The 137332-nt window shown below is 42.1% G+C and overlaps 16 protein-coding genes across 26 annotated transcripts; 10 read left to right on the plus strand and 6 right to left on the minus strand.

The window, feature by feature from the left end:
* Nucleotides 1–3037: 3037 nt before the first annotated feature.
* On the minus strand, nt 3038–8815 carry LOC115687530 (DNA-(apurinic or apyrimidinic site) endonuclease 2). Its single transcript, XM_030613139.2, has 10 exons — nt 8559–8815; nt 8304–8415; nt 7781–7996; nt 7501–7586; nt 6715–6830; nt 6491–6571; nt 6102–6302; nt 5729–5880; nt 3781–4460; nt 3038–3366 (listed from the first exon to the last, which is right to left on the minus strand). The coding sequence occupies exons 1-10, from the start codon at nt 8712–8714 to the stop codon at nt 3298–3300; spliced, it is 1869 nt and encodes a 622-aa protein (XP_030468999.1). The 5' UTR covers nt 8715–8815; the 3' UTR covers nt 3038–3297.
* An 853-nt stretch (nt 8816–9668) lies between these two features.
* Nucleotides 9669–12985, plus strand: LOC115685182 (transcription factor bHLH121). Of its 2 annotated transcripts, XM_056313785.1 has the most exons (6): nt 9669–9946; nt 10357–10478; nt 11294–11362; nt 11655–11782; nt 11867–12334; nt 12415–12985. In XM_056313785.1, exons 1-6 carry the CDS (start codon nt 9858–9860, stop codon nt 12565–12567), a joined length of 1029 nt encoding a protein of 342 aa, XP_056169760.1. In that variant the 5' UTR covers nt 9669–9857; the 3' UTR covers nt 12568–12985. The 2 variants fall into 2 exon arrangements, with proteins under 2 accessions (XP_056169760.1, XP_030466068.1); XM_030610208.2 differs by lacking the exon at nt 11294–11362 and having other exon boundaries at nt 9674–9946.
* A 638-nt stretch (nt 12986–13623) lies between these two features.
* Nucleotides 13624–19047, minus strand: LOC115685164 (calcium-dependent protein kinase 28). 2 transcript variants are annotated; one of them, XM_030610183.2, is made up of 12 exons: nt 18685–19047; nt 17389–17519; nt 17167–17208; nt 16966–17077; nt 16807–16885; nt 16430–16599; nt 15939–16065; nt 15570–15685; nt 15381–15488; nt 15237–15299; nt 14718–14891; nt 13624–14199 (listed from the first exon to the last, which is right to left on the minus strand). In XM_030610183.2, exons 1-12 carry the CDS (start codon nt 19030–19032, stop codon nt 14038–14040), a joined length of 1632 nt encoding a protein of 543 aa, XP_030466043.2. In that variant the 5' UTR covers nt 19033–19047; the 3' UTR covers nt 13624–14037. The 2 variants fall into 2 exon arrangements, with proteins under 2 accessions (XP_030466043.2, XP_030466058.2); XM_030610198.2 differs by having other exon boundaries at nt 13624–14202.
* A 6126-nt stretch (nt 19048–25173) lies between these two features.
* Nucleotides 25174–28563, minus strand: LOC115683972 (naringenin,2-oxoglutarate 3-dioxygenase-like). The gene is made up of 4 exons (XM_030608641.2): nt 28448–28563; nt 27386–28170; nt 26507–26935; nt 25174–25755 (listed from the first exon to the last, which is right to left on the minus strand). Exons 2-4 carry the CDS (start codon nt 27743–27745, stop codon nt 25453–25455), a joined length of 1092 nt encoding a protein of 363 aa, XP_030464501.1. The 5' UTR covers nt 27746–28170; nt 28448–28563; the 3' UTR covers nt 25174–25452.
* Nucleotides 28564–36963: 8400 nt separating this feature from the next.
* LOC115688089 (snakin-2-like) lies at nt 36964–37429 on the plus strand. Its single transcript, XM_030613832.2, has 2 exons — nt 36964–37044; nt 37205–37429. Exons 1-2 carry the CDS (start codon nt 36964–36966, stop codon nt 37427–37429), a joined length of 306 nt encoding a protein of 101 aa, XP_030469692.1.
* A 2379-nt stretch (nt 37430–39808) lies between these two features.
* Nucleotides 39809–41958, plus strand: LOC115687985 (uncharacterized). Of its 2 annotated transcripts, none has more exons than XM_030613711.2 (3): nt 39809–40014; nt 40628–41076; nt 41178–41958. In XM_030613711.2, exons 1-3 carry the CDS (start codon nt 39936–39938, stop codon nt 41760–41762), a joined length of 1113 nt encoding a protein of 370 aa, XP_030469571.1. In that variant the 5' UTR covers nt 39809–39935; the 3' UTR covers nt 41763–41958. The 2 variants fall into 2 exon arrangements, with proteins under 2 accessions (XP_030469571.1, XP_030469581.1); XM_030613721.2 differs by having other exon boundaries at nt 41181–41958.
* A 1217-nt stretch (nt 41959–43175) lies between these two features.
* LOC115685270 (uncharacterized) lies at nt 43176–69625 on the minus strand. Of its 2 annotated transcripts, none has more exons than XM_056313830.1 (35): nt 69152–69625; nt 67961–68679; nt 65796–65921; nt 65621–65706; nt 63032–63140; nt 62469–62564; nt 62273–62335; nt 62131–62190; nt 61501–61569; nt 60658–60739; nt 60473–60525; nt 60278–60343; nt 58967–60199; nt 56615–57613; nt 56212–56547; nt 55464–55722; nt 55139–55361; nt 54672–55065; nt 53760–53909; nt 53440–53661; nt 53082–53303; nt 52230–52883; nt 51426–51686; nt 50946–51293; nt 49648–50054; nt 49148–49571; nt 47376–48674; nt 46808–47068; nt 46436–46726; nt 45885–46361; nt 45188–45619; nt 44737–45015; nt 43932–44483; nt 43643–43852; nt 43176–43515 (listed from the first exon to the last, which is right to left on the minus strand). In XM_056313830.1, the coding sequence occupies exons 1-35, from the start codon at nt 69207–69209 to the stop codon at nt 43396–43398; spliced, it is 11640 nt and encodes a 3879-aa protein (XP_056169805.1). In that variant the 5' UTR covers nt 69210–69625; the 3' UTR covers nt 43176–43395. The 2 variants fall into 2 exon arrangements, with proteins under 2 accessions (XP_056169805.1, XP_030466161.1); XM_030610301.2 differs by having other exon boundaries at nt 49648–50060.
* A 5695-nt stretch (nt 69626–75320) lies between these two features.
* On the plus strand, nt 75321–76560 carry LOC115683865 (WEB family protein At2g17940). 2 transcript variants are annotated; one of them, XM_056314028.1, is made up of 3 exons: nt 75321–75586; nt 75784–76344; nt 76388–76560. In XM_056314028.1, the coding sequence occupies exons 1-2, from the start codon at nt 75428–75430 to the stop codon at nt 76333–76335; spliced, it is 711 nt and encodes a 236-aa protein (XP_056170003.1). In that variant the 5' UTR covers nt 75321–75427; the 3' UTR covers nt 76336–76344; nt 76388–76560. The 2 variants fall into 2 exon arrangements, with proteins under 2 accessions (XP_056170003.1, XP_030464363.1); XM_030608503.2 differs by having other exon boundaries at nt 75784–76560.
* A 6525-nt stretch (nt 76561–83085) lies between these two features.
* On the plus strand, nt 83086–87128 carry LOC115687211 (protein ANTHESIS POMOTING FACTOR 1). Its single transcript, XM_030612695.2, has 11 exons — nt 83086–83247; nt 83402–83499; nt 84010–84110; nt 84621–84721; nt 84792–84858; nt 84947–85046; nt 85124–85237; nt 85347–85484; nt 85579–85663; nt 86170–86219; nt 86586–87128. The coding sequence occupies exons 1-11, from the start codon at nt 83241–83243 to the stop codon at nt 86727–86729; spliced, it is 1005 nt and encodes a 334-aa protein (XP_030468555.1). The 5' UTR covers nt 83086–83240; the 3' UTR covers nt 86730–87128.
* A 313-nt stretch (nt 87129–87441) lies between these two features.
* On the plus strand, nt 87442–88323 carry LOC115687219 (uncharacterized). Its single transcript, XM_030612705.2, has one exon. It carries the CDS (start codon nt 87480–87482, stop codon nt 87996–87998), a length of 519 nt encoding a protein of 172 aa, XP_030468565.1. The 5' UTR covers nt 87442–87479; the 3' UTR covers nt 87999–88323.
* A 3515-nt stretch (nt 88324–91838) lies between these two features.
* Nucleotides 91839–94890, plus strand: LOC115685991 (endoglucanase 24-like). Its single transcript, XM_030611165.2, has 6 exons — nt 91839–92058; nt 92360–92643; nt 93090–93527; nt 93687–93834; nt 94032–94198; nt 94489–94890. The coding sequence occupies exons 1-6, from the start codon at nt 91839–91841 to the stop codon at nt 94819–94821; spliced, it is 1590 nt and encodes a 529-aa protein (XP_030467025.1). The 3' UTR covers nt 94822–94890.
* A 939-nt stretch (nt 94891–95829) lies between these two features.
* LOC115687405 (transcription initiation factor TFIID subunit 14b) lies at nt 95830–101425 on the plus strand. Of its 4 annotated transcripts, XR_008817102.1 has the most exons (8): nt 95830–96085; nt 96348–96436; nt 96560–96781; nt 96859–97046; nt 97115–97245; nt 97987–98085; nt 99093–99148; nt 101045–101425. XR_008817102.1 is itself a non-coding variant. In XM_056314031.1 (7 exons), exons 1-6 carry the CDS (start codon nt 95981–95983, stop codon nt 98074–98076), a joined length of 825 nt encoding a protein of 274 aa, XP_056170006.1. In that variant the 5' UTR covers nt 95830–95980; the 3' UTR covers nt 98077–98085; nt 101045–101425. The 4 variants fall into 4 exon arrangements, 3 of the variants coding, with proteins under 3 accessions (XP_056170006.1, XP_056170007.1, XP_030468819.1); XM_056314031.1 differs by lacking the exon at nt 99093–99148; XM_056314032.1 differs by lacking the exon at nt 101045–101425 and having other exon boundaries at nt 99093–100870.
* Nucleotides 101426–103611: 2186 nt separating this feature from the next.
* LOC115687537 (protein SMALL AUXIN UP-REGULATED RNA 51-like) lies at nt 103612–104414 on the plus strand. Its single transcript, XM_030613151.2, has one exon. The coding sequence runs from the start codon at nt 103842–103844 to the stop codon at nt 104169–104171; it is 330 nt and encodes a 109-aa protein (XP_030469011.1). The 5' UTR covers nt 103612–103841; the 3' UTR covers nt 104172–104414.
* A 7468-nt stretch (nt 104415–111882) lies between these two features.
* Nucleotides 111883–118122, minus strand: LOC115665019 (filament-like plant protein 4). Its single transcript, XM_030586897.2, has 6 exons — nt 117969–118122; nt 116749–116883; nt 116327–116543; nt 113512–115963; nt 112934–112994; nt 111883–112303 (listed from the first exon to the last, which is right to left on the minus strand). Exons 2-6 carry the CDS (start codon nt 116866–116868, stop codon nt 112199–112201), a joined length of 2955 nt encoding a protein of 984 aa, XP_030442757.1. The 5' UTR covers nt 116869–116883; nt 117969–118122; the 3' UTR covers nt 111883–112198.
* Nucleotides 118123–121053: 2931 nt separating this feature from the next.
* Nucleotides 121054–123486, plus strand: LOC115686753 (60S ribosomal protein L8-3-like). The gene is made up of 2 exons (XM_030612151.2): nt 121054–121585; nt 122923–123486. Exons 1-2 carry the CDS (start codon nt 121146–121148, stop codon nt 123266–123268), a joined length of 786 nt encoding a protein of 261 aa, XP_030468011.1. The 5' UTR covers nt 121054–121145; the 3' UTR covers nt 123269–123486.
* Nucleotides 123487–125859: 2373 nt separating this feature from the next.
* On the minus strand, nt 125860–131863 carry LOC115687693 (zinc finger CCCH domain-containing protein 45-like). Of its 3 annotated transcripts, none has more exons than XM_030613338.2 (5): nt 131536–131863; nt 128446–128568; nt 128152–128276; nt 127966–128057; nt 125860–127843 (listed from the first exon to the last, which is right to left on the minus strand). In XM_030613338.2, exons 1-5 carry the CDS (start codon nt 131620–131622, stop codon nt 126093–126095), a joined length of 2178 nt encoding a protein of 725 aa, XP_030469198.1. In that variant the 5' UTR covers nt 131623–131863; the 3' UTR covers nt 125860–126092. The 3 variants fall into 3 exon arrangements, with proteins under 3 accessions (XP_030469198.1, XP_030469193.1, XP_030469204.1); XM_030613333.2 differs by having other exon boundaries at nt 128446–128577; XM_030613344.2 differs by lacking the exon at nt 131536–131863 and adding an exon at nt 131182–131486.
* Between the last annotated feature and the right edge of the window lie 5469 nt (nt 131864–137332).

The raw sequence follows: 137332 nt of genomic DNA on the forward strand, positions 1-137332 counted from the left end.
GTATGCCTTCTATGTACCTCTCGGATATTATTCCGATGAATGAAATCTTTATTTCAATAAAAAAAAAAGTAAAGTTTCGCATGTTTTCGTTCTTCAATTTATAATATAAATATCTTGCGACATGATTATTAATTACTTACTTTTGAAGCTATAGATAATTGACATAACACGTCTCATTGAAAACTAAAATGACCCGTGAATTAGTTTTAAAAGAACAGCAGCGTAAAATCGCCGACCCATTCATTAATCAAGCCTATTTTCAAGTAATTATCCTTGGTTGTCGTCATTTTTTCGAAATCAACTATAAGTTTCACTATCCTACGGTCAGTACCGGTCCTTACACGCCGGTAAGTCATCAGTTTAACAGGTCAGAGGTGACACCATTTTCTCACGGCACGAGAGAGCTCACGAGTCGCGACCGACCCTGTATCGGTCATCGGCCGATGTCACACGACACGGACGAATTAACTAGCTCGGAATTTTTCTAGTGGCCGTAACTTGTGCAAGCACATTACAAAACCATTTGGCGTTTACATTCGTCCGTGATGAAAATGATCCTTGGTACTAAGATGAGCAGATCCGACGTCGACCTTTCATTAAACTGTAACTAATCCGCCCGCCAGAATTTACCATCTAAGTCGCGCCTTGGTAATCAAATGACTACCCTTCCTTTTCTCAACGATCATAGAACTTGTAATTTTTTTCCAATATCTCTTTGATTTTGCAGCAAATAGCATCGGTTTAGTCCATACGATTTAATTAATGGGTCGACGTTTTTACGCTGTTGTTCCTTATTTTTTTGTGTAAGATAAGGTGCGTGACCTTTGACCAAGACGAAAGCATCATTTCTATTTATCATTTGGAATGCTCCTAAGAGTCACTATGAGCTGATAAAGTGTAGCCCACTTTCTTCGGTTTGAACAGTTTCCAAACTTTTATTTAGGCTACCTTTTTGGTGGACCGGATATAACTTCAAATAAAATAACTTATATCATATTTAGTGCTCGGGGTAACACAAAATCTAAATATAACCCGGATAAAAAAAATCCCACATAGTAGGTGGAATATACCCGAATAGGATAAGGATTCGGAAGAGAGAATGACGTGCGAGCTTCCACCGTCAAGAACCGGCGCACAACCTCTGATTCGAGGTTACCGGCCTCAGGGGACCCTAGATCTGGGATTGCCAGAGACTAGGCCTTGACCTCGGCATCGGTTGCGGCCTCTGCAGTTGCGGCCAACGCCGGAGGCCGGGACAGTCACATCACGAGCTCGCCCCACGATATGAGAATGCTAGAACTCTTTTTGCATAGTAATGTTAGCTACGAAGTTCGTTATATGAGAATGCTATCACTTAGTAATCAACCAGAGTAACTTACCTCAAATGATTGTAAGACATACAACACATAAATAATAACTAAACAGAATATTCGTAAATTAACTCTAAATCTACGTAAATGATACTCAGTAATCTCGCTTTACTGATAATAAAACACCTCAAGTTGACGTAAGTTGGAAGGTCCTAACCGTCGTAACTTCCGTTAATATATAGTAAGCAACCTCAATTCTCAATAAAGTTACTTTAACTAACAACCCTTTCAAGTTCGTGAATTAGTAAGACCTGTTTTTTAAGTAATCGTAGCTGTGATTTTCCTTAATCGGTCGTAAAATTTACAATCCTACGGTCGTATAATTTAAGCTACCAGGTCTAAACAGGTGACAAGTGACACCTCATCAAATTTTATCCGACGGACGAGACTTTTTGGCTTCAAATCCAACAGCCCCGAATCTATACTTGACTAGTCCCGTAAAATACCATGCTAGACCTTAGATTTTTTCCCTAGAGAATATGGATTGATGGGAAAATTCCATATTGAGGCCACGCATATTGACTTTAAGCTCATATCGTACCTAATCTGCAATATTTGTGTGGTACTTTATGGGCACAAGTTTCACTTACTTAAAAGATGAATTTCCTCGCCATCGGTCTTGACTCAAGACTCTTGAGGAACGAATACCTCCTTTGACGGCGGTTTTCATGAGAGGATGTCGAGGGTTGAGAGTTTTTCTTCCCCTTATCTTCCACCTTTCCTTTTTTCCACAAGACAAGAACAAGCAAACAGAGGCAATCCCGGGAGAAACAGCCAATCCGTGCTTAAACCTAACAAAGCCCGAAAGAAGACAAGCCATATCCAAAAGAGTACTCAAGTTTAGAACCAAGTCGTTGTGCGAGACGTGGCTCGCCCTGGTGATTGATGTGCAATGTCATTTATAAACTTTTTAACTTGCATAACGTGATTTTTGAACTTTGGCTCGATATGCAATACCATCTATGAACTTTTATTTTGTTAAATGCAGTCCCTGAACTTTCAGTACCCGTTCAATTTAGTCCCAAAACTATATGGAAAATGTTCAATATTATCTTTCCATTAATCCAACTTCAGGAACAATATTGAACCTTTTCATATAGTCCAGGGACTAGATTGAACATACACAAAGAGTTTAGGGATCACATTGAATAAATTAAAAGTTCAGGAAAGCAAATTGAGATAAAGTTCAGAGACCATATTGAACAAGTTAAAATTTAGGGACAACATTGAATATTGAGCTAAAATTCGGGAACTTATCCCATAAAACAAATATAAACAAACTATACACACAAGCCAGATTGGACTACAATGGGCCTCGAGCTTGGCCTTCCTTAAGCTGTCCAGCCTCCAAATTGACAAAGCCACGCCTACCCCGAACTCTACCGTTTGGTGTGCCCAAAGACTGGGCCTTAGAAAGATAATCAGCACCGAGAGAGAGAAAGAGAAAAACGCGTGTGAAAGCAAGCTGCCACAATACCAGGATGAAGTATTCTCAAGTAACAAAGTGTCACTGTACCTTATTGGCACTGTCACAGATCAAGAAACATTAAAACACAGCGATTCACTCGGAATTCGTTGGCTCATGACGAGGCTGACATGGTATAGGTGTTAACGTACACGGGGCAGGCATACAGAAAGCAAGTTTTCCACTATGCACAGCAGGAACATTGCCGTTAAAAAGCATGTCACATGGATTGCACTTCACATACAATTTCCAAATAGCATCATTTCGTCTGTATACACAACAGTTAAGCTCAGCATAATGCCGCCTATTCAATCCCGCACCCTCGGTTCAAATTTCTAAATGCGGAACCTGGGTGCATAATTGAAAAGAATTACAACAGCAGCCGGGCAAACTACAGCTAGATACAAAGCAGTCAAAAGTTTTGACAGTCAAACGGTGGTCAGTCAGCATCATCCTCGCTATTTACTGCTTAGCTTTTGACGAAGCCCATTTGAAGAAACCGCAATTTGCTTCAGGATTGGAGGCAGGCCCCTGGAAGAGGTAAATGAAAAATGAGAGATGCCTTTACATCACAATTATGCAGATTCGTCCCTGCATCACTATAACTAGGAGCATTCTCAAGTTCAATCTATCTCGAATATGTGCATAGTGAAACAAACCATTACTATTGAAAGGGGAGAAATTGGTGAAGGATTTTTACTGGAAAAGAGTTTTTAGTCAGGAACAAATTGTGGTAACATTGCGTGCATCATCATTCGCTCATTAGAAGTTACTTGAGACTAGTCAAGAGCTTAAAATAATTGGTCATTCATTTTTTCTGCTGCTTCCTTTGTTTACTGATGAACCTCTTACATTAGATAACTACCTATTCCATATTCTGTAGGTTTTTGCCAGATATTTAACAATAAAGAACTCTACAGTTCCACCCAAAAAAAGATGAGGTACCTCAGCACGAGGGCACGTGTAAAATCTGCGACCAAAATTAGGACCTGCCTTCTTTACAACACGAGAGACACAGGGTTCACGATGGCCCTTGCAAAGAGGGATGCTATTCTGCATCACCTGCTGTATTCTTTGCCACTCCAGTAAAGCCACATCATTTTTTCCTTTCCCCAGAGATGATTGATCAAGAGGAGAAGCACTTGTGTTCAAATCATTCTGCTGGAGGCTTCTGCCATCCTCATCCTTTGCAAAGTTACAATTAGTCTGATTGTCAGACTTTTGTGTATGCACCGCATTGAGTGAAAAATTTCCACTAGACTTCTCATCTTTGTTGCAACTGTCTAAGTTTCTCTGGAAGAAAGACCGCAATGATAGTTGAGACCCTCGGCCTTTCTTAGCTTTTTTCTTAACTTCACTATATTGGTTACCATCTGCAGTGTCAGAAACACCAACAGCAGCGGAATTCCGAGACTGTTCGTGTGCTTCCAAGTTTACAGAACCATAATTTCGGTTTGAGGAAGCACAAGATTCGCCGGAGAGTGACCCAGATGGCTCACAGTCGCCAGAGGATCTTTTCGATCCCCTACTACAACTCCTTATTGTGACATCTTCCTCTAAACATGAAGTTGACATTTCGCATACTTCCACTTGCTCGGAAACTTGTCTCTTCATTAGCACTGACACTGCACAGATTAAGCGCTCATTAAACTTAGTAACAGGAATTTGGAACTAACAGAAGGGGAAAGACAAAACTGCACCACAAAATTACAATAAAGTTGTGTTTGGTCATCAGAACAAGAATTGGGATAGGATAGAATAAGGTGGAATAAGAAATACCCGGATTACAGATATGGACTGTTATAATCCTATCAAGTGTTTGGTCGACTTAGGACAGCACTGAAAAAAAAAATAAATCAAGTAAAATTATGAAAAAGGCAGAAAAAAAAAAAAAGACACACCCTAATTCTAAGCTGCAGTGGCCACCGTGGCCACCAATTACGACATCGACTGCCACTGCCTGCCACGGTGGCCCATTGTGACCAGAAAATCAGAGAAAGATGGACTCAATTGAAACATCAGGAGGATGTGGGCACCCACGGAGGTGGTCTCTTGAGGACAACGACCGCCATGGTGGTCGTACGCGGTCTGAGATCTAAGATTTGAGACTGCGAGCAAGAGACAGTCGTTTGGGAGGGGGGTGGTTGAGAGCTCTGTGGTGCCCACTGGTAGGATATGGAACGAGAGGTCTTGTTCCTTTTTTCCTTTTTCCTATTTTCTTCGGCCAATCCGTGTCTCTGTCCCACCCCAAGTCCCTTACTTCTCATCAGGCCTTTTATCTGGACATATTTGGGGTTATCCCATCCCAAGGAGGACACCAAACACTGATAGGATAATTTGTTATCCTATCCAGGCTCCTTTTTAGGCTAGCGAATGAAGCCTAAGATGACTGTAGTTTACTTTCCGGGGAACAAGGGAGAAATCAAAGGCATAGAAAATAAGAACATACACATACAATAATTATATATAACTTAAATTATCTGATAACATCGTGATGCTCTGTCTAAATAGTCATATATTTGGGATACTCAATTACATAGCAACGTCTTGTCAGTGTTTTCTAAGAAGCAAGAAAATGTAGCATGTGATACAAATCATGATGATTACCTATGTCCAGACATGCTCTTCATAGGAAGAATGTCCTCAGATTTTCTAAGACAAATAATCCACAGTTCTTACAAGCATTTTCTAAATAGTTCTTCATCAGGGATGCTGATGATGTTGTTTTCTTGCACTGCATGCAATGGGGTTGAGGATAAGGAAAAGACAGAAGACACACTGCATTCACTCTAATGGACATAGATTTCTAGACTGAAGAAAGATGCAAGCTGAGAATTAAACCCTTGTACTTTCATTCCAAAATATGACTTTTGGATAAGCAAAGTTCCATTACCAATTGTTTGCTGGATGCCACGAATTGTAGGAAAATATCTAGCAGATATTGATGGAGTGTCATGCTGGGGTACGTCAACGATTCCCTCTAAACACACATAGACAGGAGCGTGATCAGAACCTTCCAGTTTTGTACTCCATCCTCCTTTCCACCTACAAATTAAAAAGAGAGACAGTGAGACGGTGGATGCTGGGAACTTTACATGCGCGCACGCCACCATTTCCTCAGACTTCCGTGAAGTAAAACTAAAAAGAGCCAAGGAAAAGAAGAGCCATACATTCAGAACATACAGAATTAAGTGTTTGAGGCGTTGCTACTATAGTGTCTTGCTTTGTACTTACAGAGTGCAAGTAAAGTCAAACGTGACATTTACCTTGGGGTATTCCCCGGTTTCCACCGTTTGTATCTTGTTAGTATGTCACAATCCTTGACGTGGCAAGCTATGAGGTTATGACCTTGCGGATCACAGTCTTCATGTAAGCAGGATCCAGCACAGAGGATATGGTCAATTCTTGATCCAAAATTAAATTGTTCAGCACCGGTATTTGAAGGCCAGCATGTATATGCATCTTTCCTGAGAATTGAAAATAATGTTGGAAATAAGGTGCAAGTGACCGAAAATAACCACCATATTCATGATTTGATGACTATGGGTGAACAAGGAAAATAAAGAAAAACATGTTACAGATTTGAAGATGAGAATAAGAAAATTGTCATATGCTATATGACGACCAGTAACCAGCTCTTACAGAAATGTCACACCTATCAGGATGTCTGGCTCTGAAAATGTCAAAGAAAGGGCCTCCATTTTCTACCAACATAGACCTTAGCCATTTTCTAAACCTGCGAGGTGAATGAACTCAATGACTTTCACATTAGCCTCAACTACAAAAGCTATACGCACGGAGCAAGCAAGAGTTATGAAAGCATATCCATCCAGCATTAGACATATAAGGGAGAAAACCAACGAAAGGTTAGAAACTTACTCATTCTTCTCAAAGTCTGGACCTGCCTCACACCGATCTATAGCAGCAGGCGCTATGTTCAAATCGCCTACAACAAATAATCTTTTCCCCTGCTGCAAAAGATGCTCCCATCTTCTCTAGAACAGTAGTCAAGCATGTTAGCGGAAAGAATAATATATACAATAGATATGAAAAAGTGCCTTCACCTCAGATTGTAGATTCAAAGAAGGAAAGCGGATGTTAAACCATTAATTTTCCAGAAAACAACTTGAAACCACATTGCGTATGCAGTAATTGTAGTAGAAGAACAATTGCTAAAGTATAAATTAAAGTCAAATTCACAACCAGTTGAATGCCATTACCAATAACATATTAAGCAAGCTGTGATCCCTATGTATTCTTCACGTGATTAAGCTGTAATTCCAGGACTAGCAAGAAGCCACCCACTGAGAGATACAATAGAAGATAGATGACAAAAATAGAGCTTTTGATCCTAAAAGTGTCGTTACAAAAAGAAGCTCACCTAAACAATAAATTCTAAGGTTTCAAACTCTTGAATCTCATCTGATTATATCCTTACAATTGCTCTACTATAGAAACAGAGAGGTTGATCTAACAAATACTTTTACATGTGACATCTCACCGTACCAAGAAAACCTGTGTAAAAAGAAAAGTAAGAAAGCCTACTACAAAAGGAGAAAACAGAACATTTTATTTTTTCCATATATGTGTCTTTCTCATAATCGGTCCTCTGAGATTGTGTAGAAAACCAACTTCTACGGTTTCCAGAAGACGTAATCAATTTACCTGTAATATCTTATAAAACTTGAGCTTGAACTCGGTCCTTTCAGCATCATCAGAGTCAGCCCGAGGCCCATATATATTGAAAAGAACTGCATGATTACTAACTTTAACGTCTCATAGAGTTGACAAATAGACATGATGCAAACTGCCACTAGATGTTAGATTTTAGATTTCCAAAATCCTATCAACAGTATAAGAGCATTGAGGTTCAGTACTTTAGTATCAACATGAGCATTCTACTGTGTCTCCTCTTTAAGACTAAGAAGTTAGAAAAGAAACCCACTAAAGTGGCCATGATCCGTGATGACACAACGTCCCTCACTATCAACTTGAAGAAGATCATCCTTCGCAAACTCCTCAACGCCTCCTGCTACACTAGCATGATTTTCATCCTTTCTACCGTTTCCAAGGAGACCCGTGAAGCCTTCCTCCGCCGCAACTGGCAAAGCCACTTCACTGCTTGAAAATGCGGACTTCACCCGGCAAAACGTTGCCACCCCTGAATTGTCATTAAGCCACAAGGCCAAATTCAAGCAGCATAGTCATCGCAAGCTCCGAATAAGTTCAAAAAAAAAACCAAAATTCAGAAAAGGGAAAGTAAAAAAAAAAGAAAAATACAATGCAGTAGAATCCCATGTCTAAATATCATAGATAACAGACCAATTTCCACTTGGAACCTCTTTTTCACCGGTAAGCAATTATAGCGTTCAACGTCAGTTTTTCATCAACATGGAAGTGAGCCCCAACTCAAAAATGGAACAAAATACTAAATTTTCCCGAAAGAATCATTTTGTCGAACACCCAACCTGCATACCCAGTGCGGCCTTTATCCGACGTGCGCGTACACGAGAAGAAGGACTCGTACCCCTCGGCCATCACCACATCCGCCGTAAGCTCCTGTCTCCTCAGTTTCGTCTCCTATTACCGCCATTCCCACAAAAAAGCCAGCACAAACAAAGCGGGTTCAGCCCCAGAAGGCCAAAAAACAGAAAAGAAAGAAAGAAAGAAAGAAAGAAAGCAACTCAATCAATCGAGCACGGAATCGGACGCGGCGAGATGACCTGGAAGCAAACGACGTCGGCGTCGAAGGAATCGAGCAACCGGAGGAGCGAACCGAACTGGGAGATCCGCTGCCTCAGGCCGTTGACGTTGTACGTCACCATCCTCATCGTCCCCTCGCCGTCCTCCGGCGAAATCGGAGGGCATCTCGGCGGCATCCGCTTCCCGGATTCCGGACGCGACTGCTCGAACTGAAAACGACAAAAGCGAGCGTGGCAGCCAATGTCCCATGTCCTAATGTATGTATGCGTTCGAGTATCCACACCGACCCCCACTGCTCCCTCGAGAAAACTGCTCTCTGCAACCGATCGCACCGAGTCCCCCGTGCGCTCCCACAGATTCCCGCCCACTCATTCCGAATACTCTTGTTTTTCTTATTAGAGGTGCGCAAAAGGAATCGGGAATCGGCCGGACCGCCCGGAACTGATAGCTTCCACGAGGACCGGCCCGATTTCCTGTTCCAATCTATTGAAACTAATGAGTAAAATTTCATTTTATAGTTATATTGTGAAATCTGTTTATATGATTTCACAAGAAGTAGCATGCTTACGTAGAATCCGATTATTTTGGAATATGATAACGAGAACTCTTTTTAAATGAAATGATGAAATGTTTCGGAGAATGGCTTCTCGTTTGCTTTTTTTTTTAGAATAACTTTATCTCAATGTATTCGCACATAATCGGTACTTTTTTTTTTATTAATTACGTGATGAAACCAAAGAAGTACGCGCATAGAAAGTAGCTTTCACCGTGATATTGATTGATGAATGCAATTTTGTAGGGATTGGCGGCTGATTCCATACCCACCCTAGAACCGGACCGAATTCAATTTCCAAGTGGGATCCATGAAATTAAGGGGCGGTTCTCGATTCCAATTTTTGAACCTGTCCTTAACGAGCGATTCCCGATTTTAATATGAGAACCGCGTACCTGGACCAAGCTCACCCTCATTTCTTATGGGCCAAAGCCGTCAACAAAATCAACGGTCGCGATATCGTCGTCCGACACGCCAACCTCCGCCCGCACCGCACCCGATAACTGCCCCCTTTTTTAAATTTTATCGAAACGATTCCGAATTTTTTTTTGTTTTTTTTCGGGTTCCAATCCTCGTGGCTCGTGGAGAGCACAAGTTGTTGCAGGGTGCTTCCACCTCTCTCTCTCTCTCTCTCTCTCTCTCTCCATTTTCACGGCCAAATCGAGCGCGAGAGCTAGGTTTCGATCAGCGAAGCAACAAGAAGAAGACGAAGAAGGAGACGAAGGAGGAGGAGAAGGAGGAGGAGGAGGAGTAGGAGGAGAGCGAGATGGATCAGTGGAGGACGGATTTGGGAGCGTCGACTTCCGTCCAGCACCCGTCCAGCAGGCTGCGCAGCTCGCACGACGAATCCACCAGGTTCTCTCCCTGTGCTCCTCGAGCGCGCGCTCAAGCCCGCGCGCTTTCGGACCTTTTCGGTGTCGTCGGATCGGCATAAATTTCCAGCTAGTGAGATTGTGCGCGAAACGTGTCTTCTCCCGTGCGATGCAGTTAATTATATAATATAAAAAAAAAAGAAAGCATTTTTTATCTCGTGATCGGTCGTTTCGATGCTGTGTTTGATTTGAGGGTATGGGCTGCTGTTAGTAATGGATTCCCCCGGCTCATGGTTGCTTGCGCTTCTTCTTTTTCTTCTTCTTTTTTTTTTTTTTTTTTGGCGAAAAGTTGGGAACTTGTTATGTGGGATGGCCGTGGATTTTCCCGAATGCTTGAGGTAATGCCTGGAAGTATGTTTTTTCACGGTCTTTTTGGTGTGGGTTCCGTCGCAGGCAAAGGGAGGAAGCGGAAGTCAAGGATCCCGTGGTTGCGAGGAAAGTCCAGAAAGCCGACCGCGAAAAGCTGAGGAGGGATCGTCTGAATGAGCATTTCCTTGACCTGGGGAGTACACTAGGTATGCACAATGCAGCTCATGACATGTCCCTGTTTTGTCAACCATGATAAGTTGCGGGCTTAGTGTTTTTTATTGCCTCTTAGATGATGAAATAGTTTTCCAGGAAAAAAAAAGATGAGGATGCTGCATTTCGTGTTTGTTATCCGTTCGGTAATGTGCGGCATTTAAGCAGTTAGTAGGGAAACGGTGAAATAACTGTTTCGACGCCTCAACTGCCGGTAGGCATGGCTCTGCTAACGTTTGTGACGGTCGATTCTAAATTTTCCATAGTCTAGAGAAGTGCTTGTTTGGCCCCATACTACATGTGAATGTGTTGTATGTGTGAATATGCAACAGGTTTACAGTTAGGAGTGGATAGAATGAACTGATATCGACATTTAGAGTTACTTTCATTGTACCTCGAGAAACACTTTGAGGGTACTTAAAACTTTTAATTTCTCGATACTTTGATTCATCTATTAGCAAACACTTTGGGGAAGTCAGGATGATGACATCGTGATCCCAATAGATCAATTGGAACCGTGCTATTATTTTCCCCCAAAATCGCATGTCTGTTTGAGAATTCGATCCTTGTGTGCTTCTGAATTTCCATCGGCATTGCAATTCCAAACTTGTTACTCAGTAAGGTCAAAATCTCTCTCTCTCTAAGGTCGGCCCTTCTTGGTCACTGATCCATCAGAAATAGGGAGTTTACTTAGGCAAATTTATTGCAGCTTGGGCTGTTATAACCAACCAGCACCCCTTACAAAGAGAGATGTGGTGGAATATCCTCACAAGCATCGAGCCAGAAGCTTATCTCTCTGTTTGCTGTGCAAGAGAACCGCTGAAAGTTGCAAGTTTCTTGCGTTTAGCTGAATTTGACAGACAGGGTACTGGAGATAAAAGTAAGCAGTGGGGTATTGAGACCGACCAATTCGCAAAGATGACTAATTCACTTTGTTGTTTTGTTAAGCATAAACAAAGGCATGATTTGATGCTACTTTTATCCCTAATTCCATTTATTTAGAATCTCTTGGATATTGGACACTGTTCGACTTTCTTGCTTTTTCTCATTATAGTAGATGCCATGCGCTGGATTATATCATCAAGCATGGCCTGTTTCTCTGTTATTAGAGTTCCAATTTGTTTATGCTAGACTTACGAACAATTGCTTTGCCTTACCTGTTTGATCTACAGATCCCGATAAACCTAAGAATGACAAGGCAACCATTCTCACGGACACAATCCAGGTGCTGAAGGATTTAACGACGGAAGTTAACAGATTGAAAGCTGAATGTGCAGCTCTTACTGAAGAATCTCGAGAGGTGATTTTCTCTTCATCCGGTATCCTGAGGTTTTAATGTCCATTGTTTGCCTTGATGCTAATAATAACTTGGCATTACAACCAGCTGATGCAGGAGAAGAATGAGCTCAGAGAAGAGAAATCATCTTTAAAATCTGAAGTTGAAAATCTCAATGTCCAATACCAGCAAAGGATGAGGGTTATGTACCCTTGGGCTGCCATGGATCCATCCGTCATCATGGGTCCAGCCTACTCATATCCAGTTCCAATACCCGTCCCTCCAGGTCCAATACCCATGCACCCACAACTTCAGCCTTTCCCTTTCTTTGGAAATCAGAATGCAAGTGCTATTCCTGCTCCATGTTCTACCTTTATCCCATATTCAATGCCTGCCAATCCCACAATTGAACAGCAGTCAACCCAATATGCTTCCAGTTCTCATGTGTCAAATAAACAAGACTCCAAAAGCACGTCGTCAGATCATCGAAGGGGCAGCAATGCAGAACAACATGAAGATTCAAATGACGTGGCGACAGACCTTGAACTTAAGATGCCCGGAACATCATCACAACAGGTTGTTCTTTCATTATTCTGAGCCAGAGCTAATCTACTCTGTCAATTGGCCCAATATGCATAACAGTATAGTTTATGCAGGACTTAACAACCGGAGAAAAGAAGGGCAAGCAGATGCAGAGAAAGGAGATAAGTATTGCTGATGGGAGTTCATCAAGCAAGTTTTCTTCGTCTCAAGCTTTCCCAGATAGTTCCTCTAATAGCGTTAGTGACAACCCGAAGTCCAGTAGATGAAGAGTTAATTCCTTATTCTCTGTTAAACCCACACTAACGCTAACTTATGTAGCTTGTATCTTATCTGTGGCGTCATGGTCGTAGTTTTTTCATGCTCAAGAAAGTTTGATGTGCAGGTAACCATGATCGTTAAGAAATAACAAGACACAGAGCTTGCTGACTACATTTTCTTTAAAAAAGAAAAAAGGTCCATCTGGTTCTTAAGGATCAGGAAGATTGCTGGTTTAACCTGTTTGAGAATGCCACAATTTTCTTTTCCTGTTACAGAGCCTTACTCATCTTCTGGTCCTTTTGTAGTTTGTACTCTGGTTAACCGAGGCTAGTCAGTTGTAAATTATGCTGCGCTTGCTTAGCTTGGTGAAAAAAGGAATTCTTTAAGTTTGTTCATATTTCAGAGCATATGCCTGAAAGTTGTAAATTATGTCACGGTTGCTTAGCATGGTGAAACAGGGAATTTTTAAGTTTCTTCAGATTTTGGAGCATATGCCTGAAACTTAAACAAGGATGGCACATTCATTGCACTCTTTTTAAGGATTTAACTTCGGCAATCCACAATATAGTTGCTTTGAGCTCAGATTTTGCATCCAAACCGTTCTTGGTGTCTGCTCAAGTGTGATTGACCTTGGTCTGCGCCGTTTGACCTGCCATGAGGCGTAAGCCAGATTGTACTCCTGCATGAGTTATTCAGATCATGTAGTCCTGGTGCTTTTGCCAAGAGGTAATAAGTCTGTATGCCGATGAAGATGCGCGCTAGCACCCGCTTTTGGGGATTCCTATCATTATTGACTGGAGGAGAAAAAGCCGAATCCTTCATGTTCCGCGCATCACCTCCTACATTTGCTAGTCTTTTGGCCATGATTCAATATACGATGATGAATATGGCTCTTGAAACTAAGAAATAATGATCGATATATTTTCCTTAATGGATTGTTCAGCATGCATCCCTAAATCCTTCACGTAAAAAGCAGGTGCATTTGCCCATCTCTGAGAGAGACTGAAAATGTTCACACTGCCGTTATTTGCGATGCGAAAAAATTGGGTAAAAAGAGAAAGCCATACGAGTAAAAAGCATTGCACATTCTGTAATTTTTTTTTTTTCGGTCGAAACGCATTCTGTAAATGAATAGGCCCTCTGCTTCGAGGGCGTCTAATATACAGTCACAGCCTACACATCCCACACTCGTTACAAGACTTACACCCGGATAGCCCTTCCCTCTTACCGAGTTATCGACCACAGCCAGCAATCTCTCCAAACCTTCATCTCCAGACACTTCTTGGCTAACTCGGGGTGCCGTGCGAAATCCCTCGACTCAGTATCTAACTTTTGTACAGGGCTTTCCACTGGCAATGGAGCGAAGCACGGAGGCGATCATCAGGATTGGTTCGTTATATCTAGAGTAACCAATATGCATAACACATCTCGTGCTCCCCTTTTTTCTCTTTTTAAAACCCAAAAGCTCCAGAATGGATCTATAGCTTCCTTGAAGTCCGATAACCAGATGGGCTCGGCAAGTTTCGAGAGCCCATGCTTGCAGTTCTTAACAGCCTTCTGAACTCCGACAAACTTATTTTCCCATCTTTGTCGATGTCGGCTTCTTCTAGTAGAGGATCGAGGGAGCCTTTCAAACCTGTCTGCTGAAAAGGGCATGTGAGCATCATATCAAGGTTACACGTTAACATGCTGAACCATTTCTTTGTACCAAGTAAAATAAAAAAAACCAGTGCCACTACTTTGTACCAAATATACAACAAGAGGCAATAATATCGGCTAGTATTATCAGACGAGACAATAACCAAATTATCCAGGTCACATGCGGACAAGCTGAACAGTTTCTTTATGTCAAGTTGCAACAGGAAGTAGCTATGCTACTATTTTGTGCCAAATACGCAAAAAGACAGGCGACTTATTGGGCTGCTATTGTCAGATAACACAATAACCAACTTATCCCAACTTTTGGGTAATTTTGCAAGAAACAAACCTCAAGCTTCCGGGAGACAGGATTTAAATTCAGTTAGAAATCAAAACAAATACATTTGGCACGGTCTAAGTACTTCAATTTTCATTCTACCCATACCCATAGTGACACAAATGAGAACTAGAGGGCTTATGAACAGGGAAGGGATGAATAAATGAAGATAGTCAAACTTACCAGTCTAAGTTCTTCTGGGGTTATATAACCATCTCGATCAATGTCAAATTTCTCAAAAGCGGCCTGTGACCTCAGCTGCCACTTCTCCGAATCATGTTCCTCCATTTGATGCACATGAAGAGTTGCTGCAACAAACTCAGTAAAATCCACTAGCCCATCTGTGTTGCTATCGATCTACATGAAGGAAAAATAAAAGAGATTCTTATGCACCATTCAGGACTCACATGTTTACGCTAAATCTGCAAACTTGGCAGCAGCTCATCCATATGAATGAAAAAATCAGTTCAACATTGCGCGGCTAACAACACAAAAGCAAGTTTTCAAAATGACCAAACATGGAGCAAGAACTAATGATAGCTTTAAGCATCAAAGATGAACAAAAGAGACTCACCAAAACAATGAAAGAACAAAGTGAAACTGACAAAAATGCTATTTCACAAATCCACCAGAAAACCAAATTTGAATTGCTAATATACAAGGAGAAAACAAGGACATAACAAAGGTAAAGATTAAAGTTACCGCTTGAAGAATCTCTAAGACACGTGAATCCTTCATCTTCCAGGGAAGATCCTGAGCAAGGGCCTGCATGCATACGACACTCATGATCATGATGTAATTAAAATATTCATCAGAGTGAATGTGGAATGAGAAGGAAATAGATACCTCTCTCATTTCTTCAAGACTAATAGAACCATTTTTATCTACATCAATTGCAGCAAATTGATCCTTGAGGTCAGCAAGTTCCTCTTCATCAAGGGTGCTTGCCAGTGCCTGCAAGGAATAAGTGTTAGACAACGACATGATGTAATATCCTTTCCTCCTTAAAGAAATCTTACAGAGCATTTTCGTTACCCGTAAAGCAAATTGTTTCAGTCGACCGTACTTCACAAATTGCCTCATATTGTTCAAAACAGATATATCAATAGGGATATCTGATGCACTTCCTCCTTCTCTGACCCATCGATGCGCTGAAAGTTGCATTAATGAATAAAAATCAATGCTAAGAGGAAACAGAAAATACTTAGTTCCAAAGAAAATGAAAACCATGAATAACAATTAATCTAATAATTCCCTCATTCTCTTGGCTAGAATCTGGCATAGCTAGAGCAATGCCAAGAAAAGTATTTCCACGTCACAATAATTCAAGACCTATACTTTTCATTAGAAGTCCCTCATGGCATATCAATCAGCTTTCATATCAGATACCAACTGAAAACTTACAGAGGGCTTGAGCAGCAGTAAGTCTTGCCCTGGGATCTTTCACTAGTAGCTTCTTCACAAAATCTTTAGCACTGTTGCTTATTGTTGGCCATGGTTTGCGATGAAAATCAGGTTTCTTCTTTAGAACCTGCATCACAAGCAATATGTCATTAAGAAGTGGCCACAGGAAAATGGAAAAGTTTGCTGAAAGACAATATTTAGAGAAGGAATCCAATAATGATCAGATATCTTATGGCAGGCACAGCCATCAGCTTCAACAAAGGATGAGAAAACTATTATAGAAACTATACCAGCAAAGGAAAAGACGAGAGTTGGAAATGAAAATTCCATCTTATACAAAAACTTTTCTACACCATGTCTAGAATTGGGGCAGATTATGATAAAGACACTGCATGAGAAACAGCCATTTTTACCACATTGACATGGCAATAAAACGGCAGCACCTCAAACAAGGAAAAAAAGGAGGAAAAAAGGAGTGTCAGATAAGGCACCTCCTTGAAAATGCCATCTTCAGTTTTATCCCAGAAAGGACGCCTCCCGCAAAGTAGAATATAGGTAATAACACCAATACTCCATACATCTGACTCTGGGCCTGACTTGCGTTTCAAAACTTCAGGAGCGACATAGTAGGCACTGCCAACGATATCTGGAAACCTTTTCCCTAAATACATTTGGATCAAAATTAATGAGTTATTTAAGCAATTAACTAATTAAAGAAAAAAAAGTCCCCGGAGACCTAAAATGTTCCAATTATCACTCCGAGACAAAAAAATATTAAGTACTACACAGGTTCATATTAATCTTTTGGCACTCTAGGAATGGTAAAAAGACATCTCGGGGTAAACTTGGGCTGGATGATTTCACTCACCAGGTTTTATGAAGTCTGACAAGCCAAAATCTGTAGCCTTCAGGGGAGAATCCTCTTTGGTTGATTTAAAGAGAAAATTCTACAACAAAATACATATTTCAGAAAATTTCGAATGCCATTACTTGACATTCATTATAAAAAAAAAGGGACTGAGTATACCTCTGGCTTCATGTCACGGTGCACCAAGCCATGCAAATGACACTCTGCTGCTACCTTGAGCATCTGCCTCACAACAACGGCTGCATCTTTCTCAGTGTAGCGGCTATCCTTCCTGATCACGGGAGACCATGAAGACGTGTCAAAGTGAAAACTAGTTACACTTGAAAATAAGCTGTAGAGACAAACGTTAAAGTTCCTTACTTGGCTAGTATCCTGTCCAGCAACTCACCGCCTTCACAGTATCTGAAAGTGATATTTCAAGAAGACAAACGCCATATGAATTGATGAGGAATTAAAATAAAAACTATTCACAAATGAAGATGAAACTAAAAGCCAGCTATAGTTAGAAAAAATGAATGAAAGCATATTCTAGATAAAATTATCCAAGCTTGATGTAGGAAAAGTTCAAGGAACAGAACTTACTCCATGGCTATGTAAACATAAGAGTCGTCCTCAAATGCGTCATAGAACTGAACGACATTCTCATGGCCTGTTAAGGCTCTCAAAATCTTGACCTCCCGTTTGACATCTTCAACCGCGATGGGAAGAACCATCTGTCACCATTATCCAATGATCTGATTTGAGATATTGCAATAAGTACATGATAGGAAGAGGGAAACTCATCTAGGAAGTATGCATTCACATAGTTTACTTTCCTAGGATCTTGTGAGACAAGGAACAAACAAGCTTATTCGCTGAAATAGAAGGTTAATTAGAAAAGAAGACACATGAACTTGCCAAATCCCCAAAAAGGAACACCTTGTGCAAACTGCAGCAAATTGAGGATATTCCTTTTGATGAAATAAACTAAATGAAATTCATCCACGATGAATATAAAAGCACTCAAAAGCATGACACTTAGCGGGGAATTATAAGGGAGCTCGAAACTTTAATTTTCTTTCAAACTCCATTCTGGAAGCACAAACCAAAGGAACTGTAATACCGTTCGGACAGCTTCGGGTAACGAAGTACAACAATGTGCATGAATGAGGTCCTGACTACTGCTAGGCATAGCCCCAAGTGTACCGACCATTGAAACGGTCGAATCATTTCTAATGCGGGGCAATTCCTTCAGTCGTACAAACTCACTAGCACATCCCAATCTCAAGCATTAAAAACTGCAAACCGCAGCCAACACTTGACCGACTCTTGAACACTAGTCTATAACATGCAACTGGGAAAGATGAATCATTTAAGCACAACAATCGTATGACAGCATGATCCTCTCGCTTTATATCCACTAAGAGTTGTCCATGTAAAGATCAAAGAAACTGGAAAGCCATTGGGAAAGGGAATCTTCGAAGTAATAGCATCAGAGTTACGGGAACTGAAGTATTATTCTTATAGAATCAGAATGTCAACATAGAGTTTCGCGACTCAATCCTAACCCAAAAACCCTGCATTCATATTTAGTAACTCGTCAAAGACACCAATTAACTAAGATCATTCACAGAAAAGTTCGTGAGGCGCATTACGGCCACTACAATTAATCGAAAACATCCTCCGCGAGATTCACGAGAGATGTCCCAATCACACAGAAACATCAATTTTCGCCACAATCACGCAACCCTACCTCAGAAAATCCAGCAGCATTATCTAAAACAGGCCCTAAAAAGCCACTAAAATCCTCACAACTCGCCCAACAAACACGCGAGAACCGAATCCTCAAACTCGAAGCGGGGAAACAAAAAAAAAAAGGAAAAACCGAAGAACAATCACCTTGCTCTTCTGAATCCGCTTAACCGCGACTCGATCGCCATTGGCCTTGTCGACCGCGACGTACGTGTAACCGAACTGCCCGTGCCCGAGCAGCTTCCCCAGCGCGTACCGCTCCTCGAAGTCCTTGGCGTACCCGAAGTCCGTGCGCTTCCCGCAGGGCACCGCCCCGCCGCCCGGCTTCCTCCTGTAGCCCTTCGCCGGCTGCCGATCGTCCTTCGGCTCCCGATTCGCCCCCTCCCGATCCCGCCCCCGCCGGCGCGCCGATCCCTGCCGAGCCGCGGCCTCCTCCGGCGCCCCCCCGCCGCCGCCGGAGCCGCCGGCCTTGGTGGTGGAGACGCAGATTCCCATGCTCGTGTTGCTTTCGATATCCCTTGGAAAGCTTCGACGGATCAAGAGCAATGGCGGATTCCGAACAATATAATATACATATACATATATATATATATATATATATATATATATATATGTGCAAACGAAGCAAATTGCAGGGAGGTAAAGTTGGTAGCAGAGGAGAGGAAGAAGGAAGGAAGGAAGGGGAGGGAGGTGGTGGTCAAACAGAAGGAGGGGAGGAGGAAGGAGATGGGAGATGGAGATGGAGGAGGAGGGAGAAGGAGAAGGTCAAATTTGATATATTTTCTCTTCTTTTTTTTTCCCTTTATTTTTTTTTTTAATGGCCTTACTTATTTACTTATTCATTTATTTATTTTTGTGATTTTGTGTCCATGATTCATGAGGAAGGCGTGTGTGGAAAATGGAATGCATGTGGGATCTCCGACCTTCTCCCCAATTTTGATGATCTACATGGGGAAAAGTGGAAGAAAATCCCCTCTTTTTATTATTATTTTATTTCTATAAATGGGAGGGACAATATGTTTGTTTTTTCTCTTTTCTTTTTTTTTTTCTTTTGTAAATTGCAAAAGACCTTGCGCAGGAAAAATATCCATCCTTTTAATTAATGAGATATTTTTTCCCTCGTTTTGTCTGTTTTGTAGCTCCGGCAACTGCAAGAGTTCAAAAGCCTTTCAGATATTTCTCGAAGCGGCGTATTCGATATTCATCTTAATAATGGTCATTTCATGGAAATACTGCCAAATTTACTCTCTGTTTTTTTTCCTGAGGAAACGATGAAGCTTTCCTCGATTTTCACGTGATGATCGGAGATGTCGTGATGGGGATACGGATGAATTTGCAGCCAATGGGATATTGATGATTAGGTCGTCCACGGGTTTATCTAAGAAATACGTGTAAATCTCGAGAAAATTACCAAAAAACAAGTCATGAACCTATTACATCTGTGTCATTGCCAATTCAAGTATAAAACTTTTTAGATTGTGCCAATTTAATTCTAAAATTCTTTTTTTTTTGTGGCAATTGAGTCTATCCAGCCAATTTAAATCAGAAATTGCTGACGTGGATACGGGTGGTCCTACGTGTCACGGCCGGTGCCAACGCGAACATTTTGTTTTGCAATTTTTTTGAAATTTTTTCTTTTTTTTTCATTCTCTTTCATTCTCTTCTCTTTCTTGTAGTGACTGGCCAGCAAGTACATTTTTCTTTTTCTGATAAGGCAAGTACATCATTTTTGTTGAAGTAGTATCCTACATCGCTTGACAATTTACCCGAGTCTTATATACTCTTTATATTTATGTGGTCTCCCTCCATTTATCAGTTTGACTTTCTAACATAGTATTGGAGTCAGTGTTACTCCTTTGGCAAATGTGCATCCACCCCCATTATTCAAATTCCACATGCCGTGATAACGGATTTTATATGTTATTTTTATTCATGAGACCGAAATATCTTTTTCTATTTTTTTAATCAGGGTGTATCCGCATAACCTGTCACTTTTACATTTTACTTAATCCAAATCTTATAACGAACGCGCTTTGACTTTCTCCTCGACTCGTAATACCCGAAACTTTCGCAATACCCAATTTCGACGCATGGAGTGACGGGGCGGAAGTGGAAAGTGCGCCTTTTTAGCTTAGGTTGAAGCATAATCACAAGTGCCCCTGATCCTTCTATTCTAGTTTACACATGAATACCCAATTTGCCGGTTCAATCAAAGATTTTCAATCCCTTAATGAATCTTTGACTCGGTCGTGCAGCAAAGCTCAAGATCATCATCATCATCATCATCATCATCGGCATGATACATTCACAGTTCATGTAGTCGGTGGGTTTCATTTCTCTGCTTTCACACGTTACACACACACACACACACACTCATCTTTGGTAGATCTACTGGATTGTTACCATTCCATTATCCTAGTCCGTACAAAAATCAACAACAATTTCATTTCCGTCGCGTCGGGAATTTCCGGCGAAAATTCACCGGAATGATTGTATTGAAATTTCGTAGATATTGACATAATCGAAAAAATTTGAAACTAAATTAGCATCCGTACAATAAATTAATGACTAATTAGATAACGGGTATCGAGGGAGAAATTAGGAAACGTGCCGAGCCACCGTCAATTAATAATTATAGAAAAAAAAAATCTATTGATTTTGCTACGTGTGAATGTTCCACCCCATTGGACACTTTCATATTGGACAAGACTTTGGGTCGATTCTTGCCATTTAATTCGTCAAGTCGTGTTAGCAGTCGTCGACATCAAACTTTCTCGACAGTTGACGTGGTCTTCTCTTTGACCTGGGACTTGTTCAAAAGCCTCTATCGGATTGGGATGACATGAAATTCAGTCGTGCGGAGCGGTTGAGAATTTGCGATGGTGTTCCGTCCTTTAGACAAGCCTGTACAAATTGAAGATTTCTCGATCGATCAGCTCTCCGAGTTTGAGGGCTTTAGTCCGGTTCTTTCACTTTCAACATTGGACCATATCTAATGGAAAACAAGGAATTTGCAAGTGGGACAAGAAATTTTGCGCTGTGCTCAACCGAAATTTCGATGAGAAAATCCTTTTCGAGAACGTTACTCGGTATTCGTGGGTAGAGGGTTTTAGTCAGCAACGGCAGCCAGGAGAGCTGGTGAGTAGGGGTGAGCATGGTTCCAGGAACCTGAAAACCTGACCGGTGAGAACCTGCAGGTTCTAGGTTACAAGATATGCAATGGTAAATTCCAAGTTTCAAAAATTTGGAGAACTTATTTTGATGGGCAGATTCCAGGTTCTAACCCGAAACCTTCAAACAAGTTTTTGTGTTTTTTCTTGGTCTATATCTTCGCGTGATCCTGCGGTGTTTCATCGCGTTAAATAATGAGTATTTAATCTGGAACCACTAGTTTGGACTTTCATTTTGTAACATGTTAATGTTTCATATTCTTCGTGTGTCTATATATAAGTTGTGGTCAATGAATCATAGCAGCAAGTGGTGGTCATTCAAGGTGATGATTCGCTGCAATTGTTCGATTAATAATACAGGTGGAACCTAGATAGACCTTAAAACCTGTGACAAGCTAGATTTCAAGTTTCAAAGTATGTAAGGTATGTGCCAGCTTCCAAAAAATGAGAAACATGTTCCCATTGGTAGGTTTCAAGTTTTAAGTGAAACCCGTACGGAATCTAGAACCGTCCATCCCTACTAATAAGATCTCATGGCGAAACTCTTTGAGAAAATTACGAACTGACTGGATGTGATTGTGGCAGTCGATTGGTGGTGGTGGAGGTCGAGCGCCGGTCGTAGTTATGGGGTCGATGGAGAGAGGCGGCGGTTGCGAGTGAGCGGGGGTCGGGGGTTTGGTCCACGACGGCAGATGGATGAATTTAGTAAATGTGAAAAGCAACTCTTGTTATTAGAAACATAGGGTGATTTTGTTAAGAAGAAAATCAAAGACGTCATCTCTTGGACCCATGAATTCTTTTCCCTTGAACGAAAGGAGGCGTTTGAAACTTCAACAGCACTCGGTACATCTCTTCACGTGTTTTTGCAATTTCTCCGCACAATGTCTAGGGAATAGTTTTCAAAGTACACGGGTTCTTCCGACCAAAAAACAGTACACAAGTTCATTCGAAAAAAAAATAAACAAGTACACATGTCCTTGTTTCTAGAAGTGACCCTTTTTTTTTTATTGGTCAGAAGAAGTGACCCTTTGTTTTTTGGGAAAATAACACAACCGATTTCAGAATATTATCCTAACGCACAATGCGATCCTTAAATTTTTAATTTATTTGATATGGTCCCTAAATTTTAACTCAATATGCAATATGATCCCAGAACTTTTTATTTGTTCAATGTGATCCCTATACTTTTGGTATATGTTCAATTTAGTCTCTGAATTATATGAAAATTTAGTCCATGAATTATATGAAAAATGTTTAATATTGTCCCTGAACTAATAGAAGGACAACATTGAACATTTTCATATAGTCTAGGGACTACATTTATATTGACCAAAATGAAAAGTTCAAGGACCACATTGCACATTGAGCTAAAGTTCAGGAACTACATCGAATAAATTAAAAGTTCATGGACAACATTACACATTGAGCCAAAATTCAGAGATCATTTGTGTCATCGTCCTTTCAATTTTTGCAAAATAAGAGGAACGGTTTTACACAAAATTCTACAAACGATTTTCCTTTTTAAATTTATGTTAGTTATATTACTTTGAGTTGGTACTTCAAACATAGTATTATTACTAACATAAATTTTATGATAAGATAATTGAAGAGTGTGTCCTGATGGTGACCGGGCAAGTGGGGCGGCATCAAATGGGGTTGATTAGCGAGTCTCTTCTTTGCCTGGCTACTTGCCAAAGCTTTCACTATTGCAATTGCTGCAACTTGATCCTATCGAGAGAAGTTTCGTACCTTGACCAAGAGAATGTCATCATCCAACTTGATGTACTTTGGGAAACAGGCTGATTGTTGAAGCCGTCGGTAATTTAACGTTAGGCGTAGGTACAGGCACTTCGGGTTCCAGGAATGTTGGTCGGAACTAAACCGGTAATTTAATGATATGCCGATCCTATAAAAGTTGGGCAACCGCATCATTTTGTGAGGCAGGTCCCCACCTGCCTTGAGGTTTCGGCATTTTAAGAACGCTATAATCCATCGATTAATGAAATGATAAAGTTACAATAGCGTCCACCTCTTGATAATTAAATGACGAAATATGTCGTTAATTCAGTAATGTCGAAAAAGCTAGAGCAAGATTAGGTCACATCGATTTAGAGAGCCCGATCTATTTAACTCACTTGAAAAAGAAAATTAAATGGAGGAGATGATGCAGTAGCTGCCAAAGGACCATCTCGTGACTTAATACCTTCTGTTCTCCTTCGAAGAATCGTACCATTCAAGATGTAGAAAAGATTGAAAACGCGAAATGAGTAGAAAAGAATTGAAATCCATGCTTGAACCCACATGGAACAAGTCTTAACTTGAGTCTTTTAATTGTGTGAATCAAGCTAGCAATCCTCTCCCATCCAACGCGGATTGGAGTGCTGCTTTTCGGCTTAGCCGAAAGGTGAACTTGTCTGCTAGTAAAATGCAAACGTCAATATTGAAATATGCCACATCACTTGACTGCGAGATTTATATACTCTTCATATTCATATAGTTTCTCTTCATTTATTAACTTAAAGATTTTAAATAGCTAACAGTAATCCACAAAATCTCACATGATATCAGAGCAGAATGTCCTGAGTTCAAATCTTTCCAAACCTCTATTTTGCCTACTTTGTTACATTCGAGCTTTTCCTTAAATCTCCAAAGCTATACCCTCGATAAATTCGCGGCATGTCATGCGAACCCCAAGACCATGAAAATCAAGACATTATTCTTTTGATCGATGATGGTATTCGAGACTTTTCGAATGCTTGATAAATATTTTCACATGAGACGGACTCTCCATACAATTTACGGTGTTAAGTTGTCAAGCTACAGAGGTCCTCGTTTCTAGAAGTGACCCTTTGAATTTCGCGAAATAAGAAAATTATTATTAGACAAATAACTCTGCAAAAGAAAAAAAAAATTTTGCAATTTATATTAGTCATTACACTTTGAGTTGATCCTTCAATCAATGATCATCACATGACTTATGGCTTCTAAATCAGGGTCTAGTTTCAATTTCTCCAGGCCTCCAGAAGGTCAGCATCTTTCTTCAAGAGCTTATACATCTATGATCATGCTAGAGTGGAAGAGTGAATATCACATGACCCACTACAACCAAACGCCGTTCTGAGATCTTGTAGCCTGTGTTTCTGGAAATGAGAGTTAGTAATGGGAATGAGAATTTGAGTGGAAAGAAAACAGATTTAGTGTCGAAGTAGTTGGTAATTCGACATAAACCGTAGATACATATACTTCGCATTCGAGGAATATTTGTCGGAATTAAACCGCCAGAACATTATATATCCGCATTTATACTTCTCTGAATGAGAAAACTTCGGGCCTCAGAAACTTAAAGCCGATCTTTTCGGTTGGGACTTGGGGAAGCGAAAGCTGGGTAATGGCCGATACAGGGCGGATCCATATACTTACGATATACAAGTAGGGCGGCTCCATCATTTTGTGAGAATATGTAACATCACGTTTCCACACAGAAAAAGCAGAGTTGAATATTAGTCCTAGCATGATGAAAACATGCTGTGACATGAAAGTTTACTGATGACAAGTTCATTTTTCAGTAGTTCACATTCCTTTCCTCTTACTCCAGCCTAACACATCATTGAGCGCATAGGTAGTGCATTGATGATTATCTAGCTTCAAAGAGTGACTAAATCAGCACGTCTCCGACCTAGTTCAGCACACCAGAAAAACGATACAGAACCATATTCCGAACATAGTGTTTAGGACCTTTGTAGGCTCAAGCCAGGAGCTTCTCCATAGGCTTATATTCCAACTTTGCTTTGTCCAAATCATTCGATTGCTGCTCCTTGGCCAGCTTCTTCAGCCTGGCTAGTTCAATGTCCTTGTTCATTTTCCACCTGTACATCTCTGTAAAAGTAACAGGCTCTTCCAGCACAGGTTTCTCTCCCTCCTGGATCTTAAGTGGGTACACGATGGCTTCGGGTGCTGGGTTCTGGAATGTGGCTATAGACAACCGGCTGTAGTTGGAATTCACCACCGCTTGGTGGTCTGCACTCTTGAACCTCCCATTGCTCAGATACTGCACAGAAAGAGCAAATGCAGTGAGAAGTGAAACCACACAATAGAACATCTGGTGAAATACTGATTTTTCCAGTACAGAATGCATAGACAGTTAACTTAAGCAGCTATCTTGTGTGAAGCATGCTTGTGCGCAGACGCAATTACCTGTAGCATAACCATAGCCCTAGGTTCAATATGTCATCTAGATGACAAGAGTGTTAAAATGGGTTTAGGCAGCCAAACTCTTCCCTCGTGTCACTGTAACAGCTCAATGTCACCAGAGATACTAAGTAGGGAGCGTATGTACTGACTTATTGACCATGAGTGGTATTCATTATGACATAGGCTGGCCTGGCCTGTTCATCAGTATTGGGCTGTTGAAATAGGCTAGCTCAAGTCAGCTTTAAACAAATGTGTGATGGTCCAACCTGGTTAGTGTAAAAGAAGTACAACTATGAACGCTTGGACCTACACCTGCCCAATAAGTTCGACGACCTGTCTAGGGTAATTTAGAAAAACTTTACCAAGCAGCTTCAGGATCGATGATCAAAGAGCTTAAAAGTAGTTTTTATCGAGTTTCACAACTTCGGGTCAAAGGACTTTAACAGTTCAAAGCTGCTGTCCGAAGAATTTGCAAGTTTAGCTAACTTTTTAGTGATTGAGTTTAGCCATTCAGCCTGACCTCATGAAACAAGCAGGTCTAGTTAAGTACATGTTCTAACACTTCCACAATGATTTTAATCACAAAAAAGTTTATAAAATGAACTCACGTGTCCATAATCACCAAGATTCACCACGAAGGCCCCCTCCACGGGCTGCACAGTTATCCACGTCTTGCCACCATCCCTGGTGGCCTGGAGTCCACCCACTTCATCCTGGAGCAGTAGGGTGATGATGCCTGCATCAGTGTGCCGCTTGAGACCGAGAGTTAGATCTGGCTGTGGACACTTAGGATAGAAATTAATCACAACCTTTTGATCCATTTCAACACAGGCTTCTGTTAATGCCCCCTTCTCCAATCCCATAGCTTCCGATAGGACTCCCAGGAGCTCGCGAGCAAGCCCCATCAACTTCTCACTGTACTCTTCAATCACGGCCCTCCATCCCTCAGGCTTGTCCGGCCATCTAGAATAATCTCTGCTTTGAACTGGGTATGAGAAGTATATCATTAATTCACGCCAGTCTTGGACAGCTTCTCCCTGTATTCATCACAAAATTGTCATCTGTCAAGACTCTATTACTTAATCTTCATCCATTAACATAGCTGAGCAATATTTCCTAGTAAGTAGTAACAGTGAACAGAAAAGAGAAGAATAGCGAACAGGAACGTAAAATATGGGTGGTGGTTTCAATTAAGGAATCAGAAATGAGAAGAATAGTGAACAGGAACGTAAAATAATTGATAACATATCAAAGGACACCTAGTCTTTGGTTGTAATCAATTCCAGAAAAGTGTCTTCATTTCATTTGTACGCCACTCTATCAGTTTTCCGCCTGCGTTGATGTTTAAGCCAAGGTAAATACATATCAACAGAGAGAACATCTAAACATAGACCCAAAAAGAGACCACCACCACGAACAACATGACAAAAAACACAGCAGCCAGAGCAGTCGAGACGACAAGAGGGATGATTGTTTCGAAAAACTACCTGTAGATGGCTGGAGACGAGGAAGCCACCCTTCTTGCCACCAGTCATATCATACCTCAGCTTCTCCTCCGCAGGCAAGACGAAGAATTCGCGAGCGAGGCGGTTCATCTTGCCTATCATCTTCCCATCAACCCCATGATCGACCACCTGGAATATCCCCCACTCCTCACAGGCATCCACAATCTTCCTGCATATCTCACCCCTCCTCCCATCGACCTCATCAATCCCGGCAAGCGATATCACCGGAACATCGTTGCTGAACTGATTATAGGCCACCGTGGGACGCTCGTCCTCGTCGCGCACAAACTTCTCCGGGAAGGTCCTCTCCTCGGCCAGCATAGTGAGGGTCGACGGAGCCATCCCGATCTCAGGTGCCCTATTTCTCTCCGGAACTTCACCAAACGCTTACTGGGGATCTTCTCTTTTCGTGGCCAAAAACTCTACAGCTAGCGAGAGTCGAGCCACGGAGAGGGATATATAGGGTGGCGGGAAGTGAATGATCAGCATCAACTACCACCCATTGCTAGTGATTGAGAGAGCTCCTGCAGGCGCCAACAACCCCCATCTAGAAGCGACCGATCTCGTGCCTCTGTGTGGGGGCTGCACCGTGAAGGGAAAAGGGAAAAGAAAATGGGGAAAGTGTAGTTTCTTGAAAAGCTTCGACCTTAATACGGAACCGACGATGGATGTACAAAGAAGGAAAACTTGCAGGTTTTGGGGTGATGGCGATGGTGGGAAAATTACAGAGATTGCGTCGTGTTCAGCTTCAGAGTCCACCCAACGAACTGAATAACCGTCGTTCAGACCAAAACAAAACAAACTAACAACGGTCGTTCAAACAAAACTGAGAGCGCGAATAATAATCATTTTATTTCTTTTTTTTTTCTCCGGAATAAGTTTGGAATAGAAATCCCTTTAGTAAAATGATTTCATTTTTTTATTTATGGGATAAATTTTGGCCAGAAATAAATTTAGAACAGAAATAATAAGTTAAAATTTTCTACTTTTTTATTTCTAGAACAAAAACAAAAATAACAACTCTCTTTTATTACTCACCCTTACCGCCTACCATCGCCCATTCATCGGCCGTTCACCGTCGCCGCCCATTGCCGCCACTCGCCGGCATGCCATCCATCATCGCTTGCCGGCTGGCTAACCATCGCCGCTCGCCGGTCGGCCGTCCCTCCCCGCCGCCGCTGCTCACTGGTAGGTGGGAACAAAAATTCTATGTCATTCTCAAACAAATTTCTATTCCAGAAATAAAAATTTTGTATTGTTATCAAACACTACTTTTTGCTCAGAAATTTGTTCAGGAAAGAAAAATAGATTTTGCTATTTCTAGCAAGAAATAGAGTCGAGGAAGAGAAATGTTATCATTCGCACCTTAAATAACCAGCGTCATTCCCCGGAATGTTCTAAACGAAGCTGGTCGTTGCTCAGTGCCCTCTCATTTCACAACAGAAAAGGTGCTTTCATTTTCAAAAAAGAAAAAAGAAGAAGGGTGCTACCTCTTATTTATTTATCTTTTTTGTTCTTTTTGAGAATCATTGACAGATAACATTACTGCATACTAATGGAATTTATAGAGCGTTAAATGGATTTAACCAAATCCGATATAAAGCACATGATAAGACGATCCTACATCATCGAATATCTCCGTTTCGAATATTGGAACGAAGTGGTCGATTCAATCAGCATCGGATACTTTATTTCATTTATTTGACCCATATCGATAGTGTACCACTTAGGTAATTCAAATTGATCATGATAAGCTTTGAAAACAATGCTTGATATACCAAATTCTATAAACCGAACTTGTATAAAAGAAATAATAGCGGTTTACGAAAAATAGGTTAAAAAAATTGTTTACAAAGTGATATGATATGCATTTGGATAAGTGGGTTATATCCAACTGAAAAACTTAACATGACTATAAACGCGATAGTTTGGGAATTAATTTTGTATATCAATCTTAATATACCTAGAATTGTTGATTTGTATGAATTAATCATGCTATTTTACAGGTGGACTTCTCCTAGTGGTCAAAGCATGTATCAGCTCCTTCATTTAGGTTACTGTTCATTATTTGCAGCACACGGTTGTGCCCGAATTAGTTTATTACCAAACCAATCAGATCAGAGCCACAAACTGACTATGGTTGGATCGAAATGATGCAAATTTCAAAGCTATCTAGTCAAGCTCAACAAGGAGTTGATTGCATCTATAGATGGGAAATGCAATGCATTTAGCTAGGGTTAGGCAAGTAGAATTCGTGGGCAAAAATTCTGATGTCTTCCTCGAGAAGGAAATCGAAAATGAGATGGTTTTCGACTGTTTTTTTTGAGTAATTGTTAGGTTTAGAGCCATTAGGGATAAAGACATCATGCATGATCGGTTTATCATGCCAGGACAAAGCATGTGACCATCTATCATTGCAAAAGATATACTCCAAGTCTGAAAATTGTCCAAAAAATTTTAAGTCTATTGCATTTTTGCCAATTCAGTCATAAACCTTTTAATTATAACGATGGAGTCCAAACATTTTCACGTTTTGCCAATTGAGACTATTCGGCCAATTTTGACCGGAAATCATTGACGTGGATGCTAGCCATCTCTGATCCAGGCCCTATGTGTGAGGGGGAGATTGTTGGCTTTATCCTACATCGGTTGTGAAAGGGTTTAGTGGTCAGTTTATAAATATGAAAAAAATCCTCACCCGATTAAGCTAGCTTTTAGGGTAAGAGAGACCCAAGATCACCCAACACATTGTATCAAAGGAGGGGGTCTTGAGTTCAAATCTTTCCAAGCCCCTATTTGCCTCCCCCAATAAAATATTTTCACACTTAATACTAGACAAAAAGACTAAATTAATTAAAATATTTTATTATTAAACCACGCATTCATTTAATAGTTAAGCTTTTAGGATGAATTTTTGCAATAAGTAGCATCACTAACTTTAACGAGCGAGGCATTTTTCTTTTGGTCAAAAGAAATTTACATTCATTACCGAAATGATACATGAAAGGATTCATAGAAAATCTCAAAAGTCACAATAACAAGACAAGCCCATAAAGCTTTAAAACAAACTGAAAACCAGAAATCAAGGTATATCCTCAGAACATAGTTGACAGAGATAATCGCACATTCGTCATTCAACAGTAGATTTGTGACTATTATCAAGCGAAAGAATCGATGACCGATCACCCAATCACACAGCATCATCAATGATAAGCACACACCGGAATCTCCATCTGTTGTTACGGCTTTGCTGTTCAGCGGTGTGCGCCTAGGTTTGGTGTCTCCAACACCATCACAACACCATCACCGTACGGAGACAACATAAACATGTTGAATAAACTCATATCTAATACATGTGAAAGCGAGCCCTTTACCCAGTGCAAGATGCCAAAGCTTTTAATTAAAACATGTTCAACATAGCACATATTTGACACTAAAATTGCTATGAACACCATTGAAACTGGAGACGAAGCACTTATTTATTATAACTCCAAAATCTAGAATTAAATCGGGAGAGCAGAGCTCCCAAAATCTAAAACTAGATAGAGAGAGTAAGGAAAAAACACAAAAGAAAATTAAAGGAAAAGCAACTAGGAGGTCCCTCCCCTCAAGAAGTGGAAGAGGCGAAGAAAGGTTAAGAGAGGGAGTGAGAGGGAGGGGGATGGGAGGGACGAGCGAGGCATTAAAGTGAAAGATCTTACGACGATTCTTTTCATAGTAAATCTATGACAACATAATATGGAGTAATCATCACTTGAAAATTTATAAGAAAAAAATGGAGGAAATAATGCAGTAGCTGCCATTTGTGACTCAACCAACAAAATATTTCGTTCTCCTTCGCAGCATCATCATCAACAATATTTAATAGGTCGACACCACTTTCCATCGACATGGCTAATCTCGTGTTTCCTATGCTTCGTCGTGACACTCGCTCCTCGAGAGTCTGAAGGGAAGAAGGCTCTACGTAGTGATGATGAAAGAGAATGCACTCGCAGCAACATACCTGGTCATCAGCTCCAGATAGTCGAGACTGGAGGGTTCAGTTGTTCTGTGTTCTATCATCAACATGATGGACCGAACTTGATGCAATACGATCCTTAACTCGATTGAGTAAGCCTTCAATATCCCTCATTGGCAACCAACATTCCAACGTGTTCAGATGGAATATTGGAAGCCTTTGAGGTATCGAGGACTTCGCCAATTCGCTTGAGGGTTCCGTCTTTCTTCAGAAACATGGTGTAGGCCTTCAAGGTCCCAACATCGGCATTCCGATATCTTCCAACCTATCTGTTGAAACATCGTAAGCCTTTGAGGGACATTGAAGACTTTGCAATTTCAATTCACAGCTACAAAGCCCCAGATGATCGGTCTGTATATATAGAGATTTCTCTTGATTGCAAAATCTTATCGAATCTGAAGTCCGGGATTGCCAAATCAGCTTTATTCACATTCTCGGTTTTATTCAGTGTTTTGCGCATGTGCCTGTACTCATAAATGCTACAGCTTTCAAGTGGTTTTGTTTTCCCACGAGCATATTGCGCGGCGCCGCCGGAAGCAACACCAACACGTGCTTTGACTTATGAGCTGGACATTCTCTTGAGGATAAAGAGGGGCAAATCTTGGATGGACTGATTCTCCATCTGAAGGGCCAAGCATATTTCTTGATGTGATTCCACCATTTCGTGAATACAATACTATTAATCTCACAAAAGTCCACCCACCTCCTGTGAATGTTTCCATTCACTGGCCTGTGGGAATCCACAGCATGATAAAAGCCTTTTGCAAAAGTACGTTTCTCTTCTGTTTCATGAAGAATAAAGGGGCTCGTTCCATATATGGGTATGGTTGCACACTTGGCTATATGATCAAATGCTAAAATGGCTATTCGGAATGGATGCAGGAACTCGATACTCTCTACACCTCAAGGTTCGCATAGTTTGTGAATGCTTGTTGCGACTCGAGAGCCATTATACTGTTTCCTTTGGTGCGATCGGAGGGGTCAAGTACTGTCATCGGTATTTTCATTGATCAGAAGAGACTGGGAGACGTGCGTGATAGGATTGAGATCACGTGCCCAGAAACCTTTTTGGCTGATGACATAAAAAGATCTCATCACCATCACCTCCCACACTCAATCCTGAAGAAAGAAAATACGCTTAGCCCATAGCGCAAACCATGTCAACCTAAACTAAAACCAGGAAAATAAGTGACTTTCAAAACGGCCTAATTCCCAAAAAAACCCCAAACTTTATACTTTGTCCTAATTATATCATGAACTTTTTTTTGTCTCAAGAAAAACCTCAAACTTTTATCCGAGTCCCAAATCTGCCCTACCGTTATAAATCAATCCAATTAACATCAGAAAAAAAAAAAAAAAAAAAAAAAAGAACCAGCAGCTGCGGCTTGGCCAAGCCTTCGCCGGTGGCCGCCACCACAGCCGCCGGGAAGGAGCGGCGGCCCTCGCCTGGGCGTTCCCGAAGGCCGGCGACCCTCGCCGGCCCGGGCGAGTCGCCGGCGAGGGCTGCGGCCCCGATCACGGGGAGGGCACGACCCTCGCCCCGGATCGAGGGCCGCAGAGCCCTCGCCGGCGACTCGCCCGGGCCGGCGAGGGTCGCCTGGCCTTCGGAACGCCAAGGTGAGGCCACCGACCCCGGCGAGGCCTCGCTCGGGGTCGCCCCCACCTCGGGCGAGGCCTCGCTCGGGGTCGGCGACCTCGCCACGGGCGTTCCCACCTCGCCCCGGATCGAGGGGCCGCGGGCCCTCGCCGGCGACTCGCCCGGGCCGACGAGGGTCGCCGGCCTTCGGAACGCCCGGGCGAGGGCCGCCGACCCAGGCGAGGCCTTGCCTAGGGTCGCCCACCACGGACGAGGCCTCGCCTGGGGTCGGCGGCCCTCGCACGGGCTTTCCGAAGGCGGCGACCCTCGCCGGCCTTCGGGAAGGCCCAGCGAGGGAGCCGCCGCTCCTTCCCGGCGGCTGTGGCGGCGGCCACCCGCGAAGGCTTGGCCACGCCGCAACTGCTGGTTCTATTTTTTTTTTTTTTTCTGACGTTAATTGGACTGATTTATAACGGTATGGCAGATTTGGGATTCAGATAAAAGTTTGAGGTTTTTCTTGAGACAAAAAAAAGTTCAGGATATAATTGGAACAAAGTGTAAAGTTTGGAGTTTTTTTTGGGAATTAGGCCCTTTCAAAACCGGTTTCTCCACATTTGTTTTTCATTAGCTGATCATAAATTCCCTCTGCTTCCGTAAATAGTAATATCCTTGCTATTCGATATAAGCCCTTCGGCTATCTCGTGTCACCTTAAATCCACAAACTAGGCCCCCAAAATATTCGTGACATGCGATGCAAACCCCGGAACCATGAAATCCGTAGTTTCACAGGACAGGGCCGGGGTGTTGGTGTTGGTGTTTGTTTGTAAAACAAATAAAAAAGGCTATTCCCTTGTCTCACATACGAAAGAAAAGAAAATTTTTGTCTATTTATAAGTTAAGGTATTATCCTTTAACGCGCATATTACGCACACTTAGCACTTTGCACGCTTGCACACCGCGGACCAAAATAAGCCTTAATCAACAATTTATTTATTTATTTTAAATTTTTTTAAACTTATGACTGTTCGGACAAAATTGTTCGTTTTAGGACACGAAAAGGTATGTCCATCATGCTCGAAGAGTTGTGTCTGAATTGCAACTTTTCGGACATGAACGGTTGTGTCCGATTGGCGGTTTTCAGACACGAAGGGTCATGTCCGAATTGCAATTTTTCGGACATAAATGGGTGTGTTCGTATTGGCGGTTAGACACCAAGAGGTGTGTCCTATTTGCTTATATATATTAGACAATTCTGTTCAATTGACAGATTCAGAACTCCCTTCATTTTCGTCTTCCTTAAGAGAAAAACGAGACAGCCATTTTCTCAATTATTTCGCAGAAAGTTTTAGGAGATTTACTGAAATTGTTATCTAGTATTCTCATCGTGACTTTGTTGTTTCCTGAAGGGAATTTGCCAGTAACCAATAGCAACTTCGGGGGGCAAATTGATCATAAAAGATAGTGATTACACGCCTCAAAGTCCGACTACATTCCGATTCCATTTCTTACATACATATTTTTCCTAACAGTTGGGTGTGTAACCTTGCTCTGATACCAATAGACAACTTGAGATACAATCGTCACACGAAACAGCAGTTCAAGTGTAACACTTAAATAAATCTACTTTCTCTTACCACACTCAAAGCAATACTTGCTTATACAGAGACACTCTCGGTATAATTCTGTTTATCTCTCGTACATAGAGAGCCAACCCCCCCCCCCCCCCTCTCTCTCTCTCTCTCTCTCTCTCTCTTCTCTCTCTCTCTCTCTCTCTACTTGGGCTGTATTGTCTCATCTCAAAGCTTTTGCATGTTTCGTCACCTCTCATTGACATTCGGATTTGTAATGTCCGAATTTGTTGCACTTAAAACACCTAACCTTCGATTTCTCGCGTGTTTTATACTTACCGGCGGGATTCAAATTTCCACCTCTACCTCAGGCACCTCCATTGCCTGGTCCACCTTGATAATCTCCTCATTTGATTGAACAACCCGACTCTGCAAGCACTTGCTCGAGATTCGAACTGATGGACTGCTTATTCATTCTTTGCTCATGCGAGCATAATGAACCCATCGATCGCTCTAACGTCATGGTTGATATATCTTGGCATTCTTCAATCGCCGCAACAACATGGTCAAATCTTTCCATCAAAGACCTTAAAATTTGTTCTAAAACTTGAACATCTAGGAGTTCTTCACCATTAACCCTCACTTGGTTAACGATGGTTGTACACGATCAAAGTACGCCGAAATATATTCAGAGTCATTCTTGCATAAAGATTCGAAATCTCCTTGAAGTGTTTGAAGCCGCACTAGTCTGACACGATCATTGCCTTTGTAGGAGTTTTGCAAAATATCTGACCCTACTTTTGTAGTCTACGCACTCGATATTTTTTTAAAATATTGTTTCTTCCATAGCTTGAAAGATCGGATACAATGCTTTCTGATCTTTCTTTCAGGACTTTGCTGACGAATCTTTCTCCTACTTTCTTAAAGCATCGAATGCTTCAACATTGGCCATTTCAGTGTAGCCCTTCTTTACCAGGTTCCACAAATCTTGCAATTGAAAAAAACCTTCATCTAGACACACTATTTATTGAAATTCCCTCCATTCAACTTTGAAAGTTGCAATTGAATGGAACTGGTAAATACCATTGCAAGCTCTGAGTTCACGATCCTCGATCATCTACTCTAGGTTCTCAGTCTCCGGCCACTGGTTTTGATCCTCCAGTTCCTAACCGCCTAGCTTCGATACCAAATGTTGGGTACATAATCTTGCTCTGATACCAATTGTAGGGTATTCAGAGATACATCTCTGATACCATATGTAGGGTATGTGAAAGCATTGTGGTAGTAATATGAGAGAATTGTAATAGACAACTCGAGGTACACTCGTTATACCAAATTGTAGTACAACACTCAAATATTATCTCACACGACTATTAAAATCTACTTTCTCTCACCACACCCAAAGCAATACTTGCTTATATAGAGACACACTCTCACTATAATTCTGTTGATCTCTCTCTCTCTCTCTCTACTTGGCCTGCATTGTCTCTTCTCTCTTGAAGCTCACCTATGCATCTGGTGACTTATCTTCATATCCTTCGCGCTCGCTAAGCCATATTTATAGGTGTTCCACCGCCTCTTGAAGTCCAACCGACTTCTGTGAAAGGGAAGTCTCAAGCCAAAGTCCAAGTTGACAAGCTGAACTTTGCTTTCCTTTATCTTTTCTTTTTTTTGACTTTCTTTTGACCAACCAGCTTTGCACCTTGAAAGATTCCAGCTGTCCTCAAAGTTCGAATCGTTAGTTTAATTTTCCTCCTTTTACCAGAGTCGATTCAGGACCAAAGTCCAATCAATGAGAAAGTTGGACTTTTCAGGACCAGGTCCTAATTGGAGGACCTTTCTTTCTCTCATAAGAGGCGTTGACTCCAGCACGGCGGTCTTCATTCCAATCCGCAAGCATGGAATAATCATTTTCCCCCATGCAAGATCCGTCTTTTCCAATCTGCATTTACAGGATGAGAAAGTTCTGTGTCACGTCTTCAGTTCATCACTCCAATGTTATAAAATGTCTATAAAAATTTCCCAGGGCAAATTGAGCTTCGTGTGCGCTGGATCAATCTGGCATTGTGAACCTTCGCTGTGTGCTTCGCAATTTGAATATTCTTTTCATTACGGTCAATGAGTGCATGCAAACTCAGATACTACGTTCTTTGTCGTTCAAAAGTGCCTTCACCAGCCACTCCCACCATCACCATCCTTTCTTTCCTTCACTGTAAAACTGCCTCAAAGCTCACACTCTTTCTTGCAACTCATCACTGCTTACAGCTCTGTCTCTCTCTCTTTCTCTCCCAGCTACTTTCGCAAAACCCTTTTCAAAATATTATTCCTCTCGAGCCGTTTCGATACAACTACTCGTGGTTTACTCGGTTTAGTTAGCTTCTTCTCGTCGGTCCTCGCCATGGCCTTCAGGAAGTCTCCCGTCGCCTCGCTGATTCTGCTCTCAATTTTACTCCTCCATGTTGTAGAAGCTCAGGAGATGGTAATTATAAGTATTTGTCATTATATACGTGAAGACATACATGATTCGATATTTCAATGTTCAGCACCAGAATTATAACAACGAAAAAAACCAATTATTCGCTTACGTAGATCACAGTTTCTACTGATGATCAACAAATGAAAATGCTTCTCGGTTGCAGATGGATAAAACTGGAGCACCCACTCCTTCACTCCAGCCCATAGATTGTGGAGCAGCTTGCGGAGCGAGGTGCAAGCTGCTGTCGAGGCCGAACCTGTGCAAGAGAGCGTGCGGGAGCTGCTGCACCACGTGCGACTGCGTGCCCCCCGGCACGGCCGGGAACCAAGAAACCTGTCCTTGCTATGCGAACCTCACCACCCGCAACCTCATTCACAAATGCCCTTGAAAATTAAATTTATTCTTTCCATCAATTCATCAATTTCTAATGTTTTGTTTTTTCTTGCTGTTTCCTAACAAAATTGTATCGATTTCTCTTGTGGGGATTCCTGTAATGATTTTTTAGTGTCAATTTCATGGCAAAAGGACACTATAAGTGCCATAAGTTGTGTACGGAGATCACTTTGGTGCCATAACTTTTTTTCGGATCACTTTGATGCCAAGTCGGAGGAAAAGAGATCACTTTAGTGACTCCGGCCAAAATTCTAGCCAAAAAAAGAGCCACGTCAGATTTCCGGCGAGCCATATCAGATTTCCGGTGAGCCATGTCAGCATTGTAAATTAATAAAAAAAGAGCCACGTCAGATTTCCAGCGGCCATGTCAGCATTGGCACTAAAGTGATCGTTTTTCAAAAAAGTTGGCACCAAAGTGATTCGAAAAAAAGTTATGGCACCAAAGTGATCTCCGTACACAACTTATGGCACTTATAATGTCTTTTTGCCTCAATTTCATCAATAAATTCGGCTATGACAAACGAAAGATGTCTCTTGGGGCGTGAAAATGAATTGTTTCACCAATATAAACAAATCCATGCATTGATGTATACTTCATTCGACTACTAAATTCAAGAAATTCAAAAGAAAACAGCCCAATATGCATAGACATAGATAATTTTCTTCAGTAAGATCTGTCGTGTAAGAGAAAGATTGTGCGACAATGGTCACCATGTGGTTCGAGATTCAAGTTAAATTATTGATTGAACAATGGACGTCGAACGCAGATCTAAGTATGATTTCTGGAGCTAAAAAGGAAAAGAGAACGTTTTAAACTTGGTCAAGTGAATCTGAGCTGTCCATTGGTCAACGCCACCTCCGCACGTGCTGGCCTTCCATAGGTCCTGTGAGAAGCTAGTGTAAGACCCCTGTCTAGGCAAAATCCTGGCCTGGCCCCAAATTCACATGGATCGGATTCATAATGACCGTCGATTACATGGCCCATATAATCAACGCACGAAATAATAACTAAAGTTGAATTACGATGACAAATTTTTCTAGAACTGATTCCTCTCTGCCAATCATGTTCGGGTTTATTAGGGTTCTTACTTACGATTATAATCGACTTGAGATGTTCATATTTTTAAGGGTCATAGTTAACAAATGCCCCTACAACACTAGTTAAGTTAATTCAAAGTAGATGTAACAATTTCCTAGACTTCTTGAAAAATAGAAGGATTACACAATCTGAGAAAGTCACGTACTTCGAATAGCAAATTTTCCAAAACATACGTACTAAAACTTAACGGGTGTCCAAGGGACACTCTTTCATATTATTATTTTCTTTAAACCTATGGAAGTGTTATGTTTCTCCCTTCCGAGAATTCTCAAGCTTATCATCTAGTTTATGTGAAATTGAAATTTACATCAGTTTATTAGGCTTGTAATATAAGTTACCGTGCTTATGCGCTTGAGAAAATCATTCTATATCTATCTTTTACAAACCATGTATCGGCCCGCGTAATATTTGCATTCATATTTCTTCTTTTTTCAGATCGGGGGATTATATTGAAATTTGAAATTACAGCAGGATCCTAAAAATTCTAACCATGATGGTTTTTTTCATCTTAATGTCCATGAAGATTCCAAGGATTTGTCATATTATTTTTCCTCTTTCTCGGGGAACTTTGAGCTCTGATCTGAAGACCAAACCTTTGAGAATAGGTGGATAAGGATGGAAATAAGACGAAATACTCGTGGAGTAAGTTGTATCTCAGATTCCATCAATATGAACAACGTTTCGACGCCATTATATCAGTCACATTATCGCCTATCATAATGAAACCTTCACATGACTCGAGAGACCGTGATAATTTTAATCATCCGACATTGTTGTCAACATTCTTTTAAAGAAAACTTAAATATCGGCTGAAAAAGAAAAAGATGGAATACGACGAAATATTTTGGGTGCCGAAAGTTGTATTTTGTATACTATCGATGCAAAATGGTATTTGTAGCCAAGAACTTCTTATCGACTAGGAAAAAAAAAGGGGATTATTGTAATAAATTTACCAGTTTGGAATTTTTCGTTATATCAAACCTAATTAAAATTTCGTAAAATCATTTTCAATGCTTTTTTTTTTCCTCCGAAAATCCCCCCGACGCCTTGTGATTCTTTTTCCCTTTTTTGCCCCTGCCCCGATTTAGGCCGTGGAGGACACGTGGCGAGATCCCATTGGCCGCACGGGGGGGGGACGTATTTCAAAAATGGTGGAAGGTCCAACGGCTAGTTTTTTTTTTTTGTTTACAGGAGGGAGTGTATACGCTCTAACGGTCACCTAATACCTTCTGAAAACGCCGTTCCGCACTCCCTTTTTTAAGACCCTCTCCACCTTTCGCTCTCCTCACATCCTCTCTCTCTACATCTCTCTCTCTCTCTCTCTCTCTCTCTCTCTCTCTCTAACGCACAGAGGACTCTCGCGTTTGTTCTTTCTTGGAGCATTCTTCGCGCACGGCTTTCAATGGAGACCCCTTCGTCGAACAGGAGAGTCACGAGGTCTCAGACCGCCGCTAGCAACAGCAAGAACCTTCCGACCTCGAGTGAGTCCTTCCGTTCTCTCTCTCTCTCTCTCTCTCTCTCTCTCTCTCTCTCTCTCTGCGCTCGCCGCTTCAAAATCGAAACTTGATGGTGTCCTGTATGGAGTTTGTCGTTTCGAGGAACGAGATTATGAGGAAAGGACGTGACTTTTGTTTGGAAGGAAAATGGGTTCGGTGGGTGTTCTCTCTCTATCTGCTCGCCTCTTCAAAATCGAAACTTGACGGTGCCTTGTATGTTGCGTTTGTCGTTCCGAGGGACGAGATTATGAGAAAAGGACGTGTCTTTTGTTTGGAAGGAAAATGGGTTCGGTGGGTGTTCTCTCTCTCTCTCTCTCTCTCTCTCTCTCTCTCTCTCTCTCTCTCTCTCTGCTCGTCTCTTCAAAATCGAAACTTGATGGTGTCTTGTATGGCGTTTGTCGTTTCTAGGGACGAGATTATGAGAAAGGGACGTGACTTTTGTTTGGGAGGAAAATGGGTTCGTGGGTGTTCTGCCCATGTTTGTGTTTCTTGTGTGTGATGTGGGTGACTTTGCGATATCTGCCGTGGTTAGGATCGTGGGGTTTTGTTTTCTTTTGAAACGGGTTATGATGATATGGTGTTCGGTGAAATTTTGCAGGGAAGTTGGAAGATTCTGATTTGAGGCAGAGGACTAATGGGAAGCAGCAGCAGCAGCAGCAAGAAAGGTCTGCGCTCATTGACATAACCAATGATTCTCCGATCATTGGGATTGCGGCTGGGAACAGCTTGCGGACCCCGTCCTCATCGATTGCGAATAAGAGGTGTAACAGAGCCAAGAGCACTCCTGGGTCCGGGGAGGCGCTGTTGAGGGGTCAAGTTAAAATTCTACTGCAGAAAGTAGAGGAGGAGGCCGTGCTTTCGAGGGTTTCTATGGAGAACAGGCCTTTGCTTCGCCTTCAAGGCTTGGTTAACTCTCCAATGGGGCTTCTTGCCCCAACTCCGGCCAACACGCCGCAGGTGCTGAGTCTATCAGATGATGGAAGCATGAACAATGGCTTGGTTTCTTCTACTGCATTAGTCAATGGTGAAGAGCAACTAATTTCTCAGGTCTGATTAACAACTTCTTCAGATGGTATAACATATTATCTGTTAAGGTTATTCAAATTAGTTCACACTTGGCTTATTGTGTTCCTTATTGATGCATTCAGCAGGTGATAAGTGACATCTTCGATGAAAAGGAGCAAGAGAGTCTTGAGTCACAAAAGAGCATCATAACTCGGTCTCTGCTGTCGGATTTCTCCGAGAAATCCGAACTCTCTGACTCATCCGAATGCTCATCCGCGCTCACCTGCCTGGGAGGACCAGAGGGAGAGAGTGGATCCAAAGAGAAGTCATCGACCACAGATGATGACAATGCCTCTGTCTGGTCCATTCAGGTCAATGCAAGTGCCCATGGTGAGGATGATGATGAGGAGGATGCATTCGTCGAAGAAGAAGAAGAGGTCAAGGAGGAGGAGGAAGATGAATACGAAGAAGTGGATGGATCTCTAGTGGAAGAACTGTGTCAAGGAATGAGCACGATGTGGGTGAACAGCGAGAAGAAGATGCTCCACTTTGCTGGAAGCCACACCAGGTTTGTTTACAACAGCGACGATGAAATCGTCGGAGAAGAAGAAGAGGGAAACGGCGGAAAGGGCAATGTTTCGCCGGGTGTCGTGCGGTTGAAGGGACTGCCTACACCAAGAGGAAAGCACATGCGGTTTGCTGAGGAAGGAAATGCAGATTTGATGTGAGTGGTGATTGATGACACAGACACACACACCCTCCTTTTTGCTGTTTACTGGTTTTCTTTTTCTTGGGGGAAGAATGGTTTGGATGCTGTTACTGGTGATTTCATCAAGTAGATGAAAAGTGTGAGGAATATGTGTGAAGAATGTCCAGAAACTATTGTTTCTTCTAATAATCAATTGAAATTTTGCTATTAATCCAGTCGAATGATAATCTGTTTTAAGATGTTTTCTGTCCTTTTTGGTCGCTGTTCCCAAATCTTGTCAAAAGTTTCCTGCAAGATAATGTTAAAGATTTGAAACCCAAAACTGTAATTGTATGTAATGTCAAAGAGAAAAAAGGACAGCATTTTCCGCAAACGGAGTTAGGAGAACAAAGAAGAATTTACATAGTGCCATAAAACTTCATATGGCACTTAGGGCCTCATCGCCGAATCACTTTTTGCCTCGCGGCAACAAATTCCGGGAAAAAGTCATCAAGATTTTTAAAAAAAATCAGGGAGATGAAATCAGGGGTTCCATTTTTTAAAAAAACTCCAATATTTTCTTTTCATCCAACTTATACAATGAGGATCAAGTGATCTGTTCAGGATTTCTCTTTCCGATCACTCGAAATGGCAGCAAAATTCATTAACAGCGCGTTTGCAAGGCTCATTTACAAGAGAGATGAAGAGGCTCGCAAAATTTGTTCCCTAGATAAAAATGCACGGTCGCACAATCGCAGCCCAACCTTGAGGGTCCCATTCGAAAGAGATGAAGAGTTCCATTGTTTGTAGTTTCGTGATTCGGATGTGTATCGCGGTTGACCATGGCCGCCGGAAGAGGCAAAAAGCCCAAGCTCCAGAGGTCAAAGAAAGATCAGTCTTGCAGCAGCAAGGTCGAACTGCAGTTCCCAAATCGCTCAATTCCTCAAGGCCGGCAAGTACGCCGAGCACACCAGCGCCGGAGCTCCAATCTACCTCGCCACCATCCTTGAGTAGCTCGCGGTTGATTCCCGCTTTGCTGATTACCCGATTCAGCTTTTTTGCGTTCTTTAATTAGTTGACGGTCCGATCGATTTTGAAAATCATTCAAAGACAAGTTGGTTAGGGTTTAGGATTCATTCCTAAATCTGCTATTGCTATCTCTCTATTCGATTTCATTGCCTAAAGGAATGTGACTAGTGTTTTTGGCTTTTGTTGGTTCAGAAATTAGGGTTTAAATTTGGGTAATCATGCTGAACAACAAAGTTTGGTTCGAAAAAATAAATTAAATATTATCACGTCAAATTTTCAGCATTCCATATCGAGAATAACACTAAACTAAACGTTTTTTTCACAAAAGTGACAATTAAATAATCCGGCGAAAAATTATGATACTAATATGAGCACCGTACGAAAATTATGATATCATTTTTCCAGAAAAAAGAGCCAGAAAACATCCCAAAAGCAAAGGAAAAGTTCACCCATGCAGAGACTTTGCATTATCATATTAGAGCTCACAATACTGTCAAACGTTAATATCCAAACCTCAGCTACTAGGAATGTGCATACTTATCAACGCTAATATCTGTACAGCATAATTTACAGCCTAAATTCCTAATCGCCTGCCCCTATGGTGATGTACAGTCTTACTTTCTCCCCATTATGTTAGCTACATCTCAAAACCACGGATGCCACGTTGGATCCATCATACACAAGTTCCTCGGAGTCAACGCAGCTTCGACCAGTTCGGTGACGCCCCTCTGCACCGATTGCGGTGGATCCATTGGATTCTCATCCTGAAAGTGGAGCACGGAGGAAACAGGTCAAGGGCATTGCCGGAATGTCGTAGATGCCAAACTCAAATTAGATGATCAGCCAAAAGATACATATCTCTTTATTTTACGTTGGAGGCCAAATAGTTACCTCTTCAGAGTACGACTGTGGCGCTATCCCGTTGATCCGGCTGATGACATTCTCAACATTGGTTGTGACCTTAAGTTTGAAGTCAATTGGGTTCATGCTACCACCGGCAGCAATTGATGCCAGGGGCATGCCCAGCGGTCTTCTCCAAGACCAGGACAGCAGCTCATCGCGGAAGAACATTGCTAATTGATGCCATAGGTGCTGATTTTGCTGCAAAATGTCACACGGCTAAGTCAAACCATGGTGCCTCCAAGCATAAATCACCATTCACTATTCAATTAAAACTCACCTTAGGTGATATCACAGCCTGCGCCGCAGCGCACATTGCCGAAACGATGAGACCTTCGACACCGAAGTTGGAGAAGAAGGCCTGCATATTCCTCGTCAAACGGAAAGGCACAGGCTCGCTGAACTCGATCATCCCGTTTGCATCGTAGGCTGGATGAAAATCAGTCTGAAATATTTTCCCAGTGTTTTTAGCGAACAGAATCTTATTGGGAGACCTTCCCCCAATTTGTAGCATGAAGGACATGAAACTTGAAAGGGCCAGCTGGACGGCAAATTGCTTTTTGAATGCCCACATATGATTGCCATTCAGCAGAGTTTTGTACATGTACTGAGAAAAGATGTTGTCATTTACAACATTTTTCATTATATCATTATAAGCTTGAAGTCGCAGATCTACAACAGCTTCTGGAGATACTTGGCCAGATATGGCTTGGTTTAACTGCTCTTTAAAATAGGTAATAGGGAGATCAGCCTCTCTGTCATTCCTTGCACAATGGTTCTCATAAACCTCAAGAAAGGTGTTATACATCAAATCATCTTCTACCATTCGAACCTGTTCAGACAGTTAATCGGTCAGAATCAATATTTTCTAGTAGTTTATGTCGACAAGAACTGAATCACCATGATAGAAAGAGAAACTGAGTAGTAAGTTTTAGATGTAGGACAGGGATGACGCAAAATTCCAGGAGATAACAGCAAACAAAGGTGAAAAACTAGGGCATGCTAAATTTTCCTTTCTGCATGACATGCACAAGGGAATGGAAAAGAACAAACAAGCAACGTTCTCCAGAGTGTAGTGTCCTCACCTGGGACCAGACAGGAATGATGATGGGCGTGTGAATGTATATGTGGCGTCTTCTCGACTCCTTATGCTTATCAAACATCTGGTTCATCACGCGGAAAAGCTGAAGAATGCGCTCATCACTTCTAGCATTAGGAGTCAAAGATGTCTGAACAATAAAATGCCTTTGTGAGCCATCGGATCCAATCAAAGTCAAACGCCGGAAACTGCTTCCATGCCTTCGCACAGTTGGAATATCAGCTCCAACTCTGTCTAACTTGACAGTGTGATCGGGCGCAATTTCCTGCAATGCAGATTTTAAAAGCGTAGGACACAACACCTTAAAAATAGAAGAGACAGACACAATCAAGCATTAGGGATCATGAAAAGAGATCATTCTAGTAAGCAAGCTTGTACAATTAAATGCTGTTCTCGTTTGAGATAGTATACGCCAAGCTGACACAAATTGGATTTACCTGATCACTGAAATACTGCCCTGGAACCTCAACATCAACAACATGAAAATCACGCAAGACCCTGCTTTCTTCTTCCAATTTCAAGACAGCTGGAAACCTGTCCTCAACATTGCTCTGGAGAACGTTTTTCCAATGTTTCAGACGCTCAGTTAATTCCGCGAGGGTCGATGGGAAAGTAGCCGTGCTTTCTGGATCAAGGTCCCGCTCAAATTCTTGCTTGTACTCTCTCACAAATTCAACATGCTTATTCACAGCATCAGCTGAAAAGCAAGCCCTGCAAACTCCAGAAAGCTCCTTCTTGAGAGACTGGGGAACCTCGGCGGTAGTGGCAGTCGGATACTTGTAGCAGCGATGAAGCAGCGCATTAACCACAGCAAGTAGTCTCTCTTCTGGCAAAGTAACGAACCTTGAACCAATCTCTGTAAGCAGAATCTATACACAGAGACATAAACTTCATCAGAAAGCAACCCACTGCCTTCTAAATGTGCAGTCAATATACACCACCTATTGTACGATAAACTAGTAATAACAGCAATTTCATCAGACAGACTAGGCCACTCTTCTACTTTGAATGGACTTAGCTGAGAAACTAAAATACTAATCCAAGTCCAACCTCCAGCTCGAGCGCCATAAGATTCAACATTTGCATTCTAGCACGTAACCAGAGACATAAACATGTAAAAAAAAAAAAAATCACCTCAAGCTCGCTAGCAAGATTAGTGTGCTTGCTTCTAAGAGCCTCCATTATATCTTTTGCAGCATCAAATGCACTGGCAGCAGAAGCTACCAAACCCAAAGCATTGTTACGCCTAAAAGCAGTCTGACTACCATCATTTATGTTTGAAGAACCTTGGTGCATAGGTTGGTCGTTTGCCATGTGAATACTGCTTTCGTTTACTGCGGACCTTTCAGATTCTTGTGGATGATTTCCACCTTCATGAGGTCCCACTCCACTAGATTGAGGACCTTGATGGACTTGATTTTCTGAGGTTAACGTACTCCCACCATGGCTCTGAACCCGAGCATGTCCATCCACCAAGCCAAGAGAACCAGCACTAGCCCCAGAGGCATTTTGCTGCATTCTTTGTTGAGCAATTGCCATTCGGCTCAGTTCAGATTTATTGGCCACATCACGCCTCTCCAGTAAATATGTGCGAAGCCAGTAGTAAAGAGCCTGAGATTAAAAACAAGGTTAATGATGACCTAAAACAGTCCATCCACACATTAATAACAAAAGGCAATATTAACCTGTGGATAGACTGTGGCAATCTTCAGCAGGACAAGTTTGCAATGAGGTGCTTCTGTCCTCTGCAAGGAGAGTAGCAGCTGCGGAATCCATGAAAGCCAAACCCAATGGGGAATTTGGTCCAAATACTTATCAAACGCCCTACCGACAGGCTCATTGGGAGTGTCAAAACTTAGGAGAAATAAAACACGAGCCAAGTGACTTCGAGAGTTGGACACACCAAACCTGATACCCTGAAGAAAGCAACTGACTGCATACTCAAGCCAGATTTCATCATGAGTCTCTTTGTAAGCCTGTAAAAGTAGGTGCAAGGTCACCACTGTTCCAAGCTGCAAGCATAATAAGGCATGAAAAAGAAACAGAAGGATTAATACCATGTCACAATAATTTCCCCAGCTTATCCATCCTTTTGGCAGATTTTTGAAGAGGGTGATGGCATTGGAATATGCAAGGTTAGCACCTTCAGAATCATTTAGCTTTAACAGAAAATCTCCCTTGAGACGAAAGATTTCAGCTTTATGTTTTTGAGAAAAATACTCCAGATTGGTACTGTTTATCAAATTAAGACCACTACTGAGCTCCCCCTTCATCTCCAGATAAGCTTTTGCCTGTTCTCTTATCTTAACAAATGCCTCCTGAAAAGATAGCATTTACCATAGATACTATCTGTTAGCTTCATTTCAACAGTAAGGACAGGGGCAGAAAAGGAGATTCTATATGATGCCGATCGAGACTGCAGAGAATCACCAGCTCACAATATACAATTTTATATACATAAACATATCTTTGTATGTGTGTGTCACTCTTTATTCACTAGAAAAATAGTCTACTACAAAGATGTTTCAAGAGCCAACAGCTACAAAATTGTGGGATACGAGTTACCATCACTGAGAGAGGGGAAAAAAGGCAATTCATTTGCTACTTCGTGAGACTGGCACATACCTGAACCTCCATGGTTGAATAGCCATACATCTTGTCAAGTACCATGACACAAACATCGTAAAGTCCTTGCTTACTAGCTATGTGAGCAAGTTTATTGACATTCCATGCTTTTTCACGATAGCCAAGATGATGGAGTTGAGAATTCGTGGTGCCAAAATCCTTAAATGCATCTATTACAACATTATACATTTCATTCCTCCACTGAAGCTGGTCATACCAAATAGACATGTTATCCCATTCATTCGGTGTTCGTAGCCTCCAGGTCTCCGAAATGTCTTTCAAATCTGCATACATATTACCATGTGCCCCAACAACAGAATTTCCAGAATGCTTGTTTCCATTAGCAATGTCCACATAAATTCTGGCAGACTCCTGAACTTCAACTAGCTGCTGAAATTGCTGAAGAAGAGGAATCCTTGCATGAACAGACATTTCAGGCAACTGCCACCACTGTTCTAACGCAAGATCAACTCCCTTCGCCACAATGTTTTCAGCATCTTGCACACCATTTGTATTTCTCTCATGAAGAGCGAAAAATGCTTGAATTAGACGTAGTTTCGGAGTTTCCTCAACTTGCGCTTTAGGAATTACATGATCCTTCAAGTATGCCCAATCAGGTAACTTCCAAAGACTGTCAAGAAGTATGTCGTAGTTCTCAACACTCTTGCCAAAATCCACCAATGCATCCCACTGACTAAGCTGGGTAGCACAGTAAAGCCATTGCTCTTCCCATAGACACATCTCTGCCTTCGGAACCGTGTTATTATAAGTACCTTGAGTAGCCTTAACCATTGCTTGATAAAACAGGCTTTGAGCACGTTGCCAATATCCATGTTGAACCAGTGATAGCCCTGCCTTGGTCTCTGCGGTGACTGACTTTTTCTTCCACAAACCACACCTCATATCTTCCTCATTGAGCAATCGATAAAGTTCCGCCAAAGATTCAGAGCATTTTGTCTCATTCATGAACAACACAACATGACTTTCAAGCAGAGCCAATGCAATATGCCATGCATTATATGTTTTTCCAATATATTTAATGAGCTCACTAGGCATGCGAGGTTGAGGGTGGCTTAACTGAAGACCCTCCAAAAGTGCTTGCACAACATTTGGTCTGTTTGCTTGCTGCTTTTTATGATAATCCTTCGATAGGAGAGTAATCATTGGTTTAGCCAGCGCTATCTGTTCATCCTTGTGCAAGGTGACCCAGACAATTGGAAACACCAGCACCCACAAATGGTACGCAACATTGGCATCAGTGTGGGCTAGCTCTCTAAGAGGCACAAGCAGATCAGCCACCTGCGAAAAGGAAAAAGCTAACCTTAACATACAATTTTTAAGAAATGCCGATAGTGTTGAACTATGTATCATCATTCTTGTCAGATAGTGATTGAAAAATACTACAAATGGAACAAAAGAATGCCAAATAAAGCAAAATTTCCAAAGTGATGATGCAAGAAATATTCTAACTGATTTTTCTGTAAATACAAATAAATGCTTTGAGAGAACTTGCCAACATGGTATCTAGAAAGTATGAAGTTATAAGTCCATAGAACCACTCTCATGATGGTGATGCTGCAGTCAATTATTTCATAAAAATTGAATAACCAGGCATAGTGGGAAGAAACATTACAAAGTGAACTCAACTGCCGTGGTACACATTATTCCCTCGCAATGTCTTCAGCAAGAATATATGATTTTATGTGCATTAAATCAAAGGAAGCAGTTCTATGGCAATAACTTTTATTCATAAAGACAAATGAAAAAAGAACCTGAAGTTTGCTCATATCATTGAGAAACTTTGCATGCTTGAGAACAAGGCCTTCAAATGTTAGAGGAGCTTCCTCAGGGCCCTCTGGCAGATCAACCTGTGCCTGTGGAAGTGAACCATCAGAAGAACCTGAAGACACAAGCGCTGGCACCCTGGCAGAATTTGAAGCAAGTGTAATGGGTTTATCTACTACTAATACTGCCAGAAGAAGATCAAGCCCTTGTTTGAGCCAGAAGACATCACCCAAAGCTTCCCAGTCCTGCGACTGGATAATGTATTGTAACCTTGCGAACAATGTTTTTGCAAGAGAGGCATTATAGAGGGAAAAGAACTTATTCCTCATTTCAGGATCTGTTGCTCTTAGGCCAAGCATGTATTGTCTTTCTACCTTCTGAAACACCTCCTGCCGTAGGGTGAGTGTAAATCTGCAATGAATAAATATCTGCCATGTTAGATGCCAACCAAAGAAGAGTCTTAATGAATGCCCAATACGCGACTTACTTTGTCTCATCAGAACAGATTCCATAAAGAAGTTGAAGATATTTACTATCCCACTCTTCTAAGGCACTGGGGGGAAAGTTCTGCTTATCGACCTGAGAGAGCTTTTGAAGGAAATTAACTATTTCCTTTGGGGAGAGAAAAGCACATGATGAAGCAGTTGCACCAGGCTTGGTGAAGTCATCCTCGATCCACCCCTTAATCACATCGAGTATACCAAGTAGCACACTAGAATCAGCACCTTTCTCTGACAGCAAGGCATTCAATGTCTGAATTATTAATCGTTTGCAATCAGGAACAAGCATGACCCTTTCATTAATAAGTTTCAAAACAGACTTCAGATTTGTCACAACAGCCCCAACATCAGCACCTTGCCGTGAAGAAGTAACGGCAGAATCTGCATCAGTCCTCTGACCCTGTAAAGAAAAAGATGTTAAGGGACATGACTCCGAAAAGATCAACACAAAGGAAAAACCCAAACCAGCAAAGAGTTTGCCTCATGCAAAATCAGAGTATTAGAAAGTCCAACCCAAAAACTTAAGCTGATAGGTGGAGGAGACCACATGAATATAAAAAGCATTTAGGACCCGTTGTCAATCAATGTGGGATAGTACTTTAACACAGAGAATCTGACAGCACATTGAGAGAGAGTTAACACCAAATGACAAATCCTAAATCAGGAACAATTGGGAGCCAATTTGTATGCATCGCACAAGGATGAAGACAATTGTAGTAATATCACCAAAACAAGCCTCAAGATATGGTGCACTTTCATCTACACAAGGAATAACTCTCTCAAACATTAAAAAAGAAAACTCCAAATCTGATATAGGTAGGATGTAATTCCAGCGCTCTGGAACAATCTCTTAAAGACTACCACCTAATTAATGAAGAACCTTCAAACAGTTGGTATTCATAACAAGAAGACAATAATCAGGCCCTGCAACAACCACTCGAAGACTTTACCACCTTGGCAGAATCTTCAACCTTAGGGTATTTATTCCCTATATAAATTTCAACCAAAAATTTCATCCCCATCAAATTATTTTAGGCTTAAGATTTTCAAGAGGAAGATAAGAACCTAACCCCAATTTGATACCCCGTAAATATCTCAGCTCAACATCAGAAGTGACTCACAGAACTTCAATGAGAAATCATTAAAGATAAAGAGAAGCCTTGACACCACAAAACGATTATCAGCACGAAGGAAAAACAACAAGTTCTTCAAATCGGAACCTGAGATTTAGAAAATGTATGCAGAAACCTGTCAAAGTAAACAGATGACATTATGAGGGGCATACCTGTCTTAAATGAGACCCTACAGATGAACCCATATCCCGTGCCAATCTTTGCAAAATACGAACTAAGATAAGGGGATCAACAAAGTTTTTGTGCACTTCGGTTAATGTTTTAATGATAAGCAACACAAAGCTGATAGTATTTGCAGAGCCATCTTCAACAGATGCCTGGGGAGAAGTGACAACATTAATATGCTTCTGTATTAGTTCATCGACCTTCTGGTATAACATCTTCACATCTGGGGGTGTCGTAGCTGCATCTAACGGAAATGCAATAGAGACCATCTTGAATAGATTGCATAATGACTTCCCTGCATCCAACATTTTGTACTTGAAACACGGCTCAAGAATCTGAAAGGGGGAAAAGAGAAACAAGAAATGAAAAGAACATTTAAGCACTCCAATACAAAATGTATGTCACACTCAACCTCTACAATCGATTTATAGAGAAATAGCATAGAAGAACAAAGCTTCAAGACATACTTGTGAAATTTGATTGATGTTATTTTTGATGAACAAATGGGGCTGCTTCTCCAAGACCTTGTTCATGACGTCCAAGCCTTGAGCCAGGGCAGTGGAAGGATCTTTTGACTGGGAAGGTTGAATACTGCTCAGCAGCTTCTCTAAATAGTTAAATTTAACATTGGCATTTGGCCACACTTCCAAAGCTTGTGAAAGGAGATCTAAAGCTTGTTTGTACATACTGCTTGCTTCCTTGTCCTTGGGTTCTATCACTAAAGCAACCTACATTGAAGAAGTAAAGCGTTAGGATGCAGTCATATGCAATATTAATGTGCAATACATTTTGCAGTGCCAGAATTAGCATTAGATCTAATTTGTAGACAGTGACACTCTTAATATCAACTAGACAACCACAGGAAAGAGTGAAATCAAGTCTTAAGGCTTATGAGACACTGATCAAATGGTCATTGTGGAGTAACTAACAGCATCATGAGGCAAACTGCGCGCCAGCCAAACCTTATAACCGGCCAAATGGACGAATACTTATGATAGGTCATGAAATCAGTAAGATGGATAGTTCATTTATCAAATGCCATATGGCAACAAATCAAGGTCAACCAATTAGAGTTGATTAAGTTGAAAACCCTCCCCCAACCCAAAAAAAAAAAAAAGAATAATACATCATAAAGGAATACGATACACCAATTAATGTCTGATAGCTGAAGAAAGTGACAAGCAAACTTTGTGTTTACATCGAAAAATTTAAAAGCAGCTCAGCATTCCCAACAATCATTATGATGAAATTGCAAGCCAGATAGAACTCACCCTTATGAGAAAATTGATTATCATTTCTTCCATAGCAGCATTAGGCTTAAATTCTTCATCAGGCTGGCCACCAGACCCCGGAGTTTCAATATTAGGGATCGACGAGGCACCCCCTGGTGACATGACACAAAGTGATTGCAGACCGGGCTCAACTTTAACTCGCTTACTAGGGTCTTCAGAAAAGGTAGACCCGTCTATGGAGCGCTTGGGATCAGCTCCAGCAGACAAAGTACCAAACCCATCAGAGTTATGACCAGGGACATCAGCATCAGCTACTACTTTCATTTCATTTTGCCTTTGCCTTTCCCAACCAACCACCAATCCAGCAAGTTCAATGGCTAGACGCCTGTTTTCAGCTGTGGTATTGTATGGTAATCCAAGTCGACTGAGAGAGTTTACCATTTGAGGCACAAATTGCGCTCTGCAGCTGTAGAAGAGATCTGAATGGCGTACAATGAGTTGAAATATATGAATTAGGTTAGGGACGGAGTGACCTTCCTCTACAAGAATCTTTTTTGTGTATCTTATCCAAATTGGCATTCGCGAATCCCCAAGGGGTAACCTCCGTGGCAATGCAGGCATCAAAATGTCAAGTGCCTGCTTAACCAACATCTTGTTTTCTGGCTGGCATGTTCTTAGAAGTGCAACAAAAACCTGCAATTTACAACCGTACATCTCAGAAACTTTACTTTAGTTAACACATACACACACTTATTGATATATTGCTAAAGAATACGCTACATTCTTGACAAACAACATTCTGAACATTTTCAGAAGAGCCAGAGAGCAAAAACTTCAAAGGATTGAATATAACATAGTCTACTTTGATAGAGAATCCAGAAACCAAAGTACCTGGAGTATTATTTTTTCTGGGGCCTGATACGCCTCCAAGAAATGGCAAACATTGACAAATGCCCACTGCTTACTGGCACTATCTTCACGTTTTAGATGATTCCAACCAAACTTGATAAGTTCTTTCCTGTGTTGGACAAGATCAATCTGGAGATATTTAAGAAGTAAAGTGGCAAGCTGCAGAAGCTCTATCCTTAATGGCTCATCGTATTCGGCAGAAACCTATAAAGCAAAGTATTGGAAATACAACTCAAAACACAACCATCAACTGACTTCAGGTTTCGTAAACAGAAACTGCTGTGAAGATGGAATCACAAGATCAAAGTGAACATAAAACCGTAAAGGCACAAAATGTCACCTCCTCTGGAGGATCAAGAAGCTTGTCGACAATGGTCTTTATGATGGCTGGATCAACTACTTCCCAACTTTGATTATTTTGAAAAGCATGAGCAAGCATGGGAAGAATAAGCATTTGCATCACAATCACCAAATGATCGTGATTAAGCTGCTTAGATTGAAAAAGGTTGAGAAAATGCAAGAGAATTGACTTTTTCATGCCGGGTTGGTAACCTTCTGCAACCTGGAAGGAGAGATGGAAATCACTTAGTTTGGATCACTTGAACTGAGGTAAAAAAATGAGGCAATGGACATTAAGGAAGCTTGGAAAAATTGAGATACCTCGATAATGTAAAATTCCTTCAAGAAAGTGTAGTCTATACGACTATGGTATAAGAAGATGGTGAGGATATCGAAGAGAACACTTAATTCAGGTTGACCATGCCGTAAGTAATTCAGAAAGCACTTGACAAGCCATTTGCTTTCTTTCACCTGCATACAATCCTCATTAATTTAGAATATGCAATGTTGTACCTAGACACATGAACTAAAAGTAAAACAGCGAACCATAGCTTCAAATGTAATAGCACGCTTATTGAGAAACTTGGTGGGCTAAAGCTCAATCATCTAGAACTGGCACATCAAAATCACGAGCTATACCTGAAGCAAGTATATAAAAGTTTCTTTGATAGCGAGACCACTATAGAGTATAAAGCTAAGATAGTTTTTTTTTTTTTTTGGTAAGGTATAAAGCTAAGATAGTTCATACCAAAGGAACTTACAAGATATATTGTGCATAGAAAAAGTACTCAACTTCCATAATTTAGAAGTTAAGATGACACACAATCAGATATGATCCACATAAAAGTACTAAAGACAAAAAGAACATAATCAATTTTAATCATTAATGACCACAAAACAAGTATCACAAGCATCTTAGTCAAGCAGCAAACCCAGATCAATCAAACAGCAAACATCACATAATCCATTACCGACGAATTATATAAAGCCATCAGGACATGGAATATTTATAAAAAGTCTAAAAGCAGCAAACAGTGTCAAGATTTGAACATCCATTTACTAGCTGAAGAATGAGTTAAAAAATTATCATGAGAATGCATGACGGAATTAGGCAGTATAAAAATGCCTGCCGCACACGTCTGAAGTTTGAAGCACAGAGACATTGAAAAATTACATACAATCAAAGAAATCCATACACAAACTAAAAGAGAGAGAAGTCTGCATAAAACTTACTTGCACCAAGTCCAGTTCCTGTTCATTGCGTAATCGGGTTATTCTTGCAGGTGATTTCCAAAGAAGTACAAGAGTCTCAAAGACAATAGCATTACTCTGCAGCCAGCCAGGTATCAATTTAACCATTGTTTTTACAAGAGCAAGGCCCTGAAAGTACCCATCTGAAGTTGCAGCAGAGTTGGATGAAGGCAAGCTAGAACTATCAGGTGCAGGGACAGAAGAAAGGCCTTCATCACTCAAAGACACAGGAGTAGCAGTTGAAGATCCAGCAGTCACAGTAGCTTCAGGTTTGGGCATAAATTCAGGAAAAGCACTGGTGAGTATTTTATGTGGTGACTTGGCAAGTTCATCTCTCAATGGTTGGCCAGCATCTGATCGAATGATGTACATAAACCTGGATGAGAACCTCAATCAGTACTTAGTTCAGTATGAAATTGAAGTGTACCCTTTTATGCCGATATTCTTACCGCCTGAAGTATTTTGGTTGACTTAATCGAGCAAGAAAATAGTCTACAGCTTGCGTTGCATATTTATTCAGAAATTTCGTCAGTGGAAGTCGATATGGACTATTGATTTCACTATAAACTTGTCCCAAAGGAAGAGCGCCTTCCAACTCAATTGTCAAGGTTACAAGTTCATCAAGGAACTTTGCAGCAGCATTGGGAAGCAGGTGAAAAAGTTCAATTATCGCTGCAGATAAACAAAACCTGATATAAGATGACATCGACACTGCCCATACGCAGCACAGATACCACAGAATCAGAAACTTGTTCAGTTAAATAGATGCTTTACCTGAAGCAATTTTTGGTTCTTCACCTGCCTTCCATGATTTCTGGCTTTGTGCTAGTTTTTCAGGTTCCAGCCATTTCTTTAGGTGCTCTAACAACTTGCCACCCAAAGTTACATTGAACCAGTTGGATAGGAGCTCAAGAAGCCGGGCCAAACCTTGCAAAAGAGGCATGCTAAGATTCTTGGTATGTGCCAAATTGACTAATATAGGCCTGAGGCTGCTTTGAAGAAGTTCTTTGGGCATTCTTTGCTGATTTATAACCTAAAAGAGAATGGTCACAAGAGACATATCAACTCCTAAATCCCAAACATCATGAACTTAATTTGACACAACCAAAAGAAGATAATTAGGATTAGGAATGTTTCTGGCAAGTAACTAACACATGAAATTGTTTCCACATGCTCAACCCCACTCCAAAATTTACAATCGTTTAAGCATGATTGAAATTATCACATCAAGTAAAAGACAGAAATATGTCTTCCAGTTCTTTTGTGTTAGGATAATATGTTGTTTTCTAGCAGTATGTATCCCTATAACAGTTGGAGTTGGTGACCAAGTTGAAGAAGACAGGTGAATGAGATTACGGATTCTCTCCAGATCACCATATTTTTTATTTGCAAATAGTTAAATCTACAGACCATAGTTTCAAACAATGGTATCTGGCTCATTAATTTTACAGCTAAACAGGCCCCATTTGAAGGTACAAACTACAGTAAAGCAAATGACTTAATAAGAGGTATGGGATCAAACCTGTCGAAGACCTTCCTTCGCAACTGCAACAATCTCAGGAGTTCTGCACGTCAAGGACTTGAAGAACATTGATATGATCTTAGCGCGCAGCTCTGAGTGATTTGGAGTTTTAAAATCTGCCCAGGCCATCGTAGTACAGAGTAGCTCAATGCAAGCAGTTCTTAGTTTGTTCAATGATGTAGCAACTTTTGGGTTCATGTACTTCACAGCCCACACGTTTTCATCAGCCTCAGCAGTTTGCAAAGCTTCTTGAAGAAAATTGACTAGTTCTGGAGTCAACTTAAGGAGAGGAGGCCTCAATGCTAGGCAGAAATTCAAAGCAGTGACCGTGCCAACCTATAGGACAACAGTGGAGTAAGTACTAACCATATATGATAAATCTAACCCATAAAACATTCCTTACCTGTTGATCAATGGTCTTTGATCGAAGTGGCCGCATTATGAGAGGCTGAAGCAAAGGTTGGTATAGTGGCTCAAGCAGCTCAGACACCTCACTACCTGTTCGACTAGCCAAAAGTGCTAAACACGTCTGCACATTTTTCCTCACGGTAATGGATGCATTGGAATTGAACAACTCTGAGGCAAGAAATTCGACCACCCCTTGAAAACTTTGCTTGCGTGTTTCACTGTTTGCTTCATCAACATTATTTACCACACGAAGAACCTGTGTAAGCACATGACTTGTCTCTTCCTGCTCTTTGGTAGCATAAGCAGGAAGTCTTTTGAGAACATACACCAGGCCCCTCACAATTTTCACTTGGAAAAAGCACAATGTCTCAACGGTGACCTTACCAACTAGAGCACCAAGTCCCATCACACCTCCCATTTGTGCTTGCCACGTATTTCCATAACAACAGTGCAAAAGACGGGGCAGAAGTTGCTCAAACACAGGGACCCTAACACTTGGTGGCGGTGAATATACAGGATTCATGGAGGGACTAGAGACAATCATGGGTGTGCTGGGGCCTCCTCTTGACATCAATGCATCAGAATGTTTCGAACGAGCAAGGAAAAGAAGCATTTCAGCAAATACGTTTAAGGCGCTAAGGGCAGCCTTTGCGTGAAACCTATTCTCATCCGCAAGCACATCAACTAAGGCGTCCAAAAATATTAAAGGGTCCAGTTCTTTCAAATTGGAACTTCTATTTTTTGACCTTCCGCTGACATTGGCACTTGATGAAAGAATAGGGCCACCAACAGCAGGAGTTGCATTAGAGGTGTTGCTTGATAAATTCTCAATATGAAAGATCATTGCAAAATGACGACAAATATTTACAATGAAATCATCCTTTGGCTCTAAAAGGTCTGGTTCCGCACTGGCTGCAATAACAGTCATTAACAGCACCTTGAAAACAGATTTTTCAGCCATAAGTTGAGTCTTTGTCTTCACACCTAAATCTGCCTGCACGAATCAGTTATATAAGTCAAGCAGCTATAGCTTTTCTCAATAGTAGGGTATCAATTTTCAACCATTCAATAACATGTCCAAATTAATTTTTTTTCAGGTCTCTTTTTGCCCCCACCTCTGAAACTAACCCACAGCAAATTAACAAACTATACGCCAAAAAGTATGAAAGTTTGTCAAGTTTGTCAAACATTCAAGAGAATTTAAGCTTAGGGAAGGTGATAAGTTATATCAAGGAAAAGAACTAAATCACTTGAAAAACAAACACAACCGGCAAACTCTGAAGATGCAGATCAGAGTCAGCATTAAAAAGGAATACAACTCACTACCCAGAGGAAAAGTTTGGACACAGAGAAGTCCAGTTAAGCACATATCTGATCCCATACAAACTTAGCTGATTATGGGATAATATAGCTGACTGGAGCACCTCTAAGAAAGTATACAAAAGAGTAATAATAATCATCAAATAGATTGGCCCCCTCCCTCCCTCTCTCCAACATCCCAGGACTGGATAATATAGCTGACTGGAGCACCTCTAAGAACCACCACCTCCACCACCAAGCCTTTTCCCACTTAGTAGGGAACCCCACATAGATTGTTTTACATCATTGAGAGACCGTGAGAACCAGTTCAGTGCACAACTAGCAGTGGCCTAAGCAAATCCTCACTTGCTCTCGCTCGCACTCTTACACTCAAGGAATGGAATACTAGAGAGAGCGAAGCTCTCAAAGATGTTTGTATTGCTCAAATACTTGTGTGGTTCCAGATGAAGGAGAGGGCACCCCTATATATTCATGAGTCTCTTTACAATTGAAATATCCAATCCGATCTAACTGGGAAAATCAATGGTAAGCTACAAATTATAAGTGTAAAAATACTCTCATTACCCACATGAATGTTCTAGAGTCTCCTAGAAAACCCTTGATACAATAAGATTCTAGATTACATGGTTCATTTGGCCAACTCATGGCTATCTTAGCCCATTTCCTTAGTTGGAGGAGCCCGGTCACCTTTTGTCCGTGACATCTTTAGCTAGTAAATCATCACATAAAAAATCAGAGCAAGACAGGAACAGAAATAACTCGACCTAGTGGTGATCCAATATAGCCGACACTTGAGTTGACTTAGTACCTTCCCATCCCATACTCACTTGACACCCGAGAATACTGATTTTGTCAAAATAAATGCATTTGAATTGAATGGCACATCCAAAATATGCAAACACAAATCTAATAAAACATGGGTCGGAATTGATTATGTCACTATTTGTCCAGCTAGTTCGGAATGACGATAAAAGACAGAGGACTTAGGAGTCAAAACATGTGAAGAAAATACTACCACCACACTAACCTTTACATCTGAGGACTCGGACCGTCGCCAAGAAGCATCAACGTTCGAAACTAATATAGTGGACAACTGCTTGGGCGTATATCCTTCGTCCATAACATTTCCCGGCAAATTAAGTTGAGATAATAAGCAAACACGTAGGAACCTCAATGCCTGTTTCCTGTAGAAAGCATCAATGCCACCATTTTTGTGCATTACAGCTGCTATAGCAAGATTTATGAATCGATCCAAAGGCACCAGAAATGGGGTTGAGGGCTCAAATGTAAGTATCAAGCGAAGTCCATGTTCAGGGTTCTCCTTGCAGTCAAGTGCAAGAGGCTCTTTGAGAAAGCGTCTGTTGCGACCACCTAACTTGCCAAGAAGTTGCAAAGATTTTCCACCCCAATGGTATGGCGCAGGTCTCAAGTGGCCCCATAAGGCTAAAATCACCTCTGACATGACATTAGCCATACTTGGTTCCAGGAAATCGGGATTTAAGCTATCAACCCAGAACTCAAGTGTTCTCAGACCTAAACTCACCAGTTCATTACTTCCCCTCAGACACAAGACAAGAGGCTTCATGAGACGGGGCAAGTGAGGCAATAATGAGCTTAATCGTGCAGGCAACAATAGGCACAACTCCAGCAATAGCTCCCTCATGTCTTCTCCAGTTGGACCCTCCAGCATGGTTAAAAGCATGTTTAGGCAGGGGAGCAACATAGGAATCAACTCCCGAAATAGAAGCTCAAATTTGCATACAGAAAGTGCTCGAAACATCATTCGAAGAAGTTGCATGTAACCAAGAGGCTTTTCAACTTCAGTAGCATTTTTCATGCATATTTCCATTATAACAGGGACGTGAGGCTGCAAAATTCTTTCAAAATCTGAAGGCGATTTGGTAACAGCCATAAATATATACCCAAAGAGCTGCAACACCAGCTTTGCCGCTGGAGATTCTGGATGCTTCAAGACATCAAGTTTGCTGATCACAAGAAAATTAATAAGCACATCCGCAAATGGTTTATATACTTTAGTGGTTTGCAGGAGGGTAGAGAAAATATGAACCAATTGAGTGTTCGAAATCATGCAGTCAAAAAGCTCTGGCATGCATAAAGAGAACATGTCCATAAGATCCCGTGGTTCCATGATTGCCAAAATCATGGAGAATAGATGCATCATCTCTTTTTCCTCCTCCTTCTCTTTGAAGAGGGCTAAGCAATGAACACCACTCTTCAGAACACCAGCAGCTTTGCAAACCTATCAAAAAGTGTAGTTAAGCCAAATGACCAACCCTTAGTACCCAAACGACAGCCTCTACAATCATCATTCCTGTACCTCATCCTCACGCATCCCTTTAAATACTTGAGGTGCTGGTAAACTAGATGAAGCTGATCCAACAGCCTGTTCATGTGTTCCATGTAAACAAGAGAAAACCTCATTATCACTTTTTTTGTGTGATAAAACACCTAAATCGCGTAAGAACAAACGTGACAACTATGAATCTGATGGTCAAGTCAGACAATAAAAAACCTGCGAACGGGGGATGTGTGCATGTGTGATGCTCCAAATGATTGTCTTCATTCCTGTCAGTAGCACAAATTGCACAAATATTAGATTCAGCCATGGGAAGAAAAAGGAACACTGGGGTTCACAACAAGCTAAGACAATATAACAACTAAAAGAATGCAAGCCATCAACATAAAATATTTTATTACCCATAACCAATGTCTTGATCAGATGTTTACAATCATTGACTTCTTTAGCATGTTCCAGGGGGACCTGCATGTTCAAAACTGCCTGCAAATGCATAATAGGTCATAACCAACAAGAGAAATAGAAACAATATGTTGGTTTTGAGAATATATGTCTAATTAACTTGCTCACATCATATGCAACTATAACAGCTATGCCTTTGCAATCATCAAAATACATCTGTGCACATTTCAGAAGTCGTGGAATTCCAATTGTAGGGGTCTAATACCTGGTCTACCAGCATTCCCAAGTAAATCTGTTCCCACTTTCCTAGTACTTATTCTCTATGTGCAGTGCCTAAAGCCAAAACATCAGAACTTGAAGACAGCAAAGACGACCCCCCACCCCCACCCAAAAAAAAAAAAAAAAAAAAGGAAAGAAACAGCTCCACCACAAAAGAGGACATCAATCCTGCATAAGCATCTTAAAAACTTTATAAGCCTATCCATTACAGTTAAGTAATCTATTCAATCATCATCAATAAAATGAGCAGTCTCCCCAGGATCCTCACACTTAAGGAGTAACTGTATGATCATGGTCGCACTACCTGCTAGGATCCCCTCACTTTTGGAGTAATTTACTCCAACTCCCTTTAGAAGCAATTTACTCGCAAACAACAAGTTCACATAAGAACCACCCACAACTAGGTATGGGAGAGGGTATTTGATAAGCATTGCCCTTAGATCGTCAGCCCATGCACTCAGCTTATCACTAATCCAGATTGTCTCCCAGATTAAATAAGCTACTTTAATTTATCACGGATAGCAAACGCAGGGGACAAAAAAAATGTACAGCCGTGAAACAACCTGCACTGGAAGTTCAAGTTTTGCCCTCAAAGTAGCTCGCTCCTTTCCATCTTCTCCTTCCTCCAACAGCTATTGAACACAAAGAAAGAAGAATCTAAAAAACTAGGAAAATTAGGCAATAAAACAGAAACTAACAAAATAACAAAGATTGCTCTTCAGTAAGTCATTACATATTAGCATATTCTACGGACAGGTGGAAAGTGAAAACAAATTGTTTGCAAGTGATTGAGAGCTATTGTCTAAAGAAAGTGTAATGGTAACTTATCAAAGCAAAAGATGATTAAGTAAAACAAATATAGGTTCAGCAGATTGAAAAGGCCAATCCTGGGAAAAGGCAATTGACAGGAGAATGCTGTAAATTCTCAATCAAGCATGCTATAAATAGGTTAAAAAAACTGACATTTCTCTATTAACAAAGATTTATAACCCCCTCCCCACCCAAAGAAAAATTTGATCATCCGCCCTCCCCAAGAAAATTTTGATTCTACTTCTACACTGGAGGGAGAAAGACAGTCTGCTGCAATATGACCATTACACTCAAGTCACAATCCTTGCAACGAATCTCCCCCTTCAGTACAAGCTCAACCAATCAAAAATGACTCTACATGTGCAACCATGATCAAAAACTACCTGTGGAATGGTACGCTTGAAAGTGCTAAACTTCCCAACAAAAGCATCCAAAATGCGACCCTGTAAAAAGTAACAAATAAAACCATTTCGCCACAACAAAACAGATATAAAGCAAATGAAGATGAAGTAAAGAAGCTCAGACCAGCAGATTCCGGGCTTCATCCATAGATGGTTGATCAACACCTTTCTCAAAGATGGGCTCCACCTTGTTCCCATGAAACCCAAAGCAAAGAAGTAAACAAAAGATATACAACGTATCAAACCTGTGAACTATAGACCAATATATGCCACAAGAGGATGTTAAAAATGCAAGAATGGGCAAGGAATAGCATTGGCACCAGATTCAACATCAAGCGAGCGCAAGTCGTGTGAATGTTAAGCGACAGCGAAGCATCGTGCATGTTGCTTGAAAATAAGTATATGATCCTTGATAGCTGCATTACAAAAAAAACAAACACTCATTGGCGAATACAGGATAAAACATGGAGTATAAAAGAGCTATTAGGGAAATAAAACAGAATAGTAGCCCGAAATCCTCAAAAAAATAGTAATACCTACCACGAGGAGCTCAAGTAGTAAAAAGAAATTACAACGAGCAAACAAACTGAGTGTGGTATAAGACTTCATAGAAGAAGCCTCAAAGCATCTTCCTAGAAATCTAGCAAATCGAATTTTGCAAATCCAAGGAACATACTCCAGACAATATAGTGGCATTCTTCAGCAAAGCATCACTGAATAGATCCTTGTCCAAAGAATCAGGAATTTTTTGCAATTAAGCAGGAACACCAAGACATAATATTAAGAACACAAAGATGAACAAGCTCAGGTTATAGTAACAGCATGCTCCTAATTATCCAACAACTCGAGAATACAATAAATCCATATAGCACTAAAGGCTCACCTGCGTCAAAGAAAGATCGGACCGAACATGATGTACTATCTCTGCTAGCAGACTGTAAGCCAATGGCCTCAAGGTCTCAAAGCATGCCCGACCAGGTCCTACTAGCACACTGACCGTTTAGGAGAAAAAAAGGGTCAACCGAGTATTCAGCAAGAGAACAGGTACGATTGTTCTTTAGTTTACCAATGGAAAATGTAGCTGAGAAAAAACAAAGGTCATTCCATATTCTTCTAGAGGAATGCAGGGGAGAAAACTCATTTCAAGTTAAGTATACTATCATATAAGTTCAGACACCATTAAAACAACAAACAGTTGCACTAGTTTAGACACAAGGAGCTCCAGAAATGTACCGGTGGGAACTAAAGCAACCACTGGCATCTCTTTTCTTATAATAAAGCGCTGAATCTTAAAATAAACAGATAGCAGTAAAATGACATTTTGCATGTAAAAGGAACACTATACAGAGTTGACAATGAATTCCTTGATGAGTAAAACATTAAAGACAAGTTAGGTTTACACCCATAAGTTACAGAAATATGATCACCAATTTAGAACGTCACATAGAATGAGGAGAAGCCACCAATCTTTAAAATCAATTGATGCACCATTACTCTTCCTCACCAAATATAACTATTTGGCTTAATCAACTAAAGATTTATATGTTTTTCCAATTCTAGCCCAAACTTAAAGATCTTCCAATTCTAGCTAGAATTCTAATAGTAATTTTCAATTCGACCCTGTTGTGAGCACACATACAAGCACATGTTATCAAATGCCACAATTTTGAACAGGTTGACTAGGATTTAGTACTAACAAACAAATAGGATAGATTTTCATAGTTAGAGACCAGACTATTAGCCACATGGCATACATTATGAAGTTATCCACTTCATCAGTTCAGAATTATACTAGAGAATTACTGCACCTAAGATAGAACTGAAATTGACATTGAAGTTCATGGAAAAATTGAAAGTTCTCCAAGTTCAGGGTAGAATTGAAAAGGCTCATAAAGTACAGAATGCTCTTCAATTTAGAGATTGGCAGTCCATTCTTTTTCTATTTGCAGCATTTCCATTTTCAATTCAAATCGGAAGAGAAAAAACATAAAACTCTATATACAACAACAAGAACAACAAACTAAAGTCTTATCTTTTTGCATATCATTTTAGGTCTTTCCCCTGCCCCTATAACCTGAGTTGCCATCACAAAATAAACCACCTCAGAGGAGCAACTAGCAAGAATCACCCAACCTACTCCTTGAAGACCATACATGGTAAGAATTTTGTACAAGCGAAAGCACTAAATCCTAGAGGTCCATCTATGTCAGAAAAGCCTTTAAATGGAATTTTGCGTCTCATGTGATGACTGACATTGTTCGTTTTCTATGACAAAATTTAGCAGTAATTCACTGAGAGAGCCCACTCCAAGCGACCTTTCTGGACTACCATCATAGGTCCTGTAAATACATATGTACAAAACATGAAGGTCTTCAAGCACTCCCTCATGTTCATTTCAGGGGAACTGCGTTTTGCAATTATACTCCCACAACTTATTGAAGAAGGAACTCAACAATACACTCTGAAATCTAGAAACTAAATTTAGAGTCCATGTCTATCACGATTTTTGTTGCAGCACTTCTCTTAAAACCAGATTCCCTTCTCACTTCCAATGATCCAAATGATATAATTTCTGACTTTTGGTAGGTCGATTCTATATCGACATTCTTATTTTTATTAGGAGACTTTAATGGTTGGGAGCTTGATTATGGTCCTAGCTTCCTTCTTCCACCTTCCAATCTCAATTCTGGTGGTTCAGAGGGGAGTGGAAATTCTCAAAAAGCAAATCTTCTGCATCAAACCCTATCATAGAGCTGTTAGCAGCTTTAACTTCAATCAATCTAGTTAGTTCCTATCATTGCTATCAGGTTTCCTAATGCTCCACTTAACATTTCCTTCTATTGTTGGGCAGCTTCTTAAAATCCTCAATTTAAAGACTCTTAGGGAGTGGAACTCTATTTTGGTTTATTGGTGTTACAAGTGTAAAGTGTTTGGACAATCCAGAGATCATTTGCTCCTTCACTGTTATTTACTCAGCAATTCTGACATGTCATTTTCAATTCCTCTTGTATATGTTGGTTATGCGAAGTTAGTCAATGCTAGGGCTTTTCTTCCTGCTCTCACTTGTCCAAAAGGCTTCAAGCGTAGCTCCACTTTGACTCATGCATTGCATTCCAAAGGAACTAAATAAGACATTGTTGGAAGGACCTTAATCTTCACCTTATTCTGTTTTTTGTTGATTTGAGGCGCTTATCAGCTTCATGCTGTAATCTTACTAAGAACCAGTGTTATGTTGTTTTCCAATCTGTTATTGTATATTATAATGCAATGGACAGCTTATTCATCAATAAAATCTTATCTTGTCAAAAAAGAAAATTTTGTATCCAACCATGCACTTCTGTCCATAAATTGCTTATAAACAAGCACATTTTCTTATTACCTTATTTCACTCGATCTAACTGCAAATTACATGTTCCTAAATAATCAAATTATGACCCTACCAATTCAATGGTTATTAAAAGATATCCTCTACCTTTCATCCAGTAATGTGTCAATCAAAGGAAATAATCCTCGCTTGAAATCGGTTCCCAGTACATGCTTTAGCGCCACCAACAATTCCTGTATCCAAAAATTTAGATCAACTTTTTATTTGGACAGAAATCAAGAAATGCGAAGAAACAGAAGAGGGACAAACATGGAGTTCCCACCCTTCTAATCGTTACAGAATCAGAGCAGGTAACCAGCAGATTGACTATACTTCTACAAATGCTTTCTTCGTGGGGCCTGATGTAATCAGTGCAACTCTTTAACAAATAAGTCAAGAAAGAGACTGTCTGCAATAATTTGAGGAAATAAAAGGATTAGAATCCACATGTAAATCCAAAAAGAACAGCATAAAAGGTATCAACAAGTTTTGGTACTGAAGGTTATCCCATTTTACAAGTCTGTGACATTAAACTTTTTCTAAAATCAGAATGACATGTGTCGTTTCCAAGATTTGGCGAAGAAGTGGCTTCAACAGTGTCACGAAGTCTGGCCTGGTAGGTGGAGAGAGACTACGTACATGAGCATAAGGCCCATTGAAACCCCACAGACAAGCAATGTGAAAAACTTATAAGTTTAACACCTTCCCTATTGTGCAAGCCGGGATTAGGAATGACAAATGAATTGATGAATGGAGCACACACATAAAATAAACTGGAGCGGAATCTAGCCCTGATACAATGTTAGAAACTCAAACCCAAAAGCTTAAACTAATATGTGAAGGGAGACTATGTACATGAAAATAAGGCCCATTGAAACCCCAACAAGCAATGTGAAATACTTTTGCAAACAGAAACAGAGACAAAGGTAAGCCAATAGCTCTATCTGCAGGGCCGAAAAGGTGCTATCCATAATTTAGAAATTCTGAGTTAACTTATTAGGCACCACCAATAATATAGATTACTACCATTTAATAGGAGACCAAAGCATATAAATTTGTCACTAATCATAGAAATTTTTTATCTTGTGATAGCAAATTGATACCATCAGCATGGGGTTTGTGACCTCAATAGAAGATAGCTTTGGTTGTCAGGAACTTATCCTAATATTAAGACTAGACCATGATATAGACTTTTAATGCAATCAATAAGAGCTCCCAATATCTCACTTTCCACCATAAACAAACATCAAAGTTCCACAATTTCATGATGAGACCAGCATTTCCATGCATACCACAAAAGCAAAATAGAATGTATGTGTATAAGCTAAACTTCATGTGAGCGAGAAAACTTAGTATATTGAATCAATCTCAAAGCTTTATTCAGCTCGGCTGAGTATGAATCCTCCCAAGCCTCCTCGAAATCCATAAGATATCAGATGCATTACACAATTCATAAAATTTAAGATATAATATGAAGGGGAGGAAACACAACTTTACAGCTCCATTTCGTTTGTGTTTGTCTTAGATTGTCGTTCACTATTAAGTAAACCATGATAGATGAAAGACACTTGAATGAGAATAGGGGCCCAGCTAAGCAAGTATGACAAGCCAGAAAATTTAGTAAAGTTGATTGGAGGCATTAGCCACATTCTTGAGAGAGAAAGAAAGCAGGTTGATTGATTCTTATTTTTGCCCAAACTAACTACAGTTGCATAACTGCCAAATAGTTACTCTTTCGAACTCAAAACACAATTCGAGAAAGAGGCACTCAGGGAGGACAACGTCACTTTAAATGATCTACAAAATTAACTATCAAAACATCTATATTTCAGCTAATCCCCATTCCATAAATCAAAATTAGCACACGAAATTTAAATAAAATAAGAGGCGATTCCACCAGTTCTAAAAAATGCTCCTCCCCCTCTCAGTTCAGAAAAGATTATTGCTTTAGCTGTCTGTTTAAAGGGTTCAGTGATCTTGTAAGAGATACAACTATGAAAGATCAAGCATGTGATAGCAAACTCAGAAACTTACACGTCTTATTATTCCCTCCGACCCCATAACTGTTATATGACGTATGAGTGTCTCTTCCGTGATAAAAACAGAAAAGAGACAATACATTATTATACTATAACTAACATCATTCGCTTAAACTTAAGACAAATCTTCATGGAGCATCAATTCGATTCTAGGCCTACTTTGATAATGTCTCTTTGGTATAGCTGTGACTACAACATCTCATAGCTAGATGAGACAGCTTTCAATTGTGAAGAGTTAGCCAAACCTCTCATAAAAGCCGAAGCAACCCTTTTCACAATTGTAGCTGTTTGGCACTGTCCCAAACAGACTCATAGTCTAGATGACTTCCAACCATTTATGGAACTTATAATTGAAAGAAGAAAAAGTTCAGAAAACGAATAAATCCTGCACTATGAAGATAATACCAACCTTAACCTGAGCACCCTTCAGCTCAATGAACTGAGTTTTCAAATGGGGGGGAACCTTTTCCGGTCCAGGAACAGATATGGCAGCTACCATCAAAGGCAGCAAGTGAGGAATGTTCGTTTGAACAAGCCGACTGTACAGCTGGAATAGAAACATGACCACAAGTGGACTTTCTGTCACTATCTTGAATGACCTAGTACTCGGGTTGAGGTGCCCAGTCCCTCCATATGCACCCGTAGAAATGCCCTGATCTGAAGAGCTAGTCTCCATTGGCTTGACATCTTCACCACCTAATGCTCCACTTTCGAAAAAATGGCTGACAGTTGATCTGAAGTTCTGGTATATCTTGCATACAAAGTCGAGAAATGGTTGCACCTCGTTCTCCAATGTTGGTCTGAAGTTTCTTAACAAGTCAAATATAATGCGTATGCAAATTAGGCCATTCTCTTCATTATCGGTCGTGAGAACTTGCATAGCAACCTTTAGAAGGTCCTGAACAAATGGGCGTAGGACTTCACTATGAGGTAGGCGGTTCAGGATTTCCACAATGATATTTCGAAGCTTGTGCTCCGGGTTATCAGTAAACTGAGGCTTTGTGATTTGCAGTAAAATTACAGAGAATGCCCTGAAGTAGCATTTTAGGAAATTTAAATATTCTGCAGTATGGGCTATCTCTAGACTGTCGCGTACCTCCACCGCCATCACCAGCCTCGCCTGAATGGCTGTTTTCAAAACAACAAAAACCTCATGTTCAAACCGGCAGATACTCATTCCAAAAACATGACGTGTGAAATGAAATTTATAAAGCTACTTTTTTGAGATTACAGAGCAGAAACCCTCTATTGAAAAGAACAGAGAACCCATGGGACAATTAGATGTCTAGAGTTTAAACCACAATAGAAATATTACACCCACATAACCCTCTGGTTATATTATAACGACTGTAATTCATCAATTTTCCCTTTCGGACATAGAACAAGCTCTCGCACCTAAGCTTAAACTCCAACATTCTTCCTTAGCAAGGAACAGCCTTCCACGCTTATAACACACTCTATGATCCTCCCCCATGTACGTACGTACGTATGTATGTATGTATAAATGACTGTGCTTATGTAATCATGTTCATGGGTAATTGAGTGAGTGAGTGAGTGAGTTTTGAGAGAGAGAGAGAGAGAGACAGAGAGAGAGGAGTACGCAGATCAGGGTCCACCAAATGGCGAGAATGCTGCTCGAAATTCTGAATTGGACTCATTTTTCGCGCGAATCCGCCGAACACCGCCGCTCTTCCAAAGCGAACCAGCACCAGAACCAGACAGACAGACGCGGCACACAACGTGGTCACGCTCCCTCGCGCAACCGCCCGAAGCTCCGCTCCCGGAGACGACGGATCATCCGCCTCGAGGAGCGAGCTCGGACCGCGTAACTCAAGCCCTATATACACAAGAGAAGTGAGCGGGCGCACCGCGGCGCTCGGGAACGAGCCCCGGTTGCTTCAGCGAGGAAGGGAAGCTAGGGTTTATGAGAATTCCTCGCGGGAAGGTTTTGGGCTTTGCGCTCGGAAGCCGAGAAGATCACGGCGATCTCGCCCCCCTTCTTCTTCGTCTCGGCGGTCTGCGATTGCGATCGTCAGGTCCCCGAAGGACTTCGAGAATTCTTGGCTGGGGTTTCCATGTCTGCGCAAGTTCGCAGGAAGTCGTCGAGCTTTATAAGACCTCGGTTCAGCTTTGGGAAGGCCTAAAGCCCTCGGGGGAAGTGCTTAGGGCCCGTTTGGATGGGCTTTTCAAACGCAACTTGAGGTATGAAAATACAAGTGATATTTGGTAAAAAAAAATTTATGAAGCTACTTTGGCCTAAGTAGTGTTTGGTAAATTTTTTTTTGCAAAGGGCTTTGGTAATTTTTATTCTTAATATTCCGGTTTTGCCCCTATTACTGTTCATCTTCTTCATCGTGAGGGTGGCCGGCGAGGGTGGCCGGCGAAGGGCCGGCGAGGGCGGATCTGGCCAGCGAAGGGCCGGCGAGGTCGCCTGGGGTCGGGCGATCGCCCAGGCGCCGACCCGGACGACGGCGCACAGGCGGTCGCCCCGACCCAGGCGGCCGTCGCCCGGGTCGGCGACCTCGCCAGGCCCATCGCCGTGGCCCTTCGCCAAACCACCCCTCGCCCGGCCACCCTCACGGTGAAGAAGATGAACGATGAATTGAGGGCAAAATCGGAAAATTGAAATTTGAGTGAGGGCAATTTGGGAAGGGAAAAATAGGCTTCAGCATTTGTGGAATACTGAAAGCCCAAAGCTGGTCCGGACCAGCTTTGGGCTTTCGGCATTCCAACGACATTCCAAATGCTGACTTTCGGCTTTCCGGACTCGGAAAGCCGAACCAAACGGTTTAGCATTTTGGGAAGGGGCTTTCGAGGCCGAAAGCCCCTTCTCAAAGCTGAACCAAACGGGGCCTTAATCGTTTGGTTCAGCTTTCTGGACTCCGGGCCTGTTTGATTCGGCTTTTGAAATGCTACTTGGAGAATATAAATGCTTTTAGATTAAAGCCTCTTGGAAAAATACAAATGACGTTTGGTAAAAAATCACTTGTGAAGTTACTTTAGACTAAGTAGTGTTTGGTAAATTTTTTTTTGCAAAAGGTCTTTGGAAATTATCTTTTTTATTTTAAAAAAAAACCTACTTTACCCTTCGCCGAAGCCGGTCTTCCAATGAAGGCCGACGGTCGCCGGCGAGCTAGATCTGGTGCCGGCAACCATTGCCCGAGGTCAGGCGACCGCCGGCGAGCCAGATCTGCCGCCGTCGCCAGAGGCCAGGCGACCCATGGCGAGGGTCGCGCGACCTCAGGCGATCCAAGCGGCTGTCGCCTGGGTCACTTGACCTCAGGCGACCCAGGCGACGGCCGCCTAAGGTCGCGCGACCCAGGCGAGCCAGATCTGCCACCGCCAGCCGTCGCCCGAGACCAAGCGACCCATGGCGAGGGTCGCATGACCTCAGGCGGCTGTCGCCTGGGTCGCCTGAGGTCAAGCGACCCAGGCAACGGTCGCCTGAGGTCGCGTGACCCAGGCCACCGTCGCTTGGGTCTTGCGACCTCGCCAGCCCGATCCAGTGCCGGCCTCCCTCGTTGGCGGCCTCGCGAAGATGATGAACAGTAACAAGAGGGGCAAAAATGAAATAAGCCAAAATAAGTAAGGGTAGTTTGGGGACAAAAAATTTGGCTTCAGCACTCCAAATGCTGAACCAAACGGTTCAGCATTTTGGGAAGGGGCTTTCGAGGCCGAAAGCCCCTTCCCAAAGCTGAACCAAACGAGGCCTCCATTGGCCAAATACTAGCATTTGAAAAGCTGAATCAGCTTTGGGCTTTCGGCAGCTGAAACTATTTTTTCCTTCCCAAACTACCCTCACTTTTTTTTAATATTTCGATTTTGCCCCTCGTTATTGTTCATCGTCTTCACGAAAGTGTGACCGGGGAGGGCAGCCGACGACACCGGATCTGGACGGCGAAGGGCCGGCGAGGTCGTCCGACCCAGGCGCCGTCGGCCTCGGTCGCGCGACCCCAGGCGGCTATTGCCTGGGCGGTCGCGCGACCTCAGGCGACGTCAGCCTGGACCGTGACCCAAGTGGCCGTTGCCTGGGGTCGCCCAACCCAGGACGTCATCGCCTCAGTCGCGCAACCTCAAGCGATGTCCACCTGGGCCGCGACCCAGGCAGTCGTCTCCGAGGGTCGGCCGACCTCAAGCGACGATGCCTGGGTCACACGACCTCAAGCCTCGTCGCCTGAGGTCGGGCGACCCCCGGCGACAGTCGCGAGGGTCGCGCGACCCTCGCCAGGTCGGGCGACGGTTGCCGGCACCAGATCTGGCTCACCGCGCGGCTGTAGCCCTTCGCCCTCTCCGGCAAAAGGTAACTTTTTTTTTAATAAAAAAGGGTCTCAAAGCCCTTTGCAAAAAAAAAACTAATTAAACACTACTTTTGCCAAAGTAGCTTCACAAATTTTTTTTTACCAAACACCATTTACATTTCCCCAAAAGGCTTTAACCTAAAAGTATTTGCATTCCCCCGAAACTCATTTGCAAAGTTGAGCCAAACGGGCCCTAAGGCTCTGGTTCTCGCAAGTCAGGACTACTGACCAAGGACCGGTGAGGAGGATGGATTCCGGTTAGGTTGGACCGGATTTGAAATGCCGAGCGGATCAAGTTCGATCGAATACGATTCCCTTTGTTTCGTAGGAATCAAAACCATGCTATTAGCAGCTTTGCACGGTTGGCGATTGCAATTAGAGGTGTTCGATTTCAATGTCGGTGAGTACCGAACTAATAAACCCAGAAGTTATTATGTCGGAATCAATTCTCGAATTTTTTGAAACAGGAACCGAACCGGTCAGCCTTGAAATCGGCATGGAACCAAATTGCTGGTTTTAGAGTTGACCTGAGTAGAGCAGGCGGTTCTCGATATAAGGGAACTGGAACAGTCAAGTTTGCTTCCCAAATTTTCGCTCGAGAACCAAACCGATTCCAGTGTGAATCGGCCTTCAACCGATCACGTATATTGATTTGATTCGGTTCTCGAGTTGAATTGGCCTGGTTGCTCGCCTCTAATTATAGTTAGGTTCGATCGATAAACAAGCCTCACTTGCGCTTATCTTGAAAAAAAAACAATGAAAACAAAGCGTCCTCAATTGGCTTTCGAGTAAATAGAGCGTATATCAATTTATGATTACGTAGAGGTGTCAAAATGGGTCCAAAACTTATAACTCATTTTTAATGAGCTATATCATAAATGGGTTGGGTTGGTCTGACCAAAAAAATGGGTTGGGTTGGGAACATCCCCATTTCCGTTACAGAATAATCAAAACCTACTTTCAGCCCATAAAGCTCTCTCATGCACTTATTACTTCCCTCTACTCGTCCTCTCGAACTTGTTTTTGGCTGCCTGTAGGATCGGAGTTGCTCTCCTCCTCCTCCAGGGCTGCCACCTCGCCACCCAATTCGGCGGTCCCTAAGTGGCAAATCCTAGCATTAAGTGATGGCTTGGCCACGATGATGCTCGAGCTGTTGATGTTGTTGCGAACGAACTTGTAGCCCAAGTAGATGAATTTCCCATAGATTAAGGTGCCCAGGAGCTTGATTATGCTATTGTGCCGGCACTTGGTGATGGCAGAGAGGCCACTGCAGAGCTAGTGCAATTTGAGGGGTCGCGTGAGGCAACACTAGAAGACGATGTCCACCTGGCTGAGAAAGGCTCAATGCCGAGAAGAGGAGAGGCGGTCGAAGAGGAAGTTGTTGATGGCAAGGCAGAGGTCGAAGAGGCTCTATTTGAGGGGGTCTCCAGCAAGAATTGCTTGAGCTTGGACGGGGAGTGTCATCGGGCTAAAGAGGGAGGACGAATTGGAGGAGAGGTTGAAGCTACTTAAGTTGAGAGAGGTCGAAGATGACAAGAGGAGTCGGAAGAGGAGTTGAAGGACTTAGAGGTTCTTGAGGATTTGGATGGTTGGGTGTTGTTCTATGGCTAGGCCAACTGCATCTACAAATGCTCTTCATCTTCCCTTCTATTTGTTTATTGCAGGCTTTCTAGTTTTAAGGCAGGCCGATTGCAACGTTGCTTTTCGCTTTTTCATTTTGAAGTGACAATTTCTCCTCCTCCTTTTTTTGACCCTATCTTCAGTTTGCTTACGTACTATTTTAAATACAAAGTGCATATTTTTCCTAAATACATATAGCCTTAAAAAGAGTACTTATTTTATGATCTCAAGTTTCACAACTTACTGTAAGTGTAACTTTTATATGATTTATTCAGTAATATATTTTCTTACATCCGTTACCTTAAATATGTTTCCTAAGTCCGTACCGACAAATGTATTTAGTTTTGTCTAAACGAGAACAAAAAGAAAGCTCTCAGAGGAAGTGTAGAATTTTAAACATTGTTAAAAAAAAAATAGTGACATGCTAATTGGAAGCATATAGTATGCAATGAATATTATGTTTCATACTATAAAAGTCAAAACAAAAATTAGAAGTGCTTACCTAAATTAAATCGGTATATAAGAGTACTAACCAGACAAATTTTGTGTATAAAGGGTCATCACAAGAAAGTACATAACACCACATAAAAGGCGTTTACACACGCAGTTACCTTTCTTTCTTTCTTTCTCGTTCTTTTACTCTTTCAGCATTTTTTGTTATTGTAACTATTTAAAGTTACATTTTTAAATGGTGTTTATGTGTGTTTGTGGGGTTTGAAATTTGAAATAAACCGATGAAGGTTCCATGTATTTTGCTTTAGAACATATGATAAAATAGGTACTCCGGTGGCAACGTACCAGCAATAAACTACTAGCATACATTTAATTTGGGATAAGCACAAAAGACATTCAAAACGTTTGATCCATTGGTCAATTGAGTCTCGCCCGATGTCGGTTAATAGAGTGTTGATCGTCTAAAAAAAAGTGTAATCAAGCGTCCTCAACTCATAATCAGTCCAACATGGCTTGTTCTAATGCCGACAAGCCTCGACCGGCAAATGCATTAAGGACTCGATTGCACGTTCTTTAAGCATTCGGGATTCAATCATCCGGAACTAAACATTCAAGACTCAATTGACCAACGCGCGAAACGTTCAAGCCTCCCTCATGTCTACCCCCCACCACTAAATTGCTTTGCAAAGTGACACGACAAATCGCCACTTGAAACTTAAACGTGCCTGCTAATTTGGAAAATTGTTCAAAAAGTCATAAACCTATTATACGGCGGTCAATTCAGTCCTAAACCTTTTAACTGTGCCAATTTAGTCCCAAATTTTTTAACGGCTTGCCAATTTAGTTATAAACCTTTTGGCGGTTTACTAATTTAGTCTTGAACCTTTTAGCAATTTGTCAATGTAATCATTTCAGCCAATTATCCAAATAAAGGTTTAGGACTAAATTGGCACAATTGAAAAGTTCGGGACCGAATTGGCCACCGCCCAGTAGGTTTATGACTTTTTGGATAATTATCCGCAGCTAATTCAAACAATCACTTGCGGTTTATCAAGACTACTTGGGCCATGTGTCGGATAGAAGGCAAAAAGGAAGCCAGAGCTTGGCTAGTCGAACAGCACTTAAAGAGAGAAGGAGGAAGGTCCTAATCAAGACGGGTCCGATCGGAACTAACGAATCAAACCCTCAAAGGATAAGGTCCAACCACCATTTTCTTTGTCATCTTCTTCTAACAAAACTCCAGTGTGTAGTGAACGCAAAGAAATTTAACCTCTCTCTTTCTCTACCAAGATCTTTATTCAACTCCCATTAAAGATCATCAACCAGCTATAGCGTCGCCATTAGTAACGACCTCATGATGAGCTCCCATGTATCCGCACTGCGTTTTATCCACACATGCCTTGGAAACTTTGTACTTAAAGGCGACTCGATGAGGCCATTGACATTGATCAATCTGCCTCTTTGCCTCTCTATAAGCACCTTCTCGGAAAAAGGGTCGGAGGAGGATGGAGGGTCAAGAAGGAGGCGGCGGCGGAGGCGGGGTGGTGGTCGTCGGGCAGGCGGAGATCGACACGAGGCTGCCGTTCAAGTCGGTGAGAGAGGCGGTCGCACTGTTCGGGGAACGGGTTCTCGCCGGGGAGATCATTGCCAATAAGCTCAAAGAGGTCCTATTTCTTTCTCCTTCTATAGCATCACTCTAGGGTGAAGTAGTCCATATGTACTTGAGAGCCATGCATCCGATGCATCGATGACTTTCCTGCGTAATGAAATAGATTTCTTGCATTATTTGGACAATAACTCGAATTTTACATGACATCCGACGTACGTTGTATGTATCCGTGCTTGTGAATTTATGCGCCAGATGCGAGCCGGAGCTAGCGAAACTGCCCAAGCGGCTCACTCCCGAATCGCGGCCCTAACGGTCGAGCTCGAGGAGACGAAGCAAAACCTCATGAAAGCCAGAGAAGACAACAACCGGTTGGCCAACACCATCAAAACCCTGAAAGAGGAGCTCGAGAATGCCAGGAGAGAGGTAAAGCGACTGAAGGCCGTGGCATCTCCGAAACACTCTCTCAATCCCGAGATCGAGGACTTCAAGTTCATCGAGAACGTCACCAAAGTCGGCAGAGCCAAGAAAAAGTTAGCGCTGGCTATCGAAGAAGAAGATGACAGCGTCGACGACGAAGACGATGACGGAAGGGAGTTCGAGTTCCATAGGAAGACGAGGTACGTGAAGTTCGCGAGCCCTCCGTCGCTGACGCGGGTGATCGCGAGCAGAGAAGAGCGCGAAGCGACGCTCGAGAGGCTGCCGTCGGTGAACAGATCGAAGAACAAGAAGGCTCTCGTTTCCGTCGTGGGGTGGCTGTTCGCAAGGAAGAAGGGCGGACCTGATCATCACAAAGAGGATTATTAGTTCGTTCATGTTTCCTCTTCAGAAGGAGCCTGCTCTCTAAGGGATCGTGAAGTTTCTCGTCACGTATGTGTCCTGAGCATGTGAGACTTACCACAAGGAGCATCTTTAATTTTTGTTCGATTAGTTGAATTTTTCCAAAGGCTGGGATGTACCTAGGTAGCGACGGTATTGGACCTTATATTATCGATATTTACATCCACTGCTCTCGAATAAGTCGCATTCGTCTCGATCAAACGCATCGCGTGCTTTTAATATTTGGTACAACTATCTCTTCTCCCTCTTTCCCATCTCAGTACCAGCCGCCGCCCCCGCCACTGCCACGGCAATCGAACCGTGCCATTAGTACAGTAGTGCCCAACAACAATCTCTCTCTCTCTCTCTCTTTCTAACACCAAGACCGTGCTCGCCAACAATGGCGAAGCTAGACACCGCGTCGAGCTCCCTCAGGATTGGCGAGGCCCTACTCGCGGTGGAGACGCTTTCCTCATCTACTAATTTCAACAAGTTCATATAAGTCCTCCCCGATTAGGGCCGATGCACCTTACTTGCCGCGCCATGATGTATTAAGGAGTAAGCTCATTCACACACATACCATAAATACATAACTAAAAGCTCATCGAAAGATACGCCTGAAAACATTAGCTCGCTTTACATTTCTCTCGGGTTCTTCGTCTTCTAACTTAAACATCGGAAGGTCCTCCTATAGTAAAACACCTGAGGACTTCTTCTTTTCGTAGTGCATAAATCCCGCCAAATGCTCTCGTCGCATTGAAAATCGAACACAAGAAACCGTGCATCGACATTCGACACCATCCACGTTAGTACCATGCAACCCACAACATCTACTGAGCACAGACGTGTAAAGACCTCAGTATTCAGATTGACCGTACAAACTACATAATTCATACAGAGTCTCATAAGAATAACGTTGTTCTACACAAACATCTGAAGCTCGAAATGAGCGAGCGTTGGTAAGTCGTTCTCGTCTCGGGCCTGGTCCGATCAATCATGGGCGCGATTGGGTAAGGATTTTTAAAGCTTAGTTCGAGGACCAGCACACCCGGCAACCCAGCTTTTTAGCCCATTGGTCGCGTTTACAGCGCTGCATGTGCAATGAATGCACTCGTGCTCGACGCATAGCCACCTAATGTCCCGCACGCACGCCAAAACATCCCAACTTTCATGACCTTTGCAGAAAACAGTAATGCTAGTAACGGGGCCAAAAGCACCCAAAAATAAAAAAAAGTCTACGTTAATATCGATTCAATCGTTAACCTTTCAATTAGATCGATTTAGTACTAAACATTTTCACATTGGAATCAATTCAGTTCATCTAGCTAATTCAAGCAGGAAATTGCTAACAAGAACGCCGGCCGTCGTACCGGCGCAGGCGAAGTTGACGTGGACAATTTTGATAAATTTTTTATATTTTTCAAAATATTTTTAAATTTATTAGCTCTTTTTCTTTTCTTTTTGTACACTTTGTGCCCGTACACTCTCGCCTGGATCTGGGCGAGGGCATGATGCCCTCACCTGTGGCTGGCCGCCCCTCGCCTAGACCTTGCTTGTGGCTGGGCGAGGGTCAGCGAGTGACCTCGCCGGCAAAAAAAGGAAGGAAAGAAAAGATAAAACAAACAACAAAAAAAGTAATAAAAAATTAATAAAATTTTAAAAAAGTTTGGAAAATTATTCACATTAGTGCCGGCTATACCACGTAAGACGGCCGGTGTCCACATCAATAATTTCCTGCCTAAACTGGCCGGATGTCCTGAATCGCTCCTAATATAAAATTTTTTATGACTGAATTGTTTTAATTGAAATGTTTAAGACTTTTTTTTTGTACTTTTCCCTACTAGTGACGCTAAAACTCGTATATTAAACTACTATCCTGAATGATATAACACTAAGGGTATGTTCGTTTCGTGGAAAATGAGTGATTTTCTATTCCTAATTACTTTTCGTGTGTAATGAAAAAAATTTCAATTTGTTTATTTTTCTAAACGATATAAGCGATCATTTTTCGGAAAATATTTTTCAAATCACTTATTTTCTGCAAACGAACACACCCTAAGTGAGTAATTATATAGATGACTGGGCCAATTTAACCACCCGATGAGAACCCACAACACTTCTTGATAAACAAATTCGGTAGACGACTAACGAGTCTTTGCACGTCCAGCATCATTCGCTAAAATTCGCGACGGATAAAATACCCGATCGCTCCACCGTGTCCGTAAATCATCTCGACGTTACCAGAGCTACGTGGATGCTCTCGAAACACTTCAATCCCATTCATTCGAACTCGAAACGATCGGGAAAGCACACAAAATCGTGATATCAATGTCCGGGGCAATATAAAATTCGAGACGCTGCGAACTGAATTGCAGCGTCGCGTTCATGCACGGGCGAGGGAGTTCGATCATATGGTCGGCAAGTCGGCTGGATTTAAATTTTATGGTGGGGGGGGGGGGGGGGGGGGGATGTGGTGAAGGCATGATGGAATAAAAATGGAAAAATTATGGAGCCGCGCACATGTTACCATGTGAAACTCTGCCCGAGTACGGACAAAAATCTTGTGCTGCTTCGCGCCGCGCCGCCCATTCGGCTCGGCTGCAGCCCCTCAAGCCAAATAGCCAGCCGATTTGGGGGAACTCCCCTCTTTATGAACTTTCAAGACAAAGAAAATAATTATTTAAATATGAGTATTAAATGGGTTAAAAACTAAGGCTGCGTTTGGTCGACCTGATAAAAACCAGAATAGGATATGTTTTATCCTATCCTGTATTTGGTGGTGATCCAGGATAGGATAAGGTTGGATATAGACCGGATATAGCCCGGATAAAAAAATTCGAGGGGGGTGGGATAGATCCAGATAGGATTTCTAATGCCTAATTTTCTAGAAACCCTACGCTCCACTCGCCGCCATCTTCATCCCCACACCTTGTGCGCTTTCACCAAAAAAATTTCTCGGCTTTTTTTCCTTCATCGACTCCTCCGGACCCGTGAATAGCAAAAAAAAAAAAATTTATCATATCCGACTTCAAATCCGTAGTCCACCAAACAGTGGACATGATATGAAGAAATCCCAGGATTTCTTATCCTATCCTATCTAGTCCTATCCTGTTTAGAAATCCGGACGACCAAACGCAGCCTAAGGGTGAGCGATTTCAGGTTTTGTATAGGTTCCACATAGAACCTACCAATTAGAATAAGTTCCTCCGTTTTTTGGAACCTAAAACCTACCCTGCGTGCCTGAGAATCAGGAACTTGCCTCGTCACAAGTTCTAGGATCAGTTCCATATTACACATGTATTATTAATTGAACAATTGTAATGAATCATTATTTTTAATGACTATCATTTACTGCTACAATCCACTAATCACAACTCATATTTAGACACACGAAGATCATGATCCTTGCAGATCAGATCATCCATATAATATACAAAAAGGAATTCCAGATATTTGATATATTTTTCTTTGAATGAGATCTCAATTCCAGCGACGGTTTCATTACATATCTTACGACTAGAATCCCGCTTTTTTCCAATCCAATTCCTCCACCACTGCAAACCCCAGTTAGATTGAGGCATGACACACTTTTTTGTTATTGGGAGAACCCAAGTACTCTCTTTCGGATCCGGGAAAGAGCTCTCAGAGATCTTTTTTTCCTTTTAGAAGATAGAGGAGCAGAACAATCAACCTATTGATATTGGAAGACCCAAAAGATTCTTCCAATGTATCATTTCTAAGTCCAACGGAATTCATAGGCATAGGAAGAACCCCCGTCAAATAGAGATTTTTTCTTTCGACTATACTTCGATTGTTAATACAATATATAAGGACCGCTACTACAAATAATACTATACCCATGATCATGAAATATCGAGTGCGTGAAAGTAGGATACTCCAAATTCAACATTAACAAAATAAAAAACTCGGCCATAAAATGGAAGTTCGGACTATTAATTCCAGATTATATACTTATCATTGGACATCATAGAATCACGCGAAGAAATAAACCAAGAAAAACATAAAAACTTATTACAAGTTCTAGGTTCCAGGTTCCACCTATCTAAAACCTATACGGTAAAACAGGTTCCCCAATTTTTAGAATCTGGAACCTATTCTGCATACCTTGGAACCTGGAATCGGACAGGTTCCCATTGGTTCGGTTTTCCGGCTCGTCCGGTTTTCCAACCTTGGAACCATGCTGACCCTTAACTCGTCGAATTGAAACACACGACGAGTCAATGCAGTAATTCAGACGCGCCGATATCGTGCCTAAACGAGTCGAGCGGGGTCAATCTGCGTAAGACGGATCCTTTTATTTCGTACCAAAACTCGTCCGACTGCATGCCGTGTCGTGTGGAAGGGCGATGTCGAGAAATATCGGACTTATTTCCAGGGTGTTCTACGGACTTCCAGATAGTCGGGTCTCTATGTTCTCGCCCTCATATTATAAAAAGAAAGGGGGAGAGATGATACCAAGGAACATAATTTACAAAACATAAGATAAGATTGCGTGCGAGTGGCGACAAAAGGTCAGGAGTACAAACTGAGGAGGGGGAACAGATCGGGAAATGCTGCAGCATTTCGGGTTGATCCCGCAAGTAAGACGCGAGCTTGGCATCTTCGCGAGAGCGACGACGTCGTTTTTGTTGCTCCCGAGAGAATGTTCCTTTCCCCTATTTTTGCGGACGACGATGCGACATGTCTTTCGTCTCCCGAGCAAGGAGATGGAGCGCGCGTGATTGGTCTCCATTAGGCAACAAAAAGAAGTCGACACAGGATCAAGGATTTGGGGGAATCATATGGTCCGAAATCGAGCTAACGTTTTAGGGGAAAAAAAATCGATTTCCTCGTGACAATAAATGAAATCCGTTCGGGTCGATCGGCGTAAGCGAAACTTAGGTGGCTTATTTAGAAAGCAGGTCCAACATTTCTAAATTACATGATCGAATCGCGGTTTGGAGAAGAGAGGGGGGGAGAACTTTTTTTTTTTTTCCCTCTCCCTGACTTCCTCTTCATAACAAACTATCATTTCGTTTTCAATGTTTCGTACTCACTTTCGTTTTCCCCCCTCTTCTTTGATATAGGTCCATTCTCACGTAGCAAATATGTTCGTTGATGATTTTTAGCGTAACTTCACTCCTTTATGATAGATACATAAAAGATCTAGACCTGATTAATGGACGGGTCATTCTTTAGGGAGTACATTATACATTAGACTAAAGTTTAAGGATTATATTGAATAAATTAAAAATTCATGGAGCACATTACATATTGGATTAAAGTTGAGGGATCATCGTGTAATTTTCTCCTTTTTTTTTTGTTTTTTTTTTTGTGGGTTTAAGTGCTTCAATAAGCTCGCCCTACCAGCTAAAGCTTGTATAGCCAGTTAGCCACCAAGCCGAGGCCTACTCTCACATTTCGAAACCCAATATAGTCAAACATCTATTCAATATTAATGAATTTACCTTACCTGTCTCGAAAGATTCTTGCATAAATGCTCAACCGTCTGATTGATTCATTCGCACCACCATTGCAACACAACCCAACCCAACACGGCACAACGCAATCAAGAAGAAGAAAGAAGAAGAAGAAGAGGAAGAAGGAAGAAGAAGAAGGAAGGAAGCCAAAGAGAAGAGCAGAGCCAAAAAAAAATGGAGAAACAGCTGAGAGAAGAAGAAGAACAGTGCAGCAGCCCGAGGAAGGTGAAGGCCCAGTGCATCCCCCGCCTGAGAGCCCCCGTGGCCAACTCCTCATCCTGCTCCGCCCGGAGCCACCGGTTCGCCCCCTCGTCCCTGCTCGAGCGCTGCCGCGAGGCGGTGTTCCGCCTCATGATGCTGTCCGCCCTCTCCAGGCCGTCGTCGTCCCCGCCGCCCCCGCCCCCTCCGCCGCCGTCCTCGTCGCAGCGCCGCCCGTACTACCCCGTGAACGAACCGCACCACAGCGAGGCCCTCGCGGACTGCATCGAGTTCATCAACAGGAAGAAGAAGGCTTCGGACACCGACGCCGACGCCGACGCCACTACCGCCGTCTCCGGCGGGCCCTTGGACGCTCCGGCTGAGATGGTCATGCCGGTGCCGGTCATGTGATCCGGGACGTATAGTTTCTCTTGCAGTGTACATTGATTTGTGTATGAAAAAAAAAATTCCTACAGCTCATCTTACAAGGGACTTAAAAAGAAAACCTTTGACGTACCTTTTTTTATGTCGTTTTGTTTCTACGAGGATTTCGAGTAACATGTCCGGTGATCTGTCTGTATATCGGTCTCCATCCTTGTAAATGATCGAAGGTGGAGGACGGAGTTGCTCGGTCCTTTTCAGCTCTCTTTACCAAGTTTTCTCATGCAATCGAACTTATGGTGCGTTTTGAGATGATACTTGCAAAGCCTTTCGAAGCTATAAAGCTGTAAGACCCATGTACAGGGTCGAGTGCCAGATGGGTCGAGTTCCGGCGTCCGAAGCACCGGTGAAGGGCGGCTTCAATTATAACGGTTCTAAGGTAGCGAAATTCCTAGTCGGGTAAGTTTCGATCCGCACGAAAAACAACAACAACTGCTGAAATATGGTCGAAAGAAGAAATCTCTTCTCGACGAGACTTCTTTCTACATCAAGGAATTCCATTGTTGGCAAGACAATTTCCTTGTTTTTTTTCTTTCCCTATAAACCGGACTAAAGTGAAGTAAAAGAAATCAACCATGGTTGGATACATAAATTCGACCATCAGCTGTTGGACCGGCCCGGCCCGGTCCGTTCTGGACATGAACATGAATTTCGCTCTTCTACGAAAGCTCTGGCGATCCTCTCCTCCGCCCCTCAACGCCACCAACCCTCTCGCCCTACACAGCAGAACCATCGGATCTCTCTCCATCGGAAACTACCCCTGCGATAATCGACATGGGCGGTATGTCGTGATGAGCACTTGCTCGAAGATTTTCGCCTCGCCCTCGCCTCGCTTCTTCTTCTTCTTCTTTGGTTTTCTGTTTTCGGTGGCTGTTTCGATCGAATTTCTTTGCTTCTCTCTCTGTCGCTCGCTCAGTCCCGGTTCTTCCTTGCAGGGGTGCAAGCCGAGAGAGAAGACAAGGACAGGGTCTCTCTGGAGCTCACCGAGGAGATTCTCCAGAGCATGGAAGTCGGCATGACGTTTAGAGACTATGTGAGCTGTTCTTGTTTCCAGTCCAGTCTAAGCTTCGACTTTTGTTACGATCGAATTGTACCGCACTTGTTGTAATTCAGTCGAATTGCACGAATACCCACTTCGTTATCGGCTGCGAGAAGCTCTTGTCGCCTCGAAATGGGGCATTTTGTTGTGGAATTATCATTGGGTGGTGTTGCATATTTTTCGAAACAAAGACAGGGGTTTTCTTTTACATGAATTGCACAAACACCCGCTTCGTTATCGGCACCGAGAAGCTCTTGTCTTCTTGAAATGGGGCATTTTGTTGCGGAATTTTCATTGGGTGTTGTTGCATACTTTTTGAAACAAAGACGGTGGTTTTCTTTTACATGCTTTTATGTGGAAATTGGGATTTTTGTGCCTTCCTTGGTGACTTTGGTCCGAGTTTGAAGCCCTAGTTTTAACATTTGTCGGCACTGTCTTATTCTCGCGGATGTTGCTTTCTTGGATTGCTAATGGTTTCGCTCTCGATGTAATTGCTCTTTGCAGAGTGGTAGAATCAGTTCCATGGATTTTCACCGGGCGTCGAGCTATCTGGTGACAGCCAGCGACGATGAGTCTATTCGCCTTTACGATGTGGCCAGCGCAACGTAAGCTCTTTCTTTATCTGGTTTCTTAGTCAGAATCGAGTTTGATCCGTGAGTTGGTTCGTCCATAATGATATTCAACATAAGAGCCGCTCAATGTTTCCGTTATCAAGTTTTTTATTGCATTTTGGTCGAGCGAGGTTGTTTTGAGTTATCTGTCATTACCAACTTTAGATTTCTTCTGTTGCTTGCGCAGCACTCAGCACAAGTACACGCATGCTCAATAAATTGTCCAGAGCATGAAATCTATATCAGTGACTTTGGCTAGGAGTATTGAGAGTTGGAGAAGAAATTAAGAGATATCTAGTTGCATTTCTCTTCGCATCCTGTCTACTGTAATATTCACGTGCAAGTACCATTCAGCTTTTTGCTTGTTGTGTATTGGGCATTTAGAAGCAGTGATGCCCTTTATTTTTCTTGTCCGAGTCTGATTCTCATACATTTTAGTATTGTAATATATTAAACTCTTAAATAGAGTAACCACTTAAACTTGAGGAATATTGTCATCTCCAGATGTCTGAAGACAATTAATAGCAAAAAGTATGGGGTTGATCTGGTCTCATTCACTTCTCATCCGACGACTGTTATATACTCCTCAAAGAATGGTTGGGATGGTATGTCCTCAGAACAATGGGAATGTTATATTTGTTCCAGAATCGCATGCTTACATTTCAATCTTCACAGAATCACTGAGGCTATTATCCTTGCATGACAACAAATACCTGCGCTACTTTAAAGGTCACCATGACAGGTTTGAATATGAGACTAGTGGTTCTATAGAAAGTGACTGCTTCTGCATATGTTATGTCTAAGAGCAGTGTTGTTATCTTTTTATTCAGGGTTGTCTCCCTTAGCTTGTGCCCGCGCAATGAATGCTTTATCTCTGGTTCACTGGATCGCACTGTTTTACTCTGGGATCAACGAGCTGAGAAGTGTCAGGTGGATTCATTGTGTCACTTCTAATTTTTTTCCTCTTTAAATGAACTCAATCGCTGAAATGCTATCTGCACTTATAGGGTCTTTTACGTGTACAAGGAAGGCCTGCCACAGCTTATGATGATCCAGGCCTGGTGTTTGCAATTGCTTTTGGAGGATGCGTTAGAATGTTTGATGCTCGCAAATATGAAAAAGTAAGTATTCTGTGCAGAATTATGCATATTAATCTTCCTCAATGCCCTAAATCTCGGGGTTACCAAGCACTTATGCAGAAACTGATTGTGTTGATATTTGAAAAATTAGGGTCCTTTTGACATCTTCTCTGTTGGGGGAGATGTGTCCGATGCAAACGTTGTTAAGTTTAGCAATGATGGAAGGCTTATGCTTTTGACTACTACGGATGGGCATATATATGTTCTTGACTCATTCCGAGGCACACTGGTTAGAGTTTTCTCAAATCAGTTATAAGACTAATTTATTTTCTTGTTCTTTAAAGTCTGTTCATATCTGTCCTCATTTGGTTAATTTCAAACAGTTATCCACTTTCAATGTCAAGCCTACATCAAGCAAGTCCACCTTGGAGGCATCTTTTAGCCCTGAAGGAATGTTTGTCATGTCTGGTAAACTGTTCATCTTTGCTAGGGTCACCTTTGCATGTTGTGGTGGTTCCAATACTGAATCCCGGTTATTTAAGAGTGTCCACAGGAATCATTTCCATGCCGAACTCTAATTGCTAGTCACTTTTCTTAAGACTCATGTTTTTTTTTCCCGGCCTTAACCCCTATCATATTTGGTGTAGTCTGTCCAACTGTTGGGTTTTGATTCGTTTTCCTTTTTGGGGACCCAAGTACGAATGATTATACCTTTATTTGCACGCAGTTGAATCCCAGATTAACTTTTAGGGGGCCTAGATGGTATGCTGGTCTATGGACACTTGGAATAACTCATTAAAATGGAAAGAATCGCATGAGGAGCCTCTAATTTTCTTGTTCTTACTTAACTACTGTTTGCCACTTCTTCAAGTGACTTGACTTGTATATATAGTAGCCTTGCTCTTTCTGTCCTGTTGCTTCCATAGAAAATTTATTTTGCCTTGCTTACATTGAAATGACTGCTCAATTGGCAGGTTCCGGAGATGGCAGTGTCTATGCGTGGAGCGTAAGGAGCGGAAAAGAGGTATTTCTTGGTGTTGATTCTGTTGGATATTTCAATTGTATCTTTGTTGGGGTCATTACTCGTGGAGATGAGGGGTTCCAATTCTGGTCTCTAGCCATTGGACGCTTAAGATGCATGGTTTCCTAGTGCCATGTTCATGATGTTCTGTTGCCTTGACATAGAACATTTGCTTTATATCCTCTCTATGGTGTCATTTGTTCCATTTGGCTAGCGACTCTTCGAAGGAAAACATGTAGCTGCTTAAAGTTTGAATTTACTTTTTCACTAAGATAGCACTGCATGCCACATCTTCATCGGTATATATGTGAACTATATTTTGTGCAATACTGTTGATAGGCCCGGTGAACTGATTTTCCCTTTGTTTAGGTTGCAAGCTGGGTAAGTACCGACACCGAGCCTCCTGTGATTAAATGGGCCCCAGGAAGCCTCATGTTCGCCACAGGATCGTCCGAATTATCATTCTGGGTTCCCGATCTCTCTAAATTGGGAGCTTATGTTGGAAGAAAGTAGAAGGGTGATTGTCAGGATCATCATTGCTCAGACGCGATTCTGACTTATTTGGAAAGAGTTTAAGATGCCGACTTATCCAGAAAAAAAGATGTTTATACTCATAAACAACAGACAGACAACTGTACAGGTGTTGTAGACATTCCCAATGTGAGGGTAATTTTGGCCTTCACTTCACTGCCCTGTAAATAGTTAGATAGTTAGGTCGTCACTTGTTTGATAGGAAACTGGAATTTTGAATCTCCTCTTCCAGCCAACAAGTCTGCTGTTATCAAAAGTTTCTCTGACCTTTCCGATATAATTTTGTGAGACTTGGAATCACATTCTTTGGGAAAACTGTTCTTCTTGATCTGCGGAACACCTCTGGAGCTTACTATATGGTTCATGGTCTTCTTTCGAAAACTCCACTCTTGCTGGCTTTGATGTCAAAGCGTGCGAGTATTCGTATCTGATGTTGTTCTGTATCAGCAGAATTCTAAAGGTCTGATTTTTCACGGTAGATTTTCAACTGTGTTAATGGCTTTGTGTTGGTAACTTTCACTATCGTGCATTAGTAACTTTTCAAACTGTGTTGAAAAATGTGACAGCTTAGTAGAATTGTTCTCCATATTTTGTCGGAATTAATGTATTTTCAAGGGTGTCCTGCAGAGTTGGTGGACTCAAACTCAAAAAGAAAAAAAGAAAAATTGAAGGATAAATAAGAAGGATAAATGCATCGAATCCATCCACTCATTTTCCCTCCCTTGACAAGTCATGGAGGCTGGCATACTCCATTCCCTCGCTCCTAGTCCGAAGCCGTCCATCTTCGCCTTCACAACCGCCACCTCGTCTCCTCCCCTCCTCCTCTTCCGCCGGCGCCTCCGCCAGCGTCCCCTCGCCACCGTCACGGACAGCGCCTCCGGAGGCTCCGGGGACGGCGAGCGGGGCACCCCCGCGCCGCCGGCAGTGCCCCCGGACGAGGTGGAGGTACGGTTCCGGAGGGCGTCGAGGAGGAGGAGGAGGCAGCCGAGGGGGGACGAAGCGGTGACGGTGGCAGCGAAGGAGAGGGCGGCGCCGCCGCCAAAGAAGTGGGAGGAGATGAGCGTGGCAGAGAAGGCGGTGGAGCTGTACGTGGGGGAGAAAGGGCTGCTGTTCTGGCTCAACAAGTTCGCCTACGCCTCGATCTTCATTGTGATCGGAGCTTGGATCCTCTTCAGGTTCGTCGGGCCGGCGCTCAACCTGTACCAGCTGGACACTCCTCTCTTGGCGCCGACGTCCCTGCTCAAGGGCTGATTGTATCCAAAATTCACACTGGTTTCTGCTCCCGAGGAGAAACAGATTTGAGTCCTCCCTTTCTCTCTTGCTCCCCCTTTTCTGGGTGTTTCCAGTTCGGCACTTGTTGGTCTAGAGTAGAGATGTTTATAGCTACGCAATGCCAAATTCTTGTGTGCTGCTATAATTTGGATGAAGGTCCTAAAGTATAGATTGAGATCAGCTCATACTTGTGCCGAATGCATTGGACTCGAAACCCGTAATTCATCTAGACGGGTTGAGAACTCGATTAATCCCGACAACCAATTACCGTATTTCGGAATCAAGTTGTGCAACTTTGACAGTACCAAGCAGATAGATCAACTGAACTCAATTTCTGAATCCATGTCATGAGAAAGGCTTCACTGAGTACTCTAGCACTAACCACATCCTGGGTTACTACTGTACTTGCTACTGCACAGTTAAATACCCATCCTTCTGAGCAGGATCTATCTATTGACGGGTTGCTCAGTAGCTAGAATTGATCATTCGAGCATCACAAACAAAAGCGGCGATTACAACACCGACACGGACAGGATATACCGTTTTTCCTCAGCCCATGTGAACTCGAGTTGGTGGCGGACTGTACAGTTCTCATGCCTGAGAAAATGTCGAACTGTCCCAAAAAATTCTGTAGCATCTTATCATTAGAAGCATGGCCTTCACCACGGCAAATGCTTCTCCACCCTTTAACGGCACGAACATCTTCCTCCATGTCGGGTTCTGAAACAAGCCCACGGCACCTCGTGCACAAGTTCAGTGGGAAGGCGCCTGCAGGGTTTCATCCTTTTTGTCGATCACTGTAAACTTTCGGGAATTGCATCTTGATAGCGATTCATATTTCAAGCCTCTGGCATTCCCTCTCCTTTCAAATCCTCAGCACCCTTGTTCGATTTCTAGTGAGGTCCTATTACCACGAATTGCACTGACCAATGGTCCTTGCATCCATCCGAAACTTCGGAACTAGTGCACGAGCGCGAACGCCTGACCGGGGTCGTTAGACACTCCATGTTGGCATTCAGTTCTCCAAGGACAATGCGCTGCTTATAGTAGTAAATCGGACAGCCCCAGTTCTCATATGGCTAAACCTCGAAATGCACCTACGAGTTCCCCTAGTATCAGCTCAACTCGAACAATAACCAGAAAGCAAAGTCGCATTAATGTATGGAACCAACGAGCTTCACCTTCACACATTTTTCGGAAGTCGCGAAATCGATGCCTACCTCCTTACGACCACCATACTTGTAAACCCTCTTCACTATTCCATATCTTTCCCTCGACATGGCGAGGTGTTTCCTGAGCTTGAGCTTCTTGTGCTCGGCACACTTCTGCCGGGTCAATTCTTCACACACGGTCCAATGAGTCCTCATCAAGATCAAGGTGCTCCCGCATTGGGATGATTTTCCATTTCCGCAATTAACGGATTCAGAAATGTTCTCTCCAAACGGCTCGGCCAATTTGGGCTCCACCACACGTCCTCTTGACTGATCCGATTCTTCGCAGAGCTGGTCATCCTTACATTAGTCATAAGGTAAATGAGGCATCATCAGAATCGAACATAATATTCGGTGTCTATAACCCCTTTCACTGTGACTACTGACCAGAATTCAAGATGAAGCACTCAACAGATTGATAATTGTCATCTCTCTGTTCCATCGAGATTAACCTTTTACCCTCTGCGCGGCGAACCGCCAAGCCACGTAAGGCAGGAATTCAGCACGCCCAATTTGCTGACTTTCGGAGGCGGTGTTGTTTTACTGCTTTCACCTTCTTTTGTTGCTTCAAGTAGAGTCGAACTTCATATTATCACGGTTTAACCACCCATTTTCTTCACGAATTTGAGTGTACGTAAGGATTGGTCCCTAGAAACATTAGCTTTCTCAAATTTAGGGGACTGCAGCAATGTGTACGAAGAGCATGTCTGTTCTATTTATGATGCTGAGGCCTTCATTTGACACGCAGAGAAATGTCCAGCAAGTAATTCACCGCTTTTTGTCCCCGCCAATCTCCAGTTTATAACCGATTTCATTGGTTGCTGCTCGTTCTGATACGTACATCGATGAAATAAAACGGATTGAGAATCATATGGACAATCCTCAAGTGCTTCCTATATTAGAATGCTCAGGTCTAGTTGATGGAATACCCAGTGCTTCCTGTACCGGAATGCCCTTCCGTTCTGTACTTTGTAGCATGGACTCAGGACAAACAACTCCATTTGGAGTTCTGAGATGGTGTCATTTAGAAGACGATAAAAATTGCCAGATCGATAAAGAAAAATTCAGCAAAACATTGGCTCGACTAAGTTTCAGATTCCTGGAATCGAAATCGCGCTCGAACATAGGCATGTCGAATGGATTTCTGTATCTGACTAATCATGAGAAGGACCAAGAAGGGACAAGTCTTCCGAGACTTGTAAACACCAAAAAAACTTCAATGCTCCTGACAGCAAAAGAATAGAATACCCTGAATCTTTCTTCTCCAAGTAAAGTTATGAATATCAACAGAACAGTGCAAGATCGGGCACTAGTCTATGGCACAGTTATTGATATTATCTTTGACATTAGTCACGATTCATGACTGCCGCCTTGATCCATGCTTGTCCAATGCGCATTATCCGTAGACAACCGTAGATTATTTTTTCACGACCCGCTTTTGTTTTTGCTTTCATAGAAACTGATCCTGCACGCGCCTTACCATTGAGGTATTGCGCACTTGAGTCGGCTAGCATGCTACTCGTGATCAAGAACAGTATACTACCCACCGCACGGTCCATTGAATTGGGTCGACGGTCCATGTAAATTCGCGACAGCATTTCAGAATTTGAATCCTTTCTATCCTACATCAACCTTTCTACAAAAAGTTCACATCTTGAATATTTATTTTCAACACACATATATTTATACCATTTCTTTGAGCATTTTCCCATTTTACACTCAACTTCGGTCAATCTCAATTCAACCCTCTCGCTATTAGACAGACTGACAAACGTCATGAAAAAGTCAACACTCTCGAACATACATAGATCCAATTAGAAAACAATTGTTATTTCTTTTTCCATCTTTTGTTATTTGGTTAGCGGAGATTTCTTTTATTATGCATCGAGACAGAAGTGGTCATTCCAATTATACCTCGTATTATTTTCATCGACACGATATTACCAAATCGGACGGGTCGCACCATGATCATTAATTTGTTTCTGAAAGTACAATTGAAATAATATTATCTCGACACGTGACGTTATTAACAACGGAGCTGTGGTTTAACTTTTAGATGAAGTTAAAAAAAAATTAGATCCACGTGGCACTCAGACTAATCGTGATTTTTTCTCAGCAATCACTGCCGTCAGCTGCTTCCAACAAGAAAAATGAAGCAGACCCCTGCCGTTCTTGTTCTGGCATGATCTGCAGCCATAGCACTTGTCTCCGATTCCATGGTGGCATCCCTCTTCGGCCAGATCATGACCCTCCTTCCCACGTAGACTTAAATTTTAACGGTTCAACGCATTCCAAATATAGGTAACGACGAATGAGCGAATCTATCACGTAAACATTGGTACAGAAGAGGACCACAGTTTCAACTTGTCTCAGTTGATCTCTTCTCTGCCAGTCTTTGATCAGCTGAAAGCCCACCAATTTCAACTGGTTCTTGGTTATGTCTTGAGTTCACAATGCGACGAATTCGAGGAAAATCGAATACTCTGATGGGAAGAACGAGTGGCACTTAATTAAAACATGAGGACTGAGCACCAGAAAAATGGAAAAATGGTCTTCTCCCCCCCTTTTGCCGTGTTCTTTGAAGCAGAATGAGTTCTGAGGATTGGAGATGGAGACTAAGATGGCTGGCGATGGAAAAAAGTCCAAGGGATGGTTTTGGTGGGTTTTGGTGACTGTCATCGGAGTTCTTGTGATCACGGCGGCCACACTCACCATTCTGAGGGATTTTCGTTCCAAGGCACCGAAAGTCCATAGCCACCACGGTCCGGTCGTGCAGAAATATGCAGACGCTCTGGGAATCGCTGTGCAGTTCTTCGATGTTCAAAAATGTCCGTCCACGTGCCCTTCTCAAAAGAAAAAAAAAATAGCAGATGTAGTTCACTGTCCATGTTGTCGATGCGGATGGGCGATAGGCTTGGCATGAATTCAAACATAGGGTTGTAAATGTTTAGGCAATCATATCCGGCTTTTCGCCCTCTGCGGATAATAAAAGTCTGATTAATAGTTTGCAAAATGTTGAGAAAGGAGATTAGCAATTCTTCTCTGTGAATTTCTTCTTCATATTGGGATATTTTTCTGAGTTGAGACTTAAAAGAGATTATGACTTATCCGTGCAATATGTTCCTGCAGCTGGTAAGTTGGTGAATAACAGGATTTCTTGGAGGGGCGATTCAGGGCTTATGGATGGTAGCGAAGAAGGCTTAGACTTATCGAAAGGAATGTATGATGCAGGGGACTCGATAAAGTTCGGTTTCCCCATGGCTTTCACTGCGACAATGCTATCGTGGGCGATTCTTGAGTATGGAGATCAGATGAATGCGGTGAAGCAGTTGAGACAAGCACAGGACTCGCTCAAATGGATCACTGATTATCTCATCAATGCCCATCCTTCACCAAATGTGTTCTATATTCAGGCAAGCCTTGTTCTTAAGCCTATACTAAACGTTATAAAGTAGCTTCTCTTGAATTTTTGCTTAAAGAGTACTTGTGCTTCCATTTCACGACTTCTCAGATGATTTTATGAGAGAATCAAGCGGATGATGATATGGTCATTAATATCTGTCATCGATTGCCTTCTATCAAACAACAAAGCCTATCTTGCTTCCTTTCCCTGATTCTGTTTTCTAGCCAATTTTGTGCCGCAACATGAACATGTTGCAGGCGATTGTAAACATGACTGATGAGCCAGTTTGAATTGCCAATAGGAGCTGAGATTCTCATTTCAGTATCACTGGGACGTTCATTCTCAACCACCTAATTGGCCAGTCTATTATGAGCATTCAAAGGAGAAGCGCCTGCTTGTTTACGATTTCGATTCTTCCTTTTGCTTTAATATTTATATCTTGTGTCGTTCTTGAAGGTGGGTGATCCCGACTTGGACCACAAGTGTTGGCAAAGGCCCGAATCCATGACCTTGCAAAGGCCCCTTACTCAAGTGAACACATCGTCTCCAGGAACAGAGGTTGCGGCAGAAACTGCCGCTGCAATGGCGTCGGCTTCTTTGGTCTTCAAGAAGATCAACTCCACTTATTCGAGTTCGCTGCTGATGCATGCACATCAGCTATTTGCTTTTGCTGATACCTATCGGGGTTCCTATAGCGTCACGGACCCCAGTGGGCAAAGATTCTACAATTCTTCGGGCTACGGAGATGAATTGCTTTGGGCAGCTAGCTGGCTCTACCTTGCGTCTGCCGACAGATCGTACCTAAGATATGTAACAATTGACCACGGACAGGAATTTGGTAATTGGAGACGACCAAGCTGGATTAGTTGGAATGACAAACTTCCAGGAGTCCAGGTACATGTCATGATCCTCTTTTTTCTTTTACCTCATGGAAAGTGGCTAAATCGTGTTTGTAGTTTGTACCTGTTTGTCAAGCTGGAATTTCATAACTTGAGAGGGATGAATCTTTCCCGTATGGAAAACAAGACATGACTCTTCGTGATCTTCAAGCAGGTGTTACTATCACGCGTAGATTTCTTCGGAGCGAGCGAAGTTCCGATCTCTGAGAATCTCGCGCTCCAGATGTACAGGGAAACTGCCGAGATGATGATGTGTAGCCTTCTGCCTGATTCACCTACTGCCACATCAAGCAGAACAGAAAGTAAGCGCCTGAACATGAACAAAACAAAAATTTCCTAGTCACAATTTATCTGGATAGCCCTCTGACACTGAGATTTTGTCTTATGAAATTTTGGGCTAGTTTTTTTTTTTGAAGCAAAAGGTGACTTCAACAAGATCCAGATTTGTCCTGCCTTTGGTTTTTTTAGATATGACTAATGAGATTGTCCTGTGATCCAGGTGGGCTGATTTGGGTGACTGAATGGAACTCACTGCTGCATTCTGTGGGTGCTGCATTTCTAGCCGTCCTTTACAGCGATTACATGCTCACTTCCGGTACCGCCGCCTTGTATTGCAGCGGGAGATCCTATAGACCAGGCGATCTTCGTGATTTTGCGACTTCGCAGGTGCACTTTGATGCTGGAAAGTGCATTCGTTGGATGGTTGGCTAAGACTTGTGGGGTGTCAAACATTGATATCCAGGATTAGTGATCCTGAGTTCTCAATTCATGAAGCGCTTAATCCGACATTGGCATCCTTGTTTCTTTGCTTCTTTGCAAGACTTCTTCATGAACCTGTTCAATGCTGTTGAAGAAGATACTTCTAGTCGATATAAACCATAATCATCATAGTAACTATTTCAATGTGAATCATGCTCATTTTAACCACTCCTTGTTCTCGTTTCAAATTTTCTCAGGTGGATTATGTATTGGGTGAAAACCCGATGAAGCTGAGCTATCTAGTCGGGTTTGGGGAAAACTACCCTCGGTATGTACACCACCGAGGGTCTTCCATCCCCGTCGATGCGACTACCGGGTGCAAAGACGGGTTTAAGTGGCTCAACTCCTCCGCTCCCAACCCGAACATAGCGGTTGGAGCGCTTGTCGGCGGGCCCTTCCAGAACGAGACGTACAGAGACTCTCGTAACAACTCGATGCAAGGCGAGCCAAGCACTTACAATAGCGCGCTCATAGTCGGCGTCCTCTCGGGTTTGGTCACCAGCTCTTCAGTGGCGAAATCTTTCCTATAGGGTTGGCAAATCCTTGTACAAATCCGGAGACGTCCATGTAGTACTATTCGTTAGGATCTACCTTTCAAATAGGAGTTAGAAGGCATCCCCTAGCACTTTGCAAGAGTGATAAGCTTTTTGCCAGCTTCTCTTGAAATTAGACTGAAGGCTTCTCCAGTTTGCTTTGCTGCTTTTGCTTTGCCGCTATTGAACATCCGGACATCTGTACCCATTTCAATCATGTGTAAAGAGACTCTTCTTGACTAAAATGGGTCAGTTTCAGAATGTATCAGGTCTTTGTGAAGTTTCAGATTGCTTTCGTTTGCTTGTTTGATGCTTAGCTCATGACTTTTCAAAATTCAATCATCGTTTTCCTCAAAATATCGGCCTAATGTCAGAACTGAATATCTATAAATGCATCGAGATTTGATCGGCACTTTGAAAAATGTTTTGATTTAGCAAATGAACTCCGATTCTAATGAAATTTGAACGAATGGAAAGTTCTGGATGTTCTCTACTATTTTTATGATTTATGACTTTCCCTAATTTCGATAGCACGATTTTCAAATTTTCAATTTACCGAGATGTATACGGTTAGGGATTCAGGATCTCAAGAACAGATTCAATTTCAATTTTTTTCAGGTTCTGAATTCATATATATATATATATTACTAATTGATTTTGCCTGGCAAACGACGCATCATATTCTAGAAGATGGAATTAATCATAGTCGAAAACTGAGATTATCGAATAGCATCACTATTCGATTTAAAGACATGGGCAGATCATATCTTTACAACAGGACCACAGAGACGGATTTAATCTGATGCACGAAAGCCAACTCGGGAAATTACCCGACTCTTACCCCCAAAAAGAAAATGAAGAAGAGAGAAACTTTGTTAATTTCCGAATGTGGGTATTAAATGAAAATCAATATGAAGTTTTTAGGGGTTAATTGTTCTATAAGAAAGAAAAAATCGGAATAAAAGAAGCAAAAAAAAGAGAGAAAAAAGAAAAAACGAAAGCAAACGCAACGGCCAAAAAAGGGAGAGCCGGAAGGAATTGAGCCCCGTTTAAAACCCTAAATTCCCAAATTCCCGCTCGAGACAGAATTACGCTCGTTCGTCGGAATCCTCCGGCGCGATCGGAATTTCGGTTCAGAATCACCGGAGAGAGAGCGATGTCCTCGAGGAAACAGGGCGACAGCCAGCCCTCCGAAGACGGCGGCACCGCCGGCGTGAAGCGCATCAAGATCACGAAGTCCTCCGAAGATCCCGAGAAGAAGGTGCCGATCCTCGTCGCCGTCTCTCTCTCTCTTTCGCAGTCTAGTTCAATCTTTCTGTGTAGTTTTGGTCTCCGGCAGCCGGAAGTTCAGGTCTCGCGACATCGCATGCGACCGTAGGTTTGTGTTCTCGCGTGGGGAAGTCTTGTGCATTCACCGGGGAGTGAGTGAAGTGATGGGGGGGGGGGGGGGGGGTCGGTTAGTGAAGGTGTTTTAGTTCTTAGATTTGCTCTGAGTGTTGTTGCTCCTGAGGTTTTGTTGCTAGGGCTTAAGCCGGAGGCTCAAGGACGCTGAAATTAGCTTGCCGATCGTGTACGGAACCATCGCGTTCTACCTCGGCAGAAAGGCCAGTGAGTAAGTATCGAATCTTTTTTCGTTTTTCGGGTTCGTGCTGTTGGCGGCGGCTTGACGTTGGCTGTATCATGTTGCCCCTGATGCGTTGGGAGTCACCGGTTGTTTTGTCTTCCCCGTGATAAGGTCCCAATCGCATAAGTGGACGGTGTATGTCCGCGGGGCGACTAATGAAGATCTCGGCGCGGTGGTCAAGCGAGTCGTGTTCCAATTGCATCCCAGTTTCAACAACCCTACGAGAGTTGTCGAGGCCCCGCCTTTCGAGTTGTCGGAATGTGGTTGGGGTGAATTTGAAATCGCCATTTCCCTTTTCTTTCACCCTGACGTTTGTGACAAGCAGTTGGATCTGTGAGTTCTGTGTGTGGTTCCTTCTTCAATTTCTCCTTGTGGGAGGCAGTTTTATTTACCTGTTGTTTCACTTGTAGTTATCACCATTTGAAGCTGTACCCGGAAGATGAGTCTGGTCCTCAATCAACCAAGAAACCAGTTGTTGTTGAATCTTATGATGAGGTTGTCTTTCCCGATCCTTCAGAGGCTTTCTATTGCCGGGTTCAGAATCATCCAGCTGTTATAGTGCCGCGGATGCCCGCCGGTTTTAACATTTCTGCTCCTGGTAAATCTTTATTCTTCTGTCTTCTGATTATCTATGCTTTCTCTTCGGATGTTTTGTTTATTCTATAGACCCTGCAGTACCCCTAGAAAACACTAATGAACGGGAGAGAGGCGATACTAAAGATCATCCTCTTAGTCAATGGTTCATGAATTTCTCAGAGGCAGACGAGCTACTGAAACTTGCTGCAGCTCGCCAGCAGGTCAGAAAGGCCTTATTTTGTTCTTGTTTGTCGTCATTCTTAACTTTCTTATGCTTTTTCTGAAGTTGTTGGGCATAGGCATCCACATGCATTTTGATAATCTTGTGATATTCAAAGGAATTAGGATTAGACTTCAGAGCTTTTACGTGTTGGCTTACATCTATGGTGTATCCAAGATATGAAATGGGGTGGGTGGTGTTGAGTCAAGCAATTTTGAACAAACACCGAAGGGACGAGATTTTGATGACAAATTTCATCGGCATATTTGAACAAACATCTGGCGAGAGGGACAGCTGCTGCCACCAGCTCCGCCCCGCTTCCTTCTTTCTCCCCCTCCATCTGCTTCCACATCCATGCAAATCTAAGTCTCAGTTTTCTACCACGCACGACCTGGATAATAATCTTTATTCTCTTGAACAAACATCTGGCAAGAGGGGCAGCTGCTGCCACCAGCTCCGACCCCCTTCCTTCTTTCTCCCCCTCCATCTGCTTCCACATCCACACAAATCTAAGTCTCAGTTTTCTACCACGCACAACCTGGATAATAATCTTTATTCTCATGTATTTGTTAAAACTGGAATTTTGGATAGTCTTTGATGTCACATGCAGTTGGAATTTGGAAATACTCATCTGTTCGGTTCTCAATAATGCATCCTTACTTCATCTTTGGTTGGGAAATAGGTTTAAAGGATGGGGAGTTGTGTTAAAAGTTAACATTGTTTAAACATGATTTGCTTTTAGGTGCAAGCTCATATTGTCAAGCTGAGGAGACAACTTAGTGTGATGGATGGGATGCCTCAACTGTCAAAGCCACCCTCTGCTTACGAGTAAATATGTCATGTGAGACTTCTGAAGTTTCTCCTTCAGCTTTCTCATGCAGGAACTGATAGATTATGTCGGATAGTGGAGTGGCGTATATTGTGAAACATTCTCCTTTTGTTGAGTATATACTCCTGCAAGAGTTTTCTGCATGGTAGTTCAGAATTTAAGAATATGATGGAAAAAGGGTCAAACAATATCTTAGTGAAGTATCTGACTGAATGAGGAACAAAGAAATAATTCTCACTATTTTTATTCCTTTTTCTACTTCTTCCGAGTGCATGTCGGTTGGGGATACACTGACCAGTAGAAATTAACTGGTTGGAAGCTCGATATCAATCTCCATTTACAGCTCTTTGATAATGTCTGCAATGTGGAACTGAATGCAGAGTAGAGATGCATTTTTCGCCATGTCTGGTAATTCTTACATTACTCATTCTTATAAGAAGTAAATATTATTTCACAGGGTTACAAAATGAGTCAATTTTCTGGAGTCTATTGAACTTACCAAACAAAATTTAGAATGACCAAGTTAAATGCTTAGTGTTTCCAACTTTAGCCATGGAATCAGTGTACTCATCATCCTTGGTCTATTGGGAATCCAATCTGGATTATAATTAGGAACGTCGTCTATGGGGCATCCGTCCTAATCGTGCCTCTTCCCTATATACCTAAGTAAATTTTTCGTATGCTATACTTCGTGGAATGATAGTAAAAAATTGTGATTACCTATAGGCATGGCTTCTTTGTCATTGGCCAATAATCACGAAGAGAAATAGAGCCAGTTGTAAGTCAGAACAGCTATTCCGGAAGTTCAGAAAAGTTCATGAAGACAGCTAAAATATATGAGAGATATTGACGAGGGAAATGTAATTACTTGTTACGTACAATTTTCAATGATTGGGGAGCCTTTTGTTAATTTATTGAAATGAACGCTGTAATGGATTTCACATCTTTTAGTTTCTTGGAATGCTTGTTCTCTTTCCAAATAGTTGGTAACTATTCATAGAGATGATCTACGAAAATAGATGGAGCTTGAATTTATGAGGAGAATTTCTTGGAGGAAGAAGCTTTTGCTCTAATGGTAAGTTTCAGGTATTCAGTTTTCGTGTGAAGTGTCCATCTATTATCTAAGTAAGAAGATTGTGGGAATCACTAGTTCTTAGCTTCATGCTATCTCAGTAATTGTGTTTTAGTACCAAGATGGCTTGCGCATGTCCATGTATTCAACTTTGGCATTGTATGCTTCATATACGTTTGCAATATTTAATTATCACAAAGCACATCTTGTAGCCATCAACGCACGAAGAAAAGTAGGAATCAGTCTTATTTCAGATAGTTTCAGAATGCCAGTCGTTCTTCTTCTCTTGAGGATTCCTCATTTTCCTCCATTTTGTATCTTTTTTATTTATTGCAGCTTGCCACATAGGAATCTTTTCGAAGGAAGCTTAACTCCATTAAAGAAATTCTTGGGTGGGTGGTTGTTCTACTTTACTATCCCAGGTAGCTGATGTCTTTAACTTGGGTTGATCTGATGTGACTTCCAATAATTTTGGGAACCATTTGTCGGAGCATTTAACTAGTAAATCACGACTTTACCTATCAGTTTAAACTTATATGTTGGAAATTCTACATCAAAGTACGAGGTCCTAAGTTCAAATTTTCCTAGCCTCTAATTTGTCTCTACAATTATATATCCTCACACTTTAGTCTTGGGCCAAATCCAAGCCGGCGGAGCATTTATATCAAACCACGTCTTCATCTGATAAAGTCCACTTATATAACAAATGGTAGCGGTCTCACAAACTTTTTAACTGTTGAACGGAAAGCAATGCCCTTAAACTGAGATTCTGCATTGCTCACAAAAAAATTAGGTCCAAGTGTGATAGATATTTCTGGGATTCTGCTGCTTCATTCCATCTAGCATTTCCCTATATGGTTGTTATTAAGAGCAACAAATTATGCAAATGCATATGGTGGCAGATTTCCTAGGATAGCTGTTGTTATTATAACTGGTGATTACTTTTAATGTATCTTCTGGTCATAATCTAGTTTTCAAGCAGATAATCACCATATATATAGTTATTGGGGAGTCTAATTAATGTTCACTTTTACGTGGCCGTAGGACAATTTAGGAATCTAATGTTCGCATTTTCTACAATAACTCCAACTTGTCTTAGATGCTAAAATACTGTGTCAAACTCTTAATTTGTTAATCCTTTAAAAACTCTTTGAGTCATTTGGGTGACTATGGTTCTGTATTTGCAACCATTGACGTGTCTATGTCATTTATGACATCATGTTTGTTGATATTTTTTATTTGTTCATATCCTGCGTAGCTTATTTTACGGGGATAAGATGTTGGAAGCAAGATACACAAGTTTTAATTCTTTCCCCGATGAATTGTAAGAAGACGTGGCCGAAGTTTTGTCTTTTTATTGTACTTAGAAGACAAGAGTAACATGGTCATCACATGTTTCTATTCCAGGTCTCATCATCTCTTCAGAATTGTTGAATCGTTAATTTGCAGATATTTTTCGTTCCGGAAATGACAAGGATAGGTTATCCTGTACATCTTGTCCTCGTTTATGTTACCTATTTTTCCTTCATAGAACATGGGCAGCTGCCTCTGCAGACAACAACCTGCTGGCTTCCAATATTCTCATTGTGTTTGGCTTGATTGATGTTCCTTACTCAAAAAGTTTGTATTAGCATCACAATTGTGTGAAACATTGTTTTTTAAGTTGATTTGGCATGTTCTGCGAGGACTCGGTAGTTATGTCCAAAATTTGGTTTGTGTTTAGTACTCACTCTTGTTGTGGTTTTTGTTTACTTGCTTTTTCATTAAAAGCAAAAAAGAAAAGCTCTCTGGGCCTCTCACCTCTTTTCCACCGAGTATAAGTGGTGCTTGACTTTATCAGGAATTTTACACGTCCTTAAAGTCCTATACTGTGTGATTGTCGTGGCTTGGATTTGGCAGGACCATGTGGGTGGGTGGTTCTTTAATGCAGAAACAGTCGCCATAACTAACTGGAGAGCGTGAAAAACTTGTGCTGCATTGTATCTGAATGCCCCGATGATTCAAGCATGCATCACGCCCTTTTGTACCTTGTTACCTGGGGGTCCTCCTGAGATGATGAGCTTGCTCCTGGTTGTTTTCTTTTGTTTTGACATCTTACGGACTTGTATTCTCGTATGATGGAGGCTTTTTTAGCTTTTCCATGTGCATTTGGTGCACAAGGTCCACAGGGGTTATTTTTTTTCCCTCCTTCCCTTTGAGAAAAATTGTACCTTGAGATGGAGTAAATAGATGTCCATGGATGTTATATGTATCTAAGGCTTGAATCATTCCTTTGCTGTACTGAGACGTCCCCTTTATGAGGTAAATTTCTTGCTCTTGAAAAAGGACTCTTACCGTGGCTTTTGGTGGGGAACCTTGGGGGCAGCGTCTTTTAAGGATAGGTGGAGCCTGATAGACAAAAAACGAAAAATACGGTGGGTCAATGTATCAGCAACGATTTTTAAGCCGTCATCAACTAGATTGAAGTCTACTGCATTGACCCGGGACCGTTGTAGGGAAATGACGATGAGCCATATAGTTTCTCAGGTAAATTTACTCCGGAAGCTATGGGCCAGACACCAGAAGGTATGGTCCGCTGGCCGGATCCGTCTAGTATTCCTCCTATGTATATAGATGCGCAGGAGTACAAATAGAGGCATGGGGACGTCTTCATTTACAATGAGCAAGCTTGAGGCAATATTCGGGTAGCATCGACAGACTATTTTGTGAGAAAAATGAAGAACACATGCATGACTATTTTGTTGGAAAAGAAAACAACGACGACAACAGAAGTTGTACTCGAAATAACTCGAGTTTTGATATCTTAATTGACATCAGTATGCGGTAAAAACTAACATATGTTAGCGTTGTTTTGCCAATCTTCGGTCTCAAATGTCTAATTTCATCTGTCGAGCACTGAATTACCAGGAAGGATTCATGCTGAAGAGCTCAGTGAACGTAGAGATCGCCAGCTCAGCTTGCGAGGGTACCGATGGTAGACGAATTGCCATGAAGTGAAAATTTGTTTCGACTCTTTTATGTTAACCACGCAACGTAACCGATATTAATACGTACGACGGTGTTATCGTTCCACAACCAAATAAGTTCCTGCTCGGCGACGTACATGGTTTGCGGGACTGCAATGTCGCTTCAAGCAATTGCTCTTAATACTCAACCGAGTACACAGCCAAGTGCTATAAAAGCTTAACGGTTGAGAGGATGAGACGGGTTCTCTACCTTCGCCCCTTCCCTTGGACCGGGAGAAGACGAGGACTAAGATAAAAGGTTAGGGAATGTGAAAGTAAAGAACAGGGAGAAGATGACGAATCAGTCTCTATCTATCGTACTTCGGTGCCTGTTCTCCGTATTATTGGGACCTTTTGCCAACTCATTTGGACGTGCGACTTTATCGTAACAACTGGGTATTTGAACAGGAGGAGAGCTGAGATCAAAAGGTGCATATTCTTTTTGTTCCTTTCTCCTTACTGTTCGTTTCACTGGAATTACTCTCACGACGAAATATTTTTCATCGAAAGTCGTTTCTTAAGGTTTTTTTTTTTTTTTTCAAAGAGACAGATTATGCGTCAATTCTGAATAGGAAATATCCAGGCAAATGGAGAAATCAACAACTTTACTCTTGACGTAACTGCACAAATGCAAGTCGTACCGGAATTTATCGACGACAAGGTCTGGAAAGTACAGTTACTACTAATGAACCAGACGTAAACAAATTATGTCGGAATTTAATCGACGACGCGGAACTGGAAATTACAGTTAAGAAACATGTCGGAATTTAATCAACGACTTGAGTCTAGAAAGTTACCAAACTTTGTTTTTATCGATAAAGTCTATCACATGTCGATAATAGCCAAAATTGGTCATTTTTTTGGTGCAAACACCTTTGTTTTGTCTTCTTAGTTCTCTCAGGAGTCTTTGTTGTACATGTTCGGTTCTCGAAATGTGCTTCCCCACATAGATTACGGGCCAGTTTCCTAAGAACCCAATGCTTGTGAAACACAACTCAGCTAAGCCAACATGTCGAGCCAAGACCATCAAAACCTAACTAATCATAGCCTACAATGGTCGTGATACATACTTGGTTAATGTGAACTGGTCATGACCACTCTCTCTCTCTCTCTCTCTCTCTCTCTCTCTCTCTCTCTCTCTCTCTCTGCTCAAGGCACTAGCATAGTCTCTAACTGGTTCAAATGAAGATGTTTTTCTTGGATGTGAAACGGTACTCCAACCTGAGTGGGGACACCACCCATTGCACATAGACAAAGTGTTAAGAGAAAGAGGTGAGGGTCCCCTGTTGCTCAATGAGAAAGCAACAATTTAGGGTACAACCCCGCAACACATTGGCATTGGCATTGAACAATTTTCCATTGCCCTTGCTAATTACATTAAGCCCAGCAAAATGCCAAACAGTCTATCCCCTTCTTTCCTTTTCTTTTTTCCTTCTGACATGTCACATGACTATGTTCCAAATTGGTACCTCCTATATGTCCTTCCCCAAAAAAAACAAAAGAAAGAACACTATAAGTACCTCCGCATCTCTTCACTCCTTCCCCCACCACCACCTCCCTTCAAGAACTCCTCTCCAAAACCTCTCGACTCTTCCCAAAGAACCCCACCAGAGAGAAACCCAATAACCTCTCTCCCTCTCTCCAAGATCAAGCAAACACACAGGCGCACCTAAGAACATTGGACTGACTATATGGCAATGAGGAAGTCAAACAAGCTGCTTCAAACAGCAGCAATCAAACAGATCCTCAAGAAATGCTCAAGCTTGGGCAAGAGATCCTCAAACGGGTACAACAACAATGAGGAAGCCGGCCTGCCTGGGGATGTGCCGAAGGGTCACTTTGCGGTGTATGTGGGAGAGAACAGGAGCAGATACATCGTCCCGATCTCCTGGTTGGCTCACCCCAAGTTCCAGAGCCTGCTTCAGAGAGCTGAAGAAGAGTACGGGTTCAACCATGACATGGGAATCACCATCCCTTGTGAAGAAGTGGTGTTCCAGTCTGTAGCTTCCATGATCAGATGATGAGAACAAAAAATAGAGAGAGAGAGAGAGAGAGAGAGAGAGAGAGAGAGAAGCTCTTTGGGGAAGATTCGATTTGCATTTATAGAGAGTTTCTGGATATATGACAAATAACTTATCTAGTCCTTTTAGGGGGGTCTTGGTTGGTTCTGACCAATTTGTTATGGATATTTGTAGAGTCGTGTTCATGGTTTGCATGTAACGTGTATGAATGAAATTGATCAAGAAGAGCTTGACATTATGAGAGTAACTAAAGAGCAGTGTCCCTTGTGCTCTTCATTTTCCTTCCTGTTGATCATAATCCTAATCCCATCCTTCTTGATGATCAATATTGTCCGACGGAGAGGAACTTTGTAAGGACATAGAGTACTTTTTTTCCAGCAATTCAAGTCAGAGACAATATTGCCGAAAAGAGTAATGCTAGTTCGACTGAAACTGGTTTACAAAATTTGGCGCGACAGACTATCTCCCTTCTTTTCGCTGTCTGAGTGAAATAGAATACTATTTGGAAGTCGGAGAGATAGAGAGAGGTATGCATTATAAAACATGCATGACATCAGTTGCCCTATTGTAAGCCTAACGTACGCCCCATGCTTTTCCACTTCCCATTTAGCATTGTAAAGCCCCCAAGTAAACCACGCATAAAACAGCCAGAGATAACAATTGCCAATAGTAGAATCGTTTTTGTTTTTCTGTTTGGTCGATCTCTTTTACTGGGTTTCTTGTGTTCATATTACCAACTGGTGAATTAGCTGGGAAAATTCGATTGTGTAAGCTTGTGCAGTGACATTTGTTGTCAAAGCATCAGTCTTTCACCGCGTAGAGAAAATAGTTCTCCCTCTTGGGAAAGTTTAGCTTGAGACGTGAAAGGCCTGAAAGAATCGCCACATGGTTCGGACCCGACAGTTTTGAGTATATATGTTAGAAGGCAATTCCAGTTTACCATTTAAGCTAGATCAATCTCGGCAAAGGAACGAGGCGATAGAAACAAGTTTGTTTGAAGAGAGTAATGTAACTCGAAGCGGAGGAGTTCATGCCCAGCAATGACTCAGACACGCGAAGAGCAAGTCTCCGGTCCCGAGTTTTGTTTCTATCAGAATGTTATTAGTTTGCTATAACTTGTGGAGGTACAATTCTAGTCTCAAAGGAGTGTTTACAGCATTTTTTGTCCGTTGTCTCACGTAGTTTTCCACATATCGACATGCACACGAGATGTTAATACATTGCTTGGTCGAGTTTAATCGAGTTTGGCACGTAAGCGAGTGACTTTCCATTCATATACTGAAAATTAATGTATCCGGCACAACAATCGACTCTCTCTATCCATTTTAGTACACTTAGACACATTAAGATGACGCTTGTATTACTTTTATAAACTTATTGACCACTGTGTCATGCTCTGAGTATCGGTGGATTCTTTCAGGAAAGTTTACACCTCAATAACCCTATTTATTGAGAGAGAGAGAGAGAGAGTATTTATTGAGAGAGAGAGAGAGGCGGCGTGGGCTGATGATGCTCGAGAGTTAGAGTTAGGATTTGAACTTTTTTTGTGTGTTTCATTACGTTAAGTTTACCTGAGTGTTACATAGAAGCGTGTTCACCAAAACTAGGGTGGAGGGAGTTTTGGAAAACGGGTTTATTTTTCTTCAATCAGTTTTCTCTTATCGGCATCCAAGAACAACACAATCTTTGAAAACGGGTTTATTTCACCTTATAAGAAACTCATCTTTGTAGCCCGCCATCAACATGCTAGCGGACAGGCGGCAAAGGCCCCTGTTGGTAGCTTATGCTATCTCTGCTTTGATGAGGTACCCTGTGTAATCACCACCAACGATCCAAGGCAGACCTCCGGTTACATATGGATACCCTGTGTAACCCCCTTTAAAAGAAAGATTGAATAGTAGTAAATGGTCCAATGTTAATGTTTCAGGTTGAGTAATTGAGTTGACTGAAGAGATTACTATTGAAGAACTTGCTTGCTGGAGGAGGTTCCTAACTTCTGATATGGGAGACAAATCCCACATGGCTATTTTGAATTATGGATGAAAAGCCATAATCTTTCACATCTCGAAGTCATCCTCCTTCACCAAAATTGGGTTTCTGATTCTCACACCAATAAATACACTACGACGAACCCTCCAGTTTGTTCGTGTCTACGCATGCTCTGTGTGAATCAAATATCAATGTCTGTCTTACTCCATACAGCACACATCTTTTGCTAAATCAACACTTGCGTGGCTCGATTAGCTTTTCTTATTGGGTTTGTTGACAGGACAGGCATTAACGTGGGATCGGGTGACAATAATGCATTCAGGTAACCAGCATTGTTGCTCGTCCTCTTTCTCTTCTGCCTTTTTGAAGTTGACCAAGGACGTTTCATAATTTAATATTGTCTTTATGCTAGCAAAAGACTTTTTTGTGCATTGGACCGTTGGATAGCCTCCTAAGGATAATTATTCAAAAAGTCATCAATCTATTATACGGCGACCAGTTTAGTCATAAACTTTTCAAGTTGGTCAATTTAATTTTAAACCTTTTGACAATTTATCAATTTTGGTAAATCAATGACATGAACACCGGCGGTCCTATGTAGCATAACTGGCGCAGAAGTAGATATTTTTTGCAATTTTTATAAAAAGAGAGAAGAACATTAAAAATAGAATAAAATAAAAAAAAATTCTAATTTTTTTTTATTTTATTCTATTTTTAATGTTCTTCTTTCTGAAATGGCCGGGGGGGATTGCCAGGGCCTCGGCGATGGCCGACGACTCTCACCAGCCACAATTGAGGGCCGTAAAGCCCTCACTAGGTCTATGTGAGGTGAGGGCCACAATGGCCTTCGCCTTGCATATAGTCGGTGAGGGTCTTACAGCCATCAAGAAGAACAGTTAAAAAAAAAAGCAAATAATATAAAAAAATTTGTTAAAAAAAATTTCAAAAAAATAGTCCACGTTAGCACTGGCTATGCCACGTAGGATAGTCAACGTCCACGTCATCGAATGTCGGCCAAATTTAGCTGAAATGACTAAATTGACAAATTGTCAAAAAGTTTGGCCAAATTAAAAAGTTTATAAATGATTTGTCAGGAAAAGTGCCAAAAAAGTCCTAAACCTTTTGCATTAGTGCCAATTTGGTCCGAAACCTTTTTTTGGTGCCAATTCAGTCCTAAACCTTTTGCATTGGTGCCAATTTAGTCCTAAACCTTTTTTTGGTGCCAATTAAGTCCTAAACCTTTTAAATTGGTGCCAATTCAGTCCTAAACCTTTTGTTTTTGTGCCAATTTAGTCCTTCCGACCAATTTTGACCGGAATTTGCCGACGTGGACGCCTGCCGGCCGGCGGCCGGTCACCGGCGCCGACGTGGACAACTATAATATTATTTTATTTTTGAATTTTTATTTTTTTCCTTTTTTTTCTTTTTTTTCCACTTTTTTTTTTTGGTTATCTTCCTCCTTGCTCTGGCCGGTCGCCGGTCCGGCGACCGGCCAGAGGCCAAAGGCCGGCAAGCTCGACCTCGCCGGCCACTGGCGACGGCGGCCTCGCCCGGCAAGGGCGAGCCTCGCCATGGTCGGGCGAGGCCCGACCTCGCCGGATCTGGCGAGGTCAAGCCTCGCCCGACCAAGGCGAGGCTTGCCCTCACTGGGCGAGGCCGCCGTCGCCAGTGGCCGGCGAGGTCGAGCTTGCCGGCCTCTGGCCGGTCCGGCGACCGGCCAGAGCAAGGAGGGAGACAACCAAAAAAAAAAAGTGGAAAAAAAAAAGAAAAAAAGGAAAAAAATAAAAATTCAAAAAAATATTAAAATAATATTATAGTTGTCCACGTCGGCGCCGGTGACCGGCTGCCGGCCGGCAGGCGTCCACGTCGGCAAATTCCGGTCAAAATTGGCCGGAAGGACTAAATTGGCACAAAAACAAAAGGTTTAGGACTGAATTGGCACCAATTTAAAAGATGTAGGACTTAATTGGCACCAAAAAAAGGTTTAGGACTAAATTGGCACCAATGCAAAATGTTTATGACTGAATTGGCACCAAAAAAAGGTTTAGGACTAAATTGGCACTAATGCAAAAGGTTTAGGACTTTTTTGGCACTTTTCCCATGATTTGTCCATTGTACAATAGGAGTTTTTGGACAATTTTCCTTCGCGTTACGCATTGATAGTATTAGTATTCTAGAACTTATCCTCTTTTGTCTCTTGACCTTTTGATAGATGAAAGGCTTTTAAGTGATCATTTGCCAATTGAAATGCATAAATTTTCAATCTTTTATCTAGTATATCGTAAACAGATGTTTTTAGAGTGCTTATTACGCAATCAAATAAGAAAAATTTATATCTTAAGCATTTACATTTTATTAATGCGTAGACTCCGGCATTCAATATGCCTTATTTAACATAATAAATTAGCAATTGCTCAGTGCTTACTAATATAACACTTTTCCCAGTTGGAATGGTGTAAGTATAAACTTTTGTACCTACTAATTGTTAATTAAGTGAGTCGATTTTCTCAAAACATTGAACCCGTTGAAAACCTCGCATATTGTATTTTATACCTTTGAAAAAAAAAGCGTAATTATAGCACATACGGTCATAATAAAGTTCTTTTTCACAAGTGGTCTTATCCTAGTTCTTTTTCACAAGTGGTCTTATCCTGCTTAAATTTGGTGGTTAGTGAGAGAGTGAGTGATTAAAATCCTAAAATTAGGGGTGGATAAAATCGCTTGCGTAAAAACTTCTTGATAATCGCGGCATGTTGTGATTTTTCTTAAGGAAAATGACATTAATGGTCCCTAAACTCCGGCCTAATGTGCAATGTAGTCCCTGAATTTTTAATTTATTCAATGTGATCTCTAAACTCTAACCCAATATGTAATGTCATCCTTAAACTTTTAATTTGTTCAATATAGTCCATAAACGTTTGATGCATATTCAATATAGTCCCTGGACTGTATAATATTGAACATTTTCATATAGTTGAATGACTAATTTGAATATATACCCAAAGTTTAGAGACCACATGAACAAATTAAAAGTTCAAGGACTACATTATACAGGGTTAAAGTTTTGGGACCACATTGAACAAATTATAAGTTCAAGAATCACATTGCGCATTAGGTTAAAATTGAGCGACTGATTGTGTCATTATCCCTTTTTCTTAAAATAAATAAAAGCGCCATCATGCATGAGTTTCTAAAATAGAACACACACAGATGACCCTCACCATCAGAATGGGTCATTCTTACACAAAAGATCGTTTAATGTAACAAAGAGGGGAGGCATGTTACCTGTCTTCTGTGCTATTCTCTCAGGTATCTTTCCCCAATAAGTTAAATTATCGATTTCTGTGAATCTCTGAGATGCTGATGGCCTCAGCATTTTGACTTCGTCTGCCAATCTGCAAAGGTCAGATTTCCTTTTGTTTTTTAACTCACTCTTATGGCTGAAAACAGTCCTCATCGATTCACTGCATATCTTCTTTACGTAGATTTATTCCTCTCTCTCTCTCTCTCTCTCTCTCTCTCTCTCTCTCTGCTGTGGCAATGTTTGGAGGAATGAGTTCGGTGAAGATGTGAGACGGAGGGGACAGGACATGTTGTTAGGCTCGGAAACTGCGAGAAAGGAGAGAGACCTTCTTTGATTATGTCGAGGGTTTTGCCCTTCTTCGTCTCCTTCACTTTGACTTCTCGAGCTCTTCTTGCTCGCCACACAATTTCAATGGCCGAACTCTGGAAATCTTCCCAACTCGCCCAAGTCGGGCCGCGAACATGTCCCGAACACCTTGTCTCCCGAAATTCATCTCAGCTGTTTGTGTCTCCTAAGTCTTCTCAGGCTTTTGTTCTTCTGCACTCGGTACTGTACGTTGAAGTATGCGGAATACTATCAAGAAAGCCTTAAATTTATTGTATAAATGTCAATTTAGTCATAAACCTTTCAATTTGTTTATTTTAGTCATAAATATTTTGACAATTTTTCGATTTAATTCTTTCGGCCAATTTTGACCGAAAATCGGACGATTTTTACAATTGTTGGAATTTTTTTTTTATTGTGGCCAGCGATGGTACAAAAATCTAGAAGTCCTTGCCGGCTGCTAGCAAGGATCACGGCCCTCACCCAGGCTCTCATCGATCGTGGGCAAGGGCGCGACGGCCCCACCCACATCTGGGCAAGGCATCGCGCGCAATGAAAAAAATATAAATAGCAAAATAAACAAAAACATAAAAAAAAATTGCAAAATTGTTTACATCATCGCCGGCTATGTCATGCCATGCCATGTAGGACGGCCAGCGTTTCCATCTAGAAAAATTGGCAAAAATTTTATGATTAAATTGGCTAAATTAAAGGGTTCATGACTAAATTAGTATCCACACAATCGGTTTATGACTTTTTTGGTAATATTTCCTCAAAGTATCTTATGCAGCCGTCGCACAATCGTGATACACAAGCCAAGGCTTGTCCAAGGCCTGTCGTAAATGTCACCACGCACCGACAGACGGCGATTTATTTAAATTCGCGAGGATTAGTCGAGTCTAAGGGTTTTTGAACGTGATAGTACAAAATTACTAAAAATTTACACCATCTACTTAGCGGAAGTAGCCCCAACCGGCCCCCTATAAATTCGTCATTGCATTTTTCATGGGTGATGTGTGCATATCTTTCACTCTTGTACTCCAAGACTAGTAGTCACTGAATAGCTCCTCTTCTAGTGTTTAAAGAAAAATACGTGATCATAAGCCACAAAATGCACTTATGCTTCTAGCTTATCAATCATGCATGAAAGCCTAACACCGTTGCATTACCATATCAGCCGTGAACTTTCTGTACTAAAGAGGTTCTATCCACCGCATCACCCATAAATTATTTGTACAAAGTTTTCTCAAGGGCGCCTTATCTTCGATGGTGTGACAGATCCAAGATTGAAGACTTTAGGGAATAATTTCAAAATTAAGTTTGAAACCGTATAATCCACTCATTAATTACGGAATGTAAAGCTAATTCATACATCTAGGCTCAGTTAAATAATAGCCTACATAGCAAATACATACTTTCATGATGGTGAAAAGGGTGTCCAATGTGAGTCACCGTGGCTCCATATTTGGTACACCAGGTGCATTCCCGATCCTTTCGTACTAAGGAAAGATCCTCTTAAATGCCTCAACACTCACAGGACTGAATTATTTCACAACATTCTGAACCCAGCCCACCACCCAACCCTTAAAAACAATTTACGACCCCAAAAGGCAAAGAGCCGAAATCGAGATGCCAAACATTCCCATCGATGTGAACTCTTTAAGGAAAGATTGGCCTGTTATACTAAAAGTAACTTTTATTCGTCGAGCGATGGCCCTTCCACTTGGCACCGATAATCACTAAGGCCAGCTTTTAATGTCCATACACCCGAGAAAGAGCTAGCAAGCAATTACAGGACCCCAGTTATACAACGAAACTGACAAGATCAGTGGTTGTAGCTCGTCCCCATCAATATAATATGAGATTGATCGACAAACGCGTTAATATCTTGAACGTGTCGAGCAGAAATTGTAAATTGATGGGTACGATTCCACAGTTCTTATGGTAGCTAAAGTCAGAGCAAGGTGCTATGAGAATGGACTACGATAGAAGTCTGTCAAACCTCTATCGATGGCGTGCTAGCGAGGCTGCAGATGATGTGAATTAGCATGTTCATTTGGCCATCCGGGAACAAGCTTTTTAGCTCCAACTTGATTAGTGGGAAAAAGGCATATTACTTTGCATTCTTTAACTAAGTATGGGAAACATTGGTCTAATACTCGAGATGGAATCAAACTCACCCCATAAGAGTCTTGCATTTCCAGAGAGTGGAAACTAATCGGAACGGAAATCAGGAGGGCTCTTCAATCAATGCTCGCCACTCACTGGGATCAACACTACACAGTTCAGCTTTGATCATATTCATCTAATCTGTTGAGGCAGCATTTTTCATTTTTGATCAAAATGATGTCGTCTCGGCTTTTAGCCTCTACAAGCTTTCCTCCTTTTGCTTCTCATCAAATTGAGAGGCCTAGCTCTCTGGGTGGGGTTGCAGAGCCGTCAGTTGCTTGCTTAGAAGATGAATGGTCTCTTGACACTCTGCAAGCTTCAGTGCTGCTGCGGCTATCTCCTTCTCCTGCCATAGTGTTGGAGAAACATTAAAAGGCTGCAAAATTGCTGACAGACCGGAAAACATGCATTCACACCTTTCAATCACGAAATCGATTATTTACATCTCTGGATGTAGTCATTGAATAGTATCGGGACTGGAAAGAAAATTGGAGATCAAAAACATTTGCATCTTTAAAATATCAATGCTTAGCAGTCTGCACTTAAATATGAAGCCGATCTATTTTGTTAGCAGGGTTGAAAACAGCAACTGGTAATGTTGACTACCATCTAATGACACAGTGGAGTTTGTCCTATCAATGGATTTTGAACAAAGAAAGATCCATTTCACAGACATATCCGTTGGCGAGGCATCTGATCCATAGTCCACAAACAAAATATAAAACAACAAGAGCAAATTAACAGCCACTAGTAGACAGTGACAAAATTGTGGTCATATTCCTCATGATCCTAAATGTATGTGTATATCGAATATGTGTGGAGCTCCGAGAGCAACTTATAAATGCCTCCGCATAGTACTCTCCTTGCAATAATATGCATGTGTATACTAATGACTCTTTCCATTTTAACTTCCTGAAGATAAGAAGCAAGTCTAAGGATGACTATAGCTACCTAAGATTAGGTGAATCTACCATACCTGTTTGCTCTTGCTGTCAAGATCTACTGCAGATGATGAGCATGTTGTGCAGTTCTCCTTCCTTTGAAAAGAGATAAAGGACATGTAAGATATACTTTGGACATCAAGTTCAAAAAAAAGCTTCATGATGAAAAACAAGTTATGCCGCCAATGTATGAAGTTAGGAGCCTGAATAGCATAACAATTACTCAGGAGCGATGCAAGCTAGCTCACTTACAACATTTGATATTGCACAAGCATGACATTTATTTCTGGAAATAGGCATCATTTTTATCAGACTCTGATCCGAGGGCCTTATCCAACTAAGAAATTGCAAGACATTTCTTTTAAGATTTTTTTAACCTTGAAGGAACTCTGATGACTTAACCAATATATACCTATGGTTATAGGGCACAAGCAGGAGAAAACAGCAATCCACAAGTCCTGGGTCTAAATGTGGGTCATATCTGACCTCAAGCCCTAAAAGAACAGGGAGCCACCTCTTTTCAAAAAGCCTATCTTCAAAATGAATAATGATTATTTTTTAGTTTGTAAGTTCAAACCCCAGGACAAATTAAGGTGAGGCAACAAATTCCAACCTTTTGATTTTCTGCTGAAGATCCTCACACCTAGATTGAGTTTCCTGATGATGGTGTTTTTCTTCAGCAAGTTCCTCCTCTAACTTCTCAATCTTGTCACGTAAAAGTTTCACTTCAGCTTCCAAATCATGTGCCCGCATTTCTAATGATTTGTAAGACTCTGTCATGCATTTTAGCTGAACCTCTGCTAAGCTGCGTGAGTTTTGACATGATTCTAACTGCAATTTCAGTCCTGTAAGAACCTTCTCTTTTTCCAGCAGCCGAAGCTTTGTAGTCTCAAGATCAGTGCACCTAGCTATGCCTGATACATCGTGTTCTTTCTCTGACTTGAATGGGTTCAAGTCCTCCTTTAAATTCTTGAAAGATGCAACCTTCGATCCAACCTGGGAGCCCATTTTTTCTTCTTGAAATCCCTTGCTGTAATCCTCGATATTAGAAGTAGAAGGGATATTGCCACATTCAACTGTATATGTATTTCCTGAAAGCTTTTCTTGAACGACCTTACTCTCCAGCAAAGCAACCTTATCTATGCATTCTCCATCACTAGTATCTCCCTCAGGACCTGTGTAGTTAATGATGCCAGATTTTAGTTCACTAGCTTTACCAACAATATCTGAAAGTTCAATAACAAAGTCAGCCGAGGTTAAGTTGTTGCATGCAAGGTTCTCAACAGAGGTGGAGAAAGATTGTATCATCTTTTCCAACCCCTGCTCATAACTGGAAAAATCCTGGCATAAGGCTGCTTCCTTGCCTAGAGAAAATACAAAGTCGTGTATCTGAGAAACTGCCTTTTCAAGGTTTTGCTTTCTGATATTTATGTTGCTAGTCTTAGGGCTCCCCGGAATGACTGATATCACACTCTCTGCAGTTTTCACTGTATCTTCAGCAGTAGGATGCTGACCATATCTATCACTTGGATGAACTTCCTCTGAGATAGGACCGATTGAATGAAGTAATGGAGAATCTGGGATCTCTACAGCATGTTTTATATCTAGCAAAACTTTTCCTACATCAACATCTGGAGCATGAGACTCAATTATCATACCGATTTTGGAGAGCAGATTGGGCAATTGCAAATCCTCTCTATGGGGCTTGTGCTGTCTGGTTGGAGGACTAGGGTATGGCACATCCTGATTCACTGATGAATTTATGCCAGGATCCTGATTAGGAAGGGGATTCGCACCCTTGGAATTTGTAATATCTGCTGGTGCTACACGTTCTATATTTGCTTTGCCGGCAGAACCTGTACTTCTAACAGCAGAAGTGTTTACACATATATCATCAGATGAACAGGCCAATTTCTCCATTTCAAGAAAGTCATCCATTAATTGTCTGTCACTCTCACGTGACCGCTCATCAGATTTGTCTATGCTCTTAGCACTCTCCAAATAAGACATGCTGCAGATATGCGGACTCCAAGATTCAGAGGAGCTTCCTTCTCCTTCAATTCCATCTTCACAAGTAGAACTGGCACTTGGCGGGGTGCCTGCAACGTGACTTGAAAATTCTTCAATATCCAAACCCATGTTGGACTCAGGGGACCGTTTCAGTTCAACTGCCTGAATCTGAGCCTCCAAGCTCTTCAGCCTGCCCACTGTTTTGGCACACATGTTTCTCATAGCCTGCAATTCTGAGTTACGAGCAGCCAAAGTTTCTTTCAAAATCTTTGATTCTTCTTCCGTTGCCAGCAAATGTTTACTGAGAAAATCAGATTCTTTGTAACATTGCTGAGGACGGTCAAAGGAGATTTCAGGCTCACGAGGCAACCTAGAACTAGGATTTCTAGCTGTATTCTTCCTTAGCCAAGGTTCACTGGAGATTCGGCCTGAGCTCCCAACTTCCAGCTTCATTTGAGCTAATGCAGCTGGACCAGGCAATTTCTTGCGAACGAGGCCACGTAGTCTTTGGCATTCTGCTTCCAGTTTGGAGATTATTCTGACATCCTCCAGATGCTGGTGGTTTAAAGCTTCTGCTGACTTCATGCTCATATTCTTCTCCTGATTTCTAATATCAAGTTCTTTAGAAACCATGTGCAGCTCATATTTCAGTGAGTTCATGTCCTTCTCATATAACTTGATATCCCGTTTAAGAACTTCAATCTCCAAATTAGCTTGAGATTTTTCTTCATTGACACTTAATATTGTATCAATATGTTCCTGTAATGACCTGGAAAGTGCAGCATTTTCTGCTGTTGCCTGAAGAAGTCGACCATCTAATTCAGCTACCTGTGCCTCAAGACCAAGTTTCATTTCGTCCCATTGCTTGGCTTTGGTACGAATTACTTCTTGCAAGTTTCTCTCACTCTCCTCCTTGACATTTCTTATCTGCCTCATGCACTCCTTCAGAGCACCATCCAGGTGAGATGCCCGGTCCTCAACAGTGAGCTTCAACAGCATAGTAGATTCAAGTTGCTGTCTCAGTGCAAGGGCTTCTGCATCTGCCTTCTCCCATCCTGAGAAAAATTGAGGTAACGTTGTTTAACCTATTTAGGGCCCCCACAATTTTGAACATGTCAAACCCTACGTAAAGTTTGGTATTACGAACTCTATTGCTTAATGCACTTTCCGGTCCCCACACCAGTTAAGCATTTTGATCCCCTTTTTGAAAAGTTTAAAGAGAGTTAAGGACAACTATCGCTTTATCATACTCATATGTTCACTGAAGTAATCTAGGTGAACATTTCAAAAGTCGTTGCCAAATCTGATTGAGGGAGTGCTAATTATCGCTCTTATCTGCATGATTGGGTGGAGATAGAGAGAGATGGAGAGATTATATAAACTACTTAGAGAGCTAAGCTGAGTACTAGGGATTCGACCTGAAACAGCTTCTTCAGCAACTTTGGCATGTTGCTTGACCAGATTCTCCTTTGAACTAATCTCCAAATAAGCTGCAGACAGCTTTTCATTCAAGTCCTTAACTTGAGACTCCAAAGTAGTAACTTGAGATTCCAGTGCAGTGACATGATCTTCCAATCCACTCAAATGCCTATATGAATCCAAGGATATCTGAACATAGTTCACCTTTACATAGTCCTGGCCATGAAAACAGAGAAACTTAGGAAGGAGTTACTTGACCAAGAGCACAAGATAATTTGCTAAAATGTACTTTTTAAAAATAAAAATAAAAAGACTACTCCCTTGATCCCTTCCCTGGCATAAGTGAAATTGACAACAACGAATGGGCAGCTTTCTTATGCCTACCAAATTATGCTTTCGACCCCAAGTTCAATGAGCATACCTCATGTCCTATGGATGCTGCTTTAGACAAGGTAATTGCAGGATCAGATGGGGCAACCGGTTTGTCAGACAGGCTCTTGCCCAACGATTTCTTCTTCCACGGCCAGCCCCGGCGGTCCATTTCAGGATTTGCTTCCTAAGTTCACAATCCATAATTGTTTTTAATGACTTATCTAGTCTCCCGGGTAGGAGGCATGGAGTAAACAACAGAAATGAGCCAAAAAAAAAAAACAACTAAAAGGAGGGCACTCAACAGAACGGATGACCTGTGAGGAAAAAGAAAATGTAAAATTTTACTAGGAAGTAGGAACGACTTCGAATTTTGTGGATGCCGATCGTCTCAAAATCACATTGATATTGAAATACACATGAGAGCATCATCATCTGCTGCCAAATTTATCCAAACCTCTCGTGAAAAGATCAATTCTCTCCGTCCTCGGGCATCAATCACTCAGTAATCACACAAGCTCAGAACAATTTTCGCAATGGCCCAAAATCCTCGCTCGGGTCTACGACCAACATTCGCCAAGTAACGGAGCGGGGTTCTCCCACGGTCATAGGAAAACAATTCACCGAGAGCAGGATCAGCCAAACATCATTTCAAAAATGCTAAACGGCTCTCGATGAATGCAGCTCTAAACCAGCCAGCCACCGGAAAACAAAACAAAACTAAACAACAGAGCTAACTGGCCACCAAAAAAAAAAAAAAGAACAAAAAAACGATCGTCGCGAAGTAAACTTCACCGGTCACAGTCCGATCGATCCTTCACCGAAACCACTCAAGACGCCAAAACGAAGCCGCAGGATCCATGGCCGAGTCTGCTTCGCACGCTCCTATTCACAGAGAGAGAGAGAGAGAGAGCTTGCGCTCCGCAATGACGTCCGTCGGCAAAACTAGAAGGAGCAAAAAAGAAGCAAAAAAAAAAAACCAGAACGAGCTCAACCGTACGCGCTCGGCGACGACGCCAGGGACAAGGAAACGCATGATCCCACGTCTAGACACGCTCGCCGCACACGACGCAGCCCCGACGGAAGCGATTCCTGCTCGGCCAACACCTCGAAACCGCAGCGGGCGCCCACCGATCACGAGCAAATTGCTAGCGAGCAAGCGCGCACAAGAGAGAGAGAGAGAGAGAGAGAGAGAGAGAGAGAGAGAGAGAGATGCGGTATGAAAGCGAGGGACGCAGGAAGCGCTGCTTCTCCTCGAACTGGGAAACTCACCGGAAGGGAGCGGCGACGATTCGAACTCGACGAGGTCGATCGGAGCTCCGGCGACCGTGCAAGGTCTCCGCGGGAGGAGTGGTGGAGCTTTTGGGATGGAGCGTGAGGAGGAGGAAAGCGAGGAAGACGACGACGACGACGACGACGCGAGGAAAATAGGAGGGAGCTTCAAAAAATTGCGTGCGTGGGGGAGGGGGGACGTCTCCATCAGGAGACGCTCCTCCTCGCCACGCCAGCTAAAAGCGGCGGTGCCACGTCAGCCACTGGCGGGGCCCGCGGCTTCTCTGATTTCCCCGTTTTGCCCTTGCGAAGGTGACTCCTAAGTCCTAAGAGTAGATAGTCAACGTCCCCGGGCGTGAATGGGGCTCGACTTGGTTCCTTTTTCGGGCAAGTTTGTCTTAACTCGATAGCCTTAAAAATTTGAAATTGCCGCTTTTAATTTTTGTCGTTACTACCATAAAACAAATCCTAAACTTTAGGCTCCTTTTTAACACGGCCCAATGCCCTAAAAAATTCTCAACTTTAACCTTTATCCCAATTATATCTCGAACTTTTTTTGTCTCATAAAAAATCCCAAACTTTTACTTTTATCCCAAATATACCCAGTTAACTTTTCGTCCAATTTTTTAATATTATTTTTTATTTTTTCGAATTTTTTTTATTTTTTCTTTTCTTTTCTTTTTCCTTTCCTTTTCTTTTTTTTTTGTTTCACCTTCTGGCCGATGTGGCCGAGTTCTCGCTGGGATCCGGCGAGGCTACCGCCCCGCGAGAACCGGGCGAGGTCTGGCCTCGCCCAAAGAATGGCGAGGTTCAGCCTCGACCGACCTCGCCAGTTGCCGGCGAGGCCGAGCCTCGCCGCTTGCCGGCGAGGCCGAGCCTCGCCGGATCCGGCGAGAACTCGGCCTTCACGGCCATTGGCGAGGTAGGCCCCCCGCAAGAACTAGCGAGGTTGGCCTCGCCAACGGCGGCGTGGCCGAGCCACTGCAAGGCTCGGCTACGCCCTGCCCCGCGGCCATTGGCGAGGTCGGCTCGCCCGGCCGCCGGCGTGGCCGAGCCACGGCAAGGCTCGCCCCGTCGGCCCCGTCGGCCCCTGCCGGCCATTGGCGAGGTCGGCCGCTGGCCCGGCCGCGTGGCCGAGCCACCTGCAAGGCTCGCCCCGTCGGCCCCCGCCGGCTATTGGCGAGGTCGGCCTCGCCAGCGGCCGGCGTGGCCGAGCCACTGGCGAGGCTCGGCCCCGCGGCTATTAGCGAGGTCGGCCTCGCCCAACGCCGGCGAGGCCGAGTTCTAGCCAGATCTGGCGAGGCTCGGCCCCGCCGGCTATTGGCAAGGTCGGCCTCGCCAGTGGCCGAGCCACGGCGAGGCTCGGCCCTGCCGGCCCCCGCCTCTGGCCGGTCGCCGGACCGGCGACCGGCCAGAAGGTGAAACAAAAAAAAAAGGAAAGGAAAAAGAAAAGAAAAGAAAAAATAAAAAAATTCGAAAAAATAAAAAAAGTAATATTAAAAAATTGGACGAAAAGTTAACTGGGTAGATTTGGGACAAAAGTAAATGTTTGGAGTTTTTTATGAGACAAAAAAAAATTTTGGATATAATTAGGACAAAGGCTAAAGTTAGGAGTTTTTTAGGGAATTGGGCCTTTTTAACACTGTATCTCCAGTGTCCAAATAGGATACCAAAGTTCAAGATGGAATGCAGCTTTTGATAGATCGGATAGGAAAAGCCGTCATTGTATCTTTTGCTTGGGGCGCCCTCCGGACCGGATATGCCCGCATATGTCCGGATAAAGTGTCGGATAAGAAATCCGAGAAAAGAGATGAGATGGAATCGGAATGGATTATAAAAAATCATGAAAGAAAAGAGCTTAACAAAATGAGAATCGGCATTGCCTTCATGATTAATCACTAATCAACCGTGAATCTTTTCGAAACAAACCGGCCTCTAAATACATTGCTATCAAAAATCTGTGCGGTCAAATTCGAAAGTTTGATGTAGGATAGCCATCTGCTTCTGCAGAGATGAAACATCCTTGGCAATATTAGCAGGAGGAAGTATGAGGTGGTCCAGGGACTCCACGTCAGCGTAGTCTCGGGCCACTCATTAAGCGCCACTTGGAGCCACGTGGAGTTGCGGGGCTAGCTCACTAAGATGTAACTTTTGCACAAAAAACAATCTTCTTACACTCTCTCTAGCCTGCATACTAGCTCTTGCGCCTATCTCGCCTCTACACACATTCATTTCCTCTCTCTTATATTCTCTCACCTCTTCTTTGTTCTTTCCTTCTTAGAAGAAGAAAGAAAAGCCAACCCTCTTTCCTCTCTCCAGCGAAGACTTTCAAATTTTGAATCTCTACTTTCGCTATCAGATTTTGCTACTCCACACTCATTGTTGCTGCTTCAGCGTTCATCAAGCGGCTGTTCCGACGGAGCACATTAAGGTTGGCCCTTCTTCGACAAAGCAAATGTCTCCCTTTCTCGTGAATTCGAAAATTTGTGTTCCTCGTCCTCACTCTCTGCTCCGACGCTTACTTCCGTCTATGCTCGAGTGCTGTTCCAGTGACATGAATAATTGAAATTTTTAGGTCCTTATCACACAAAAAAATATTTGCACTAAAAAAGAATTGAAATTTCAACATGAAGAAACAACAACATAATCATCTACACAAAATTTTATTTTTGTAGTGAAACGATTCAATATCTATATTTTATTACAAAAAAAATTATGGACCTAGGTAGAACCGGGAATCTGATCTAAATCTGCCGGTTGAAGAACCAACAGTTCCGAAGCCATCCGGTTCGGTTCACGATTTCGATATGTTTGAACCGGGTCACAGGAGTCGAGAAACCCACCTGCCCACCTTGAAATCGGTCGCCTCTAAGATGAAAAACCATACGAGATCCCGACTCTTATCCGGGCCATCAAACGAGGCCTAAATATCAAAACCAACATAGAAAAAAATAAAAGCCCCCGAACTAGAAATAGGCCCATTTAGCCCAAAACCTCAAAAGAAGAAGGCCCAACCCAAGTCACTCAACTCAAGCCCAAACACAACTTCTTCACTATATAAGCCTCTCACGCAAACCCTAATAAGCCTTCACCACCTTCATCTTCTTCTTCCCCGGCACCAGCACACACAGGCACGCACGCCTCCCGGCCGCCGCCGCCGCCGCCGCCGCCGCGAGAATGGGTCGGGTCATCCGGGCGCAGAGGAAGGGTGCCGGGTCCGTCTTCAAGTCCCACACCCACCACCGCAAGGGCCCCGCCCGCTTCCGCAGCCTCGACTTCGGCGAGCGCAACGGCTACCTGAAGGGCGTCGTCACCGAGATCGTCCACGACCCGGGCCGCGGCGCCCCGCTCGCCCGCGTCGCCTTCCGCCACCCCTTCCGCTACAAGAAGCAGAAGGAGCTCTTCGTCGCCGCCGAGGGTATGTACACCGGCCAGTTCGTCTACTGCGGCAAGAAGGCCACCCTCGTCGTCGGCAACGTCCTGCCGCTGCGGTCGATCCCCGAGGGCGCCGTCGTCTGCAACGTCGAGCACCACGTCGGCGACCGCGGCGTCTTCGCCAGGGCGTCCGGGGACTACGCCATCGTGATCAGCCACAACCCGGACAACGACACCAGCAGGTGCGTGCGTTTTGTCTGCTTTTTTTCTTGGATCGGATCGGATTAGCTTGTCCTTTAAGTGTTCTTGAGCTGAGGGAATGAGGTGGGAGTGAACAGAGCGTCTGGCAGATACGAATTGTGATTGTCCGAGTCATGATGGAGTGTTGGGTTGCTCTTGCTCGTGGTTGATTTCATTTTGAAGAACCTTTGGGCCGATATGGCGAACTCCGGTCGCGACGATTTGGGATTTTCTTTCGCCGTTTCGGTTTGTTGCTTCTATGATTTGAAATGGTCAACCTTTAGTAAGATGTGTTATTCGTAGGCCCAATGGAAGCACGGATGTGTTCACTAGAAATGAGCATTTGTTTGTATGGGTAAGAACTGAATAGCGGGGTGATTTCTTTACTTAATAGAGCATCGGATGATTATCTTGATCGCGGGATTATTCTCGCTTCACTATTGTGTTTGTTGGTGTATTTCAGCAAGGCCCCGAAAGAAAAAGGTCACAATCGTCAAGTTATAAACTTGTTTATGTTCATTGTATGGGTTTCTGCATCTTCATCCGATGCTCTCACATCCAAAGGAGATAATTTAACATGTTCTTCGCTGTTAAAGTTATTAGTCTATTGGGAAAATGTCAATGGTGAGGCAACTGATCATGTAATGCGCACATACAAGAAATTTTGTATCTTTAGTTCCCAGAGATAAGAAAAATAGCTTGTAACTGTTGGGGAGTTTCAATCTTGTTCAATTTGTGGATGGTCTTCGATGCTTTGCTTATATGACTACATTGTTGAAGTCAGTGGACTTTTAGCCCACTGCAATGCTATGCCACCATTCCTTTTTTCCATCAAGTAAATTGTTTGTTATTATCGTGTACTGGGGGTCACTCCTTGCATGTTTTCTTGGCTTTGTATGTGAAGTCATCTACTGCTAAGGGGATGGGAGCCAATTGGAAGGGGTAGGTATAGTAGAGTTGATAAAGTGAAGATTAGGTGATGTTTTACATACATAAATGCGGCAGTGATGCTTATGAGAGGAAGGGGCAATCCCTGACTATTTTCATGGAACAAGGGAAATTTTGGAACTTGGAATTGTGTTTGACATTTAAGTTAAAGAGTCCTACACAGTGAAAAAGTACTTTCATAATAAAGGAAGTTGATGACATGAGGTATATTGACATGATGTGACCTTCATATTGTGATGACATGGTGTGCACGTTATGGTTAGAGATTGCATTATCAGATTGTGATGTCATATTAGTGCACCCATAGACGTTATATTTTATAGTTCCGACACCAAATAAGTGAAGCTCGCTAAATAACCTTCGAGCTCACATTGTTTGCATTGGATGGCAGAATCAAGCTCCCTTCCGGTTCTAAGAAGATTGTTCCAAGTGGGTGCCGAGCGATGATCGGGCAGGTTGCTGGTGGAGGGAGGACTGAGAAGCCTCTCCTCAAGGCTGGCAATGCTTACCACAAATTCAGAGTCAAGAGGAACTGCTGGCCTAAGGTTCGTGGTGTGGCAATGAACCCCGTTGAGCATCCCCACGGAGGAGGTAACCACCAACACATTGGGCATGCTAGCACGGTCAGGCGCGATGCTCCTCCTGGCCAGAAGGTTGGTCTCATTGCTGCTAGGAGGACCGGTAGGCTCAGAGGTCAAGCTGCGGCTACTGCTGCCAAAGCCGATAAGAGCGCTTAAGGAGCATTGCTATTTTATCTTTACCTTATTTTTTCTCTCTCTGGGAATTGTCTCGTTGGGGACCTTTTGTAGTTCACTTCCAAAGATTAGTTGGTGCCTTTTGTAGACGAAATTTCGACAACTGCGAGAGTCACGATCATTTTATATATGATTGTTTGTGTTGCTTGGGATCTTTTATTATGTGATGAGCTGAATGGCAATTGCTTTTGTTTCCTACTCTTTCCTCTGGCTCTGTTTGGGAAATTTCTTCTAATGGCTTTGACCCTTTACTCCCAGAGCTGCAACGGCTTTGGGTGTGGTGGATGGGTGATGGTGGTAGGTACCTTGAACAGTTTTATTTTTGGGTCAAAAGTGGGAAAGGCTGTCGTTGGATGGTTTTAACTGTTTTATGAATCGGGACTCGGTTTGGTTGCTGCTTGCTGCTGGCCATATCAGGAGAGAGAGAGAGAGAGAGAGAGCGCAGTGTACACGACGTGTTATTCAGGTCGATGGTGCTTGGTGGCGGATGGTGGCGGAGCAGCATGACAGGGGGCTTTCCGGGTACGGATGCGGAAGCTGTACGTCTACTCCGGCATTTGGCGATGGATATGGTGGAGGCCGTGATTCCGTAACGGTGCTTTAAACGACGGTGGAGCCATGGTCGGTCTGCTTTAGCAGTGCCATCAGGGTATGATCAGGTTGGGAGCCTCCTCTGTTCTTAAAAAGTTGGCGCTGTTTCTTGGGACATTTCCACAACCACCATGTAATGTTTATAAGGTCGGTGCTTTATATAAACGTCCTTTAGTTGATTGAAATACTTTATAGTCCGGGTAGACGAGAGTACATGTCCATATTATTTGGTCATTTACGTTTCGGAATCCGAATTTAGTCCTTTAGTTGATTCACGTCCTTTAGTTGATTGAAATACTTTTATTAGTCCTTTAGTTGATTCACGCCACGACGACGGCCTGTGCACTCCTCGACGGAGATCCCTGTCACGATCTCATATCGGTAGATTGGAGTCACGCTCCACAAACGACAGTCGAGCAGAGAAGATTCCTCAAATCTCAGAACTATGGAATCGATAAACCACGATTCCCCAACCCCGCTTTTCTCTATTCTCCCTTGCGCTCGATCGCTCTGATTTCGCCGCCGCGATAGACCGCGACCGCGACAACCGTCGTGCAAAGGTCACGCGGGCGGTCGCCTTCTTCGATTGCAGCTACTGTGATGGCGACGGGGGCGGCTGCAATCTTGGGTTTTTCCGTTTCGGCTTTTTAATTGAATTGAATCTTTTAGTTTTTTGTTTTTCAATTTAATTGAATTTTTTATTATTATCTCTCATAGGATTAAATATATCTACATTTAGGTTTCGTTTGTTTTAAAGAAAAATCACATCTGGAAAAAGCATTTTCATTATTCACCTGTGTTTGTTGTGGGGGAAATTAAGTTGATAGAGGAAATTGTTTTCTATAGGTATTCAAAAGGGAGGAAAATGACTTTATGCGATTAGACTCTTGCCTGCGATTCTTCTTTCTTGGCAAACCCTTCTCTCTCTCATTCCTAATAGAGTAAAACTTCGTTATAAGGAAAATACTTTTTGAGAAACTAGTTTTAAGGAAAATATTTTTTTCCAGGTTCAGGAAATTCATTTTTCTAACTTTTCTTTGACCATAAATGATTTTCCGTTTGACCGTTTACCTTCAGCAAATCAAACACGTGAAAATCCATCAATCTAATTCGTGAAAAATTCTTTTACTCAAACAAGCACACCCCGAATCACTACATGTTCTTCCCATTCTTCTTCGTTCCGGCAGTCGGTGAACCACCACCATGTCTGATTCCGCGGAGCGCTTGATGATGATGATTTCTCTGCTCATGTCTTCCATTTTTTATCGACAACTACTGCTCAGAAACACTTGACCCATTTGCAAACTGCGACGTGAATGCTTTGCAATCAGTGATGCTTTCCACAGTTTTTTCTTATCTATGGGGGCTTTTCAATCAGCTATGGTGGCCATGTTGATGCAATCCTCTATCAGAAATCAAAAGCTGTACAGCTGCACTTGCGAGAGTTATTATTAAAAAGAAAAGGGTTATTTACAATCGGCAGAGATGTTTTCATACGTTCTCCCTAAGTAATCTGCCAAATGCTTTACGGTTAAGCTTCCTCAGACCTGCCAGAAATCCGCCAAATGCTTATGGTTAAGCTTCCTCAGACCTACCAACAAACATGCGCGCCCTGCTGATAAAAAGATTAGGGAGTGGGGCCGGAAACTACCAGGTCCGGTGTTTAGATCTCCATAAGCACCGCAAACCCACGTGTACATAAAAGAGAAAAGTGAGACAAAAAAACAAAGGTTTCCTCAGACCGGCTCAACCATACGCCTAAATTAAAGAGAGCTTTTTACCAATCCAACTGCAACGAAGATTTATGATCGACAATCACAAAAAAATAACGTTTCCGGGGTGCAAATTATTCCTTAGACATGTGACTTCCGACGCCATTCCGACGGAATTTACTAAGGAATTGTACTCGCAAGCCCGATTCTCTAACGATAAAAAATCCAACCAACTTTTAATGTAATCGCTGCAGATACGCTATAAATCAGAAAAAAAAATAGTTTCCTTCAAATGAATTGCACAGGCAAAGCTGGAATTCCAGTTTAACACCAACGAATCAGAGTCAAATCTGCTCATCAAGTAATTTAACTAGGTAATAAAATGTGTCCTCCCTCCGGTTCCTATTGATTAATGCTTCTATGATGCAATAAAGAAAATACTTATTCGGATGTCGGCGCTATCCATTCCAATTTATTCATGACAGCCATCACCTTCCAAGAATTTAACCACCAAATTTCGCCCTCTTTGCACTCTGTTCCCCAGCTGGATCATTACTCCCCTGCTGAGAAGGCATTTCATGCAGATAAGAGCAATTGGACCCGTTTCGGCAACCCTTCACAGTATTAAAGAACATGCAGACCTTCTTCTCATTCTTGAGTGTCGCCACTTCTTTAGGTCCTAGATTTTGGTCCATTTTCAGATTCTGCAGTTGATTCTGATTCACCCCGATTGGTGTAATGTGCACCGAGTTTTCTGGCTGTTCTCCTCCATGTTTTCTTACCAAGTTCTTATAGTAGTCAGCATCTTTCACAGGGTGTGGTCTCACAGCCTCCATAGTTGGGACAAGAGTAGGACTCGGTAGAGCACTCACCTTATAATTGAAAGGTGGACAAGCTGGCGTAGTGCTGGAAGGTGGTATTGGCAGAGGCAGTAAAGCATGCCCAGGATGTGCTGTTGCCCACATAGTCGGGACGAGAGTAGGACCCGGTAGAATACTCACCTTAGGAGTGAAAGTCGGCCGATCTGGCATGGTGCAGGAAGTTGGAATCAGCGCATTCGGTAGAACACTCAGAGGACGTGCTCTTTCTCCCGCCATAATCGGGACTGGAATAGGACTGGGTACAGCACTCGCTTTATAGGTGAAAGTTGGTCGATCTGGCACAGTGCATGAAGTTGCAATCGGAGGACCTGCAAATCGAATGGGGAGAGTAGAACTCTGAGCCTTCACTCCATCTAACCCGGGAAATGGAACAACTGGCCGAGCTTGCGGTGCCCTGAATGGTAGTTGCGTCTGGTTTTGTGCAGAAAAGATTGCATTAGCAGGGGTCGGTGGCAGAAGTTTCAGAGAAGGACGAATTGGGGGATTTATCCGCTTTGGTTCAGACGACAACAGCTCATGGCTTGACACAGGAATTGGTAGACTTGTTTGCTTGGGTTGAGGTAGCGAAAGCTCGGGACTTGATAGAGGAATTGGAGTTTCTTGCTGTGATTCGGTTAGCAAGTGTTTGGGGATTGAAACGGGAATCGATGGACGTATTTGTTTGGTAACAGATTGGGAAGCTTCAGGGCTTGACAGAGGAATTGGTGGACGAATATGTTGTGACTCGGGTAGCACAATTTTGGGGCTTGCTGGAGGAGTCAGCGGTTGAATTTTCTTCGAATCAGCGCGCAACAAATTGGGGCTTGATGGAGGAGCTGATGGACTTTTTTCCTCTGATACAGGTACAAAACGTTTTGGGCTTGACAGGGGAATTGGTGGGTGAAACAGCTTTGACTTAGTTACCGAAGGTCCTGAGCTTGACAGGAGATTTGGTGGACGCATTTGTTTCGACTCGGACGGCAAAACTTCGGGCCTTAACAGGGTTGGCTGACCAATTAGCTTTGACTCGGTCGGGGGAAGTTCCGTGCTTGACATGGGAAGTGAAAGAGTTGTCTGCTTTGACTCTGGTAGAGAAAGTGGAGGGCTTGACTGAGAAATTTGGGGACTAGCTTGCTTTGACTCGGGCGATGGAGTTTTATTCTTCAAAAACTTTCCAATCATCTGGGGATCGTGGAGGAATTTGACGAGCACATCGGTGTCAACCATATTTCCCTGCTCACAATTCTTCACAAGGACAGTGAAAAACATCACTGCTGCAGCAGCAGCTAACTCTGCATCTCCAACAGATATCTGTACATCTCCAACAGTTATAGTCTCAACTCCTGAACTTTTCGTCTGCTTTCCTTCGATGGAAGTTGTATTTTCCCCTTGACCTACCAGTGGTTCCAAGGAAGGAATTTCAGAAACTGACAGAAGTTGGAAATAAGGTATTGAAGTATCGAATTTGAGGAAGTAAAATTAATGCTGAGTGTTTCCAAGTCAGGTGGAGACTCACTGGTGTCCATCTCTTCAATGCCGATGATGGGAATTATTGGTGTGAGGGTATCATCATAGTTTTCGCGCGCTACAGCAGGGGATACAAATGGGCTACCAACAAAGAAAGAAAAAGAAGAGAAGAATGTAAATGCAGAATCATGTAATCCTGAAAAATGAGCATTCAGAAGAAAAGAGTGACATTTACCTAGACGGTATATACATTGAGCGCGGGTAAAACGCCTCGAGCACTCTCAATTCTCTACTCACTTCAGCTCCCGCATCTTTGCTTTCTTCACCAGCGGCAACAAGCCAGTTGCTACTCACAGCAAACTACAAAGTTTATTCAAAAGGAAACACCAGGACTGTAAATTTAATTTTAACAACAAAGGACAATGAATGCATTCAGATGAAAACTTAACTAGCTACAGACCATATTTAATGCCAGAGAAAATATTTAACGCTAACATGTGCTGAAGATATCTAGAATGGAGAATCTTACTCTGGGAGGGCAGGTCCAACGAATGCAAGGGATATGAATACGCTCTCTTGATTGTTTTGCCGAAGAGCTGCCTCCATGTCCCGGTGGCACAGCGTCAAATTTCGCACCATTCAAATCCGATACCTGCAGCGACTTGCCGAAAAATTATGCTTAGCTTTCGGTACAACTTGTGAAGGACAATCCCTCGACAGGGACTGCACAAACTACATGAAAGGACAATCTTCCATCGTACTCAAGTTTGACTTAATAATAACCACTTATAAATAATATTGTCTCATATTCTCCATACCAAGAGAAGAACATCAGTTCATTAACAGTATTACCTCATAACATAGTTAGTACAGTGAGAATGATACATATAATTTACCGTGGTCAAAATATGAATGAGAGGCTAAAGTTATATTAACACTAGCTAATTAGATGAGCGATGTAAATCATCTTAGGAACATACTCCTCCAAACGATATTTGAATGCAATTGAAAAAAGGGAAACCTTCTTTTAAGAACTTTTTCATGAAATCCTCAGTAAATGCATACTTGGCAAATCATTAAACTCCCCTCTTCGTCATAGATTCAAAGTCCTTTAGAGGAAGCTTCTAACTAGTTTCTTTTCTTCTATCCTTAATCAAAATGCATACTCGGCAATTAATAAACTTCTCATGGCTTCGTCAAAGTCCTTAATAAGAAGGTCATGATCTTCTACACACCACAATTTGCAAATCTTACAAATCCCTTTAGTATTCTCGCGATATCTTCGGACTTAGCCAACGAACTCCGAAGCAGGAAAAGCTTATCACTTGCTTAATCCATATTCCAAACTGTGTATAATAATCCTGAAGAACCCTTTAAAAAGTAGATCATTGAACATGCAAGGAACAAAGCAGAGAATCCCCAAGTCTTTCCGCTTAACTGTTATTTGAAGACCTACCCGTATTAGAATTGTACACAGAAGATTATACATATACATTGTCATATTACTTTCATGTCCAAAATTCGATTTGTAACTCCGTCATTGCTAGTCGTCAAGGCCCCCAGACTAACAAAAGATCATGGAGAACATGGTGACTTGATCGAGACCATGCAGTACAATGTGTGTCAATCATCCCAAAGTTTAGCTCATTAAGCTATTTATGTACTTCATTTAACCATTCAAGCGAGTGATTCCAGTCAACAATTTTACCAACTGCCATGGCAAGCAATCAAAAACACTTTAGAAGACACAGCAGTTTACTATGAGATGGCAAAGTTATATTCCAGAATCCAGATCATCAAGAAAGCTTATTTTTGTCAACCCATACATAATCGTTACTAGCAGAACAAGTTGACCTACTGGGTTAAATTAGGGACTGTTATCCTAAAACACGGCCTGGCGGAAAAAATTTCACAAGCCGCCTGTATATTGGTTGTAACGACCGAATCTTTCACTAAACAACACATAAAATGCTTCATTGGTGGGCATTAGGCACACTAAATCAGAGACAATGATTAGTTCCACCAAAATGTTAATCAAGATAAAGGATACTGCATTGAACGACTAAGCATATGCAAGTCTTCAAATAACATTGTTTAGAGAAGCTTAAGGTTTTCAACACAAAAGTATGTCCTTAACATGAATTTACAATCTAAAGTCTTTCTCAAGACTAAAAAATTACACCACTGCAGCTTCATCTAAGTCAAGCAATTGTCTGGGGATAGCTGCAATCACTTTTTTTACGTGAAACAATTCAGTAAGTAACCAACAAGACTGCGAGATCCTTTACCTGCACCTCAAGCTTATAAACAGCTTGTAAAACGTCTCCTATGCAGATCTTGGCACTAACTTTTGACATTCTGGCAGACTTTCTTTTTCACAAAGTTTTTAGTCTTTGTAATTGGTAATAGATCAATCAGAAAAAGGAATGAGTTTCCATATTTCATTGTACCATATGGAGTAATCTCTACATAAATACCCGTGGTGCCCCGGAAAAATGTAAATCTGATCACCCTTTGCAAATATATTAAAGACATCCCACATAAAAGGACAGCGATAGAAGGCCAACTGGAGCTTTAAATATAGCTCAAGTTATTCTTTCAAAATGTCGATTGTATACCCATGAATAATATATAAACTCCATCTTCGGAGAAGATGGTTTTTGCTCATAGGTCACTCCGGACCATTATTAGAATTCTCACGTGTCTGATCCTAGGAGATTTAATTTGCGCATAACACACTAAACCTACAAACCTGGCAAGTCGTTCCTGAATAGTCTTTCATAAGTACACTCCACTTAAGTTGAGATCCATATCATATCGTGGCTTTACGCTCGTTTTAAAGTCAAGTCTTAGATTATCAGATGTGGAAAATAAACAATGTGATCATCGTACCGACAAAATTATCTGCTACTAACCTGAAAAATAGTTCAAAAGAGGACAGCCACAATCCGCCACCATTTACCCAAGAACAATCAAGGTAATCTTTTCAAAGAGCTTGAAATGCACATAGTGAAATCAAATCATCATCAACCAACTAAAAACGATGCCTTTTTCCGTCCATTAAGCAGACTCCGGAACGCATCGTTAAATGCATGCAGCAATTTACCGTTTCAACTTTCAACACTCATTTTCTCTAAAATGCAAAAGAACTCTTCATGCATAACGAAATCAACATTAGGCTTTTATTTGTTAGCTCAAAAATCAAACACGAAAGACGCAAGCGATTGATTCTTCGCACGGAAAACACGTTCGACCGTCGCAGTACCTGACAGAGCTTATCATCCGAAGCCCACGACACGCGCTTCGATTCCGTGTTCCTACTGCTATCCAAGTCTACTCGCAAGCGCTTGAAATGAACATAGCCAAATCAAAAAATCATCATCATCGTCAACTAACTAAAAACCCTGCCTTTTTACCGCCCATTAAGCCGAGACTCCGGAATGCCGCGTCAAAACGCATTCAGCAATCCACCGTTTCAACTTTCGACACGCATTCCTCAAAAAATGCAAAAAGAAAATAAAACTCTTCAAGCATAAACGAAATCAACACCACACTTTCAGGCTCAAAAAAATCAAACCCAAAACACACGAGCCACTGATCCTCCGCGCCGCAGTAGTACCTGACAGAGCTTATCATCGGAAGCCCACGACACGCGCTTCGACTTCCTGGTCCTCCCGCCGCCGCCGCCGCCGCCGCCCTTCTTCATGTCTTCTCCACGCCACGCGAGTCCCCGAGGGGGCGCTCCCCGGTGCTGCTGCTCACTCGGTTGCTCCCCGCTCTCTGCCGACGGCGATTCGGGATGCCGAGCGGGCCGGGCCGATTCATGAAGGGCTGCAGTTTTATACACGGAGCTGCGGCGGAACCCTAGCGAGGCGGGAAGCGAATTGAATGAGCGGGCGGTGCTCGTTTAGGGAAGGCGATGAGGCGACGCGGCTGTCGGAGTTGGGGGGGGAAGAAGAAGGAAGGAAGGGTATTGAAGAGCTTGCCTCCGTTGCGGTTGTCCAGAAGTGGTATTTCCCTGGCAACCGATGGTGGGGGAAAAGTAAAGGGAAAATGACACAAACGGTCCCTGAATTTTGATTCAACATGTAATTTGATCCCTCAATTTTTAATTTATTCAACGTAATTCCTGAACTTTAACCCAATATTTAATATGATTCCTGAACTTTTAATTTGTTCAATGTAATCTCTGAACTTTTGGTACATATTCAATATAGTCCCTGAACTTTATAAAAATATTCAATGTAATCCTTCTTTTAATTCAAGTTCAGGCACTATATTGTATATTTTCATATAGTTCATGGACTAAATTAAATATTTACTAAAAGTTCAAGGACTAAGTTGAACAAATTGAAAGTTCAGGGACCACATTGAATATTGGATTAAAGTTCAGGGACTATATTGAACAAATTAAAAGTTAAGGGACCAAATTGCATATTGAGCCAAAGTTCAGGGACTGTTTGTGTCATTATCCCAAAAGCAAATGATATGGATCACGCCGAGGGACAGCTGGCGTCTCTCTGCTTTTTAAGTTTTTTTACCTTCTCCGGTGGCTAAGGTCTTCTTGTTTTTTTTGGGGGGGGAGCTCCCATGGCGGCTGCGTCGGCATACCAAAAAAAAAAGTTTGAAAAAAATTTTTCTCGTGAAGTATTTTTCTACACCGCCTTTTATAAAATCCGCCCTTTTTATTTTTTATATTTGAGATGTAAGTGCGTTGTTGTGGCCCCCCGAGCACCATGTTGCTCGGGGGTGTGCTCGGGGGTGGCCGTGGATTGAATCGCGAATTGTTGGATGATGGCCAGCGGGCCGGTCGGGGTGCGGGCTGTGGCCGTGATCTGCGAGGTCGGGGGGGGGTTTGTTCTTTATGGGAACCCGTGAGAAGTGTTGTTTTTTTTTTTTGTCTTTTTTTTTTCTGTGATCTGTGGTAGCGGCGCACGGGATGGCCGTCGGCGGTTAACCCGAGATAGCTGCGGTCGCGGACTGTACCCCCCGCAGGTGGCGAGCTTGCGACGGCGGTGACGGCGGCCGGCTCTATTTCTGCCGCCGCGACGGCGGGCTACGGATCGTTACGTGGATTTAGATTCGGGGATCTCGAGAAGAGGCAAAAGGCGAGAAGAAAGCGAGAGGGGAATATGCCGATGGGTGGATCCAAGCGGCTTTATATGTATAGAGGAGTCCCACTTTGGACGCGCGTACACGTGGCAACCGATAGGTGAAAGTGGGTAAATTCCATGCAGCAACGCGGGGAGCATCCCAATTTTTTTTTTATCTTTCACCTTGCTTCATCTGCGAAAGAATATTATTTATTAAAATTTCAATCACTAAATTAATGCAAGAAGTAATTTCAAATTGAACACTCGTTATCTAAGGAAAAGTATTTCGGCGGCATAAATTAGGGAAACGGCACAAATTGTTCCCAAATTTTGATCCAATGTATAATATTTGTTCAATTTGGTCTCATTGAATTTTTGCCTAATGTGCAACGTCATCCTTGAAATTTTAATTTATTCAATGTGGTCCATGAACTTTTGGTTCTATTTAGTCCTTAGATTATATGAAAATATTGAATATTGTCCTTGAACTTGAATTAATGGAATATTGAACATTTTCGTATAATTCATGGACTAGATAGACCAATGAGAGGTACCGCGAGAGGACTGAATACCTGGAATGTAAGCTCTTCAAAACCCTTGAAAGTTTCAATTTGCATCTGGAACGGGATTCTCTACAAAAGTAAGGAGTAAGCCCATACAAATTTAGTTTTTTCCTAAATGCTCCATTACTGCTAGAATCATTGGTTCCTCAAATCCAAATAGAGATTTCATAGTTGGATGGGGTATTATCAACCGACTTCGTGCTCTCCGGATACTTTCGAATTGTTTACGCTTCAAAGATCAGTTCAAGGTGTTTATTAACAATAGACGGATGTATTCCCTACGGTTAGCTCAAGGAAAATCAATTTTACAGTCGTTGCTGAGTTCTTATACAAAAACTCACTCGGAGTTTTTTGAAAAATGCTCAAATCCATTGCGGTAGAATATGAATTTTGTGTTAAATTGCCTTTCAAGATAAATGAAAATATCAATCCAACAAAGGCAACCGATTCACCATCAATTGATTCGGTAATAACTAATTGAACCCTTTCACTCTTAGTAGGTATATGAAACATTCTACGTTAATAAAAGAGCTGAGCACATTAGAGAAAAAAAGAGATTGGTAATAAATTACCAGCATCTTAATAATTTTTAGCAAAATGACAAGTTTCTTATACTAAATCGAAAGGCCTTGTTTTCATGCTTGACGAATGTAACGATCTATTCCAAGTTCGATCTCAAGAAAGATTTTTGGCTACTCCGAATTCATCATCCAGAAGATCGCCACAAAACATGGATCGTGTATTCCTAATCAGCATTATCAATGGAAGATACTCCCTCTTGATTTAAAAATTGCACATTCCCCCTTCCAGAAAGCCATGTGGAAGATTTTCTAGTCAATTAGCACTAGTTCCCAAATTTACATTTATGATATTCTCTTTTTTTTTTTTTGGTCGGTCCTACTCTATCTCTCACTCACGATACACACTCAGACTTGCGCCCCACCTCTTGCAGGGCGTGGGCGTTGAAACCCACATCTTAAACTACGCGGCCCCACCCTTACCCCCTGCGAAGGTGGGGATTCGAACTCCCCACCTCCCCCTTCTCAAGTGAGAAGGGTGGCCACTGGGGTAAACCCCCAGTGGTTGATATTCTCTTATTCAGTCATGATTGTAAATTACTAACCCAATTTGCTGATCTTGTCAAGTACTATGATATGATGCTTTCATAGAGGAATATGGTAATAGCTCGGAGAGAATTTGAGTTCCTTGGAATGCATCTTAAGAATGTTTCTTACTATCCAGTGGAGTCTATTGCCAAAGAATTGCTAAAATTTTCTGATGAGAATCTTTCTCCCTAGCAAGTGCAAAAGTTCATTGGTATTGTTAACTACTGCGCCACCGGAAAAGATGCTCAAGAAAGATACTCTTCCTTGGGGAAAATATCATATTGTTGTAGTCAAAGCTCAAGCTTCAAGATTTGCCACTATTGCAAATCCCTTCCTATGGTTAAAGGATCCTCCAAATAGATGCTAGTGATAAATATTTGATAGCTATCCTTTCAACGTATATGTGGATTTAAAAGTGGAAGGTTGTCAGATATTGAAATGTATTATCACTCGACTTTTAAGAAATTTTTAGCCGTTAAGTATGGAATCAAGAAATTTATATTCCATCGATTATCATTTTCTTATGGAAATGGATATGTCATCATTCAACCAGATGATTAAGTTCAAACATAAGCAATTGTCTCATCCACAACTTCTCCGATAGGCATAGTGGTTTTCAAAACATTCTTTTGAGTTTAAGCATATTAAAAGAGATAAGAATGTCCTTGCAGATTTCCTTTCTAGGCCCAAAGAAGATTCTTCATTATTCATGTTTGTTTCCAGAAGTTCGACTAGTGGATTTCGAACACAAGAGATGAAGCCCACATTCCCTAATATAATGTATCCTCCAGAAGTTCTAGATTCGATCAAATCCAACACTCTTTTAGATAATCTCACAAATCTCATGTAGGAATATCGGTACAAGATCTTTAGGAGGTATGGCGGGCTGAATCTTTAACCAAGTGGCACGCATCCAAATTATTTGATCATTCATTCTTTGTCTTTCTCCCTAAAAGATGAATTTCCGGAAGAGCTCAAATGGTTTTATTGGTACGCGCTTAGTTGCCATACTTTTGCCATTCAATTTTCAACAACAATAATGTTAGGAATTATCAGTCAAGCAATTCGAAAAATTGGCGGTGGAAAATACTACCATTTTGCAAAAATGCTTTGTTGGTTTAAACCCTTGGAAGCATGGAAAGCTTTTCTCTTAGAACAATTAAGAGCATGCAGGCCATATCTAGAGTTGCACACAGTCATTTTCTTTTACAAGCCATTAATATTTGTCAAGCATGACAGCAATCTTTCCAGATACTCGGCGGATATAGGAGTTGTGACCTATAAAGCTCAAGTAGTCCCTGCTAAGCTTTATAAGCCACTCTCATGTTGTATTGAAGCTAATCCACAAGAGTATAGGAAAATCCAGCAAATCCTCTATGAGAATAATTGCACAATTCCTCCAAGAGTTTAGCTAGACAATAATAGTGATGTACCTTGGGATTATCTCAAGACCAAACCCTTGATTAATGCCATCTTAGCAAAATTCAAAAATAACAATCTATACCAACCGTTGTCATCACAAGAGTCGGTGGACCATTTTCTGAAGATCCCTTTGATTACGAACTATCATTAAGTCTGGAGATTCCTCATTAATGATGAATATGGACAGCTGGCCCCAGCCTATCATGCCGAGAACACATTTATTAATAGTAATATTTTAGTGGATCCAGGTGATATCCCTTCAGGATTTAATGATGTCCTATCAAGCTCTTATCAGTCTTTTCCTAAAAAGCTGCGATAAGAATCCGCATTCGAGATCGTTCCATCTAGATTTTTGCGATATGTAGAGGAAAATATAGAAGAAAGAAGTAAAAGCTGGGGCTGGGAAGATGTCATACTTCACCCAGAAAAGGTAATGGAGGTAGAATGCTCATTTCCTTCATCATTAGACAATGAATCGAAAGTGGATTAATAGTGTATCGTTGGGATGAGTCACGTTGTAATAAATGTTTTAGGATGAGTCGCGGTGTTGTATTAATTATACATCATATGTGTGAACCATATGTTTTATTAAGTATTAACATGCCTGTGTCATCAGTGATGTAACATTACTTGTATTTTTTTTCCCATATACGTATAAAAGGCATGGTTTGTAATAGATTGAGGCAGACTAGCCCTCGGAAATAAAATTGTGTGTTTGTGTGCTTAAATCATGCAAAACTAATTCTCCATTCTTCTTTTCAAATTTTTGTCCAATATTAGATATCTTAAAATGGTAAATATCGCCTTATTCTGGTAGTATACTTTGGACTCGCCTCCATGAGGGTTTTGTGCCTTAGAAACCGAGGCTTAGAAGGCCTTATGTTCAAAATGAGGTTTTAGCTGGATGCTAACAGGCAATCCCGACAAGGGTAAAGCTATGAAATGCATCGCGAGAGGACCGAATACCTGCATTTGCTAAGTTCTTGTTTAGAATATGGCCCCTTCATGGTATTATAGTAGATGGAACAAGTTAAAAGTTCAGGGACAACATTCAAATTGGGCTAAAGTTTGGAGACTTTAATAAATAAATTAAAAGTTTAAGGACCACATTGCACATTAAACCAAAGTTCTTAGATTATTTATGTCCCTATCCCCATAAATTATGAAGGTGGACCATGAGAGGAATTACGGCTTCATAGGACAAAATAACGTAACATAACTTAACATAATAT

Source organism: Syzygium oleosum, unplaced genomic scaffold (assembly GCF_021117445.2).
Source record: "Syzygium oleosum isolate NSW1041296 unplaced genomic scaffold, Sole_v2.1 Sole_v2.08, whole genome shotgun sequence".
NCBI lineage: Eukaryota > Viridiplantae > Streptophyta > Magnoliopsida > Myrtales > Myrtaceae > Syzygium > Syzygium oleosum.

Excerpts from the sequence above, each read along its gene's own strand:
- LOC115687530 (XM_030613139.2), bottom strand. The coding sequence starts at position 8,714 with ATGCCGCCGAGATGCCCTCCGATTTCGCCGGAGGACGGCGAGGGGACG. Across the intron at positions 6,572-6,714 it reads CCAGACTTTGAGAAGAATGA|GTTTAGAAAATGGCTAAGGT; the intron begins GTAAGTTTCTAA and ends TTCACCTCGCAG. Across the intron at positions 6,303-6,490 it reads AGAGCCAGACATCCTGATAG|GAAAGATGCATATACATGCT; the intron begins GTGTGACATTTC and ends TTCAATTCTCAG.
- LOC115685182 (XM_056313785.1), top strand. The coding sequence starts at position 9,858 with ATGGATCAGTGGAGGACGGATTTGGGAGCGTCGACTTCCGTCCAGCAC. Across the intron at positions 11,783-11,866 it reads TTACTGAAGAATCTCGAGAG|CTGATGCAGGAGAAGAATGA; the intron begins GTGATTTTCTCT and ends CATTACAACCAG. Across the intron at positions 12,335-12,414 it reads CCGGAACATCATCACAACAG|GACTTAACAACCGGAGAAAA; the intron begins GTTGTTCTTTCA and ends TAGTTTATGCAG.
- LOC115685164 (XM_030610198.2), bottom strand. The coding sequence starts at position 19,032 with ATGGGAATCTGCGTCTCCACCACCAAGGCCGGCGGCTCCGGCGGCGGC. Across the intron at positions 16,600-16,806 it reads GTCAGACTTCATAAAACCTG|GGAAAAGGTTTCCAGATATC; the intron begins GTGAGTGAAATC and ends AAATGTATTTAG. Across the intron at positions 15,300-15,380 it reads GTCTTGAAGAAATGAGAGAG|GCCCTTGCTCAGGATCTTCC; the intron begins GTATCTATTTCC and ends GTATGCATGCAG.
- LOC115683972 (XM_030608641.2), bottom strand. The coding sequence starts at position 27,745 with ATGGCTCCGTCGACCCTCACTATGCTGGCCGAGGAGAGGACCTTCCCG. Across the intron at positions 26,936-27,385 it reads TCGTCTCCAGCCATCTACAG|GGAGAAGCTGTCCAAGACTG; the intron begins GTAGTTTTTCGA and ends TGATGAATACAG. Across the intron at positions 25,756-26,506 it reads ATCTTGGTGATTATGGACAC|TATCTGAGCAATGGGAGGTT; the intron begins GTGAGTTCATTT and ends CTTTCTGTGCAG.
- LOC115688089 (XM_030613832.2), top strand. The coding sequence starts at position 36,964 with ATGGCCTTCAGGAAGTCTCCCGTCGCCTCGCTGATTCTGCTCTCAATT. Across the intron at positions 37,045-37,204 it reads TTGTAGAAGCTCAGGAGATG|ATGGATAAAACTGGAGCACC; the intron begins GTAATTATAAGT and ends TCTCGGTTGCAG.
- LOC115687985 (XM_030613711.2), top strand. The coding sequence starts at position 39,936 with ATGGAGACCCCTTCGTCGAACAGGAGAGTCACGAGGTCTCAGACCGCC. Across the intron at positions 40,015-40,627 it reads CAAGAACCTTCCGACCTCGA|GGAAGTTGGAAGATTCTGAT; the intron begins GTGAGTCCTTCC and ends GAAATTTTGCAG. Across the intron at positions 41,077-41,177 it reads AAGAGCAACTAATTTCTCAG|CAGGTGATAAGTGACATCTT; the intron begins GTCTGATTAACA and ends TGATGCATTCAG.
- LOC115685270 (XM_030610301.2), bottom strand. The coding sequence starts at position 69,209 with ATGAGTCCAATTCAGAATTTCGAGCAGCATTCTCGCCATTTGGTGGAC. Across the intron at positions 51,294-51,425 it reads ACATCAATCAAATTTCACAA|ATTCTTGAGCCGTGTTTCAA; the intron begins GTATGTCTTGAA and ends TCCCCCTTTCAG. Across the intron at positions 46,727-46,807 it reads GGGGAAATTATTGTGACATG|GCTTACAAAGAGACTCATGA; the intron begins GTATTAATCCTT and ends CTACTTTTACAG.
- LOC115683865 (XM_030608503.2), top strand. The coding sequence starts at position 75,428 with ATGGAGGGTCAAGAAGGAGGCGGCGGCGGAGGCGGGGTGGTGGTCGTC. Across the intron at positions 75,587-75,783 it reads TTGCCAATAAGCTCAAAGAG|ATGCGAGCCGGAGCTAGCGA; the intron begins GTCCTATTTCTT and ends TTTATGCGCCAG.
- LOC115687211 (XM_030612695.2), top strand. Across the intron at positions 84,111-84,620 it reads TACGATGTGGCCAGCGCAAC|ATGTCTGAAGACAATTAATA; the intron begins GTAAGCTCTTTC and ends TGTCATCTCCAG. Across the intron at positions 85,664-86,169 it reads AGGAATGTTTGTCATGTCTG|GTTCCGGAGATGGCAGTGTC; the intron begins GTAAACTGTTCA and ends CTCAATTGGCAG.
- LOC115687219 (XM_030612705.2), top strand. The coding sequence starts at position 87,480 with ATGGAGGCTGGCATACTCCATTCCCTCGCTCCTAGTCCGAAGCCGTCC.
- LOC115685991 (XM_030611165.2), top strand. The coding sequence starts at position 91,839 with ATGGAGACTAAGATGGCTGGCGATGGAAAAAAGTCCAAGGGATGGTTT. Across the intron at positions 93,835-94,031 it reads CACATCAAGCAGAACAGAAA|GTGGGCTGATTTGGGTGACT; the intron begins GTAAGCGCCTGA and ends CCTGTGATCCAG. Across the intron at positions 94,199-94,488 it reads GTGATTTTGCGACTTCGCAG|GTGGATTATGTATTGGGTGA; the intron begins GTGCACTTTGAT and ends AAATTTTCTCAG.
- LOC115687405 (XM_056314031.1), top strand. The coding sequence starts at position 95,981 with ATGTCCTCGAGGAAACAGGGCGACAGCCAGCCCTCCGAAGACGGCGGC. Across the intron at positions 96,437-96,559 it reads CTCGGCAGAAAGGCCAGTGA|GTCCCAATCGCATAAGTGGA; the intron begins GTAAGTATCGAA and ends CCCCGTGATAAG. Across the intron at positions 97,047-97,114 it reads TTTTAACATTTCTGCTCCTG|ACCCTGCAGTACCCCTAGAA; the intron begins GTAAATCTTTAT and ends TTTATTCTATAG.
- LOC115687537 (XM_030613151.2), top strand. The coding sequence starts at position 103,842 with ATGGCAATGAGGAAGTCAAACAAGCTGCTTCAAACAGCAGCAATCAAA.
- LOC115665019 (XM_030586897.2), bottom strand. The coding sequence starts at position 116,868 with ATGGACCGCCGGGGCTGGCCGTGGAAGAAGAAATCGTTGGGCAAGAGC. Across the intron at positions 115,964-116,326 it reads TGCTGAAGAAGCTGTTTCAG|GATGGGAGAAGGCAGATGCA; the intron begins GTCGAATCCCTA and ends AATTTTTCTCAG. Across the intron at positions 112,304-112,933 it reads TTGACAGCAAGAGCAAACAG|GAGAAGGAGATAGCCGCAGC; the intron begins GTATGGTAGATT and ends ACACTATGGCAG.
- LOC115686753 (XM_030612151.2), top strand. The coding sequence starts at position 121,146 with ATGGGTCGGGTCATCCGGGCGCAGAGGAAGGGTGCCGGGTCCGTCTTC. Across the intron at positions 121,586-122,922 it reads CCGGACAACGACACCAGCAG|AATCAAGCTCCCTTCCGGTT; the intron begins GTGCGTGCGTTT and ends ATTGGATGGCAG.
- LOC115687693 (XM_030613333.2), bottom strand. The coding sequence starts at position 131,622 with ATGAAGAAGGGCGGCGGCGGCGGCGGCGGCGGGAGGACCAGGAAGTCG. Across the intron at positions 128,578-131,535 it reads CCGATGATAAGCTCTGTCAG|TCGCTGCAGGTATCGGATTT; the intron begins GTACTACTGCGG and ends TTTTTCGGCAAG. Across the intron at positions 128,277-128,445 it reads GTTGGACCTGCCCTCCCAGA|TTTGCTGTGAGTAGCAACTG; the intron begins GTAAGATTCTCC and ends TAAACTTTGTAG.